The sequence below is a fragment of the Accipiter gentilis genome, chromosome 12, assembly GCF_929443795.1.
Source record: "Accipiter gentilis chromosome 12, bAccGen1.1, whole genome shotgun sequence".
Lineage (NCBI taxonomy): Eukaryota > Metazoa > Chordata > Aves > Accipitriformes > Accipitridae > Astur > Astur gentilis.
In genome coordinates this window covers 35,684,872-35,829,050 of record NC_064891.1, presented here as the reverse complement: position 1 = coordinate 35,829,050, position 144,179 = coordinate 35,684,872, and the positions used below count along the sequence as shown (strand labels likewise).

The 144,179-nt window shown below is 40.2% G+C and overlaps 3 protein-coding genes across 7 annotated transcripts; 1 reads left to right on the top strand and 2 right to left on the bottom strand.

Annotated features, from left to right (window-relative positions):
- The first annotated feature begins 2,888 nt into the window (after positions 1-2,888).
- RASSF6 (Ras association domain family member 6) lies at positions 2,889-32,822 on the top strand. Of its 3 annotated transcripts, none has more exons than XM_049815500.1 (11): positions 2,889-3,029; positions 14,268-14,357; positions 20,585-20,663; positions 21,854-22,005; positions 23,916-24,007; positions 24,471-24,655; positions 25,086-25,187; positions 26,492-26,543; positions 27,446-27,564; positions 27,650-27,747; positions 28,528-32,822. In XM_049815500.1, exons 2-11 carry the CDS (start codon positions 14,287-14,289, stop codon positions 28,601-28,603), a joined length of 1,026 nt encoding a protein of 341 aa, XP_049671457.1. In that variant the 5' UTR covers positions 2,889-3,029; positions 14,268-14,286; the 3' UTR covers positions 28,604-32,822. The 3 variants fall into 3 exon arrangements, with proteins under 3 accessions (XP_049671457.1, XP_049671458.1, XP_049671459.1); XM_049815501.1 differs by lacking the exon at positions 2,889-3,029 and adding an exon at positions 9,460-9,572; XM_049815502.1 differs by lacking the exon at positions 2,889-3,029 and adding an exon at positions 9,586-9,620.
- Positions 32,823-32,847: 25 nt separating this feature from the next.
- LOC126045004 (alpha-fetoprotein-like) lies at positions 32,848-49,001 on the bottom strand. Of its 3 annotated transcripts, XM_049815498.1 has the most exons (15): positions 48,917-49,001; positions 45,919-46,045; positions 44,374-44,434; positions 44,019-44,154; positions 42,878-43,080; positions 42,186-42,333; positions 41,234-41,331; positions 40,526-40,655; positions 39,680-39,894; positions 38,622-38,754; positions 37,887-37,984; positions 36,541-36,679; positions 35,528-35,751; positions 34,485-34,617; positions 32,848-33,495 (listed from the first exon to the last, which is right to left on the bottom strand). In XM_049815498.1, the coding sequence occupies exons 2-15, from the start codon at positions 46,043-46,045 to the stop codon at positions 33,451-33,453; spliced, it is 1,890 nt and encodes a 629-aa protein (XP_049671455.1). In that variant the 5' UTR covers positions 48,917-49,001; the 3' UTR covers positions 32,848-33,450. The 3 variants fall into 3 exon arrangements, with proteins under 3 accessions (XP_049671455.1, XP_049671456.1, XP_049671454.1); XM_049815497.1 differs by lacking the exon at positions 32,848-33,495 and having other exon boundaries at positions 34,416-34,617; XM_049815499.1 differs by lacking the exons at positions 45,919-46,045; positions 48,917-49,001 and having other exon boundaries at positions 44,361-44,430.
- Positions 49,002-59,067: 10,066 nt separating this feature from the next.
- TSPAN5 (tetraspanin 5) lies at positions 59,068-143,905 on the bottom strand. The gene is made up of 8 exons (XM_049815503.1): positions 143,762-143,905; positions 82,772-82,822; positions 71,083-71,229; positions 68,973-69,143; positions 66,874-66,999; positions 63,675-63,722; positions 63,433-63,549; positions 59,068-62,846 (listed from the first exon to the last, which is right to left on the bottom strand). Exons 1-8 carry the CDS (start codon positions 143,840-143,842, stop codon positions 62,781-62,783), a joined length of 807 nt encoding a protein of 268 aa, XP_049671460.1. The 5' UTR covers positions 143,843-143,905; the 3' UTR covers positions 59,068-62,780.
- Between the last annotated feature and the right edge of the window lie 274 nt (positions 143,906-144,179).

Here is a 144,179-nt window from a genome sequence, read left to right as displayed (position 1 = left end):
CTGATTTCAGTTGGACACAATTATTAGTATTCATATTGGTATAGTGATTTTTTCAGTTCTTTAGAGACCAGGACAAAGGCTAACAAATGCGTAATCAGAATCATTTATAGCCTAAACAGTCACAACAAAGCGAAGTACTACAGAACAAGCCCAGTGTAATGTAAGCAGTTGGCATGTGAAATAGCTTTTATTAGTATATCATCTTTACATCGAACTTTTGAATGCAACAGCATTTACTCAGTTTATGTACCAGGGGAGGCTTGCAATAACATGTTTTTCTGGAAACAGACTTGTGGAAAACGGAGGTAAAGAAAATCGGATCAGGATAGACAAGCTAAGTGAGAGCTGGCAGACATTATTTTTACATTCACAAGAACTTCTGACAAAATCCAAGAGCCCTTTTGGTTTTCTTTCAGCTGGTAAATTAAGTATAAAATTATACATTTTACAAGACAAATTTTAAGTTATGAAATTTTAGTTCCAAACATCAGTGTTTGAACAGATACTGCATTAATTAAAAAAATTACTCCACTCCTGAAACTATTTTAACAGCATATGATTAAAATTATTTTCACTCCACAGAGGCCCTGGCGGCTTGTAAAATTTAAGTGTTGCAGTGACATGCACAATTGGGCCACAGACCTAAGTTCCTGGATAAAAACAACATGAAGCAGGAAGATTTGAGTGTATTAGCTCAGTCCTTTCTAACTATCTTTGCCATTTTGTTTGATTTTTGTAGAAAAACCAAAAAAGCAAACAAAACCAGTTTAAATGATAATCTTTTAATAGATATGTCTTAAGATACAGTGTCTAGCGTAGCGCCCCAGACACCCTGGGAGATGCAGCAAGGTAGGAGTAGCCAACACTCATCTTAGGTCTGTGGTGCACATTTTGCTGCAGAAGCCAGCAGGGGCCAGTGCACGCTCACCATGTGGGGCTGCAGGCTACCTGCAGCCCAAGGCCAGCTAGCACAGGCAGGCACGCCGCCCCACTACTTTCCTGGCAGCAGTTTAGCTGCTCAGCAGACCCCTTAGTCATCTCCCCAACTACCTACCTCCTCTGGTACCTTAACAAGGCAAGCTGAGCAGAAACAGAGAGCACAGCCATGTTGACCCAAGAATCCAAGCACCAAGCAAAGTCATGGTAATGAAACAGGACCAAAACAAAGTAGAAAAAAATCAAACCCCCACTCCCAACAGGATCAGCCAGTGATCGCTCATCAAATCTAAAGCAACAAAAAAAACCAATCCTTTCCACAGATCAGGATTCACAAGGTCCATGACTCAGCATAGATATGCCTATTGCTAAAACAGGGATCAAAACAGCTCAAAAAAAAAAAAAAAAAAAAAAAAAAAAAGTAGCTTTTGCCAGGCTGAGCTTAAATAGGGTCATGGGCCCATGGGTGGGAGTCAGGGGGTGGGGAGGTCCCAGGTGAGACAAATCAGGATCATTATCGTAAATTGGTGCCCTCAGAGTACAGACACTGAAAAGGACCTTACTTTTTGTTTTACAGTATTGGCTTAGGTATGTGGTTTTTGCTATATGAGGTCTGTTACACTAAGAAAAAGCATATTCTGCACCTCACAAGGTCTTGCTCATTGGTGGAGAGAAGAGGAAGTAAGAGCATCTAACCCCGGGAGAATGTCACATTTGATGAAATTTCAGGTAACAAAGGCAGCTGTCTGTGAACAGCAGAGACAAAAGACTGTTCCTCTTTGAAAAACCATTGTCATTTAAGTGCAGATCTGTGGTGTTATATGTCAGGAGAGTGGTGCCAGGCTTGTACATTCAATTCACATCCATCTTATAAAAGTGGTTGTTGATCAGTGATTCTTAATTTCAGAGTATTTCAGCAGATATTCCTTAATTTTTCAGAAAGGTGTCTGAAATTCTGAAATTTGTTGCTGTAAATGAAGGATTGAAAATTCAGTGCCAACTCTTGCAGTGCTACTGAGCTGACTATTGCAGAAGTGCGCAGGGGCCAAAGAGGATCTGTGCAGATTATCACGTGGTCTGGGAGAGGAGCATTCAGCTCCCTGTCCATATGCCTCCAGTAATAGCTGGACATTTACTGCTCAGATGTGGTTCCTGTTTCTGCAATAATTTTTGCATAAAATTTTACACCTGAAATTGCTTCCATTCCTGCACCTGTTAGAACCTGTGCTCTCTGCACAGTTCTGGGTGAGCATACCATCTAACTTATAGTCCTAAAGACGCTCCTATTTCTGTACAGTGTTTTAGCTGATTGACCATCATCTGCTTGTTGGAGACTGCGTCCATCACCCAGCAGCCCATGGTTCCCTGCGGTGAGGATTGCCCCCTGCAAACATGGTACATTTCCCCTATGCGGCATGCATTGTAGGAGCTGGGACGACATGATCCCAGAGGCTGAATTTGCATTTCCAGTGGGCAGCTTGTTCAGATTCTTCACTTGTAAGGGCATGTGTGCTGGCTAGAAGCAAGGTATCGCCCACAGGGCTGAGAATGGCAGTTTCAGATGGATCAAATTCCAAACTGGAAGACACACCCTCCAAACAAGTGCGCAGGGAAGAATCTTTTCAGAATTTCAGCATCTCCTAAACAGCTGTTGACTTGTTGCCTTACACAGGGACAGGCAGAACTCATAGGCCAAATCAGATAGTGATTTTATATACTGCTGTGTTCTGTATGCCTCCATTCTCATCTGGCTTTGTTTTTCCAAAGCACTTCTAGTCCAGAAAGATATTCAGATGTCTTCAATGGTGAGATCAAATTTTAGCCTGGTTAATTCCCATGAAACCTAGCGTAGGTTGTATATGTGTTAGCCAAGCACTGAGAAGATTTAGCCCTTCGAAGTTAGAGACACTATTGTTTCATCCAGTGCTACTGAAATGCCACCGCCTCTGCCATTGAGCTGACACCCACAGCACGCAGCGCTCGCTGTGCTTTAGGACCCTATTCAGAAGAGTGTGGGCCTTGGATAGCTGAATGAGAAGAAAAATGTGATCCATACAATCAGACGCTCAGGAGAAGAATGTGAATATGCCACAGTAAGTATATAAATTAATTTACTCCTGGTAGAAATATGCTAGACAGCTGAATGCCCAAAGGTGTTATTTGATATTGTAACAAAAAAAGCAGCATTATGGAAGGACAGGAGTGATCCACGGCAAGCAGTTGCAGTGTCTATGGGGTGATTTTCAGCAAGAAGACTGGGCGGAGTTGAGGAGTATCCCAGTGTCAGAGGGTGAACTTTTTAGAGAGAACTGAGGAGTTGCGAAGGTCTCTTCAAACCGTCAAACCCAAGGCAGAACCTCAGTGAGTCAGCCCCATCTGTTTTGCTTTGTGCTTTCCCCTTTGCAGTGCTTTCTGTGCTCGTGTGAGATTTTTCAAGAGCAAATTAATAAATAAATGCCACGGATGCTTATAGATCGTCTGCTCTACTGTCTAGATATCTCATGCAGTACAAAAATTAGAAAGTCAGTTCTCTTTCTGAACAATTTCTATGATGTGCTTAAGCGATGTTACTTGCTTATGCAGTCAATATTCATTATGGCAATGTTTTTAAGTCTCAGATGTTGCTGTTTTTATGCTAGCTTCCCAGCGGTTTGATGTATCACTCAAGTTATTTGTGCTTAGCGGCATACAATTAAGAACCGTATGCCATGCAGAGCCACAGGGACACAATGTGAAGAACGTCTGCACTGTGCAGCAACTGTGAGCAAAAGAGCGTGGGCTGCTCAGACACAGAGGCAGGCTGCAATTGCCCTGCATTCCCCCTATGCCCACCAGCTTATGATTCCTCACTTCATAATCACAGAGCAAAAATGAGAGAGTACTGTTTCTCACGCTATTCCTTTTCAACCTGAACGCTTTTATTGCAGAAAGAGTTACATATGTAAGGATGACTGAAAGTTTTTTCAGTAAGGACAAACTATATTCTCATGTGGACAGGAGAAGCTCTGGTGTGTAATCGCTCTTTAAGGAAATCTGATTTTCTTCTAGAATGGATGCTAGAGTAAGTGAGGTGGCGTAAGTGTGAGTGTGCTCCTCATACTGTTTATCTGGGCACCTGATAGGAGAATACGTTATAGGAGCTGAGCTCTTGCTAGGTGACTTGTGATTCAGTCTGCTAGGTCCCCTAATGACCCTATGTACGCTAAAAGGCTATTTTCCTTCAGTATTGATGGAGTTTCATCATTTTATGCCATTGGGAAACCTGGTCCAGTAAATTACAGCCATGTAAAATATGGTGGAGATGTCAGATAGTTTTGTGTCACACATTCTTTACTAAAATGGCTTTATAATCTCAATCTCAGTAAAACATCTGCTAAATATACACATCCTCTCTCATCCTTACCGTTTTCTTGAAGCCTGTAAATTCTAGCAATGCTGGCTAGCATAGGTCATCATTCTTTCTTGAAGTGACCTCCATTTAGTGACCCAAAGCAGAGTATTGTGTGAAAAAATTGTACTTTCTGTTGGCAAGTGTGAAGAGAATGATATCTAGAAATCTGGGCTACTTGGTTTAACCACTGAAGTCTTTACATAGACAATGGCAAGGTATTTACATGAGCACTCTTTAGCCCATATCCAGCCTATCATTAAGCTAATTTAACATTAAGAGGTTTTTGCTTCATAATTATGAGTCAGCATCAATTGCTATGAAGCAGAAATATTTATTGTAGCGTAGTATCATATTCGTAGAATCATGGAATGGTTTGGGTTGGAAGGGACTGTTAAAGGCATTTTGGTAGTACGCTATATAATAGTGACACTCCTGAAGCGCAGTTTACTTCAGACTTTTCTTTCAAATACATCTTGCAGTTTACACACACAAAAAAGTTGCTGCTGAGCTCTTCTCTGGAATTTGCCACAGACTTGTGTGTGCTCAGAGCATCACAGGATCTGGAACTGTGTAAATTTTCAGAAGATGAAATTCTGAGGAAAAAAATCTCTTTGAAAGTCTGACGGGTAGGGTAGCGAACACTGACAGCATGACAATAAACAGCCTCCCAGATCCCCCCGAATTCAGTAACATGTAGGCATGTTCAACAGGGCGTAGGACAGGGTTGCAGACCGTATGCTAGAGATACTTAATCATTTCATTGCAGTGCCATGTACTGCAGCACAGTCAGGAGGACAATGTCTGATTTGCATTGTATTAATTAGAAATTCAACTCAGACTGATTACTGAGAGACTTTTTTGTATAATGTTCATGTATTTATAATGTGACTCTAGGACTGATCTTCAGTGGAGCCAAGACATTTCCCATTTCTTCACTGAGTTTGTGGGGAAAATATGGACTTGCATACATATATCTGTGAAGCAAAATATATTGGAATTAGGGTTATTGCTGAAGGTTGCTTTATGATTTGGGACATCCTAGGCTGAGGAGAATGGGGAAAACTTGAGTACAATGATCGTCCCTGCTCAAATAGTCATAGAGCACTTTCTAAATCGAATCTTCCCATGTGTATGCAATCTAAAGGCAAGCATGGAAGTAACAGGATAAAATAACTGGTTGTTTTCCAAGGGCAGTTCTAACTGCAGCAGGTTTGATATGCCTTCACAGGAACAATGGTAATAGCTTCAAGTCAGAATTAAGATTTGAAGTTTCCCCAAAACTCTAATTTAGATCTAGTATGACTGTTTGATTGTGGAGAGTACTGGACTGGTATTTTTAAAAGGCATAGAAAATAGGAGACAGTCCACATCATGACTGAACTGCCTTAAGAAGGAAGTATTTGAAGAAGAATCATTAGCATATTGGAAATAGGAAAACTGGAAAGAAAAGGTGCTACAGTCATGTGACTCTCAATTGATCATTACAGAGGAGTGACCTGAGGATCCTATAATGCAAACGGCTGGAAGGTTAGGGCCTGGTTTTTGTGGGTGGGAGTGGCAGAAGTCTTGCTTGTAGCTCTCAAAAGAAAGGTAGACCAGGGTTCTTGTATTTTGAAGACAGAAGAGTGTAGATACAGAATAACATGCAGAAAGAAACTTGAAGAAGGGATGTTTTATAGAAAACCTTGGATTTGACGAAAATCTGGGTCTGGAAACCTTGAGTGTGGAGGAGTTAGGGCTTACAAGTGCTGTGTAAGTTGGCTGGGTGTGGTGAGGTGATTTTACTTCTGGTTGAGCTCTAATGGGAGTGAGAAGTTGTACGACAGTAGCTCTTTTGGACAGGGCAGTTCCTTTTGGTTTTGCCCTTTATAATATTTTGTAGCTCCAGGCAATGAAAATCCTTGTATGGCTTTATAAAGTTCTATAATATCAAGTAGATGATTTAATGGGTGTATATAATCAATGCCAAGCCATGATTCATGACTAATGGTGTTTCAGATGCTTAGGTAAGACCTGCCCCTCTAACAGCGGCTCGTGAGGATAAAGATAGTGGTATCTGCGTGTTGCTTTCCATGCAGGCCAAGGTCAGTATCTGGCAAGTTCCAGCCCTTTAAATGATGTCCAAACCCTTAGTCTTTAGTATGTGTGCTGCTGCATACATCAGCTCTGCTTCTTTTTTCTTCCTTAAAAACTTATGGCCTCCAAAATTCACAAAATGCTGTGTGTGTAAGCGTTTATGGCCCGTGATAGATTATAAGGCATTGTAGTGGATGTGTGCATTGCATATTTAATTATCTGAGCGAATAATTTGTTTCCTAGTTTCTGTTTTCCATGCTTATCAGATGTGTCTGCAAAACATGTCCTGGTACACAAGTATTGCTGTTGGCACTTTGGTGTGATGACAGAAAATAATCTTGCTCAAGAATGGGAGGCCCTCTGCAGGGTAAATCCAGTTGTTTTAAATTCCTTGATTTGTTGCTATTATCAATGCCATCTCCAGGTAATGTCTGTAATATATAGGAGAGAACTGATCACTTGTTTTATGTTAATTTCAGAACATGTCTGTTGAGACTCTACCTTCACATTGCAGTCACTAGTTCAGAAAGTTCAATAAGAATTTTCTGGTTTGAGTTGGTGATCTGAAGTTGTCCAGAAACAGCTGTTTGCAAACAATATTAGGGATTTTCCTTCTCTCTATAAAGCAAAGAAATCTGTTGCTAGCTCATGTGTATCCAGTTGTGTTTATGAAAACACTTCCACTGAAGTCCAGCATGCGTGTACGATCTTGCCATGGCCATCCTGCTTATTATGATTGTATACCACAAAAACAGAACAGGAATCTTTTTGTTTTTCCCATTTGAGATGTTGTTCTAGCTTTAGCATTCTGTTTGTTAATGATTTGAGGCCAGGTTATTAAACAACTGAACTCCAACTTCCAATTACATATTAACTTAAAATTATTTGAATATCAGTCATGCAAGGAGCCAGAAATGTAACACAGCCATTAAAGACTCAATGATCATTGCATTCCCTGCCTGTTCTAAAGAGGTCATTGTTACCCTTTTATTTAAGAGGTGAAATAGTATAACCACGTTGTCACTTGTTTTTACGTTTCCAGGGCATATAAATCATGTTTATTATGAAAGATGAAAAAAATAATGCTCTCTTTGCATTGATTATTTACTTTCCTATGAAAGGAATAGAAGCATTCTTTTTCTTGGAGTTTACAGTGAATGAATTCCTGCTATGTGGCCTTAAAGATATCCTCACTACTGCCGCCCCGCCATGTGATACCTATTCCTAGTCTGCACTGACTAGTCTCTGCAAAGTACTTATCAGGTGATTGTGTATGACTCAAATGAGATCAGAGCTAGGCCATTGGTAGGAGTAGTTCAAGTGTGAGAGTGAAAACTAGAAACAAATGTGAGCCATGTTCAACAAGCCAATGTAAAAATCAACCCACCTGGAAATGAGAACTATAGTCCTTTATTACAATTGTCCTTTATTACAGCTTTATTGTATTAATTTCTTCCCGAGACATCTTTGCATGAGTCCAAGTAATTTAAGCATTGGGTTTTCAAAACTTGCTTTAAACTTAAAAAAGCTATCCCTAAAAACTTTAATTAATCTTAAAACAACTCAAACAAAACCTTATAACTTTGGAGTCAGGATGAAGCTTGAGTCACACTGAAGGGTTAACAGTACTTTGCCCTGTTGCATGTTAATGATATGGTCTTCTGTTCTAAAAATACTCGGATACCTCCTGGTGCCTATCAGCTTTATGGTGGAAGTGTCTAGCAGGGTGGCATACTTGTCAGAATCAGAGAGATTTGGCCTTATCTTGGTTTAGAGACTTGAAGGTGCCAGGTTGCGCTTTCTCTCCGCTCTAGCTCTCTGATCTGAGAACATCAGGCAGAATGCTCAAGTGTCTCAAGCTGTGACAGGAAAAATCAAACTTCTGGTTTTAAACAAGTTGGGAAGTTACGTGGATTTGTGTTAAACTATTACAGAAGAGATGGAGCAGCTCCACAGGTTGAGCTTGGTGTGAAGCTCCAAGCCCACCACAGCATGGAGATTCTGTGCTGTTGTGAACAGAGTGAAAAGTCTCGTATGTTGACTCCTCCTTCCTGTGTTTTGAGAGATTTCTCAATATATAGCAATGAAATCCTTATTTAAATATTTTTCAGGTGCAGTGATAGGAAACTGCAGCATAAAATGTAATCCCAAATATCACATATATTGTCTTGTGTGTACAGCAGTGAGTCTAGCTTAAGAGCAGTACACCACAGGATACACCACAGGATAATGATGTGATCAGGAATCAAATATTTATGGGTCTGTTCTGCCTCTCCCTAACATAAAATTATATAAAGCAGAAGTAACTTGATATAACTCATAGTGTAATAAGATGGGTATGAAGGCAAATTCAGGCTCAGTATTTTTCATGCTCCTCTCTCTGTGGCCTCTTCAGGCTTGATCTTGTGAATAAATTGCTTGCTATAAATGGATAGGCAACCAGCAGGAATTTGGAAGGTGTGTGTTGGTTCAAATATTTTTTACAGCTTAAACACCTGCTTATATGATTAGCTACTGAGCAATTAAGCTGAGCAGCAATGTATTCTCTCTTACAGACACAACTATTGCCCAATGAGTAATATTCATAAGGCTATTGTACTGTTAAGTGAAAAATTGAATACACAACTATATGTGATTAAGTGATTAAGCTGTGTTGTCACAATTTTGTCATGATGTTAGAAATCCACATATCTATACTTAGGCATGATCTGATTGTATGTATGAGTTATTCCACCAAACACTAAAGATTGGTGTACATCTGGAGAAGGAAAAATTACTTTATCCTATGAATTAGAAAGCAGACAAGACGAGGTTAAAGAGTAACAGTGCTTTCAGCACAGGATGTTTCAGGGTGTGCCCCGTCAGCAAATGATTACTAAGAGTCAGCAGGTTACCTCTCATTATAAAGTTAGTGATTAAAGTGTTAACTGGAGCCTCCTCTTAGGTGTAACTGTGACTAAGGGAGGGCTCCTGTCAGCAGCTTGGAGGAAGGAAAGTGGGTAGGTAAATATTCCCGACATGCACTGAGCTGCGGGGAGTGTCCCGGGTTTCCAGCACTCCCAGTTTGTAAAGCAAAATAGTAATTAACAGCTCTGTGGTTCCGTGAAGTAGCAGAGGTAGCTGTCAGCCAGTGCAATGCTGTCATGCCTCTTCCAGGGCTCAGTGAAAGGTATGTGAAACTCCTTCTCTGCTGCTTTTTCTCTGATCCTATGCACAGGTAAGTGAAATGTAAAGCTGGAGCTGTTCTTCTGCTTGCTGTGTAACCTGCAGTGTCAGTAGAAAGCAAGGTCCTTCGCAGTCACCCAGAACTCGAGTCAAATTCCTTTTGGGTAATTAGGGTGCCGGAGGGAAGGAAAAATGTTCGGTCAGAAATTCTCATCAAATAAGTTCCTAAATTTCAAGGTGGCTTGCATGAGTCAGAGTTGTGATTAAAATGGGCAGATAATAGGTAGTGCTGCTGCTCAGTGTGTACATGGGCATAAGTGTTTGCTGCCCTTCGTTCAGTTGCCGGTGTGATGTAAAAAGTTACGTCAGTGACCTTGTCTGTTCTTTTTGGCGGGTAAAAGCTATCTTTCCTAAGCGACCTGAAATAGAAAGTAACTTCTTTTCATAATAATGGATTACTTATTGTTCGAAATAGGTTTCGTGTAACCCCTGGTCTATCATCGTTGTGTGAGGGGAGGGAGCTTCTCTGTCTCTTCCTTTGACTCAAAGTTAAGGGGCCATATTCTCAAATAAATACCAACTTCATTTTGGTTTCAGTTATCAAAGACCATTCTGAACCTGCCTGAGCACAGCGGTTATACTGTGTTTTGTATTGAAATAGCGTTGTTACTGCTCTGTACTGTAGCAGTTCATTTTTTAAACTAAAGCTTAAACAAGTCTGCAAGACAAAGAAAAAAAACAAAACTTGTTTTCCGTGAGGAAAATGCAAGTGTTTGGAGTAAGTATTTTCTTTTGATTATACCTTTGCTTTGCTGATGAAGACATCTAACTTAAAAAAAAAACAAACAAACAAACAAAAAAAAAACAAACCAAAAAAACATGAAGGTTCATATAATGACTGCGAGTGACTAGGTAAAGACTCGTAAAATTCTTCTGCCGATACTGAATTTCTTATATATGTGAATAAATCCTAAACTCATTTATATAGAAACAGATCATGGTCTGAAATTTTGCTAAATACCAGACACTTTGGAGTTTAGAAAATTACTTGGGTATATGTGTTATTGTGCATACAGTGCAAAGCTCTTTGTGCTGTACAAAATATTAGATATATATGTTGTCAATAGGTAAGTTAATAGACAGCTGAGCCTTGTGGTTTCTATACAAGAAACTGAGAAGCTTTACCCCATCCTGACTTCTGTGGTTTTGGAACAGCTCTGGGAAGCACTGAATCAAAACACCTAGAAATCTTTGGGGAGGTTTGGGTTTTTCGTTTTTCTTAACACTGGTAGGAGCTCTGCATAGCACGTTGCTCGCTTTGCAGTCCTCATAGTAAATATGGATGTGCCAAAAAGCATGTTCAGGCTGTTACATACAAATTAAAATGCTGCTTTGCTGCTCCTGTGTGGTTCAAGTCTGGATGTCGGGTGTCCCTCTCCTTCCAGTTCTCCTCTACAGTTGCTTCCTTTTATCCTTGAGTAAAAATCTGCGTGGCTGTTTGCTCTTACCTTTGCTTTGTCATTTCTCTGCTGTCCTGTCCCTATTGTGCCCCCTTAAACAAATAGCTTAAAGATCACTGTACTTAAAAAAATTAAACAAGCCTTTCATCTGCCTCTCCACTAATCCTTTGACTCTTTCTTGGAAAAAAACAACATTTCAGGTAAGATGCAAATCTTACAGAACAGTAAAGCTCACAACCTTTGTGAGATGTCGTGTGATCTGATGTGACTTGACCCTTTCACAGATTTGGGATTGTACAGTGGTCTTTCCTCTCTTTCCTTTCCCTAGACTTCTCCAATAGTTGCAGTTTTCCTCTACGGTTGCTCACTTTGCTTCTGCCTCACTTCTCATTTACTTCTGTCTTTCCCTTCTGCTTCTTTTGTTTCCTTCCAAAAGTATTTTAGGCTCAGTCAGTCTTCCTCCAAGCATGAAGTTTCTTCTCAGTTAAGTCTCAGGCCAGGAGGTTAGTCCAGCCAAGGTCCCCTTTTCAAAGTCTTACCTATCTGAGGGACTTGTGTGGTTCTAGTCTAGTTTAACGTAATGATGAAGACTCATGTCTGACACCAAGCGAGTCAGGAGACAGCTTTGAATTGATGGCCATAACCATGTATCTTTGGTAGAGCTGGAAAACTAGCACCCTTTTATTAGTTCAAATCAAAGGGAACAATGGAAAAAAGACATTGCATTTCTCCTGTTTGCTTCCTCAAAAGAACTAGAGAAATAACATGGAAAACAATAAAATACCACGAGGTGATAGAAAATGTGACAGCTTTGTGCATTTATGGAGTGCCAGTGTAAATATAGTGTCATTTGTGCTGTCAAATAATTGTGCTGGGGAAGTCACTGCATGTTCTCAACCTGCAGGCTTCAGGGTTAACTAATAATAAGAGCAGCAAGATGTGTGTAGCCAAAATGCACCTATGAGAAGGGTACATGGTGAAGTGTTTTATCTCTAGGGTGAGCCAGAGCTGTGGAAATGTTTTGTACGAGCCTGATAAGCAGAACTGGTCACATAACTGAGGAAAATGTAGTGAGCATTTTTTGTGCTTCTGTGCCAGCTATAGGAGAAAAGGCAAGTCTTTGTCTGGGGTAATCAGGCAGCAAACGAAAGAAAGGGAGGAGGTGTTGGTGAAGAATTGTTCCCATCACCAACTACTCTTCCAGTTTGTTTCATTGTCAGCATTTCAATGGCATCCAGCTGAATTAAGATATGCTCAAGGTTTTTAAGGCAAATAATACAGTAAGAGCCATTTGCTGTGTAACAGAACAGGTAGTTCATGGACAATCTTTTTTTTTTTTTTTTTTTTCCCTCTTAAAGATCACTTCTCTCAATCTGTAGAGATCAGCTTTTTCTTTCATATGAATCATTTTAAGGTCAAACTCTATTGAAAAGAATGCCACCACGAGCAATGAAGCGGTGCTAGAGTCGTTGCTCTATGTTTAATAGTGGTGACTTGGCTAAATGCTCTTCTTAACATGTCATTTCCTGACAGATAGGAGGAAGCTTAAGTGTATATGCAGTTCATCAACTGCAAATGTACATCAACTCCTCTGCATCTTTTAAAATTGTTCTGAAGTTACGTTGGCATTGGTAGGTGATTCAGTTGAAGGTATTAGTAAATCACATAAAATCAGATTTCAAGGTGTGGCCAATGGTTACTGAACTCGTTTCAGGGGCAAAGGAACAACACTATTTTATTGGTGTACAGCAGTCTCTTCCTTGTATATGAACTCATGCCTCTACAGAAATCCCTGGGCTCATTTGGCTTTCAGGTATGCTTTTGCCTTGATGGATATCCCGCAAAGGACAAAGGGTGTGTGGGATCCTTCCCACTTTTTGCAGTGAGCTACTGATCAAGCACTGTTAGAAACCCCAGCTGCTCACATAAAGCTCATTTTGGTAGGGCACCCTGGGTTTAGAAGTTGTGAAATAACTTCCTATATGTTTTGTAGGGTGACGGTAATGTATTTTTATGCAAAACTTCTTGTTTTACATATATTTTAGAAGTCATTCATTTACGATAATGAAACTTTATTTAACTTCTAAAAAAGCAGCTCAGTAGTGCAGGATCATTTGCAAGCAAGCTAGGCACTTACTCTTTAGTTAGCAATGGTCTTTTCAAGCTTGAATTTATTTTCTAAATTGATGTTCTGAAGGCTACTTGTCATTAGTAGTGTAGAGAAGCTACTTTTCAGATGTCTTGGACCAGGCTATGTTCCGTGCTGTCTGAAATCAGACTCGAGTCAATCTCCTGGTGTAAGGGAGAACGGATGTCAAGTGCTGTTAGGCAAATTCCTCTGTCATCATGCCCAAATAAGAGAGGAAAAGAAGTGGAATAATCAAGTTCCAATGCAGTCTTTGGAGATTTTACTGCTTTCTGTGGGATTCATTTTTTCCCCCCGTGTGTGATGCCACTTCTTGGGCTGATGCTAAGGGGTATTTTTAGTGCAGTATCAGTTGTCAATCTTGATTCTCTGAGTCTCTTCAGTTACTTTCTTCAGTCTGCCTTTTCTTCTAGTACCTGAGGGGGAATGAAAGCAGCCAAGACTGCATAATTAAGCTTATTGAGGAATGCATTGTTGGAGTCTCATGGGTCTGGCTTGTTGCCTACACAATGTGCTGGAATCGCTACATGGAGATCTGTAAATTATATTGCTACATCACTGTAATTATAGCCTTGTTCTCTCTTTAATATCTCAGCTGCTTTCTTTGTGTGCTGCAGGACACTGCCGATGATCAACACTTCTCCTTCTCTTGTCTAGTTTTATGAACCTGGTTAAGGGTGGTTTGCTGAGTCACTTATTTTTTTGGTGACCCTGGGCAATGCTCTATCCATAATTAACAAATGAATCCTAACCAGTAAATGGGTTGCAGCCTTGGTGTACTAGCAAGTGAAGTGTAATCATGGAGTGGTAGAGTAGTCCTAAAACTATTTGAGAAGGTCCTGGCATACGTAGGAATTGGGATTTAAGGTACTGTGATATACTTGGTGGGAATGGCTTCTGGCTTTTTTACTAGGAGTGGGAGATAGTTGCATAGTAAAGCTAAATACAAAGTAGTCAAAATATGGTATAGTTAGCCCTTAGCTTGAGTGTCGAAGCCTGTTTCACTTGTGCAAACTAAGGCTTTGTTGTTAGCATTTAGTCTTTCTTAGTGGCATTAGTGGATATAATTATTTTTTTTTAACCTTTTGTTTAGATTAATCTCTTCTGAATAAATGAAGAAAGTGACTATGAAAGCACAGCATCTACCTTCTGTTTCCATCAATGAAGAGAAGTTCATAACCAGGTAAATTATTAAAAAAACCCCAAACATTTAATGACTTTGCTGCTTTTGTTCAAATTACTCCATATTTATTCATTAATAGAGGATTCTGTAGATTGCTGATCCTGTAGCAGCAGCAATTCCTACAACTTGCTTTCTGTTAAGTGTCTACAGAACAAGGTTGCCCTTTATATGGATTTCAAAGAACAGAGCATTAAATCTTTTGGTCTGTGGATTTTGTTTATTAGGTAGAGCAACACTTTTAGAGGATACTGAAATAAAATTCCAAATTAGGGAAGAAGACCTTTCTACCTTTGAAATCTATTGGAACTGAACTTGAGTTCCAGTGTTTAACCTGAGCTCTACTTGTCTGAGGCACAGGGTTTGGTCTGTAGCCCCAGATGGAAGGGTTTCTTTGCAGAAAGACTTAATTGGGCTACCAGCTCTATTCTGTAGTGAGTGAAAGTAGTTCTTTAGCATACTTATAAAAAACTTGGAATTACACTCAAACTGTATTTTGTGGGATGTTTTTTGACAGTTAAATCTGGCTGCTAGGAATTGTTCCAAATGCTGCCATAAACTCTGAGCTGCTTGGCCTATAGCTCCATCCACTTTTTAGGGGATTAATTTTTCCCTTGTTGACCAGACCACAGGAGCTGGAAGAGGGGGCTCTTTTCTCACTTCATTTCCATCCCTCTTAATGTTCCTGTGGGAAGAAGCTAACTGTAAACTTGCCCAGGGATGGGGCCTGTGATAGTATTTCTCACACTGTGATAGGTATTTGCATCTGAATCCTCATACTTTTATATGTGGCATGAGCAGTGCTGTTGATACCTCAGTTTTTAAGGAAGGGTGTCAGAACTTTGCCTGAAGCACACAGGTGATAAATGCATCCCTGCCCTTCTCATAAAGAGTTGTTCCTTTTATACTGCTACTAATTTGGGACCTAGAGCTGGAGATGTGTAAATTTATGCTAATAATGAAATGTTCTCTGTTCTCCTTTTCAAGGGCTGTTGTAATGTGCAAGCATGTTTTCTAAACTATTGTAATTCTCTAGCTTTGTGAAGGACCTAATGCATATTTTAGGAAGTGACTTTTTTAATTCATTTAAACAGCATTTTTTTTTTTACATCATGGCAAGTTAAGTAACTGTTGTTAGACAGGAGTAGTGTCAGAAGGAATTGATCGGTGTGAATTTTCATATATTTGGCATACAAAAGCATTTGGATGTGTACCACATGAACCAATGTCTCTGGCTTTTTATTCCCCTATGTATTTGCTTTTCAAGTGGTGAAATGTGGATTCTGGTTGATGCCTTTCTGCATTACAGTCATGGTTTTAAGTACTGTTCAAGTTCTTTTGCCTTACAAACAACAAACAAACGTTTCAAGGATCGCTAACATATTGTCTATGCACTCAAGCTTGCTTCCAATGCAATTTCTAGACTATTGTCCCTCATCTATACCTTGAATCTGCTGTTACATGACTCTTCTTCCAGTTGTATCATGCAAATCTTGCTGATGTGGCAAGCCTGCTGTTTGGGAGTTGCACAATGGCTGGATCAAAAGGCTAACCAAAGCATGTAGGATTATTTGGCTGGCTGAACTATAGTGTCTTTAAGGATAACTGCGATCCATGGATCCATATCCATAGATAAATGTGTAGGGGTTGGGGGAAGAAGAGGACACAGGTGAATTTTCCTGGGTTAGCTTTTCAAGTGAGCACAATCTGGGCTCTCTTGTGGTTTGCCACTGGAGCACTTGACCTTCCAGCTGCCTTGTATTCTGCCTTTTTTACTGGAGGAAGTGGTCAATTTGCAGTAAACCTTACCTTTTGGGGGTTTGCCTCTAAGTTGTTCTACCAGTTACTTAGGTTTGGCTTCTATTAATGGCTGTGTTTGGCTGTTGTCACAACACGACAGCTGCTGATTTTCTGGCTGTGTAACTCTGAAGAGATGTCCGTCTGCCTTTTGGTTAGGGCAGTCTTTGGTCCTTTGCAGTGAAGTTGTGTTATGCTAAGACTAGTTCTGGAACTAGTAGGGTGGTGCATGTGTTACTTCTTTCCAGACCTAAAAGAAGTAAAGAAGGATTTTCTTTTCTAATGTCTGCACTACACAAGGACAAACAAGTCAGTGTGAGCTGTTGTTAAATCTCTCCCTTAGGGCTTTTCTAATTGCTTGTGTGGTTTGTCACTGTTGGTTGCACTAGTGTGAGAATGAAACCTGAAATATTTATTTGTGCGAAATTCTGTGGAAGTTAATGGGAAGTGTTTTCTAGTCAAGGCAAGAAACTAAGTGAAAATCTAAAGAGCTTGCTCTGAGAAATGATATCTGCCCTTACAACATCACTTAGTGTTTTTAGCCTATGATTTTATTTGCTTTTATAGCCAACATGGACTAAGAGTAATAGAAGGGCCTCAGTGTGGCCCAAGTCCTTATGTATTCATAATCTACCTTCAGGGAACTGATGTCTCCAACTTTCTACCTGAAAAAAGCTTGCAAAATAACAGCTGTCAATAAAATGGTTGTCAAAGGTATTGGGCTACAAAGTATAAAAAGTTCCTGGCAAGCTGTATCAGCAGGTCTATCAACTTATGTCAAACAAAACTATGTATCTCTTGCTTGCATGTCAATTTTGCATTGCATCTGGATTTTGCCTCTGTACGAGGCCAAGGTGTGCTTCATCTTGCTTACCTTTAGCTAACATGATCCAAACTTCGCTTGTACCTGATTCATATCTAAACCTATTACAACTTTCCCTTTTGGGGGAACGACCTGAATACAATCCCTCATTGCTCATGGGACACAAAGAACCTGTGATGAGCTATTCGAACACAATGGAAAGAAAGGTTTTCACCACTTGTATTACTAGCATTGAGGAGCAAAGTGACTTGAAGTAAATGTTGGAAATGCTGTTTTGGAGTCTGGCACTCTGTTGATAAAGCCACTTCAAAATATTTTGGGTGGAGTTGCAGTAGGTTAAAGTAAATAATTAGTGTCCAGAACATTAGAAGGGAATGCAGTTAACCTTCATGAGTTTAGTGGTGCAGTCTGTGTCCTCATGTTACCTGCTGTGTAAAAGCCCTGTTTCTTTTCCGTTCTCACCATGGCAAAAGGCTCACCAAGCAACAGGACGCTGCCCACTTCAGTTCATAAAGTGGAGCAAGGGAGGGATAGGGTACGCCGAGGAAATTTTTTCACTTGCATACTTTGCATGCCCCTCTGCCCCAAACACAGGATATACATATTAACTGGTGTCCCTGCTCCCCCCGCTTCCCTCTGCAGCATGTCAGGCTGGGGAAAGGCCATGTTTCTGCTGACCAGTCTCAATGTTGAGCTCTTGGGCAGCAGCGTCCATCAGTCCCACTCGGGCACTCTGCAGTGTCAGATGTCTGCCTGCCTCACCCCGAAGGAAGAGGCAGGTGCTACAAGTATGTATCCCATGTAGAGACTCGCGTCATGATATAGTTCTGCTCAGCGTTATGAAGAGATACCGTGTTGTCTAGATGCTTTGGATATGTAAAAATGGTCAGAGGTGACTGAGAAACACAATCCTGTCTAAGGTGCTTGCTGTGAGCTCTCAGAGAGACTGTAGGCAGGGGAGGCTGAAAGTGGAAGAAGAGCGTGTGTGTCATCAGCCACAGAAGAGGATGTACGCTGCTGGAGTAAGACTACGACAGTCCCAGGAGAAGGTATTTTTTTTGTCTACTTGGTACACTTGGAATCATACCTAGCACTTTCCAACCAAAATGATTTGTGTTTTCATCCTTCTCCTATTCTTTTGCACTGATTTCTTGGGAGTTTCTTAGTATCTAAGGTGAGTTCCCCTGAGCAGCACTGACTTTTTTATTGTTTAAGTTGCACAGTCAACTGTGAAGCCGTTTAAACAGTCACTTTGAGTAAATTGAGTCACAATCTGATCAGAGAGAGATGCTATGAATTAATATTCATTTCACCCCGAAAATAACTTTCTGAACTGCTTTTCAGTGACGGACAAGCTGATACCATTCCTAGGGGAGAGATTGCTCTTAGGTTTGTCATTTCTGATAAGGGTGCCACTCTTGTTGTTGATAATGTCCTCGTGTTCTGCGACATGGGTGTGTCGTGACTGTTAAAGGAAAACAAATGTTAAAAATTCTGCTGAAACTACTCATGCCAGTGTTTCTAGTGCCTCAAAGCTGCACTGTAGAGTTCTTATCTAAATGTATCTTTCTGAGAAGGTAGTGTGTAATACTTCGCATATAGTCTTGGTCCATATATTCCTGTGTCTCCAATGTTACTTCTTTGATGTTCTTGGTGAACTCTGAGTGTTGAAACATTAAAATGTAATTTCCACCGAGTGTCATTCCCATGTGTAATTTGTTTCTCAATGATGGTGCTGGAAGTCAATTCTTGGTTTTTGTTTTGGGGAGGGGTTTTGCTTTGGTTTTGGTGACTTTTTCTTTGTGTCTGGTTGTTTGGGAGGGTTTTGGGGAGTGGTTTTGTTTCTTAAAATTGGCATAGGAGTTGTAATAGCACTTCTGATAGTACATGGGTCTTAAGTAGTTTCAGTAGGTCTTGTGGAACTTAACGGTGAGAGAAGTTTGCAAATGCTGTCTGTTTTGCCTGTGGTTCAGCTGTTAGAGTATCTCATACTAGATGAAAACATGGAAATAATAGACAGTATTTGGAAACAAACTTGGTGTCTTTACTCACCACTGTAAGACAGTACATAAAAGCATCTGGATCATTTGTCATCTCAGTGCTTAAAGATTGTCTGTGAGGAAGAATTCATACATTTCCATGCAATTGTTTCCCATGCTTAATTGTCTCTGCTGGTGGAAATTGCTTTCTTGAATTACAATCTAAATAATCTTTGGTGTTTCATTGGTGTGGGGAAGAGCATTTAATTCTTGATGGTCCTGAAATACATATCACTTAATTCTGTCTTTTTTTCGGTCCTCCTTAACCTGAGCTGCAACTTGCTTTTTGCCTTCACAAGAGCCTGGCACTGCTGTCGTGGGATCAGCAGCTGCTTAGCAGTAACCGCAAGGTGCTTTTCCACAGTGCTGGTGCCGAAGCAATCAGCCCCCAGCCTGTGTTTGTGCAATGTGGCATTTATTGCTTCTTACCCATTTACAAGGTCTGCGTGGGCCGTCTGCATCGCTGCTGCTGTTAGCTCAGGTGGGAGCGGCGTTTGCACCGGCTGTCAGCAGAGAGCTGGCCTTGCCCTTCGCTGTGTCTTTAACCCACCTGGGATGCTGCACAAGTGCTGTCTGTACACCCACAGGCTGCTCAGGTATCCAGGATGTTGAGTAGCCCAGTCTCTGCTGAAATTTTCCAGGAGGTTTGGAAATCCCATAGTTAAAATCCAGTAGCTAAAGTTCTTTGCAGACTAAGTTGCCAAAGGGAGGAGGAGGTGGCTGTGGCCTAGAAACTGGGATGTGCAGTAGCTCTAATTTGGTTATTTTGGAATGCCATAAAACTTGAAACTTTTTCTGAAACCCTGTTCTCCTGCAGTGTTGCGAGTTTATCAAGGATGGTGACAGGCATAGTTATCTCTGGTGGTGGTTCTTTAATATTAAGTTTCCAACATCATTATTACTGGCATGCCTCACATTGCCTTCCTGCCTTCACACAGTGTTTTCAAAGCAGAATGTTATGCTGCCTTTTTTTTTTTTAATTGCATCATGAATTTCTGTTTGAAATTTGAGATGATGGGCAGGCTTATAATCCTTGCTTGTTGGCAGAGGTTCTCTTCATTGCCATCCTTTCTCTGCCGAGCAAAGACTTAGTGCAAAGCTGTTATGTTTCAAGCAGAAGGAAACTGAAATGTTTTGTCTAGGCATACTGTAGATATTCTGAAATAAGAAGAGTATCTGAAGAATATAAAAACCCAATGGAAACCATTACGGAGAGAAACCAAATTGTAACCCAACTAAAATGATCTGCAGCATTGGTGCATGGGAGTGTTGTTCCTGTTTGCTTCCCCCTTAAGACTACAACAGAAGTCCAAAGTACAAGTTACTCTGGGGCAGTGTTATTAATGTCACATCAGACTGTGACTAATTCATTTCCTCTATGTATTGGGTCTTACAAGCAACCTAGTATCCTGACAAAATTTTACTCCTGGAAAATGATGTATTAATCATTAACAAACCTGTACAGAGATGCTGTGGGTAACACTGCAGAGTGTTACCCTGCCACTTAGCATCTGGATTTTTACAGTGATAGAGATGTTAATTATTCTTTTCATTGTGGTCTTTTATTCTAGAGAGCAGCTCAGTTCTCTTCTGAAGACTTATAACTCTTACTATTCTGATCAAGAAAATCTGCAACTGTCACATACCCAGGTAAGGATCTCTGTAAAAATAATACAAAAAGCACAGTGTGATAGTAGGAAAAGCACTAATGGGTGCTGATGTTTGATGCAGCTAGACTGAACAGTGTAGGATACTTGTTGTGTGTTAGTATATTAGAATATATCACTAATAAAAATGCCACAGCAAATGCTAGAGTCAAATGCTGTAAGGAGAAGAGAGCAGAAATAACTATGTTCAGACAAGTGGGAGTTTCAGATTTTTAGCAGTGTGATCTCCTTGCCATCCCATTCCTTAGCGTATCATAAGAAATCATTCTTTGGGTTGACCTCTCCAGTCTCACATTGTTAGCTGGCAGGGAGTAAGTAGTACTGCAAATATTTGTGTGGGGTGCAGCTCCCCCTTGCCACTTCAGCTTGAACCTACTGTGGGTAATGGCAGGACTGCTGTCACTTGGGTCAAGGAGAGACTAACAGTCTCTCCTTGAATGTGAACCTTTAGTACAGAGAGAATGGTTGTAAGCACAGCCCCAGGAATGCATTCTCTGTGGAGACCAAAGGGCTAGTGGAGCTGAAGGACGGATGAAAGCATGAATCGTGTGTCTTGTGCCAGAGTCCCTGGTCTAGAAGTCTGAACTTCCTGTTCCTCACAAGCTGTGTTTCTGTCGTTTTGCTGCTATCAAGACCCAAAAGGGACATTAGAGCAATTGTGGGCAAAAATGGTCTGGAAATGGGAAGGTCTCACTTCTCTGTCCCAGTTCATTCTGCAGTGATAGTGTTCTATGTCAGCAAGAATGGAGACCAGACCGATAACAGCTTTTGAACTGATGCAGTGCTTTGCATCAACAAGGACAATTTCATTAACTGCTGCTTTATCAGCACCCATTCTTCCCCTTTACTACCTTCTTAGCACCCTGGTTTACATCCAAATAGAACAAATAGGATTTGACTTGTAATAGTATGGGATTATGGACATGTTGGTTGTAAATAGTCCTGGTCAGACTAATGCTGACACAAGATCAGGTCAGATGCAGCTTTAGCTAGCTGTTTTGGAAATATCTTAAGTATAGAGATTACACAGCCTCTCTAGGTGACCTGTTCCAGGGCTGTGTTGGCCTCAGTGATTTCATTGTATTCCTGTTACTTTGAGGGGGATTCAATTATTATTACTTGGTTATTATGCAGCACTCCTTATTCTTTTTTTTTTTTTTTTTTTTTTTTCAGCAAGAAGGAAGCAAACCATTTATTGAAGGCATCTTGTCCATATTTTGGGGAGTCCGACATCCTATCCGATTAAAAATTCAGGATGAGAAGCAGATACCCTCTTTTGTAACCCTGAAGTCAACAGAGAACGTGGGTTTGTTCCCTAGTAAAAGGTAACTTCCATAAGAAGGAGGCAAGCTAGTATTTCAAGAGAGCTCATGTAGGTGGCTTCAGTGGATATGGCTGGTTGTATATCCCACTTTCCACAAAGACCGTGGTGGTTACTTGCACAGCAGTACTGTGTGCCCAGTGTAACTGGTGTGGACTTTCAACAGCTGCTGCTGGGCAGATGCATCTTTGTAGCATCTTTGTTCCATCTTTCTCTGGCTTTCAACTTAAGAACAGTTGAGAAAGTGGAGGAGGCTGCTCGTGTCTATACTGAGTATTGCCACGCAAGTACTGGGAAATTGTATATTTATAAAAATTTACAAAAAACGCCAACCCCCCCATGCATATAAGTACACCTCAAAATGTCGGTAGTCCTTGAAAGATCTCATGTTGGCGTATGCTCTACAGCATGAAGCAAAAAGCTGTCAGGTTAGTACTAAGTGTTTGTTTATTGCAGGTTACCTTCTCAGGTACTTCAGATGTGAAACAGTTGCTTTCCAGCACAAAGCTCAAGCCAGGTAATAAATACTGGCTTTATGTGTGCAAAATCTAATGTTAAAACCCCTTAGAAATACACACAGATCAGCTGCTCCTTCAGGCTGTTGTCTATGATATTTCTTATCTGAGTGCACTGTGCTGATCTGACTCCTGCTAGATTTGCCATATCTTTAAGAACAGTTGTAGGTTCTTAGAGTATTTCTTCTTTCTGTTTCGATCATGTGTTTTGCAAGCCTTGGTTGGTGAATTGTGAATTTTATCTGATGAGCTGAAGCTGAGTTTTGTGTGTCATACGGAAGCTGAGGCAATGTTTACCCTGAATGACTCCTGGATAAATTCTGTATTTCAGAGCTCATTTTCCTAATTATCCGTTGTCTTAGACTGCATGTGGTACATGTTTGAATTGTGGATTTAATTCTACTGTCACTGCAGCTGTTGGGATAGTCTTCCTCCCTATCTGTTGCTGTTGCAATTAAGGGATGTAACCTGATGGGAGTAATCAGCAAAGAACTCGAGTCTAAGGCAAACCTGGTTCTCTGTACCTTGACCAGGTCTACTGGTAAGGGGTGCTTGTGGCCTGTAGGATAGTGTGCAGTCTGGCAGTTAAAGTTATGCTTTGCCTTTTGTTTCTTAAAAAGGTAGGACTGTTGGAGATCTGAATCTTAAAGTAAATATTAATTCATGATCACAGAAATGTGAAGTTGCCCTGACATGCTTTAAGGTATGCAGAGCAGCTTGACTGTTTGATCTTAAATGAACTTTTTAAATGTATGGAACACAACTGAGATCGTTGTTTGGCGTGTTCTTTGGAGTTAGTTGAATATTGTTTTGAATATATAGATAGGAAATGAATTTTTAATTTTTTTCCTACAAATTGGTTTATTCTCAGTCAGAGCAGTAACTGGCCAAGGACTTTCTGCTAGAGAGTTTATGCAATGAATTATGGAAATACTGACATAAAAAAAGTTGGGTTTTAAAACAGGCTGGATTGAATTCCTCCCACACAGAACTGGTTTGGATAGCACAAGGGGCTAGTATGGTCATGTAATCTTTCATGTCCCCAGATAGGATGCACCCTGTGACTATATGAACCATAATATGTGTATGCTTTCTGTATGCCTGCCTGGTACCCCATGTGCACACTCTGGGGCATTGCTATAAAATAGATGAAGAATTACTGCAAATTATTTAAGGGACATCATGGTTAATGTTCAACATGCTCTAAATAGAGTTGTGTTACATTTGGGATCCCTTGTCATACCACATTTTACTATTTTATAATTAAATAAACTAAAATTACTGTATTCATATACTACGCTGAATTCTGTAGTCATGTTATATGAAGTTTTGAACATCGCTGAGGCAATGAGGAGTCATCCTCATTATAGAATAAACTATAAATATATGTTTATTTCAGGGGAATGACACGCTGGGGAGAATTTGATGACCTACATCATATTAGTGGGGAGACATTGAAATCTACTGAAGAAAAGCCAAACCTTGAGAAAAGTTAGTGTCGGTGCTCTTATGTTCACTAAAAATTCTTTGTTCTGTGACTGTGCAAAAATAATTTGACATACTAGGCCTTCCCTGCCAGTAAAGGGAAATCTTCTTCTGTCTCTGTTTAACACCTATTACATGCTAGTGAAACACTGACGTATGACTGGTTAGTGAAGACACTGAGGTGCTGGTAACTTTTCAAACAGACAGTGCCAGCGGGCTGTGCTTTCACCAAACAAATCATTCCCAAGAAGTAAACAAAATAGCAAACTGTGGCCACTGCAGATAGCCTATTGCTCTGCATTGTATGCCTATGCCTTACTCCCCTCGCACTCCCTCCACCCACCCAAAAAATAATTAAATAACGATAAAAAAAAAAAATCCCTCCACCAAGAGCCTCCTTCTTGTGGGGGTGTTGGCAAGGAGGGTAGAGCAGCTGTACAATACGCTGATGCAGTTTCATTTTGTCCAGGTTATTCATGTTATGAAAGCTGCACTCTGAAGTCCAAGAGCGAGCAGGAACATGATTGTGCTACCCTGCCCAGGGCCGGCAGCAATGCCGCAGCCGTGCGGAAGAGGACCAAGTTCCCCATGATAGCGAGGACAGAAGTAGAAACTCACAGGTTTTCGATTAATGGCCACTTCTACAACTATGAGGTATGAATGGTTATGCTTGTCTCAGGTCGCCTGAGGCTGGGTAATGGGACAGAGAAAAAAGTCCAGCAAACTTCTGAAGTCCCCTGCATCCCCTTAGCCAACAGGGACACTCCACACTGGTCCCCCTGCGTGGCCAGGCCAGTGTCACTGGCCCCTGGGCTCAACCCCTGGGGTCCGCTTTTGGGGTCTGCTCCCAAAGGTGGGTTTCAAGCATGCACGGCTGCTGCCTGGGAGGTTCCACAGTGGTCCTACATACCAGGGGGGCTCTCCTGAGGACGCTGCCCGCGCTTTGCTTTATGGCAACAGTGGCAGCGTATCTGACAGCTTGCTTTGTCCCAGAGCTGCGCACGTTTACGTCCTTTTGAGTGCCAGCCATTGAGTACAGCAGTCCTCATCCTCATGCCCTTTTGCTGCCTCTTTTTGTTCCCAGACATCAGTTTTCACTCCGGCTTTTGGATCAGAAACCAAAATAAGAATAAACAGCCAGATGAGAACAAGACAAGTAATAGAACAATTGCTTCGGAAGTTTAAGGTAATTCTGCATGTTTGCAGAAGCAAGTGCAGCCGTGTTCTAGAAATGCTAGCTTGAGGACGTCACATAGTGCTGTGTGAAATGCAGGAAATAACTGAGAGAGGGTAGTGTGTAGAATAGAGCATAGAAAAAAGAAAACAAAAAAAACACGTGGGCTGCTTTTAAGGAATGGGTTGGTTTTATTTTACAAATGTTTCACGGCTCTGAGTCTAGAAGAGTTCTGTTGGGTGTATGGTGTGCCGTGAAGGAAGAACTACAGAACTACTTCTTTATCAACTCACACGCAGGAAGGGAAAACGCTGCTGTACTTTCAGCATTTCTGAGCACAGGTGAAGGATGTTTGTTTAATGCACATGGCCGTGCTTCCCTCTAGTGACGGGTCCTGGTAATTGTATTTTGCTTAAAACTCTAGGGAATTCTCTTCTAGCCCGAGTGTCTGAGGGATGACGCAGTCTGTTAGATCGAGGCACACAGAAAGCTCCAGAAAGTCAGAGTTAAAGCTACTGCTCGAGATCAGTGCCGTACTGTCTGAAACTACCTTTTTTCCCCCTTTCCCTCCTTTCTTTGGTACCATCTTCCATTAACATGATTATACATGGTCAGAAATATGTTTACCATTGGTGCTGTATGTTTCTCCAATATCTTTATTCTATGTACCTTCTTGGTGTACAATTTTTGATAATTCTCCATTTAGTTTCTCTAGAGACATTTAACTTGTCTAGAGACTCTGCTGTTGCAGTATTACTTCATATAGTTAGTAAGACTGGGTAGTGTAATAGTAAAAGGAGAAATTGGCTTCTATGAATAATAACATAAGGAATGGAGTTACAGAGCAGGTTGTAAAATTGTAGAGGAAAAAGTAGCATTCAGAAGAGCTGCTATTTTCTGAATGTGGTTGTGCAGGCAAGTAGATAGGAAGAGATCACAGGGTTTTACCCTAATGGTAATGCTTTTCGCAAACATGCAGGTCACCTGAAAAGAAAATTGTGTGATGTAGTTAAGGGTGCTACAAGCAATTGAGATGGGAAAGATCTGGTGTTGTCTAAGATGGTGTGTTACTGATTTGGGCAATACAGTAATGTATGCAGTCATGAGGTAGTGGGGTACAGGGACAATGAACGTGGCAGCATAGCTTTCCATCTTATCCAAATCCAGTATCTTTTAACTTTTCCCCAGACAGGATCCCGGTCTCAGACTTTGACCTCATATCTGAGTTGAGAAGTATGGAGAATATCTGCTGATTGTGAAATGCTAGGAGAGGGTATCAGTCAGTCTGAATAGACTTTTTTGTTTGCCTTTAACAGATAGAAAACAGCCCACATGAATTTGCACTTTATATTATCCATGCATCCGGAGGTAAGCCAGACACTGCTGTGTGATCACTTCATCTCTAATTATCCTCTGTGTGTGTGCAGACCGCTTAACTTGGGAATGACAGGATTCATCACGTGCATCGGTCTTTGTTTGGACCGTGTGAGTGCGGTGTGGCATTTTGGCTTTTCTGGAGACCCCTTAGAGATGTGTCATCCTCTGATGGAGAGGAAAACCTGAGTAGTTGTCTTCTGGGTGCTTTCAGTGTGCTGCCAGTATGGCTGGTTCAGCTAAACAGACTTTTGTTTTTCCTGTATTTAAAGGTTGTGTTTAAGATGCTTTTCTGCTTTAACTCTTGTTCTGCAGAGCTGCACTGTAACCATGGGATGCCAGGCTCCCAGTAGTAGTGTTATGGCATATTTTAATTGACAATTTTGGATGGTAGTCCTGGATTGCAGATGCCTACTTAAAAGTAGTCATTTTTCAGTGGAAAATGTTTACTTCTGTTTACTTCTATTTTTTCAGGAAAAAGGAAATCTGATCTTTATTAAAAGGAATACCTGAAAGAATGGGGGAGAGAACTGATAGGCACATACCTTAAATGTCAAAATACAAAGTTGAAGTAATGTTTGAAAACTATGAAGTAGACTCTGTTTTAGGGAGTCATGGTCAAGCTAATGGGCCTGGGATCAGTACCTTAAGTGCTTACTTGGCTACCTAAATTGAAACTCCTTTGTGTTGCATCTACCAATTTCTTTAAAAATGCACAGTGTAAGTTAGGTGCGACATCCTCCTGCAAATATGTATTAGAGACTTGCTAGGCATCTGAAAATTGCACATAAGTGAAAACGGGAAGTTTGTCAAGAAAAAAGACTGCTGATTGCATGAGGTATCTAAAGGCACTGTTGTATGTTCTGTGCATCCATGACATTTCTTGTACATCTCAGAGAAGAAGCAGCTGAGGAGTGGAGATGTTCCCTTACTGCACAGACTCTTGCAGGGGCCTTCGGAGAAGATTGCCAAATTTTTTCTCATGGACAGGGATGTGGAAGAGATAAGCAGTGACGTACGTATATCATAAATTCTAATAGTTCATGGTATTTTTCTGAATTAGCATAGTTGCTCATGTGTATTTCTTGTCGTCTTGACAGGTTGCTCAGTATATTCAATTTAATCTTTCCTTTTTGGAATCGATTCTGCACAGGATAAATGAAGAAGAACAACAGGAGATTGAACAGACAATTGCAAGGTAAATAAAAGTAAAATGAGTGGGGTCACTTTGAGGCCAGGAGAATATTTACACTTATGGTTTGGCTCAAGAGGTGAATGCATTTACGTGGCAGAGAGCAGTTAGAACACTGTGCTGTGTCTACTGCTGGGAAACTTGGTGGGATTTATAATCCTTTGTATTTTCTGCATATCCAGATGTGCTGTTGCTCTTAAAGATTCCAGAATAAATACTGACTACGTACACTCAGGGGGGTCTTTACAGAATATTTGGACACTCAGGCTCTCTTCTGTTTACTTGGTTTCTCTTCTGAGCTTTAGACTGGTTCCTCAGTTTCTACTTGTTGTATATATTTCCTCAGAAAGTATAAATGCAGTGCATACTGTGGTACTATTTAGGTAGCATACCATTTAAGCTAGATTAGTGCCAAATTTTTAATGTCCCTTTAAAACTTCACTTCTGATAAATGGCATGAGTTATTTTGATGGTGGCTCAAAATGCACAACAGGTACAAGTCAGAAATGCACCGTTTCTATTCTGAACTTGTTTATGAGTCCTCAGGTCAAAAGCAATGAGAGTTTATGCCAGCTGTGGATCTGTTGTCAAATGACTGTCTGATAATCACTTTGAATCAAAGTGGCCAGGAAATCTAAAGAAAAAAATAAATAGTAATTGCTATTATCTGTCAGAAAAGGTTTAATTACAACTCTCTTCAGCCATTCAACTAGCACGTTAGAATTTTGATTGAATTTTTGTAGGATTCCGTGCTACTTAAATGCATTCTTTCTCTCTTCATCTCAGGTACCTAAAAGAGAAGAGTATGATATGCCAGCACCTTCATAGTCAAACTGTTAAAAAAACAGAGACGACTGTTTGATGTGAATGGCCTGTTGCGAATACCCCACACACCGCCTTTGCCAAAGGGAAGTCAGTATGTTTGCTTGAATGTGCCGGACTGAAGAGCACTTAAAGCACAGGGGTGTTCCAAGTGCTGAAGTTTGTCTCAGTAATTATGCAACTGAAATTGAACCCATTCCTCTACAGCGCTGGAATACAAGTTGGGAACCACCAAATAAGAAGCACTAGATCCCCCAAAAGGCAGATGCTGGATCTAGCTTAAAACTTAAGATAGAGAATAAGATCCTTTGAAAAGCACAAGGCTTGAAATCCTGCTAATTTCCAAACCTTTACCAGAAGTCTAGGATATAAGGAAAATATTGCAATAACCAATGTGTTAATTGTACAGAAAATGTGAAAATTAGGTATATGGTTTTCCTTCAATTAGAGAAATGTTGAATTATATTAGGAGGAAGCTTTTCAGTAGAGATAAGTGGCAAAAGGTATGTATGCATCTAAGATTGCAGTTAGGCTTTTCACTTATCTTAAAAAAACCAACCAAACAAACAAAAAAAACAACTGTGCAAGAGAGACCTGAAATCCCACTGACTTTGGATTGGTAGATGCCTGACTTGCTTAAGCTTTGAGCTACAGTTAGAAAAATATAAATGGGAAACCCTCCCACTCAATAGCTACTTAGCTCTTAAACATAACAGGGAATTTATCTCTGAAGTATCTCTTGAACTGTAAAGTAAGAACTCTCACTACATACTGTTGTGTCTGCTTGATTAGGTCATGGAAGGCACCTCTGCATTTGTTGTTGTTGAAAAAAATGATTCTTTGTTACTTGCTGTGTTGTGTATGTGAAGATGGAAATGCAAAGTGTTCAGTGAGAGAGGTTGAACCTCACAGCCATGGCAGGTTTGGGTTGGCAGCCTTCCCACAGATGTGGTTCTGGTACAGCCTGGCCCCAGTGTGGTGTACAGGAGCCAGCTATCGGATCCTGTCTGGTTGAGTCATGCTGAATATTAAAGCTCCAACTATAGAGATGTAAATAAAATCCAATTTGTGCACCATTAATTGCCTTCTTTTATTAGTCTGTTATTTTTTACATGGTATCTCTGTTTTGCCTCAGCTACCTTTGGCTTTTGCAGATAACGAGATAAATACTGAGAGAAGGAGGAAATCCAAGTGCAGAACATGTTGCCTAGAAATCGTGAGGAATAAATCAAATACGAAAAACTCCACACTGCCTGCAATGATGTTACTTGGATGGTAATTTAAAAATGAGAAGTCACTGTGCTAATTGAAGTTACTGTGGTTGGGTCAAGGGGTTTATTTTTATGTATAGTCTATTATAATCCTGCCCAGGAAAATAATTATGGGCAAGGGAGCACAGAGGGGAGAAATAAAACTAATTCAGCAGTTAATGCATGGTATTAACCATTGCCTTAGAGGTACAGATAGAAGTTCCTTGAAGCAACAGAAGTATGCACACAAGTGTCACTGAAATTTTCCCAGGGACCCATTCAAATACATGTTAGCCAAGGTTTAGGAGGTATAGAACTTGCCCTAAATCATCACAGGTTACACTTGCAAGGTAAGGTCGAATTTCAGTCAAGTCTGAAGTAGACCACAGTCAAGTTCTTAGCCAAACCCAAGCAGGAGTTGGCAGATCCAGCTGTGTCATGGATGGAGGTTTTGGTCCCTCTGAAGCCAGGTGTGTTTCAAGCACCAGCTGGCTTTGTTGAAGCGCTATGGAAAGGGTGCTGGAGTCAGAATCTCTGTCTCGATTTCTGGCTTTGTTCTGCTTAAATTGCTGTAAGGAACAAACCAGAACCCACTGGCAAAGCAATATTCAGATAGCTTGAAGTCATGAGCAGGGAAATAGGCTAGTGTGCACTCATGAGAAAACAGCAAGTGCTACAGTGATCTCTGCCTGTACTGTGGCACCTGTTTCCCATTTGTACTATGAAGAAGTATGTCAGTATTTTCATGCAGAATGGGCTATTTCTGTTACATGTTCCATTCTGTAAATGCTTGAGGAATTGTATGAAGGTGCAGTATGAAAATATTGGAATATGATGTACTCATAATTCCTTGGTCTGAGATGAAAAGAGAAATTGATGCACACGGCATGTGGAAAAGAGAAAATGTTTTCAAGCAGGTTCTCCAGTCCTCTGTGTATGTACACAGTTCCTAAATTGAGCCATTTTTGTCACCATCTAATGTTATATACTTGGTATCTTTTTTATTTCACTTTATTTCAGTCCTGCTGAACTGGGACTGAAAGATGCTGGAAAATACACATGGAACATAGCACAGATTAGCTAGAGGCTGCTGGGTTTTAAGGGCTAGTGATATAAAGCTGTGAATGTGCTGTGGTGTTAGTTCTTTGTGAATATTGTGCTCGTTTAAGTGAATTGTTTCTGATAAATAGAGACAAGAACAGGGAAAGAATTTATTCCAAAGCATGATTGGATATTTAAGGTAACAGACCAGTGAATAACAGAGCTGACAGAGGAAATGGGGGTTGCTTTTGAATTTGGAGCCTAAGCCATTAGCCATAAAGACAGCAATTAGAATCTATATCCCACCTCAATTAGTACTACTGAGCTACCCCATGAGAAAAATCAGAAATAATAACTGGATTGAAAAAAAAAAAAAAAAAAACAGAAAAAAAGCTGAAAACCCAAACCACCCCTCAAATTCCAGAAGATTGATCTTCCTCAGAACATAAAAATCTTAAGAAAAGATGGTGCTGAGAAGCCTAAGATGGCCATCTGATCATCGTTTTGGTATTGAAAACATGGCTGATACTGAGGTAAAGCCTGTTAAATACTTATGTGTCTCACAGCTCTCCACCTTTCCCAGACAGTTGATCCCGGTGCATTTTTCCACTTACCAGGCACTGCCCGCCTGCTTTTTGTCCTGGGATTATTCTTGTTTGGTATGTTGAAGATTTCCAAGTTCCTACAAGCCTTTCTTATTAACTGAGGCAACCCCAATCTACTTGAGCTTTCCTCTTCGTGTCTTCTGGATTGTTGACTGTTACTGTTGTTCTGTTTTCAGTGAAATGCTGTCTAGAAGTGAGGTACCCTAAATTTGTCCTAATGCTCCAGCAAAGCCCTTACCAGAGCTGAGGAAAATGAAACCATGATATGTGTGTTCCATAGGTTGTTCTTCTGTTTTATCAGTTGTTCTGTTTATACTCCTGGTATGCAAGCACGATGTTAGACTTTAATTAGCAGCAAACCATTGGTGACTCTTAGTCAGCTTATGATTTGTTATAACTGCATTGTTATCCACACAATTCCCTAATGAACAGTTATCCTGTACTGAAACGGTGCAGCTGCTTAATCATACCCATGTCATGCGTTAAACTTGTCCTTATAGAACATAGCTTTTTTTTTTTCCTCACTATTTCTCTGATTTGCCAAGACGCTTTCGACATTGAAAATGCTGCAAAGGGATTTTCAAGTGTGTCTCCATCTTGCTGTCAGCCACAAATCTAATGAATCTTTAATGAAGAGATTGCCTAGCAGTATATGCAGGATAGATTCTGATGGGACTTGGTTTGATTGATCTCTTCAACCTGACTCTGAAACCTTCTCTCTGATGGTAATACTTTAAACTGGGTTTGCATTTTATGAGATGTTTGTTTGGGCAATGTTTCTTTATCTTACAGGTATTTTCAAACGCTCCCAGGATAACTACTGCTAGGTGCATCCACCGAAAAAATCTGATACCTGGGGGTATCTCTTCCTTTGAGCCAAAGGTCTCCAGAAAAAATATTTCTTTCTTTTAGTACTGGTTTTGACTGATTTTTTAGCATGCCTTTTAATGGAATGTAAAATGAAAGTAAAAACACAAAACTGTTTGTGTGCTAAACCACCTGGAGTGTAAATTTGGCAGCCTCCCAGTGCTTTCTTTAAACATTCATCTGCTGCCCGGGTGTTTCAGCAGTCCATGTTCTGTCCTTTCCATGACATTTTGCTCATTTTTCTTCTTTCTCGCCCTCTTCGGGATGCCCAGGATAATCTTTTTCTGTGCTTAAAGGCAACTTTACAATTCCCTTAGAGCAGCCCATATTAGTTAATGAATGTGTTATATTTCAAGGACAAATATATATAAAAATGCAAAAATAATTATTTGGTGATTGAAAAATAATTTAGAAGTGCTTACAGGTAGATTTTTTTAAAATTTGATCTAATTTGCATTTATGCTTCGTAAGCTTAAGATTTAAAACGTCTGTCTTTTTTTTTTTTTTTTTTTTTTTTTTTTGGTGTCTGTGACTATTTGGTATAAGGAAAATAATATTCCATAATTTAAGATGGTGGCCACATCTAACCCTTGAATTTCTATCCATTTAACTTATTCTTTTGGTGGATTTCTTTAATGTGATGCACCCTCTCTCTGGATTTAAACCAGCTTTAAGTTACTTGCTTTGGTTTAAAGTTTACATATCCCTGATCATTTTTAATCTAAGTGATAGGAGCCAGAGATGAAGTTTGCATACGGTTTTTTCCCCCATCTGAATAAAATTGGTACAGACGTTAGATTTTCAGGTAAGCTGAGCTCTGCGAGCAGACTGGGTTTACAGTTCCACAGCTCACCAGATTCTATGTGGGCATTTGATGTTTTAGTCTGTGACGCCTCTTTTTTATCTCGTTCACAGATCCAACAGTGGCAGAACTGTAGCTGGTGTAAACCATCATGACTTCATTAGATTTGTGAATAGAGAGCCACAAGATAGTTTTCTTCACTATGACAAATCATACGTTCTGGTTTATACTTCTTGAACATTTAGAAAAGATACGCTCGCTGTTACATTTATGCGACCTCCTGTCATTCAGCAAGTATCTTCCAGTATGCTATGCAAGCTCTTTACGCTGACAACATTTTTTCACTTCTTTTTATAAGTTCTGGACCCTGAAAAAAAGCAAAATATGTATGAGTGCTAGAGTCAGGAAGGTGATGCACTTGTGAGCAAGTTAAATGAGTATGGCAGCAGTAAGTAATGTTTTATAATCTTTGCGAGTTGTGTACGAACACTGTATATGCAAAGTGCATATACGTATATCACTATGTTTAATATATGTTTTGCTTTTACTGTTCAGCTCAGATTACCTTAGAAGATTTGGGATTTGTTAGAACAATACTGAAATACAATTCTATTAGGAAGAGTTAGTAGAATGGTTCTTTGCAGACACGCTGTTTGGGTGTGTTCAGAGGTAGAAATTTGTGATTAAGAAAAGAGAGGATTTTCTGTATTTTATCATTTAAAACAAAGCAAGGCAAAGACTTAGGAAAAGAGAGAGCATGGCTCAAGGGTCATGGGTGGTTTGTTGAAGTTCAGTTAAGGAATATATGAAAGAGAGAGAGATAAGTAAACAAAAGCAGATTTACTGGAGAGTAAAGAGAAGCCAGAGTAGCTCCACAGCATGAAGTTCCGTGAGCTAAAATAACACAGGAAACACAAGAGGAAAACAGAGGTAGCGAGAATAAACAGGGAAAATGCTTTGACCTAAAATCTGAGTTATATCCTTTCTCTTCCTTTTGCAGAGGAACTTTTCCAGAGAAGTCAGTTAAGAACTGTTAGCCAGGGAAGGACCTTTGCCTGTATCCTTAAACCGTGCAAGTCCCACTGACTTGCCAGAAGCAACAGATGTAGCTGAGCTCTGTGTCTATAAATTGCTGCACATAAACACAAGACTGATTAGATAAGTTCTGTAGTGATCATTCAACTGGCAGACATATCTATTTGTGCAGGCAATAAAGTTTGTCTTAGGAGATGTAACTGCAGGAATTCTGGCTAGCCAGGCTTTGGTTTTGCTGCTTAATGGAGAAATTTACACTCTTGCATATACTCCATGTTTCTGTTTTGATTCAGAATGTGTGGGTGAAAACGGAAACGGTACCTCTTTCACAAAACAGGTCTCACGGTTTTCTTCTTTGCAGCACTGTTCCCGCATGCCAGTAAAGGCCGCCGTGACGGCAGTCAGCTGTTCCTGTGTGATCTGGGGCTTGTATTTGATGAGGTTGATGAGCATTCTGCAAGAAAAGCAAAGCAAGCCCCGTGAAGCAGGGAGGTAAGCACACGGCTTACAAAGCACTTCTCCAAAGCTAGTCCTGCCAAGTCCCTGTTTTGTTTCTGCCCGCTACTTTTCTACAGCTTTGTCATTTTTATTTGCTACCCAGCTAACATATTTGCAGCAGGGAGCAAAGCTGTGCCCCGTTCCCCTATGAAATAAAATACCAATGCTCTTGTTTGGAGTTGCTCCACCACAACTATCCATGAATAAACTGTGCAGGTGGTTTATGTGCTGTGCACCACTCCAGAGGGACAGTATGGGTTTACCACAGCACGAGTTAATGGCCAAAGAGGTTTGTTTTTTTCTTGCAGTGACAGTGGAACAGGGGGCCAGCATGCAGGTTTTCTCTGACCAAGGCAACCAAACAACCACAGACAGAGGGGGAGTGCATGGGATGAGGAAAAATGTATGGGCTTTCCTGTTCTGGGAAATGAGCCCTAATTAAACCATAAAGGTCATGCAGTACTTCAGGCAGTAGCTTCCTTGTTTTTCTGGTATCTTTCTTTGCGGTGCCTTGTGCAGTTCCCATGAAGGACTGTGGGAGGGCATGTTTCTCAGACATAATTTTGGACACCTATTGCTTCCATCCTGGTGGGGTGTACACCAGTGCAGCCACCCACCTCTGAAAATGACTTTCTTCTAATCTGAGGCAATGAAATGTAGGTTGAATCAGATAGCAGAGGAAACTGGGACTAGCATGAGAGGAAAGAAAAGGAGCTTGGGAGGGGGGTTGAGGGGTGTGTGGCTGTTTTTTCCAATGGTGTATCACAGAACAAGAAGGCGAGACAGAGTGGACAAAGGAAAGGTGAGCGTTGCCAGGATAAGAATAAGAAACACATGGGTAACAGAGTCAAACAGGCATGTCTTACTCCTGCTTCTTGTGCTGTAACTTTTCCTCTTCAGTCGTACACAAGTCTTCGTGGAAAGTGAACAGACCAGGAGTCAATGTTAAGGGCACATAATTCTCATCAATTTCTAGTTTCCCCATGCATGGTCTCCTGAGAGCATAGGAGCTACTACAGCAGTGGCAAACTCCGGGGTTTATAGGATCGGTCAGGTGCCTTCTACATATTTCTCCAAGCACGAGATCCAGCTTTACCAAGACAAGTGAAAAAAATAATTTTACATTATTATTTCATTTTCAAAAATCCCCGAATACATGTTGCTCTTAGTGATGTTATAAAAAATAACTGAGAATTTAAACGAAACCTTGTTTGTAAGATATATAACACTTTATTTTTCTACTGAATGGTGACTTTTGTCAGTGCAAAAATGGCTCAGATTTTTCAGAATAAATACATATATGCGGTTTTAGGGACAGTCCTTTGCGTATAGAAATGACATGGCTTCTTTGTAAAAGCATGCTTGCGTTTGATTTATTTTCATCAGCAGGGTTTCTGTGGGTATGTTTGGCTCTTCTTGTAAGGGTGATGTTGTACAAATGGGTGGCTGGAGGACAGGCAGAAACTTTTTAAGTACTTTGGCTTACGGGCCTGGAGAATTCTTCTGGAAGAGGTATACAAAATTGATCTTTTTCATAGAGCCCTACAGCTTCAGGCACCTAGAAAGGATGAACTTGGACACGAGATCATTAGCTTCAGGGGGAACAGGGTCAGATTGCCTGCACTGCTTAACTGCTAACTGCCTGGCACTAGCCTGACAATTTCCTGATCTTCCTGTAGTTTAATTCAAGCATTAACTGCAATGATGCTGAGTTACGCTTACTTCAAGCACGGAAGTATATCTTTAGGCCAGCTCAATAGCTCAGTGAACACTTTTCTCAATTTACCTTGACTCCAAGCTCTTGGACCCTGCTGGCAGCAGATTTTGTGGCACAGTTTCAAGAAAAAGTAGGACCAAGATACAGAGGAAAAATACTCACGTTTTCCTCGGCACAAGGCAGTAGCTTGTCCTGGCTTAACTGGCAGCATTTGGAGCCAATTGTAGTCATTTGCTTGGTGAATTTTATCAGCTCTGCAGATGTCAGCTGAGGCATCTTCTTGGTGAAGCTCATGAGAAGCCTGAAATGATAATTTCTTTGATATTGGTGTTTTTCTTCCACCAGGCAGCAGTGAGCAAGCCACAGCCTTTGCATGTGTAAAGCTCCATCCAAACGCCACGGAACACTCTTTAGTACAAGGGCAGGACTAAGCCTGGTGTCTATAAAACCACATAGGCAAGTATAAGCGTGCTCTGTTTGCTTGAGCGCTCTCCTTTTCCTGACCAGTCTCTTACCAGGTTAAACAAATAAAATTAACGATAGCATTGCCAGTTATATGTTGGTGGGCCCTCTTACCAGATTGTACGTATGTTTTTCCCATGTTATTAATTTCCCTGGGAGTGCAGGGAGCTTGTCCAATAGCAAAATTGAAGTCAAGTGACTTCTTGGCAGACTAGATGAGCGCAGAAGATAAGCTCAAAACACTTTGCTTGGTTTTTCTTTTTAAAAAACTGTGCTTATTAGCCATCATGGCCAGGAGAACCTTAACTGATACAACAGACAGAAGCAGCCCACCAGGTTTGTTGGAAACCTATAGTTCCAAAGGTCTTTTAAAGATCAAACATGCTTGGGAGTACAACAAGCCCCATGTATCTCCCCAGAGGAGGATAGCTGAAGCCTAATTTTAAGTACACAAGCAGTTTAGAGGTTTCATTGAGATTACTTACATACCTTAAGTCAGGCATGTGCTCATTACCATTGCAAATCAGGGCCAAAGTTCCTCCAGGAGGCTTGTGCCTGCATGTTGCATTTAAGCATAGCATATGGTTCAGCTAGGCCAGTTTTGCTCTGTCTACTGTAGTTAGATTTTATTTTTTGTTACAATTGTTAATGTTCACATCTGTTGCAGGAGCTGGATAGAGCGAAGTCTTTTGCAAAAGACACAGCAACTGTCTATTGGTCAAATTTATGACTCTTAAGTTAACAGCTCCCAGCTCAAAATGCAGCTATAAAGCAAGAACATCACAGGCAGCATGGCTGGGAGATTGGTCAAGTTGTCACTTCACTGCTTCATGAGCTGGGTTGAGGAGAGAACTCATGAGAGCCCAGAACATTTTCTTGGAAAAGAGGGAAAAAAACCCAACACCTAGAAGCCATTAATATATTGGTCCAAATATTCAAGTGGTGTCTTTTAGCCTAGCTTTTTTGACATGTGTGGCGTTACTCCAGGCCAAGTTGTGCCCAGCTGGTACAGGAGTAATGTAAGCATATAAAAAAAAAAGTAATACTCGTTTTGGAAATAGTAATCTCCTTTCTCCTTGTAAATGTCGCAGCTTGTCTTCATGACACTTTCAGTTTCATAAATATGTTTCTTCAGTTCTTCCTCCTGGAAAAAAAAAAGTTAATTTGAGGAGTCATTGTATCAGGGGGAATGCAGAAAGCCCTACTGCCTCACGATAAGGCCTGGATATCTATAGATACCTCTCACCTAATATATATTTTTAATTCCCTTAGAAAGTCTTCATCTGTCTGAAACCTCTATAAACTGCCTGAATGTGATAAATGTCCAGCTTCAATCACCTTGAAATATTTGATTTTGTATCACTGACGGAAGGCTAGGTCTGAGACACAGGGTGGCTCCTAACTTCAGATATTTACAAGGCCAGTGTCTTTTTCTGAGCCAATAACCACAAACGCCTTTTACATTTGCAAGAGGGGCAATTGGCACTGCTAGGGAGCCCAAAAGAGAGCAGAGCTCACAGAAATGTTAGCTCCATCCCTTTCCCCGACATCTCTGTCTACCCATGTTAAATTGCGTTGCAAGTGAAGATTGCGAAATATCTGTTGGTGCTTTTTCCATTTGGGAATCAGTTGGGCCTTGTAGTATTTGCTGGATTTGTTACAGGAGCTATGGGTACTCGATCTAGACCTGGAGCAGGGACATTCACTACTTAGCCAGAACCAGTCATGTGGTCACATGCTTGAATCCATCAGTATGATGTGTGAAGCCCGACGGCACCCACCCCTCTGCTGCGGCAGTTGTCTGGAGCCCCAGTTTTGCAGCACTCTTTCAGTAGGTCCTCATATCCTTTACCAATTCTTAAAAGCATCTGAGCAGAAAATTCAGGGTGTCTCCTGGAATATTCATACAGAAACCTGCAATACATGGAGGATCAGGAATTAGAGATAAGCCAAAACAACTGCCCTCGGTCAGGGATGGTAAGGACAGCAGGGGTGCTTTCAGGATGGTTTTGTCTGATGGAACAGGGAGAAATTCATGGCATCTCAGCCTGGAACAGAACCTGAACAAAACGGGGCTGACTGAGCAGAGCGTTGCCTGAGGAAGTGCTGGGCATGTCACTGTCCCGGATCAGTGTTAGCTTGGGTCAAGTGTAGCTTAGAGCTTTGTGGTGCTTGGGGTTTTGCTCTTCCTTTTAATACTATCTAAATGATAATGAAATCATTTCCAGTAACAGATGTGTTTCTCAGTGGTCACCAAACAGATTAGCTCTGCTGAAGCAGTCACCCTACACAGCAGTTGTGCCCAATCGATTAGCTGCACTTCTCATAAATGGAAGCAATGTACGTTATTTGAAGTGAATTCTCTGTCTTTGGGACTCGATGCTGTTTCTGTTGCAGCCTGTGGCATTCTTGTCCCTGTTTACTACGGGTAGGGTCGGGGCTTCCTTGTGCAAAGGAACACAGCTAGAACAGAAATAGACCAATCCTGTTTGAATCAAGACACGAGTCTGACTTAAGCAAGTGGTTTTGGATTCCCACTTAAAGCAGATCACAGCTACGTTTTGGGCCTGAGATCAGAACTGATAGTACCCAAATTTCACTTGTGTTTCTTCAGTTTTGTCTCTGAAATAACAACGGTGCCCTGTTCTGCATTTGTCGCCATTCCACACCTTCTAGCATTAAGTGGCGTTTCACTAAACTTGCACAGTATCCCGTGCCTACATGCACACAGAGCAGGCAAATCTGAGGCTGATGAGCTGGGCTTTAACGGCCAGACTGTCATCTTTTGACCCAAGTATTGAAACAGCAAAATTGAGGAGTTGAGAAGGACCCACGTTACCTGGCTAAGTGTGTGTCTTTCTCCTGGGCAAAACGTTCGCATATTCCTTTGTCTTCTATAAACTCCCTGATGTGGGGGGACAAGTCTACAGGTTTGTCATCATTTTCTGCATTAACTATGCATTCACTTCTTTGTAACAGAGGCTTTTCACAGCATGTCTTAATTTTACTTGACAGGGTGTCCTGGTTTGTGCAGACGTAGTGTAGAATCTCTTCCTGTAAAGCAAAAAAGAGAATGAATGAAATTATACCACAATTTGGTCTTTTTTTCTTTTTTATCAGTGTTTTTATCTCCATTTTACAGACAGAGAAGGTGGCTCCCCAAAAGAGGTGACTGGCCAAAGCTGTGCAACAGACATCTGACAGAACAAGGAGGAAGACTGAAGTCCTGTTGAAGTATTTGCTGCAGTCCCTTGCTTTGCCATTTGATAGGTGCTATAGGTAACTACCTAAACCGTGAAGTTAGCTGTCTAGCTAGACACTGCAGACAAGCAGTGTGATAATTGGATTTGGTATGTTAGAAGAAGGCGGAGAGCGGAGGACGGGCAGATACTGTGTTCTGCCCAAAGCTGCACAGAAAATAGATGGTGCAGCTAGGAGCTGCAACCAAATCTGCTGTAGCAGCGTTGGGTCATTTTAGTCACAAAGTGATCTTTCTGCCCTTCTTGGTGACTTCACACCAGGAAAAGTCAAATGGGAAAATCAGCCAGCTTTTTAGACTAAAGAGTTAAGCTCCAGTTTTGGAGAGCAATCAGTATAGCACAGGAGGGAAAAAAAAATAATATGGAAACAACAACAACAGAAGCATTCAATTTCTGCAAACATATAAATATTAAATGAGTTTTACCCTATCATGCATACAGTCCAGCATATCTCCACGACAGCAGTCCTTGTGCATGTTAGCAATATCCATCACAAGTTTGTTAACAGTAGCAAAATCAGCTTTAGGGAATTTTTGGCTTATCTGAGCAAGTTTCCTACAACGAAGAAAAATAGTTATTGCTTATATTCACAGTGTGAGACTGTGATAGCTATCATCATTTTTCTGTGGAGGAGTTATCCAGATTGCTCAGGAATGGTCTCTCCCTGCTCCCACTGAAGTTAACAAATAAATGTCCCTTGAAGCCAATAGCTGAGATTTTCAGAGTTATCTAAGGATCCTAGGTGAATTTTAGTGTGAGATGGAGGAAAGCAAGGTGGTGGGTGAGCAAAAAATTACAGGAGCAAGGTTGTGTTAAAAATGGTTGAGAGACATGAGTTGTATTTTGCTTGCTATCACTCTAACTTTCACCACAGAGAGATGCATTCATTTCAAACTTTGGGTTTAGCTTTGGAAAGCTAATGGCAGTGTGTCAGGAAACGGTGACTGCTGTCATGCATAAATTTGTATTCCTAATCTGTCTTCCTTGTCAGATGCTACTCGTGACCTGCACACAGAAAGGACATGGCTGGTATTCAGAGTCACTGTACTGTGTGCAGGTGTGGAACCACCCACAACTAACATGCAACATCCACACTTTCTTTCAAAATCATGATAAACATGGGGGAGACTCACAGAGCCTTTAAGGTCCTTTCTCCAAACTTCTTCAAGATTCCACATGTGTGTTCCTGCCTCAGGCCATCTTCTTTTACTGGCTTTACCACCTTTGGTGCCTGGTAGAAAGAAGATGTAGACCATGAAAGTGGAAGAAAAGACAATGCTTTATGCTAAAACTACTGTGGCGACAGTTTTTTGAACAGGGATTTTTTAACAGTGAAAAAAATGCTGTCCAAGCTGCAATATGGACTAACTGTTGTGCTTGCTATTTAGTCACCAGCATTTATTAAGTAAGTGTTCTGTGAAAAGAAACCAGAACTGTCTTAGACAATAATTCAGTGTTTTTAGCATAGGGGAGTAAATTGTCATCTGGGAGCTACATGACTGGCTTTGCATTACTATGAGCTAATGTTAAACTATGCCATCGCTTGCAGCCCAGCCAAGCTGCATGAAAGGCACATTCAGCCATTCAGCAAGGGCAGGTTCCTCATCCTTCTTTTCCACTGTTACAGGTAGTTTGCTTTGATTTTTCTGACACTGGTTATGTGTGGGGCATGTCTCTGCAGAGCAAATGCTCGGCCAAGCAGGAGATGTGTCATGGGATTATCAACAGGAAAAAAAACATTGGACTTCTGCACCATGTTCTCTCTCGGGATCCTTACGACAAACCCGATGCAGGTAGCAGAGTCAGGGTGGGCAAGGATGCCGTCGCAGGGTGTGGGGACTGCCTTGGGCTCCCTGTGAAGCTACATCTGCCCAACACCCCACAGTCGGACATTTTAATTTAGGAGTTCAAGCTATAAATCAAGAGAGCATTTAAGTCTGATGTCAGCCTGTCCTTAACAAGGTGAATTCTAATAATGGGTTCAGATGCTGGAAAAGAAACTGCTGCTATCTCTGCTTCAATAATTGTTTAGCTATAGGAAGTCCCTGGCTGCACCTTAATAAATTAAACCCTGCAATGGAATACCTGTCTCCGAAAGCATTCCTCCAGGTTATGAGTGGGGTGTTCAGCACTTCCGCAGCAGTTTTTCATCATCTCGTCATACCGGATAGCAACAGAAAGGATGGTTGGGGCATAGAGGAAAGGATGCCTTCTAGAAACCTCGTAGATAAAACTAAAGCCAAGAGAAAAATTTCCTTAGTTTTGGAGTAAGCCCCTACATGCAGAGGCAGCACTGTTACTGCAGCATCTGCCATATGTTAAGATGAGAGTTGCTAAAAGTGATTGTTTTCCTGTCATCCCAACGAGCTGTATAGTGTGGTGTTTATCTTGGAAGATTCTGATGGGACTGACGTTCTTCTGGAAATTGAAGTCTCAAACCCTGCCAGCTTCTGGCTTAGAGGCAGCAAAACTTCTGCTTGGTTTTTAAGGACTAAAGGAACGCCCTTGGTTTCAGATGAGTCATTTACATAGGCTATCATCAAACAGGCCAGATGATTGTCTGTCATTTGGACCTATATCCAAAGCAGGAGGTGGCAGAACAGGCTTCACATCATGACAGTTACAGCTAGATGAATTACACAAATAATTCACATTAGGAAGAAAAATGAGTACGAGATTGCAGAGAATCTTTGAACTTTTTGGTTGATACTGTATTTGCTCTCTCCAGGCTCATAACTGTCATATCTAGGCAACGAACCTATGATTTATTAACTTACTATCCTGTTAATGGATGTTGACGCTGTGAATGATTTTTGCAGGCAGCTTCAGCATTTGGCCTTTCAAAAGGAGAAATGAACCCTCGCGATGAATTTTTAAGGGAGAGGAAGCAGTCATTTCTTTCAGGATCCATTTTAGCACAGCAGTCAGTAAACCTGGGAAGATTTTTGTCCTGGCATATTGTATCGAGGAAAATCCTGTCCTGTGAAAAGTTAGAAAAAAGTTAATTTGTGTGAGGATTCCATTTTACTCCTCTGAGCTCTCTGGGGAGGCTACTTTAAGCCAGCAAGCCCTGACCTGCATAAACTCACAGTTTCTTTCTTTATTATCTCCTGCTTTGACTGCAGTGAAAACCAGACTGCCCTCTAAAACCTCCAAGTGATGATTTCTCAAACTCTGATAGCTACTGTTATGCCAAGACAGAGTTTGAATGGAATCATTTTCAAACACTCTGGGCCTATAAAATTATTCAGACCCTTTCTTTTGATAACGATCAAGGTGATCGATTTGTATACTGCAGTTTGCAGCATAGCGGGATCTATGTTTTCCAATTACAGTCAGATTCATACAATGAAGAGTGTCTCGTTTCTTGTTCACCAAGTAGCTGTGCTCAGGTGCAGCTGTCAGTCACGCCTTAGCTGGGAACCCTTTTAATTCACGGTTTGTTTCAGCGTTTCTAACAAATCAGAAATGAGCTGTAACACAGACTGACATTCATGCCTCATGATTCAATCTGCCGGCTCCAAAAGTGTGTTGGAGCAGACACCATCAAAAACGAGGACTGTGAGTTAATGAAGTGGAGATAGACATACCTAATCTGGCTTCTCCTGAATTTTGTTACACCAGCTGTAAAAGTACAATTTTCTGAACATCTTTTAGAAAAATACAGGTCAAGGATTTCAAAAGTTGCTGTGATATTTGAGGGGGGGAGGTGAGGGGCTTTGTTTTCTTCCACTTATCTTAGATGATTTATAGATGGGAGCCTGCAGAATGAGTCCGTAAGGCCAAACACACATACACAAGGAAATCACATCTCTTAATAATGTATTCGCACCTCTTTGGAAAAACACATACCAAGGCTCTGAAATTACAGGTCGTGTCTAAAAATGTTTGCCACATGAGAAGCATAAATGTGCTTACCAAAGGCTTCAGACAATCCGGGTTGTCTCTGGCTGCAGCAGCACACCTTTTGGCAAGGTCTGTGACATCTTCAGCCATTTTAACTGCTTTGACAAATGTGCTTCCTTGCACGTACTGAGCAAACATGATCATGGCACTACAAAAAGAACACACAGCATTAAACCTGTTGCTGGCCACCTAAAAACAATTATATAATTTTTACATGCGAGACAGTAAGAGGATCCATATCATCCCGGGCTGAGTTAGTGCGGGCTGGCAGAACGGGTGAGTGTTTGACTCATGCTCATTTCCAAATGAGGCAAGGATATTCAGTGGCAGCAAATTTGCAAGTAGACGCTTTACCTGGACAACTTACATGGCTTTAAAATTATTCTCCTGCAGCTGAGAAAAACGTTGGCCAATGCTGGTTTTTTCCTCTGAAAAACAGGAAAAGTTGAACAAAAAATGTTTACTAAATGCTTCATCAATTTTTTTTTTTTTTTTTTTTTTGGTACTGTTGTCTTGGAGAAAGAGAATTTGGTGCCTGGGGTACTAGCACTGGGAGTAGGAAGGCGTAAGATTGAACCTCCTATTAAACTTAAGCATGAAGATGTGAAACTATTTGTTTCTGACCTACAATATAATAGGGCAGAGTTCCCTACCTGGCTTAAGCACTGTTGGGAGGAATATGCTAAAACCTGGAGGGCGTTCAGCCGCTTTGATGATGCGCTTCATGTGATTAAATAAGCACCTTACAAAACACCTTTTAACCTTGCCTTAGCTATTTAAAGGTATGCTTGACCGCTCTTTAGCTACAGATGAAAGATTTCCTGTGCAGAAAACATGGGATGAATTGAGGATTATATTGGTAGGCAAAACTCCTCAAAAATTGACAGAGCTGCATCCTTCTGTCCGTGTTGTGAACTGGTCCAGAGCAAAACAAGCGTGCAAGCTACGTGAGGATGCTGTGCAAATAATTTTCCTTTATCACTGGGCATTTATTAATGGGTAAACCTAAATGCAAGAATTTCTTGAGTTCCTTGTTTGTCAGAGACTAATCTGAGAGATTAATTTTAAAATAAGGGGCCTGTTCCCAAATCAAGATGTTACTGTCTCACCCTTGTGTCAGTAGGGCTGAGATCAGTGTAAAAGGATCAAACAAATCAAAGAAATAAGCCAGCTTCTCCCTCTGAGTAATGCAGGGGTCTCAACTGAGATGATAACACGAGATAAATAACACAGGCATCAGTTCTGGTTTACACTGTTGGGTCATTTAGTGCCTCTGGAAGTCCTAAAGGGGAAGAAAAAGTTGACTAATGATAACAATATGTAATGTGAAAGAAGCTTTAGAACCACATACTACTGGAGGTTTTCAGTTGTCTCATTTTAGGCACTTAACCTTAGTGAGAAGTGAGGTCATTATAGGACCCTTCAGCAGTAGGTGAAGAGAGAGTAAGAGCCCCTGCAAAGGAAAATACAGAGCAATAGCCTAATTTAGCTACTCTGAATAGCCACCAGAAGGTACCATCCCTCCTGGGACTTCTCTGTCTCACTTCCTCGTGGACTGTGGAGGGAGGCTGGAACAATCCCAGGCTTTGCTTCAGCGGTTTTTGGAGTACCTGAAATCAGCGGTGCAACCACAGCCCTGTGGATGAAATTACCCTTCGGTACACTTCGTCTCAGTAATCGCTGGCTGTCCTGCACTCTGCATAGATTCTCAAGCCATAAAGAAGCAACACATCTAAGTTCAGTCACAGAGAATTTATACAGGTGCAGTTTTGTTGTATACCTTTGACCCATGAGAAAATACCCATGTAGAACAGGCAGTGGCAAAGTGAGATACCAAATAACCATCCATGTGCAGTTGCAGTCATCAGTACTATACGAAAAAACAGAGTAAAAATGAGAGATATATCCTTACCTATGTCCCGATAACTTCTAGGCAGGGCTTTGACTACAGTAAGGCTCACCAATAAAATAACATAAATTATTGTTCTCCAATTCATGCTGTCAGATTTTGGCAGGGGCCTGAGATGAGCTTGGTTCATCTGTGGAAGGCAGAAAGAATTAAGGGGAAAGAGTTACTTTTATACTCTCTCAAACGATTTCTGGTTAATCAAAACCCTTTTACTGTCATATACAACATTAGCCCTTTTGGAATATTCCCACAATAATTAGAAGTGCCATTATTTGCTCAGTATAATGAACTAGCCAGCTTGTTGCAAAGAAAGGACCTTGGAGATGCTTTTTTCCCCCTGAAATTCAGACAAATAGACATTTTTAACTTATCGCACTTCAAACAAGAAGTTTAAACAGTCCCTGGGCTTTTTATCATGCATACTGATCTCACCTACTTAGAAATTTGTTCAAAGGTGATTGCTGCTCAGAAGATGCCTTCGTAACAGATTGTTGACTGAAAAATCCCTAGTTCAGCTATTAACCTGATTGATAGTTTTGCATAGCTCCTTGCTGTAAAAGCTATCTCTTGCTCCCACCTTCCAAGGCGTCACAGTGAAAAGGCTGAATTAAGTACCTCCTACAATATTCTTGCAGCATTAACAATTACCACCAAAATGTCTCTGAATCTTGAAACAAGATCAACTCCAAAACTACAGAATGAAGGGAAAAATATTTTACTGACCTTTTAAAAAGAATGCTGTAAACATCAACATGATAAAAATATAAACTTTTTGGTGATAGAATGGCTTTAGAGAGCCACAGGTATTTGTAACAAAGAGGTAGGTGGGCAATGATAGGTGTATTCAGTCTGAAGGAAAAGGCAAAGGCAGAGCTTTTTATTTCTCTAGCGAGAAAATGGCAACGTGCCATGCTGCAGGAAGATGATGAGGGTTGCTCATTATCACATGAGATGGTATCAAAAGGACAAAGGATTCTGAGTGGGAGGATGGGAGCGTGGTCATCAGAGCAGGAGAGCTGAAATCTAAGGTGAAACCACATCTGTTGAGGAAGACACAAATAAGCTCTGTCCCACTGTTAACTAAAAAGCCCTATAGGAAATAGAGAAATCTCCTTGAAAGAAAGAAGTCTGCAGGTTATGAACCATATTTCTGCGTATATTATCCTCATGAAGTCCATAGGAGCCCATCAGAGAACGCTTTTCCCATCCAGCTGTTTCCAAAAAGCCGATTCCCTTACAGTCGTGGCAGTCAGCGCTCTCTCACGTCTGCTAGCGGCAGATTCCTCCCTCCAGCTCCCTGGACCCAGCAGCATCCCATGCTGAGGCTGCCAGAGCAGAGCCCTTGCCGGGGCAATTCGGGGACCGTCCAGTCTGTTCCAGCTTCCCTTTCTCCAGAAGTAGCTGGGAGAGAGGCAGATTGATCCTCTCATTTTCGGAATAACACCTTAATACAACCTTGTCAATATGAGCTTTATAAAAATAAAGGAGGTGGGGGTGTACTACTTGAGGTGGAGCTGCAGAAACAGCTGAGACTTTGTTCAGTGGGTTCTTCTTTGGCCCAGAAGAATGTGTTTTGGAGATTGTGTATGTATCATGTGTTGCGCTAAGCATTTCTGGAAGCTGCGCTTGGCTGCTGCATTTAAAATCCTTTAAATTAAATTTCTCCACTGGCTTTTTCCATGCTCAGCAGGATGGTTAACTACTTTTCACTTTTCTTTGAAAATACTTGCCACTGTTTGGATGGCGATCATCTGCCTGTTTATAGTGAACACTCTCCCATTTGCAGGAGGGAAATGTATGTACAGTATTTAACTGGAAAGAAAGAGTGTGGCAAACACTAGAAATGAGATCCAATTAAGAGCTTAGGTCTTCATTAAGAGTTCCCATTGTGCTTCAAAGTACAAAAACCACCTCAACCTATTCAGTTTTACACCTATTAAAAACCCAGCTGTTTTCAGAACTTCTTAGAAACTGCCTTGCAAGGTCAAGATAGAGCTAAAAGCAGCTGATGGCCCTCAGGGTGTGGAGTTGTGAATTCCCATCAGCTGGGGAGGGTTAGTGGGGGATGCTCAGTATGCCCTTGAAATGCCCAGCAGTCAGGGTCTTGGAGCTTTTTTGCTCTGTGTGTTACGTAGCCGAGAGGTGAGTTAGTTTTTGCAGGACATTTCTTTTTGATGCTGTTCGCCAGCTTTAGGGGAAGGTCTTTATGTCTCAGGCTGGTCTATGTTCCCGATAGATTTTAGTCACTGATTTTCAAATTAGGCCAACAATGTGTAAATGTGTGGGCCCAGAGCTCAGCTATTTTGTTTCTGTTATTACTAAAGACAGCAGAATTTGTGAATCCTTGGTTAGCTTGGGTTGTTTTCTTCATGATGGTATCAATATTTCAATTCTTTTTCTTGAAATTCAACAATGGTGTTTTCTGGTGATATAAGTAGTACACATATAGGATTCAAGTACATATTTTCTTTATAGTTAGAGACTATCATTTTTGTCAAATCAAGAGCATTCACTCTCAAGACAGTAATGCCCATAGGAAGTTCATGCACCTGGAAGAATTCAGCTTCTTCCCAAGTAGTAAGAAGGTTTGTCTTTAAAAAAATCTGAGCTGCTCTGATGTGATATTTGGAGTTATTTTCCCTGTAAGTAACTTGAAGTTCTGGGATGTGATGTGTAAGAGGCATGTTGGAACTTCATAAACTGTTTTATAAAGAAAACATCTTTCATGTCAATGTGTTTAGGTGGAAATATCATGAAAGGAAGCTGGCTAGACTTTATCTGATTATGTATTTTTCGATGTGTCTTGTTTGGGTACTGGGGTCTCCTGCCTGGAGAAGATACGGTACAGCAGCAGTTATGAAAGATGAGTGGCGATTTCCCTCCTCCTCCTCCCCAGTGTTTCTCTTTGTTGCAAACCCAAATCACTGCAGGCCTTATGAGTTAGTTCCTTGAGTAATGGAATTCTTTTCTCCTTCTGGGGGGGCTATTGCAGGTAGCTTACCTCAGCACTATCCGGTGTGTGTTTACCACTGGCTCACCCAGTACGTAGGACATAAGCAGTTCTCCAGCTCTGCTATCTCCCATCTAGCGTGCAGAGCTCTTTGGTAGTGGCAAGAAGAAGTTTCCAGCCCTTTCCCCCTTTCCCCAGAGGCGCGAGGCATTTCTGTGGGTTGCCATGACACCTATTTCAGTGTGTTAGGCTGTGCGCATTTATGACCCTGTGAAATGGACATACCTGGCTGAGTGCTTGCTTTGAATTTACAGAAGTGATCAAATTATATTCCAGAGAAATGTATAGTAATTATGAAGAGTGACAGTCCCAGAGTGTGTAAACTGGTTCTGCTGAAGGCAACATAATTATCCCAATTTACAGTAGCTGAGAATCTAGGCCAGTTTTTCTCATGTTGCAGCTTTTTTTTTGCTGGTCAGCTGGGGCATGGGCTGGCCAGAAGAGAACTGGAAATAGCAATGACAAGTAGCATTCTTTTAATAATTACAAATATGTTAACATGTAAAGGACAAACTTTTTGTTATTTACCATGTTTCTGGCAAAGCAGTCTTTGCTGGTAATGGAGACATCATTTGCAGCTTTGTAAATATCTGAAGATGGAGCCCTAGGAAGTTTCTTGGCTAAATGAAACCAAAAACATGAAAAAGAAAGGGAGGATGGGAGGGGAAAAAAAAAAAGACGACGACATTGGAAACTTGATAATGAGTTAAGTTGTTAACAATTCTGTAACTTCTGTGGATCCATCTCCCCAGAAAGCGACACAGGAAGAGTGTCTCCTTAACCTAGTAGTTGTTGAACCCTTGTTATTCAAACCATTTAGCTGCATAGCCGAGAAAAATGAGGTTTAGGTCATAAGCGAGAGAGATGCTTTGTTATAACCAGGCCCTTTAATACTCTAGGTCTATGTTTCACTCCTGAGGTCTCCCTACTCAGACTTACTGCTCCACTGAGCAGGAGCATGACTGTTTTGCTGCTCATGAAAGCTTTGTCCGTACCGAATTTAGGTCTTGTCATTGTCAGACTGAGCCTGCTACTTCTGCGTGCAGTAACGACTCATTAGTCCTGTCTTACCTCCCAGGCTATTTTGGGTTTTCACGGAAAGGGAAGAAAGACATTAAAGATGACCATTGGAGAATGAGGGGTTGCTGGTGCAGTCCTTCACTGCCTTCCTGTAAATAGTTGTGTCAAAAGATGAAAGCAAATAAATATTTACATGCACACAGAGAGAGAGAGAGACAAGTTTATGTGTGCATATATGTATACACATACATTAAAAAAATAATAGCTCCTTGAACTCTTTACGCTATCAAGGTTGTAAAGCTGGGATGGCCACAGATTGCACTTGGAAAAATCTCATCCACAGGGAGTTTCATTCTGTACTGTTAAAAATAATCCAGCTGGCGTGGAGGTTGGTTGATATGTATGGAAACAGCCTGTGTTGTCTATAAGGCATCTAGCACTGACTGTAAATATTGTGATCGGCCTGTCTGTAATCACTTGAGTTTACGTATAGCAAGCTTCCACGTATCAAGAAATACACCCTATGTGTATGATGCAGCTTGCACTTGATCCACTGAGCACATTTGCTGCAGTGCTAGCAGAGTTGCTGTTAGGATGGTGGGTGGCTGCTGTTCTGCCCTAGCAGCAGAAACTTCTGCTTTTTGGAAATAAGGAATAATTCCCTGCTATGAAGAACAAGAATTTGTAATGACTGATTTAAAACTAAAAGGGTAGAAGTATTGATTAAATGCTAAAAATGCAACCAAGAAAGTCTGGTTCATTTTTGCAGATTTGCTTTGTTTAGTCTTCGTTGAAAACCCTGACCCCTTTCCTCCTCGTCTTCCAGTAACTGCTTTGTAGTTGAATACACAGAATTTTCCATGGAAAGCCAAAACCATTTCAGCTTCTCCATGTTGTTCAGTTAGTTAACTTCAGATTCCCAAAGCGAACTCACTTTCCTAGAACATATTTGAGTCTTTCCTGCAAATATTTAGCTCAAAAATCAGCAACAGTCTTCTGCCCTCTTGTACGTGTGTGTGAATGGCATTCCAAGTGCCCTGAACTGAGATTATGCTCAGCTCCTCTTGCTAACACTGAATTAACCATGCATACTCAGGCAGTATGGGCCAGATCCAGCCTAATTCACGTGAGAGCCTTTGGCTGGAGTGTTACAACTTGACACTTACTGAAGCAGAGGAGAGTTTTGTATGTGGCTTTAAGGGTCTACTTTGAGGCTTACTGATGAGAGTGGAAGCTTTGCTCTTAAGATCACTGGTGATAGTATGGCAATTGGCACTCATTGCTGAATCTGTGCCTCAAAACATAAGGCGTGGCATGGGGGATACTATATAAAACTTTATTACCTGTATATTCAGCAAATCTTTTCTGGTGTATGTAGCCTGGAGGCAGTACAGGGAGGAAATCCAAGTTGTTCACTTCATTGCTGCAAATGACATATTTGGCTACGCTGGGAAGTCTGATGGTAAGAATTGTTCTTTTCAGCCCCTGCAAATGTCTAATTATATCAAAATAATTTATGAACTTCTGTTTGACCTGGAGAGTATTTCCTGAGTGGGTATATATTGCCAGAAGTGCATGTCTTAACCTCTTTTCTGACTAGATATATAATCCAGACCTTGTTAGTTTTAGAAGGCTTTATAAATTCATGGACTATCAGTACATGGAGATGTATGACTTGTTTCATGAAAAACAGTCAATTTTTGACATGTTATGCAAGTATTCTCTTGTTCCCCAGCCATGCCTTTTTGCTGGTATATGTTGAAAAGATGTACGTGGTGTAACACAAACTGTAGTTTGCCTAGCTAAAAGGATCCTGTTCTCATTCCTTCAAGTGAAAAGAATTTGAAGATTCATGTATGATGTCTGGCTTCTCCCTTTTTTTAGTTACTCCTGTGTGTTTTGCATGGCCCCTTGGTTTGATCTGAATTGACAGTTTTTCCTTGAGTTCTTGGCTTCAGGAATCTTCACCCAGTGGGTATATAAGCATGTTGGCACAGGAGACAGGATAGCCTCTTGCAGTACAGGTGGGAGCGTGCCCAGGCCATGCCCGCCTATGTGCTGCCATGAGTTGGCAACAAATTCAACCTCCTAAGAGGGAGGAAAGAAGTAATCATTGATCCTAGGTGGTTCCTGGGTATTGGGAGGGGGATCTGCAGCCCAGTATTTAGTGTGAAATCTTTGAAGGGGTGATGTTTTGTAGAGGCTGCTGCATACATGTTTGTTACCAACACAATATGCCCTTTATTGGGAAGCAAAGCCTATATGCCAGCTAATTATGAGAGCATAAGATGAACCTACAACATCTGGAATGGATCCCCTTAACTTCCTAAGCAAAACACTCCCACTTTTATCTGTGTTCCAAATCCCACTGGGGGTTGATTGCAACTGAACTGGACACAACAAAGTACAAAGGGTGACATTTATAACTTGTCCTTGTCTTTATCTGGCACCTGGAGGCGTGATGAGTCTAGCCAAGTGGAACACCATTGCTGAATGTCAAAACAAGTTATCTTAATACAACACAATCACTGTTATCTTATCTGCCTTGGGGCAAACTTAGGTTGCAGTGACCTGCTTATACAGCGTTTTTGAGTAAGGCAGGGAACTTGCTATATCTGCCTACAGGTAGCAAAACAAAATACATGGATTTTTGAGAAGGCCCCAATTAATTCCTTGTAGCTGCTTTTGTGAAGGGCACTGCTCCCAAGACACCAAGTATTCTACAGCTGACTTGGGATGTAGTGGAGTTTTAGTTTTTGGAGTACAAATGCTCCCTTGACTCCTGGAGTGAAGTGTCTGGTATTGCCTTGTCCAGTCCTTCTTTTCTGACAAAGTCATCCTTTTGTTGGGTCAGTTTTTGTACACTGGTAGTTCTCCTAAGATGACTCCATTTGCAGCTTACCCCTCAGGTGTGACTTATGGTGGCCCCATATTGCAGAGAGAGCTGTCAAGCCCAAATCCACTTTTGATATTTTGTATCACTTTCTGAAAGGGATGGGCATCTCCCTTGGTTCAAGTGCACACAGTGGCTCTTTTTGCCTTGTGCTTGCAAAGGAAAAGTTCTTCCACTTCACCAGGTTTCTGTAAGGGTCTTTTTGAGACACTTGCTCCAGTCAAGGACCCGGTCTCTCAGTGGAATTAGACCCCCCAATCTTTCTTTCCTAAAAAAGCCAACACTGTGATGGGTTGTTGGCTCCTATCCTGTCTTTATCTTCTCCTGACAACTTTTAGGTTGTTCATGTAATAAATAAGGTTATGGTAGAATAAACTATTTTCAAGAACAGTTGTGAAATCCTGATAAGTAGTCATCTCAGACTAAAGCCTGTACTTGATTTTTTTGTTTGTTTTGTTTTTGAAAAGAAGAAAGAAAAATGTCAACTTTTCTAGTATTCACATTTTCTTGTTTTCCATGGACTAACACTCCCTGTGTGTGCTCTTCTTGGATTTAAGAAGCAAGCACACACAGTAGGGTTGAGTACCCTGAACACAGAACCTGTCTGACATGTCATCGGGTAGCTGCAGTACTGGGGGGGGAAGTTGCCTAGCATGGAACTTTGCCCAGAAAAGTGCTGTGACCTTCTGGAGTAGTAGATAGAGACCAGGCAGGTTACCTAGGGTATCTCAAATGGCGTTAGATGCTTGCTTTTAGGCAACCGAATCATACCTATGGCTTCTGCATGTCTGTATAATCAGAAAAGCTTAGGATGCCTTAGGCTTCTAGAGGCTTAAGGGCTTGTTTGTCCATCTTGAGAGCGAAAGGTATATAAAATTGTTCCCCCCCGTATAAGGGAGTGTTCAAGTATGTCTACCTGGCAGAAATACATATTAGGGAAAAAAAAATAATAGTGACAGGAGCCTAAAATGGCCTAACTGCTAAAAATAAGTCAGTGGAACTAGCCACAATTGATTACCAAACCTATATAGAAGTTCTATAAGTAAAGGAAATGGAAGCGTAAGGAGGCAATGGCTTTCCTTTGTACCATGTCCCCTCTCACATCAAACCACTGCTGCTTTGCTTGAGTTGTTAATTTTTGCTTTACAGAATTAAACAGTAAACTGGAACAATGTAGACTTTAGAACTGTTTCTTTGTTGCCCATTTAAAAAAAGACAACAAGAGAATTGAAAAGGATCTGAAAAGTCCATGTAGGCTCAGACACTGAGTAATTTCAGTGACTTTGTTACTGCCGGGAAGAAAAGTAGAGGCTGAGCAGAAGGCTTCTGCATCATTAGCATTGTTAATCTAAATTGAGAGAAACTAAAAAGATGGGATGCAAGTCTAATGCTTACGTAAACTGCCAGGAAGTTGGTTTGTCACAACTCCAAGGTGCAGTTCAGGCTTAAGCACGTTAGTGCTAGTCGCCCAGAATGCGGGCTCGCTCTGCCTCTGACCTGAAAAAAGCAAGATGAGCCCTATTGCAGAGCTTAGCTGCCACAAGTAATTAGGTTCATGAATTGGTACCGTAACACCAGAAAAAAAAAAAAAAAGACAAAAAAAAAAGACAAAGGCCATAGAAAGCTGGATTTTCCTGAATGCAAGACTGTATCAGTTTCAGCTTGTAAAAACCATCCTTAATGTGTGTGTGCTGTGTTCTGAAAAGGGACATTTATGTTCCTGATCCACCTTGTGGATGCCTTGTCAAAACCTGCATCTCAATGGAGTGTTGATTCATTATGTGAGTCAAAGCTGTTGAAAAGCTTTAATGCTAGTGATATTAGAGGAGCACTCTCATCAAGGTGACTAGTTCATAGTCTCAAACTTAGAGTGCTTGAAGAGCCAAGAGTGTTCCTGCCTTTTGTGCTGTGTTTTGAAATCTTCTTCTCTTCTACAATTTTCTTTTGCAGTCATCTTTTTCTAAAACTGAGGCCTTTTGTCTTATGACACTAGGTTTTGCTTGTGATAATATAGTGAATAAATTTTTCATCTAATTATGCATCTAGTTGGTCTGAATATTTATGTGTAGTAGAGGGATGTTGCTGCTGTTATGTGCAGGGCTGTAGATACTATTTCCTAAGATGGCTGTACTTTGGGCTACCAGGTTTGCAAACTAGAAGACTACAAACATAGGAGAGAGAGAGTCAAAGGGGACTGTGAGCACAACCTTTCATACAGTTTATGTCTACTAGTCTGGTGTCAAGAGACACAGAATATACCATTCTAGAGACACTAATTTTCTTAACTGTTTATAGAGAATACTTCCTCTGGAGCTAATGAGTTCATACTGAAGGGGATCATGATTATAAGGAAAATGTAACCAAAGTGTATGGTAAGTCTGAAATACTGTCAAGTTATTGATTTCCTTTCAGTGCAAAATTTAGGATTAGAAACTGATATTTACACATTCTGAAACTGTGGTTTGAGACCTCTCAATTGCTGCACATAGGTTTTGGCTTTTTTTGAAACGTTGATTTCTTCTGCAGAGTTATTCTGACATAGCATGCAGAGGTAGCTAAGTTAAAGGAACGAATGCTGTTGAAACTGGAAGAAAGAAGTGGATTACATAACTTGAGACCACAATCACCTCAGCTCTTCATCTGTTTTCATTATTTTTGCGGGTGCCTCCTTTTACATAAACCATCTGTTCCTATAATTTTCAACTTTCCCGTGCGAGATGCCTGAAGTGGATCAGTCACAAGGAAATGACCTTATGTGTGTCATGGGTGACATGTTTTGCAGTGCAATGTAAAGATTAATTAGTCTGTGTGTACATAAAGGTGTAGTTTATTATCTGTGGGCAAACGCATGGCAAAACTAGCTGTACAAACGGCCACTCTAGCTGGCTGAATTACTTGATCTAAACGCGTTCACTGGTATTTGCTATGTCAGCTTCTGTTGTCAAGTGGTTTGTAAAGATATGAAATACCTCTTCCCCCAAGTATGTCACAGCACCTGTTTGCTTGCAGCATTTATCTATCATAGCAGTAAAATCGGCAGTCACTTTCTTTGCTTGTCCATCTGTCATCTGAGGGTTGCATTTAATGAGATGGAGCAGCAATCTGGAAAGGAAGTCAAATGCAGAGTTTAGCGCTAGTTGCTGAAGCTTGACATATGGATTTGTAATATCATCCTAAGTTTGTAACTATGCAGTATGTCCAGAAGGGCATACATGTTATGACTGTCACCTGTGGCTGTATTTCTATCTTACTTTGCGTCTGCTTCTCCCACAGCTGTCTTCTCCCTTTCTCTTCCTTCACAGCAGGAGGAGCTGTGGAATAGTGTTCTTGAGTACACATTGATTTTTTTCAGTAAAGCCCATCAATAAGACTTCAGTCTAGTCAACTGAGATGCTTACGTTGATAACAAACTCTATGTGCTATTGGCTAAAAAGAGGTTCTCAGTTGACTGCCACTTTCTAAAGTCAGTCATGTTTGGAAACACAGGCAACTATAAGGCCTACTAGTTTCTAGAAATGTGATCCAAGATGCTAAAGATTAAAAAAAAACAAAACAAAAAGACCCTTGAGTTGTTCTTGGACACAATTTTTGTTTGGAAAAAGAGGAGACAGGTAGATGTATTAATTTCCCTCAGAAAATAAAATTATTTCCAGTTTGCAGGCAGGCTCTGGGGAAGATGCGATGGGAAGATGCCAATCATGCTGGGAAGGGATTATGTACACAAGCTCTGTATGAGAAGAAACTTGCCCCAAATAGTTTAAGCTGAGACTGTACCAAAACACAGCAGATGCTACCAGAGTACTCTCACAGCAGAGATCTCACATCCATTTAATCCAGTGCCAGAAACACAGAAAAAGCCTCTAATATTAAACTGTACAACAGCCTCTTATTTAAAAAAAAAAAAAGAGAGAGAGGGAAAAAAAAAAAAAAAAAAGACATTTGCTAGGAATAGTGCAATAAAGCCACAGACAGTGTGTAGAGCTGTGAACACAGACCAGGACCCCACGCCATCAGGCTCCAAATAACACAGAACCTCTGCACTGCTGAACGTAACCAGCATGTTTACAATCACAGTTCATAGTGGACCCCCATGAGCCCGAGTTGTCTCAGTGCGGAAATAATTTCCATTGATTTAAATAAATAGATTCCAAAATACATTTGAAAGACCAGTTATCAATGACTTACCTGGTTCTAGGAAGAGATTATTCCTTTTGACATCAGTATAAACTGCAAGTGTTCACACAAGCTGATCACACGTCAAGTTGTAACACTGACAAAATTCCCATGCACCTGGCTGTCTAACTGGACCTCAGGTTAAGCTTTAGCCGTATCCTTATCTCCAAATTTTTATTAGGAATACCACTGTCACAGCAAGCACAAACAAAAGCCAACACTGATATCCTACTTTCAGATGGTTTCCTGGATGGAATATCAAGTGGCTTACATTTCCAGATAAGATCTGTGCTAAGCCTATACACAGAAGGAGAGTCTGCATAAGAGCAAAGATGGGTGTATGTTGCAGTAGGAGGAGGTAATTGAAGAGACTGTAAGTGAGAGACTTGGGGATTTATTTCCCCTGTTAGTATGGGGGAAGGCAAGCATGGGGTCTTCTCCTGGAGGAATTTTGCATGAACGTATATTTGTGCCATTAACGTTAAGTGCTACATCAAGAGTACACATTCACTACATCATATTTCACGCAATTTTATTTATAAAATTGTAATTATCTAACAAATTGCATATAAAATGATTTACTTCAAGTAAATACAGAATACTGCACAACTATTAAAACTATTGTATTGTCCATCATAAGTGTATTAAAACATTCCTAAAAAATGCCTCTATTAAAAACCAAAAACCCAAGAACACAAGTAGCATGATCAAGACCACTTTCAATAGCTTAAAATGAATTACCAGGAAGTTGCATTAACTTCCTAAGTAGACTCCAGTTACATCCATTGAGATCAGCATGTGATACAATACCACAGTCTAATGCTAAAGATGACAAGTAATACATTATGCACCTGATCTATGCTTTTCTCCTAGACTGAAGGTAACCAGTCCGAAATCAGAAAACTAAAGCTCAAGCCAAACTCTACTGGGCATGCAGTTCTGTTATAGCAATACTTTCAATCGGTAAGTGTAGTTGGCTTTTACAATCAATTTTACAACTGATAAAAAAAAGGAACACAAGAGAATACATTCGTATAAAAAGGAATGATACACAACGGGTAAATATTGACACCTTGTCGTACACCCCAGGATGAACCAGAGAGAGAGAGATTCAGTTGGAACTAATCTGGAATATATGTATCGGAGACAGGTCTGAGTTACAAAACCCAAATCCCAATCTCCCCAGAGCTCAAGGTAGTATCGGGTCCATCTCTACTATGTACACAGCGTGAACATGAACACACATACAGATGTAGCTTTTCATTAGCACGTTTATATTGTCGAAACACAAAAGACAGCTAGCAGTGCTGCCTGGTGCACGCTAGTAGTCACAACGCTTATTTTTATACTGCATGTTAAGGGAGACAGATTTATTTTTTTTTTTTTAATCTTTTCTTCCAAGTGGCAAAATTTGGTAGCTAATGGATCCAAGAGGGTAGTTTTGTTTGCTTTAGACAGTTGCATGACCAATTAAAGATATCTGAAAAAGCTTCAGAGATAAAACAAAAACGGGAGGGAGTAACTGGAACCTTCAACAGTGCTCGACGCCTCTTAAGATCTAATCTCCTTCCTAGGTCTTTGCAGAACTGCCTTTTCAATGCACCCCAAAGGCACACACAGCAAGAAGGGAAAGGGACGCAAAAATCCGCGCGGGAGTTTCTCTTGAAGCCAACATTGTTAATCAGAATCGATTTGACCAAGGGCACCTCTAAAGCAGTAAGAGCACAGATTAACATCCAGGACAGTTCTTACAGCACCACGGTTAGTCCTGCCGCAGGTGATGGCAACCTCCCATAAGTGGTAGCGGGTGCCGACTCCGACCCTCCGCGTTACAGCCTGACGCCGTTCTGGTGCCCACAGCGAGGCGAAAAGGCGAGGGAGGCCCTGCTACCACCGAGGGGAGCCCGAGCGGCTGGCGCGGTTCCGCCTCGCCGGGCGGCTGCCGCACGCCCGCGGGGCAGGCACTAGGTGGCAGCCGACGACCGCGCTCCCGCCTCAGCTCCGCGGCCACCGGCGAGCTCCCTCGGCGGCCAGCGCTCGGGCTACCACAAACGCTCCCAGGGGGAAAAGCAGCCGTGTGCGGGAACCGTTTGATCTGCATGCTACTGTTTACACTTCGGACACTATTTACACACCAGAACTACAACTACATCTCTCCCAAAGGGGAGAGAAGGCGGCTTTCAGGACTGAGCACACTCGAGAGAGGGCAAGCGTCTCCACGGCTTCAAACTCTAAGCGGCACAATCAGAATTACGGATTTTGAAGCAAAGAGATCCTACTGCTACTGAAACAGACACACAGAGACAAATCAAACATTTGTCCATCAGGCTATTATTAATAAGGAAAAAAAAAGATCTCAAACAACAGAAAGGCCTGTGAATATGGAGAGTATTCAGAAAGCAGAGAGGAGCAAGGACCGTGATGCCCTTCGGCAGGGCTCAGCAGGGAATTTAGAAACGGCTTTAAAGCCAGGGCCACTGCTGAAGCCACCAGACCTCTCGTTAGCAACGCCGCCATCCCATGCGAATCACCCAGCAGAGCTGTTTCACGCTCCACAGGCCGTAAGCCTGACAACAAATTTCTGAGCAACTACTGCACATTAAAGATAATTAGACTGACCTCTGAACTCACATCTACCCCACCACCACACCAGGCAGGCTAGAAATTGCCAAGAAGTCGTACCACCTACCATATCTTATTGCTTTAAAAAATGAGCCCATGTAGCCAGCAGATGTGCTCTAGTTGTGAAAACTTCAGGTGAGCCGCAAAGTTTTCTGGAAGAAACCTTGCTTGCATTTGGCAGGCTCTGACAACAACCGATTGATTTCCAAGGCCTCCCACAAGCTTTCCAACCTCAACACCTAAGCTGCTAAGTAGCTGCTGATGGGGCATTTCTAGGACATCTTACCTGATCTGTAGACAAAAAATGTGGGATTTAAATGTGCAATATAGACAGCTAATCCAGAACATTCGGTATGCATCCGTCAAACAACTGCAAAAATGAGAAAATAAGAGCATCTCTTTGGAACAGGGAAGGGGGGGGGGGGGGGGGGGAGGATCAGCATCTGCAGCAATAAAGACAAGCTCTAGAAAAATAAGTTATTTAGTGGTTTTTATAAGAACAGTCATTCTGGGACTCAGCAGGAGCGTTGCACATTTGCATGTACACGTGCAAATAGTGAGAACAAGATTTGCTCACCTCAGAGCGTTTACCTTCCTATCAGTCTGGCACTGCCAACAGCACATCCAGCAGACTGGAACTCAAAGAACAGCATGACAAGACAGAAGGCCAATACAGTACAACTGCAGAAATTCAAGTAGAAGAATGAAGTTGTCTTCAGAAGCCCACAGCAGCAACAGCAGTATTCAAGATCAGTGGCAACAAGGAATGTTTCTGTAATGCAGGCTTTTTTTCCTTTTCTCCAAACCAAAGGGCTCAGTCACAATCAAGGCTCTTGGGTGGAAGGGTTACTTCCCCAACCATGCTTCCCTCATTTCTCCCCACACCATTTTGTCTCAGTGCAGCAACATTGGTGCTAATGATCTGTCTGTCCTGCTGCTATCGGGCAAAATGGTGTGTCCCTTTGGGGGGAAACAAACACCAGTAACTCCTCAAATTGAGGAGTAGCTAAGAAAAACATAACACTGTGGTGAGGTGGAACCAACTTTATTAAGGACAGTGAATTATAATTGCTTCCAAAGGCTTTAAAAAAAAATTTTACTCTGAGTCATGGCTGGCCTTTAACAGCAGATACCAAAGGATATGGAGGCTGCCTGATTCAAAGCCAGTCAGTGGGAGTTAACCAGAAGAAGATGAGGTAATGCTCAAGGACAGGACAACCGGACTGCCTAAGGCATCTGTGGAGCACTGGTGTGCCTACCACCTGCCTTCAGAAGGGAAAAAACCACGGGCCGACTAAAGCACAGAAAGGCAAAATGTGCAAGGGTACATATACTCACATGTTTAAGAGTCAAAGGACCAGAAAGGACCTTACTAGGTTGTCAGACCAGCCTTCTATCTGACCCCCAGAACAGGGAAGCTCTGAAAGCAATGCATTCATCTCTTCTACTCCACATATTTCATTTTAGGAAACTCATCTCATAAAGATGCTAAGCTCTTACAAAGAGGTGCTACACACCCTTTACCACTGTCTGACCAAAGCAGGAGCTGAGAGCTCACAGCTTTCAGGACTGGTTCTGCAGATACTGAGAAGGGTCATACAACAAGCTAAATTTATACAAAGTGCAATAAAACTACCCAAGCCATGGTCAGGTTTGTGAGTTCACTATTATTAGTGAAGAAGAATGAATCAAAAACTCAAATCTGGATGGAGTCTGATCTAATTCTTCTTCCACTATTTGTGCTTTATTCCAAATTCCACTCTCTTTTGTTCAATTCAAAAGAGTCTGTCTTGGCTGATCCTAACATGCGCTTCTATTTTAAAACTTTTATTCCATTGCTTCAAGAAAGCTTTTTGTTGCATTTAGAGCAAAGGGAGACAAATCTCCATAGCAAGGATTTGTTCACTGGAGGTAAGCATTTACTCTTGGCAAAAGCTGTTCTCTCCAACTTCCAATGGAATGGGATATGATCTTTCCATAATCACATGCATTTACCAATAAATAAGTTTGGATTAGACTGTATTAAAACATATACACAGATTTAAAGCACTGGAGTGTCACAGGTTGTTACTCCACAGCTCATGCAAGTAAAAAGAATTAAAGACAAAAGAAAAAAAAAGAAAGACCAAAGCCTCAGCTAGGAACAGACCAAGAAACTATCGTAAAAGAAGTTTTGCACAAGTATATCAAAGCACTAATATTAGTGAGATCCCTAAATACATTAGGTTACACTAAAATCCAGAGAAAAAGATTTAGCCATATCAGATACACGTTTTGATTTTTTAAGTTAATATATAATTCATTCTTTGAATAATATTATTCACTTGGACCCAACATCCACACTGCTTTCATACATTTATACAGTTATATCCCAACCTTGCCTTAAGAGACTGATGTCCTAAGGTATGGCAGCAACCAAAGGCTCTACAACCCTTGTTTGTCAAATATAAAACTCCTTTCCCCTCATACAAGGGTGGATAAGGAAGAAAGATGTTGATAAAATTAGCCAATTCTCCCTGTGAGCTTGCTGATTCCAACCTCGAAGTACTACAGGGAGATGGCTGGAGGCTTGCGTAAAAAAAAATTTCCCTTGTTTTAAAAACAATTTCTTTTACTGTACAATAGATGCATAGAAAGTTGCTTCCTGCTTGATGGGTTTAGGCCTGTAGCTATGTTTAGCTGTGAAAACAAGAAGATTGTTCCTTTACAGAGTGGTGAGGAGAGAGACCATCTCAGGAATATTTGGCAGCTATTGAAGAGCTCATGATACGAAGAATAAACAGCATATCCACAGACCACAACGATGCAACTCTGTCCCACCGAATACACCAATTTAAAAAAAAGTGTCCACTTGTTACTCAAGATCAAGAATACAGTAGAGATTCACGGCTCAACAGCTTTCAAACTGGTGGTTTAAAAAAAAAAAAAATTGTCAGTGAGCAGCAGATTTTAAAATAGCCCACTCTTCTCTCCCCCACCCCAAAGAAACATGAGTTCACTGCAATATCAGGAACTTAGACTTGAGACTACTTGGGAGAGAAGGCTTCCCTGTCACCCATGTCCATACAGCTTGGTGTCGGAGCGACACACTGGAGGTTTCAGAGGGTTTCGGTTGTCCAGTGTCTTGTTGTGGTTACTTCAGCAGTTTTACCAGCTGGCTCTGACAGCCTCAATGTCACTAACCAAATTCTGGGCTAAGCATATCCCAAATATCTGGAAGAGACAACAGTTTATTCATTTGGAGCATCAGACAACTCTTTTCACACAGGCAAACTCCTCAGGTTATACCGAACTTTGATATGGAAAGCAAGCAACAGAAAGTTAGAAATCAAATTAACAGTAAGTGTTGAAATAAGGAAGAATATTGAAAAACTCCTGTAACCTCCTGTAACCCCAGTATTTTTATAGTGCCACTGGGTTCCAGGAAATTGAACAGTTCTAGACTTGCTTCACAAAAGCAACGGTAAAGGTTTCTCACTGCTCATTTAAGCACCATCAGAAACAGTGGGTCTGTACAGGCTTAAAAATCTCTACTTAATCATTATCTGACACAGAGTGTTAGTTTTGACGTTCAGACAGTTAAAAAGAAAAAAAATGCATCCCTATAGATAAAAATTAAATACTCCTTAACACAAAGAAAGTCTCATGCATTTAGCTCCCCTCACTAAAACCTACAGACGTTGTATTTCTAAGTGCAACTGACACCGTGTTTCCAGTTCTCATAGACAGTTCCCCCCTTACATATTCTATTTATCTGTTGTTGTTCTGTGTAACTCATTACAGGGAACGTGATGTTTACCTGCAGTAATGCTATTCCAATGAATATACCGGCAACTATGGTAAGATTGTCCTGCAACCATTTCTCAAATTGAGGGACACAGCCTTTAGTGTAGATAACGATCTGCTGATCAACTTCCTGCCAAGGAGAAGAGGGAGTAAAACAGAGATAATTACATTCAACTACCCCATCAGTAGAACAACCTGCTCTTGCAAGAAGGATTCAGATCCTTAAGATACCACATTAAAAAAAAAAATGCTTACTGGTTTTTGCCTTGCATCGTAGCCACACTGAGTATTAATAACATCTTCCTAGGAGAGACAGACAGAAGAGAGGCAATCAGTGAAGTGTCTCCCAAACACCTTCTCTCCCAGCTCCCCAGAGTTGCTCCTGTATGTAATAAGACAATCACCCTAACTTTGGTTACGATATTGCTTTTTAAAAAACCCTTCCTCTTCCATTGAGTGCTATTAATTATTTGCAACAAAAGCACATGGTCAAAAAATATTTTTAGCTCTCAGGGAAGCAAGCTGGGAAAATCAGCCCTCCACCTGGGTGAACTCCATGTTCCCAATCCAAGTGTTCAGAAGTCAAAATAAAGGGATTAAGGAACATCTATTTTAAGTGAAAGAACCTTCTGCTGAAAAAGTTTTGTCTACACTGAAAAACGTGCCAAGACTACCGTTAACATTTTCAGAGTTCAGTCTGTGCAGTGTGAAGAGGTGAGAAGGGGCAGTTCTGTTGCAGAAGCTGCAAGTTCTTACCAAGGATCTCTGTAGAAATATATACAGTACCTAATTCCTGTCCAAAGACTAGGGAGGAGAAGGAAGAGATGGAGTAATGTGTTCTTACTGCCTATTCTTTCTTACAGGAGCTTGATACCAATGGCAAAGGAGGGATTTTTTTATTTTTTTTCCTACTGCCTCTGCTTTAGTACTCCCAAAGCAGAGGTAATAAAAAAGGCTACGGTAGACTTCTCCTAGTGAACAAGTGCAAGTGCTACCCATTGGAAGCTGAAGCTGCATTTACTCTGCATACAGAGTTATTTCAGGGCAGTAAAATGAAGCAACTACTTTTGGTGTCAGCCACAATGGCAGCAAAGTATTAAGTTACTGGCTTATATAATAACAGTGAGCAGAAGAAGGAACTACTCAAGGAAGTAAGAAAATCAGCCAGTCTTAGCTAGGTGGACTGACCACCACAATTTAATCAAATTGTGGGACATGAGAAAGGCAGCCAGCAGAGAAATAGATTTTAAAAAGCAGCCATATGGAAAAAGATCTCTCCTCCTGTCAGTTAAAGCTCTGTTAAGTGTTTCCTCACTTTGCAGGAAGTACATCAACAGGTCACATCCTGTCAGTTGCCCAAGTTGGATTCCCTCAATGAACCTTTAAGATTTGAGCAATTCATATCTTTTAATGAGATGAATGCTTCTGTTCTAGGATCTAAAATATAACAGCACCACACACTTCAAGGCTGTAAAAGCAGATAAGATTCCAGAGGGATTTTAAGCATTCTCCTTTGTACTGAATGCCTACTTGCTTTATCATCAGTGTCTTCTGCCTTTAGCCGTGGAATATGTTAACCAAAAAAAAGTGTGAAGAATAAAATGGAAATAAATCAACTTTTCTAGGCCCTGCCTGTAGAGGACTTTGGAACATCTCAACCTGCTAAACTACAGCAAAATGAACTATAGGAGTCCTAAACTATTTGTTGTAAAGGAGACTTATTTTAGCCTACTTAAACTTAGTACTTCCTGATTCAAGCTAAACTAAAAGTCCTGTTCAATAAAGTATCCACTATTTTTTTTGCATCAGTCCAACACTGCATCCTAATTCCAAAAGGGACAAATTTACTTTCCCACAGAATAAACCTGTGTTTAGCACTGCAACTGAACCAGTCACAGCTTAGTTACAATTATATCCATTATATGCATGACTTTTAATATTTTTAGAAATATTATTCTTTTTAGTCTTTATTTTAAAGGCAGTTAAGTGTGTTGCTTCCTTACAATGAATGAGACTTATCTTTAAATTTCTGGTTGCTGCATCACCCCCTAAGAAACTGTATCACCATATACACAGAGAGAGAGCGCTATAACTTTAGCATGGATTATGTATTTATAGGATTACCTTGTACTGGTGTCACTGGTTTGGTTTTATAACAACTATATTTTTAAAACTGGGTTGTGATGACCTCTCTGTGTGGGTGGGTGGGCAGATAGGCAAACAGTAGGGGGAATCCTAAGCATAATGTTTGAGCCTAACCTACATTTTGTTTTAATAGTTCATTAGAACATTTTCAGCAATGTTTGTGAGAAAGATTCAAACTACTGTGAAGACATGTTCACTGCAGAGGAACCAGAATGCAGCTTGTGCAAGTGGCAGTGCCTTAGCAGGAGAGGGGGAGAGCAGCAGTAGTGACTGGATGCCAGGAGCAGCAACTGTGTTGCATTAGCAAGGCAGGAAGCACCTCAGGTGCCTGTTGGCAACTTGCGTAACTTTAGTGGGTGCTACAGACTCATACATTCAAGGAACTGTAAGTCACTCCAGGTGGAGAAAAAGCCACCGCTGAACTACTAGATAATAAAAGTACTCACAGGCTGCTGCTTTTAAACTACATGAAAGTCAAATGTATGCAGTGTTAGCCACGTAACAGTTTCCATGCACACACCCATCCCTATTCTAAGCCTTTCACTGTCAGCGAACTGCTTCCCTACACTTCACCCTTCATTCTTGATCATGTCTGTACTAGCAATGCATGGCTCCAACATTTTCTGCTTCATGATCCAGAATTATAACTATTTAAAAAGACATGAAAATTTACCAAAAAGCTGTTCCCTCAAACAATTTCTGACCTGTCAAGTCTGATCTCAGGTAACTGTAGGACAAACAGTAATTTTAAAGGGAATAAAAGAGCATGTAAAGATGTCCATACCCAACTCAAGATTCTAATGCAAACATATGTGAGTTTTTCAGGACACAGACTGTCATTCATTACGGTAGCTAGCACAAACTGGGTCAAACTAGCTGCAGCCCCTGGACACTGCATTAAATAACGAGTAATACCTTCTTCAGAGTGTCTGATCTTAGAGTTGCTGTTCTCTTCAAGGCAGCCAATGAAATATCCTGATGATATTCAATTGAAAGCTCATATCCTTCAACTCATTAAGGGCTGCTTTTTATACTTGCTAAAATTAATATGTATGTTCAGCCATGCCCATAGTTCTCTCATTCTAATGAAAAGCAGCAAACAGCATACAATGAAGACTTAAGCTAGCTCAGGTTTTTTGCTGACTGCAGAAAAGTTAGTGGTTAAGCTGAGCTGCAAGTACAAAAAGAATACAGGTTGGTGAGAAGGTAATGATAATGTATGACTTTGGGGGCGGGGGTGTACGGAATATCTTAGAGTGATTTAAAATTGGAAGGGCAAACCCATCCTACCCTCTTGACTGTCACTTACGGCAGGGTCTTTCGTGCAGCAAGAGAACGGCACACCACAGCGCTCTCGACTTGCATTGGAATCTGTGCAGTTGAAGTAAATATTAAGGTTCCAGTCATCAGCTCCAAAAGCCCCACAGCACTGCCACTAGAACAAAGAAAGGAGAACTTCCTAACTTTCAGAACAAATCTCAGCATTAGTAACATGCATCATCACGGCCAGTTTCCCTCTAGCTTTCAAAACAAAATCTGAGATACCCTCTGGTTTCATTGAAGCTGGCTTGGTTGTTTTTTTTAAAAAGAAGACCATTCCAAACCTGTAAGCTGTTCTAAAATTATCATGTGATGAAAATTATGTTCATACCCTGGAACACTGCTCTCTAGAGAGAAACCCATGGAGTGAGCTGATAAGCCTACACAACACCACAGAGTTGCAGAGGCCTACAAGCTATGCCCCCAGGGATAGTAGAGCCAGTATGACATTCCGTCCAGTCTAATGTGCCCTGGGTTCTCAACAAAACTAATCAGCTCCAAGGGCTACACTGGTATAGCTAACTCCATTTGCCAGTTTGGGGGAATCTTTGCCTGGCTGTACATCAGACAGTACGCACACATTGTTTCCTGAGCATCACACATTGCACAAATAACCTCTTCACTGAAGGCAGGCAGAATCCTTCAAAAAGTAAATATGCCAAATGGCAGGCTTAGTCTCTGGCAATACATGCTGAACATAAAAAGAATGGACTGGTGAGCAGTGGAGCAGTGATGGTGTACAGCATTTAAGGAGCTAACCCAATGAACCCATATATATCAACTTTAAAGAAAAAAAAAAAATAATCTAAAAACCCCAAGCAAACCACATTTTAAAAAGCATTGGAATGGCAATTCTCTTTCTAGATGTAGCACAGTTTCCTCTGCAATACCTGAACATGTTGTCTTCAAGCGTTATCTCTACTAGCTGAAAAAGTAGCTTGGTCTCCAGACTCATACTGTCCCTGACTTACCTGCTGAGATTGCTAATCCAGTTAGGAGAGCAAGTTTTATGTAGCATCTGCAAAACTGGATGGTAGCCTCTTGGTTGCATACAAGTGGACCACTGCTTTCAGACTGCGGTGACCCCTGACCTCCTCCCAACTCAACAAGATGCAAACCAGTGCAAGGATCCACATCCTGTTACTTACTTGTCATTTTTTTCCCCCCAACGCATAAAGAAGCAAATCAAACACTGAATGAAGTGATTTTAATTCCAGAATGTACAAAAATTGGTAAATATTATTTCAACCAACACTTAACCATGTTAGCTACACAGGGCCAAATTCAAAGAGGAGTTCATCACCACAGGCCAGAATTGAGTACTAGAGTAAGAAGGTACTGGCAAAATAACTTGTATGCAAAAGTCAGTGCAAGACTCCTTTACACACACTGATAAATTACAGAGCTTAACCCACACAAGCATGTGCATCTCTGGCTTCACCCTTCCCTCCTAAGTGCAGATGTACATTGTTTAGAGATTTCCCATGAGAACGTCATGAGTTGCCCACTTCATTAGCCTGATTGCATTAAGTCTACTTAAAAAGAAATTACACTGTAGCTTCACTCAGACCAGCTAAACATCTCTGCCACTCTGCAGCATGGTGTAGCACCTCTAACATTGCTAAACTACACCAAAATTCATCTCAGAACAAAATTAAGCTTAGAAAAGGATTATTTTTTTTGAACAGGTGTGATAGCTCCTACAATAAAATATTTTGAAGATTCCCCCCCAAGAGCCCTAAAATATCTTCAAACACATATAGAAAATGCTCCAGAAAAATGAACATAAGACACTGATGATTAATTTGTAGATTTGACACTCTAAGTCTTCAAGAATAAGTCACCCTAACTCTCCACCTTGTTTTGCTCAGTTATACGTCAACAAATAAGCCATTTTTAGAGGTGCTGTGTGTTTGTAGAAGTTCTGTAATGAGAAATATACATATATATATATATATATTCAAAAGTATTATATGCTAGAATATTTCTGTTGTTCCTTGAAGAAACCAAACAGATGGGAGGTAAAAAATATAGTAGGTATTTCTTTAAAGTCAGCTTTACAAAAAAATAAACAAGAGTCCAACTTACATATTCCTGTGTGAAGTCTATGAGGTTTTGCAAATCAATGTCATCTCGGTATGCTCTGATGTTGTTGTTTATAAAGAAATACAGCTGGTCCTTTATCCAGTCTTTGAAAACAAATGCTAGGACACCAGCAGTGAGCTCCAAGAAGAAAATAATTCCCAGAAACACAGAAAACTACGAAGAAAAAGAAAAAGGTTAGAATTATTTTGTTTTATGACCAAAAACTTATTTTTCAAGGCTCATAATTATGTCCAGTGTTAGGGCTTTATCTGTTTCAGTATAAGTTCAAGCTATTCTGGCACAAAGGAAATTTTAAATTAAAAATACACCATTTTTAATTAGGGCTGTAGTACAGGAATCTTAATTCTATTCTAACAAATAATAAAATGCCAACAATTCAAACTTTGGACATTTCACTGGGATTTTCAAAGAGGTCCAAGAGAATTCACTGTAAATTTCAATAGAGATGGCTACTCACCAGCTGCAGAGCCCTCTGAAAACTCACCTTAAATTTCTATGTAGGCACTTATATTTTCAAAGGCATAAACAACCAATAATGCCAGTGAAATGCTAAGTGACTTTTTCATTGGTAAAGCTTTGCCTAAGCAGACAAAGCAAAAATTGGTAACAGCAGAAATTAATTAATGATTAAGTCAGAGCAGAATGTCTATGAAATGACTCACATCCACATTAAAACCAAATGAGGCTGGTATGATTAATGCAAATGCAATGGATGCCAAAGGCATTACTAATGATCTGCCACTTTCTCTAAGCATCTCCACTGAATCTACCCTGTTTTAAAACACACAGGGGTCCTCATATACTGGAAGTCCATCCCTTTTGCAATTGCGCCTTTGAGTTTCATTTTAATATGCTCTCTGTGTTTGTTCAGATGCATTTTTAATTTCTCCTGCAGCTGCTGTATAGGAAGCTATTTCTGGTACAGCAGATGGGTTAATTTTAGGCAAGCTAAGAGAAGCAAGGAAGAGGAGAAAAGAAGTGTTACAATAGCTCCCCCCCTCTTTTCTCTCTCTCTCCTTTTTTTTTTTTTTTTTTTTTTTTTTTTTAAAGACAAGAGCAAGCTAGAACTAACCCAAGCTGCTTTATAAATGCCACAAGAACTGCAACTCTCAACTGCCTCCTCCCCTTACACAACATGTCTGTGGGAGCCAAATATGTCACTTGAAGACAGTTGTTTCACTAGAAGCCTTTTCATGTATATATTAACAGTTAATGGCTGTGAAGACACAACTACTACCCAGGCTGTGCCCACCTCTGGAAGTTGGAGTGGTGGAGGAAAGAATCTTGAATTTTTTTTATAAATCTTAAATTTAGCTAAAATGGAATCGAATACTGTTATCCTCATCTTCAAAGCTCACAGGAGGAAGGCTTTCAAAAAACAGAATCAGACTACTTAGCTAAAGGAGTTTTAAATACTGAGGAATGTTTGTATATCAGCAGCTCCTTCCCCAACTAACAGTCCAGCCCAGCATTCAAGATGACAACTTCTATTTTCTTTACCTATCCTGCGCATGTTCTCCTCCCTTTCTCCCTCTCAGGCCCCAGCACTGACAGTAAGCAATAAAGCCTTTTCAAATTAGCTAAACAGTACAGAACTGAGGATATCAGCGAGCAACCCCTCATAACAGTCTTATCTCCTCTGTACCATGAGGGGCACTTGCACAGCAGAAATCACATGGGTCACATTCAGTAGCGTATCTACATTCCCTGTATTTCATAGGCAGCTTGTTATGGATTCAAAGTTCAATATACAGATTCTTAGCAGAAATTTCTCCCTTTTCATGACAGGAAAGCAAAATCTTAGGCTATATCCATATGAAAACCGGTAGTTCCATGTTCTGATTCTTACTGTCAGTAGTTTTGAACTCTAAAAAAAACCAGCCAGCAAGCACCAGAGACTGAAGAGTGTAAAGTGTTAACAGTAAGCAAAGGCAATTCACAGAACAATACTCTCACATCAGGTAATATCTTCTGCTCCCCCAAAGACATTTTTAAATCTTTACACAGTTAAGCAGGAACAGAGAACATGACTTATGTTCTTATGACTTATGCTACGTAACTGATGAATGCCACAGTTGCAAAGGCTACTCACAAATTTGAGAAGAAAGGTATTTTCTCGCAAAGCTCCAATGCATCCTGCAAATCCCAAAATGAACATAACTCCTCCTACCACTAGGAAGAGCCAAACTGGATCAAAGCCTCCCAGGTCGGTGATGGAGGAGATATTGGACAGCACTCCCTGGGAAAGAAATAATGCCAAGGGATAACAAGTGTGTTCAGTTTTCAGTTGTACAAGTTCTGCTTGCATTTTTCTTTTTAAAAAAGTAGAAGACTACATCAAATAAATGTTCTGCAGTACAGCAAGAAAATACAATTAAGAAAATCTTTGCATTCAAAAAGAGATTAAAAGGGCGATTATGCACAATATTTCTGAATCAACATGTGGAATGAACAACAAAATGTGCTTCTAGTCCTCTGTGAGAAACTCACAGGGCTTTTCACTGCTTCTATAGCTATGAGAATTCGTCTGCCAGAAAATCAGAATAGATATATCATATACATTGTTTATGTAAGCACATAGTTATACACATTGTGATAGAAAAAGCAGTCAATAGCAAGAACAGCTCCTTGAATTTAGCATTTATGCTCAGTATTTACAACAATTGACAGAAATTACAAGTGAGCTCCTAGGTCGCAGCATCTTGCAACAACGAATTTTACACCAAATTTTGACAAACTAGGTACCTGGCCAACCCAACTTCAGGCATCTACAGTGCCAAAAATTCATTACATAAATAAAGTACAGCTACTGACTAATCAGTTAGCAGGAAAAAATTGAAAATAATGTTAAGTCTCTTAGTAGAACATAAGGCAGTTTAAGAACTTGTCTTGGGAGATAGTTTGCACTAACTTAGGTTAGACCTATCATATGGTAAACCACATATGTTGTATTTTAGATATGACAGTCAGCACAGTCTGCTTGTAATGCCATTGTCCCCTTAGAAGCAGAGCTTGGGTTGTGAAGCCAGTAATCCCAAGGAACTATTTTATTTTTTTGAACTCATTTTAACCAGAGTTTGGCTGATGTTGAACAGATGGGTCATATCAAGAAGCAAGTACAAAGTCTTCCTTATCCCAGTGAGCTTGCACAAGAACAGTTACAGTTTCCTAAAGCCTTTTGGCAGCAAAAAAGCTGAAGTATCACTATTTCTTCATTCACCTCCCAGTGCTGTAGGTCAATGCAAAGCACACTGCTGTAGCAGACATTTCTCCATGTGTTTCCTCAAAGAAGCCTGAACCCAGGCTGAGTGCTTTGGACTACTGCTTTCCCTACTAACTCCTGAATGAAGCTGTGGCTTGAAAAGCAACAATATAGACCTTTAACTCTACAGCTCCTTATATGCAGAATTAGTAAGTTCTTCATCCTTTTCCTTTTCCCTGTTCATATCCCCTTTGCGTCTTTGAAATAGTCCCCAAATAGCAATAATTTTGAAGGAAGTTATCATAACCTTATTTCCAAAAGTTGTTAGTAACATTGTTAACAGATGACTGCTCACAACTGTGGCTTTAGACGTGGGGTTTTATTTGTTTGATTGTAAATATACTCAGTTTGGACCACTTGGAACATATAAATAGTCATGTAACCAATACCTTTAATACAGTACTCCACCTAGTCTGCAACCACTTCCATAGTTTCCCAAGCAAAACTGACATTGAGCAAGTAGTAAATGAAGGCAGTACTTGAAGCTTTTTAAGTCTGCAGACAATGATAGACTGGATAAAATACACACATTAATTTCTCCAATGCACATAGCAAGGAGCCTTGGAAAAGGCCAGCATGCTAAAAGTGAAAGAAAAACCTGACTACAACCCAATCCTAAAGTATGAACAATAAACCGACAGCATGAATGACATTCTCAAACTGGATTCCTCTCCCTCCTACTACAGAAGGCTATTGCCAGAGGGATGAAAAGAAATAAAATATATTAAAAAACCCACAACACATTCATCACTTTTCTCCTACCTTACATGTAGTACTAGTCTTATTGTCATTCATTAAAAAGACAAAAATAGACGTTAGGCATGATATAACACAACGCTGCTCAGAGACAGTATTGCTATCAAAGCAGAGTAGATGGCACATCCCTTTTCCTAACTAGTGATGAGATGGTACAAGCCAGGCTGAAATGAACACTTATCTGTCATTAACACTTAAATCAACGTGTGCAAAAGTTTTCCACTGCTTTTGCTTCATTACATTTGTCATAGAGAAGAAATCAATGACATAACTTTCTGGCCAAGAATGACACACAAAATAAACAGTATAATCCAATAACACACAAACCTTTGAAAAAGTCATGGCCTAGGCCATATACAAGTCAGGAAACATCAGCTCTGCCCCAAGGGACAAAGACTGCTAAAATGACTTATTCACAAAGTTTTAAAGTCCTTTTTATGTTTCCCCTCTGTGCCTATATAGTTACCATAAGAAATTCTGTCTTAAAGCAAACACTGCTACTCATTTCTTTTAACATTAGCTGATTTTGGAATTAATGGACTGTAGTAGAGTGAGAAAACAGTAACTGGAGAAAGGATGTTGCCTTTGTATTTTAATTATTTTATTCCAAAAAAATCCCAGAAGGATGAACAGTCATTTAAGTCTCTCTTTATAAGACATTTTGTTGGTCTTAAAAAAAAAAAAAAAAGAAAAAAAGAAAACAACAACAACAACAACAACTCACAGCAAATTACTACATTTAATCAAGTTCCTTCTAGATGAAAGTAATAAAATTCAAATGAAAGAAGAAATCCAAGTGAAATTCAGCTCACATTTGTGGACAGTGCTCTTAGAGAAGCTAGTCATAATATAAGGAATTGTTAGTGAGAAGAAATACACCAATTTGCATTTTGTCACACTCCCGCTGAAGTCGATGACAATAAAATTTAGTGAACCAGTTGTATATTGCTTTTTTGATCATGTCCTTTCCCACCTTACTTGATTTGCTAGCACTGTCAGGCTCTTAACACCCTGGCATATCACATATTGGCCTATCACCTGGCAAAAGTCACTCATCTAATCTCTGGTCTCCTCCAGGCTCCAACTCCTCAGGGCAGCTACGATCTGACACTTACTGAAATAGAACACAAGCTTTATCTGCCATTGTTTGCTGTCCTTGTAAGGTCCCTTTATGTGCATCTTTTGCTAGTCCACATATGGCAATCATAAGCCTAGCTTGGATAAACCCCAAATAATACACCCTGACAGCACAAAGCACATACTGCCTAATTCTCATGTGTACTCTATGTGCTCTCTGCATATGAATCCCAAGATATCAGTATTCTGAGAGACGTCTCAGGATATACAATCTTCAGAGAGGCTTTGGCAATAAAACAATAGCTAGCAGCAGGAATGACAAACACAGACAATGCTCTGTGGTTACAACTAGAGATGCATAGAGGTAGTCTGAGATAAGATAGCTGCTTACTGCTGAAATACAGTTTTCCAGTCTTGTTTTTTTTTCTGGACACTTACAAATAAGCTCTCTGAAGAGACAGCGGTGCAATACTTTAAAGAAAAGCATATTTTGCTTCAAGCAGCAGGGCAATAATCACGTAATATTATCTCACTTTACACTGTTAAGAAGAACTAAACATACAGTCCTATAGGCACATACATCTCCTACCTACCACAAGTTTCTATAATGCCTACTATCACAGGATTCAGTATTTTTTGGCTGTAACTGCTACTTCTGTGGAAAGTTTGGCAGAGATGTACAAACGCCTGGTAGCGACCAATTCTGTCTTCATCCCATCTTTAGCCAAAAGCAAGAGGGAATGTTTCCAGAGGTGCTTGAGCAGAGGATCAGGAGTCTCATATTCTAACACTGCATCCTCCAGTGACATGCTCTGAATCCTCAGGCTGACCAGTCAGTCACAGAATATAAGGTGACTGTTTGTTGAGTGATCTCTCGCATCAACCTAAACAAGCCAGACCTAAACAAACCTCCTGTATATCCTTTAAAGTCAGGCTTTCTACAAATACAAAGTATTTTTCTCAGCCACGCTACTGCAACAGTCCACTTCAACCTTTACTGTTAAATAGTTGCAAGTACTACTGATGCTTTAGCATCTGAAAGGAGGAAATATATATTTTTATTTCCTAAACCCATATTCTCGTTTTGGAAGTATAGTTATTTTTCTGGGGTACATGCACATCACTTTCTTGGTAGTTTAGGCATGTGCGTAATCTTTATTTGGCAGTAAACACTCTGCGCAAAGCTTTTCTTCTTTCTGTACTTTTCTTCTCACAATGGTGTCAATCCAGGGCTCTGCTGTAGTTCCACAAGGAGAACCAGTAGGACATGTTCCCTGGCTGATCTCCAGCTCATCTGTTTGCTCTGTTCCCCCATGCTCAATTGCCTGCTGTACATTACAGCGCCTGGGTTATTACCCAACCTTTTAATCCACCACAACTCAAAATTTTTGGGGGGCAGTGAAGCAACAAAAGCATCACCCATAATTGAACTAAAATTAATAATGGTGAAGTTATGAAAAAAGTTTCTTTACTTGTGCAATGTACTTCAATCACTAGGACACAAAGATGTAGGCATGGAACAGGAAAGACTGACCTCATATTCCTACCCCATCGCAAATTCAGGAGAGGAAGTCAAGTGTAACAGTAGGACTTGCTCTTTTCTCCAACAAGAGTGGGCCAAAGAGGCATTGGTGGTACGTTCTGTTACACCAAAGAACATGAAACAACCAAGCCAGGCCTGCCAGAAGCTCCTGCAGAACTGGAGTCTTCTCCTTACGGTATGTAAGCACAGGCAGAAAAACAGTCTATGAGGGATGCCTGAACACAGTGACAGATCCTCTGTTGTCATGCCAGTTTTTGCCCCTGGCCAGAGCCCTCTGCCCTACAAGCTGGATCTCATACATGGGTCAAGGGAGAACAAAGCAGAGGAAAAATGCTGGTCTTGAAGACAGCAACATGAGAAGGCCCCTCCTGATATTATAGCTGCACAATTGTTTCCCTTTATCCCATCAATAAAGAATAAGGAAGCAACAGTCACTTAGAAAAGCAGTAAGGGTGCACCCCTCACCCCTTCTCCATCTTGTACTCTTTAAGATCATCAGGACAATTTGTACTACTTTCCAGAGACAGATCTCTGACTCCAGCTCCCACCTTTGGTGCACATCTACATTAGCATTTCACATCAGATCCAGGAGTCCATTTAAAGGGATCACACACAAGCTGTGCTTCAGTTCACACCAGGGAATAGTCTTAGAGCATACAGACTAAATTACTTACAAATGAAGATGTGCCCCTGGAACATAATTTGTGCTCCAGCCACTAGCAGGCATTCATTCCATGAGATCACACTAGAAGCAGGCTGAAGAAAACTCAAACTTTCAAAACCTGCAGAGTGTGCAAGTTGGATCTTCAACACCATTTCCTCTCTTATTGGTCCACGCTACCTGCATCTAGCAGACATATCCTTTGCGCACTGAACCCAGAAAGTTACTTTAATTTCCCCAGAATGTATGGATGCCAATGCAGACTTGGTTGTAGCAATGCCCCAGTGTTGGCACACCTACATAATCTGTTTGTGTTCCTGGTTCCTAATGAGGCCAAATAGAAGGGAGTCACAAGTGCATTAACAAACTAGTGAGATTCCAGACCATCTGTAGTTAGTGTAGAGAATCCACTACCACCTTCAGGTCTCAGAAATGTTCCCAGAAGTTTGCTAGACTGTTGGTTCTCTCTGGAACAGCTGATTGCACAGGCACAGTAGTGTACTGCAGGGCAAAAGAGAATGGTTCCAAGTGAAAACACTCTAGGTAGCAGCAATTTTGAAAAGCTGACCAAGTAATGAAAATTCAAGGCATCTTGAGTCAGAGACAACTCAGGAGAATCATCATCCTACAGAACAAAGAGGTGATACACTGTGAAAGTATATGGGATTTGGCCCATTGGAGTACATGTAAAAGAACTGGGCTCAACACAACAGACTCCATGAGAAACAACATCCCAGAGGGCCATTAAAAAGTAAAAAGAAGAAACCAACACCAGTAGCATGGGAGAAATCAGCTATTTCTTTTCCATTTCCTCCACAATGGGAAAAAAACCTTCCCTGCTGCAGAATCCCATTACTGGCGGCGGGGGGGGGGGGGGGGGGGAGGCAAATGGTCAGAAAAAGATTCAGCAATACAAGATCTTCTGAAACATTCCTTCTTTGCAAACAGAGGATTAGCCTTTGCAGAAGCTTGTCTGCAGGACTTAAAATCACTGGCAAACAGGAACACGTGGGAATGATGGGAAATAAAAGTATTTCCAAATGCATGATTTTAAAATGGAAAAATGTCTCTCTACTTTGTTAGTCACAAAATTCATACAGTTTCTCCATGCTGTGCATCTGAATGACCATGGGAAACAGAACAATAGTCATTGAAACATGCCAAATTAATTCCACTCCAGAATTTTGTCTCTGCAAGCAAGAAACTAGGTGGGGGATGTTTACGAATCTTATTTCCTTGATTTTTGTTGTGTTTGTATCTCTCACAGCAAACAGCAATAGCAGCAGAACTTTATTTTTCAAGTGTCTAGTGAAGGAGAAGAACTAGTCTAGCTGTCTTGTCATGACAAAGCAGAGTTCAATAGGTGAATAACCAGCATAAATACATGCAAGATACAGACTTTGACATTTTTCAGGATTAATGGTTACAAGGTGTGGGAACACTACTAAAATTATTTAAGAGGCTGTTTAGATAATGCATCTTTATGTACTGAAATTTAAATTAAATGTAATAGCAAATACTAGTATCTCTCTCCTCCCCAGCCCTGTAAAATCCACACACAGAATCCTAGCTTAGAAGCAAGATGCATGCTTTGGGTATCCTTCAGCCCGTAAGGACCCACAGGCTATGTGCACAGTTTCCTTGCTGGCAATTGTTTTTAAAAGAACTGTGTGATAGACATGTATGCACAACAATTATGGAGTAACTAGTGTATCACTCCCTCTTGATGTCTGCCACTCATGGGGACAGTAAAAGAAGTGAGATTTTTTTACTGAAAACAACTGTAGTTTTCATTTCAGGGCAAGAAGAGACAGACTTGGTCTGACAAATCGTGACTTTTTTTATGAAGGGAGTTTAGCCTGTCCCAGAACACCAAAGCAGGCCTAAATCACCTTGTATCAACATGTAGTAGTCTAGCTTAAAACTTGAGATCCAGATTTAGAGCTCCTGCTCAATTAAGAATACTATGCTAGCACACAGAGGAACCATACTGGGTACCCCAAACTGCACTCAACTTGACATCTGAGATAGAGTGTCTTCTAGTTATGCTGATTTAACAAGAAAAGCCTAGCAACCAAACTTATGCACATAATCAACCTCTTCCACTTCTCCCTTTTCATTTCAGTCAACCTTACACATGAACGAAGTCTAATCAACAAATTTTGCAAGGATCTGAAGAATTTTTTTTTCCCCACTTTAGTATGTCTACCTTTGCTACCTCCGACTTAAAGTATGCCCCAAACCCACAGTGCTTCCCTAAAAACTCCCTCTCCATGGCCAGTCTTGTAAGGTCCCAGAAGACATAACAGCAATTCATCACTTAGTCTCACTGCTCTTGAATATAAATCTCCTGCAGGTAGTGCGAGAACCAGGAAGCTTATTTTCACAAGTACCTACTGGTATCACACCACGAACACTCCCAGTGAGCCTTAAGACCACGTTATCCAATATATACAAGCAAGGAGGGAAATAGGCATTTTTTACAAGCCTAGGTTATTTTTTAAAAAGTCACAGAAGAAATTACTTGAAGTGATTTAAAAAGCCAGTGAAATACAAACATTTTTCCCCTGCTGCTGGGCAAAGATAGTATAAGTTGCTTGGCCTTAGTATAGACTTTTTAGTACAGACTCTTTATACATTAACAATGTTCATGTTCATGTCACTGCTAGGGGGAGGTGGGAGGGTGAAAATCAGCTGCCATGGCTGAACTTTTTTATGGTACAAGCCCAAGTCTAGCATGCCTGAAAACACTGAGAGATTGTGAGCTATATAGTGCAACCATGTATAGATAGCTTTATTCATCTTCTGAGTTTATTGCCCCACCCCACCCCCCAGCTCTCTTTCAGTTTCATGACTCAGAATGCTAATTGCCCAGTTTTTGTTTAGGGTTGGCTGACTGGCTGTCAAGCCAATTCTATTGCCTATTTGACAAATGAGCTCTTTCGCTCCCTGCAAGGGCTGTAGGGAAGGTCATGAGACTCTATAGTGTGCTTTTTTTCTTCTTTATAACAAAGTTTAAAGGGGAGAATTCAAGCCAGCTTAGCAAAAAAGAGAAACTAGCCACCAAACCCATAAATCTACCCCAAACTGTTTTTATCCGGCAGCAAACGGGACTGCTGTAAAACATGGATTATTTCTTTACATCCTGCATTTTTAATGTGGCCTGGCACACTATCTTTTTATCTTAAAATATTCTGTGAAGCAGCAAAAGTATATGAAGTTGATGGCTGGGTTATAAAACAACACAGCTGGATATAAAGCCACACAATTCAAGATAGAAGTAAATCAAAATCCTCCCCACCACCAAATCAGTTTACAGTAGAGGATTCCTTCTGAAGACCCAATCCTGCAAAAAAACCTTACAAATTTATGTTTACACATTAAAAAATAGCAGCACCAAGCTCAACTTTGATAAAGACTTAGTTCAGTGGGACAGCAGCTGTCTACAGAATGGTTGAGGTTGGAAGGGACTTCTGGAGGTCATCTGGTCACCTAGACTTGTCTGCCTAGGACCATATCCAGACTGCTTTTGAGTATCTCCAGAAAGGGAGACTCCACATCACCTCTGGGCAAACTGTGCCAGTGCTCAGTCACCCTCACAGTATATAAAAAAAATAATAACGTTTCCTTATCATAGAATGATAGAATCGTTTAGGTTGGAAAAGACCTTTAGGATCATCGAGTCCAACTGTCAACCCAACACCACCATGCCCACTAAACCATGTCCTGAAGTGCCTTGTCTACATGTTTTCTGAACACCTCCAGGGATGGTGACACCACCACCTCCCTGGGCAGTCTGTTCCAATGCCTGACAACCCTTTCGGTAAAATTTTTTCTAACATGCAATCTAAATCTCCCCTGGCACAACTTGAGGCCATTTCCTCTCATCCTAAAGGACAAGGATGTTCAGAGGGAACCTCCTGTGTTTCAGTTTGTGCCCATTGCCTCTGTCACTGGGCACTACTGAAAAGAAGCCTGGCTCCATCCTCTTCGCGCTCTCCCTTCAAGTATTTATATACATTAAGATTCCCCCAAGCCTGCTCTTCTCCAAGCTGAACAGTTCCAGCTCTCTCAGCCCTTCCTTGTAGGAGAGATGCTCCAGTCCCTTAATCATCTAGGCAGCCCTTTGCTGGACTCTCCAGTACATCAGTGTCTCTCTTGCACTGGAGAGCCCAGAACTGGCCCAGGCGTGGCCTCACCAGTGCTGAGTAGAGGGGAAGAATCCCACCCCTCAGCCTGCTGGCAACACTCCTAATACAGCCCAGGACACCATTAACCTTCTTTCTTGCAAGGGCACAGTGCTGGCTCATGTTCAACTTGGTTTACACCAGGACCCCCAAGTCCTTCTCTGCAAAGCTGCTTTGCTGTCTTGTAGCATACCATTGCAACAGCCCATAATGCCCAAGGGACATCCAGGCTAGCCTTAGGCAAGGAGCAGTCTAGCTAGAGAAGTGCTTTTCAGTTAAGTTACAGATCTCTCAAGTCTTCAGCTTCACCTACTTGGCTTTCACCTCACTCCCTAGCTGCAGCAAGAATTCTGGGATGTAACTGATCTGCCCTCCACCAAGTTGCATAGAGCCTATGGGTATCTGGAACTTGATCTTGCTGACTGCAGCTTCTGCCCGTTGCCTGTCCTCTAGAGAGCCGAGTGAAATAAATGTCTCAAATTGGCTTGACACAAGTCCATTTTTCCATAATTCTTGCTACAAAAATCAAGTCTGTGCTCAAGAGCTCTGCAGTTCAGCTATATCTATACTATATTTTGGCTGATACAGCCCTGAACTGAAACAGTCTACACTAAGCACCGCAGGACACAACAGTTAGAGAAGCTGGGGAGAGATGCTCGTTTTCAAGGGAAGACCTGTGCTTTAAAACAATAAACAGTATTTTAATTATTAATTTTTATAGAAAAACCTACTACATATACAGCCTGAGTTAATGCATATTAAACTGGTCTAGGTGGTTTTATTTGCTTGTCCTAAAAACAACATGGCATTTTCTCCCAGTTTCAGGATCTGATTAAAAATGGTTTAAGATGACTTGTAACAGATGTCCAAATCTCAAGCAAAAACATGAGCTTTGGCTTCTGGCTATTTGCAATTATGAATTGAATACATTTTTCAAAGGAAGTGGTGGGGGGAACCTGTCCCATATAGAAAATATGTAAAACCTAACAAACCATTATTCTGCCAGAACACCCTCTAGCTGTAGGACTGGCATATTTTAGACTTCAAACACTAGACTATAGATGTTTTCCCTTTACCTGCTCATTCATTCTAAAGAGGAATCATTTGTGTTACCTACTGAAATGATACAAAAATCTTAAAATCTCTTCTAGAAAGCAACTCCAAAATAAAGTTTTTCTCTGGGGCTTAGACAGGGGTATAAGCTCTTTGAGTGTGCTTAAAGTATTAAATAAAACATGTTTTTACATCTGCTGAATGAAATAAATCACAGCACCTCTTTCCACGCCTATTCAAACCATCCAACATGAGTATCATATGGTATGTAAATATACATATATATGGGTGTATACAGTGTGAATTAATTAATATCCCATTACTATTTGTAATTATCTACATCCAAGGCACATGCATAGAGCAATTAGAATCTAAGTTAACAACTCACTTCTGAACCAGCAAAATTTGTCCTGAATTTTTAAGCAGCAAAACTCCAGTGCTTCCAATGTGCTATTTGTTCTGCTGCAAGCGCCAGGTTTTATGCCTTAAGTGAACATTAATTTGTAACTTAATCAGTGTTTTTCATTAAAAGAAGAAAAAAACATTATATAACTGAATATCATAGCACCATTGTTATCAGCCAAGTTTTATTATTTTCAATCTTTTAAACAAAGAAGAAAAGGAAACTCTGGCTTTAATTTTAGCTGTTACCTTTTCACAAGCCAAACTCTTCATGCAGTAACCCAACACATATTGACTTGCTTTGTATATTATGTCTTGATATTTTATCTTCTTCCCAAATTCTGCAGCAAGCAAACTAAAAATCAGGCCCTGGTTCACAAATGTTTTCTCTTTCCCTGCCCTCCATTCTTCTCATTTCCAAGTTGGTTTTACAGTCTTGCAACAGAGTGTTCTAGTGGACAGTTTTATTTCCACAAGAAAAAAACAACAGTTATACTGCCTCAGGTTTGGCTTGGTTTTCAGGGCTCATTTTGTTTTGGTTTTGTTCAGTAGAGTGTTCTAGTACCTGAGCTGCAGTTTGAGCGTGCACGGATTGAAATGGTTATTTTATGTGCAAGTGTCAGCCACGATTTCTTGCCAAAGCATTCTTGGGAAAGATACCAAGGACCTTCCTGTAGGTGAGCCAAGCCAAGGTTTTATTTGACAGAGAAGCTTGATTTTGTTTCAGTAGAAACTGTGTGTGGACACATAAAATGTGCAGCATATTACTATTCCAATACTTCATCACAAAAAGAGAGAGAAAGAGGAAAAACATGGAGTTTGGTGCTGTATTCAACTTACCTTTTCATTCCATGCCCACAATCCAATCCCAAGAAATGCTATGCCAAGGAACTAAAGGAGAAAAAATAAAAATGTATCAGAGCAGGAACTATAAATCTGTGGATTTATTTATTTTTTTTTAAAAACACACATATTGAGTCATCCTCTCTGTTGGATAATCAATTTTATCAGGACTATGGGGGCTTACTGAGAGTTTTAAAGTATGTATGTAGTTGTTTATTTTACAACTCAACCATTTTAACTGGAAGAATTTAAAACTTGCACAGCTCATTCAGGGATGTTCCACACAGGAATAGTAGGTGCAATAAATGTCACTTTCTCAGCATCAAGCAAGTAAGGTTCTTTTAGAGTTTGTCAGACTCAAAGCAAACTCCACAGCCAAGTACCACATTATTTTTTACTCTTGTATTACCACCACCTGCACAAAACTGTCCTCACAGCTCTCTCCCAGTGAGAGAAAGTGATTAAAAGAAAGTCCTAAATATACATGTACTATCAGTTTTAGCAATCTTGTCCACAAAAACACAGAAAGCTGTTTAAATAGAATATAACCCGTGATTTCTGGGGAAAAAATAAAAATAATACTGGCCTAAAAAGAGTAAGAATTTTTAAAGACTCTGAAGCTGTTTTATAACCTTTTTGATACTGAATGTTTCTGTATTTCATAAAGGAAGTCCCTTTCTCCTCCAAGGGACTCAAAACCACCAAAATCAAAAGACAGTGTCTTTCCCCCATGATGGAAAAGAGAACAGCACCTATGATTTTATTATATCCCTGTATCCTCTGTTTCACTGAATAGTTTAGAGTGCATCATCTCCCTCCAAATACTACAGGGTTTCTATACAAAACCCACACTAAGGATCAGCGAAACAAGCAGAACAGGTAGAATAAATAATCTGTCTCCCAACATCACCACTACATATTTGGCATGATACAGTACCAGTCACGTAGAACGTTTAAAAAACATATAGTAGGTGTCCAAGCACATCTCTAAGTGTCCATGCACCCAACTTTCATCTCTGGTTTTTAAAACCTGAGTGCTGGCTAAAAGGAAAACTATATTCACTCTAGTTTTGGGGCATGTAATAGAATGTTGCTCAAACATCAAACTCTGGTTTTCTTTGTGGTTTCTCCACACTGCAGTGTACAGATTTATTTTGGCACATAGTGCGCTTTCTCTTAAGATTTGTGGAAACAGTTAAGTATCCTAATAATTTTTCTTTTCCAAAACAGGACAAAAGTGTTTTTCTGTTGAGAAATGGGAGGAGGCAGGAATATCAGCTTAAAAGGATTTCCCAGAAGTGATTTCAATAGCTTCAAAACAAGATTCCTTCTTCCTTATACGCTCTTCTTTAAGTGGCAATTTTAGCTTTATACTACAAGAATATCTGTAAAGTATAACTCAGTATCAAGTGGAATATGCTCACTGCAATACCCTGAAGCTCCCTAACACCCCTCGCCTCTCTGTGATGTTCTCTTCCAAGTGTGTTTCGCCAGCTGACTAAAGGACCATGCATACTACACCCAGCCAGCTCAGCCAGAAGCCCATCTATGCTAACTGGGAATAAAACTCTCCTGTTTGTCTTGAAGAGTCATGACTGTAAATATAAACAATACTACAAGCCAGTATTCTTCAAATGGAACTGTTGCAGGCTTGGCTGTATTTTAATACAAGATAAATGGAAATTTTTCCTAGGTGGAAAAACAGAACTGCTGGTCCAGAAAGTCTGTTATTTCAGCAGCCTTAATTGTCTACAAAGTAAATGAGATGGATTTGAGAATGTCAGTACAGCCTCCTGTGATACAACATGTGAGCCAAAAAAGGTCATCTTACCTGTATCGAGACTGCTCTTTTTCTATGGTTATAAACCTTGCCAGAAGAGTGTGTGTAATCCTCCTGACTGCAGTGATTATTTGAAACTTGAGATAAAGCTGTACAAGTTTCCAAATCACTTTCAGACAAATGCAGTTAAGTTCTTTTTTTGCAGTAACAGGCTCCTTTCCTTCTTTCTTACACAGCCAAAGGCACCAAGGTAGAAGGAACAGGAGTGAGAGGAAAAAAGCTTTATCATTATAAAAGTCCATAAGCTGCATTTGGAAGTGGCAAATTGTTATTTGTAGAGAGGTACAAAACATTATGTTTTGCAAATAGCTTAATATGGTTTTGAACAGAATATGCATGGAAAACTAGAATGAAAGAATTTGATCAGTGCATACAAATGTAACTTAACAGCCATACACATCAGCTGCAAGTCTGGCTCAGATCCACTAGCTTTATTAAATTTAATCCAGTCAAGTATCCTGTTCCTTCATCAGAAGTTGAGACTTAAGGGTAAGATTACCTCATGGGTTCCAAGAGGTGAATTATAGTTGACTATACAGGTCTCAAACCAGGCCAAGCTCATCTCAATTTACGGATTGGATAATAAGACTGTACTATACTAAGCTGAAGCACCTAAAAAACTGAGATTGTCAAGCTTCTGGCAAGCCTGTCAAGAAAAACCAGGAAAATGAGTTCTCAGAGTTTAAGAGGACCAAAGAATTGCATGCTGCTCAGTCCTCTCCATATCCCCAAAAAGGAAATTTCTGTCCAGTTGCCTTTTAAGCAGCTGATTAAACAGGAAAAACAGACAAGATCCATTAGGAGAAAAAGGTTCAGGATAGAATCACAAACTTTATCACAGACTGCTGTGGAAATCAAAAGCTTAATGGCATTTAGAAAAAAAGAGCTGATAAATCAATGGAGGATCCATAGCTATGGAAAAGTGATTTTGATACAGCTTCTGGCTCAGGAAGTTTTTACACTGTTTCTCACTGGGAGATTATAATGAGGAAAAGATCACTGTATGCATGCTTTGTTGCTTAAATACCTCTTGCCTAGGACAAACTCTACTTGCATTACTTGAGATAAAATACTGTACTAGGCAGACCACTGACCTAACCCCCTACAATCATGCCCTAGAAAGGCCCACTCTTGCACAAACACAGCCTGCTTTAGGGATGAAGCACACAGGAACGCTCTCAGTAATCCCCACTGGCAGAACACAGATGTTCATGAGGAGACTTACACCTCTCACCAGGATTAACTTTGGATTTTCTTGACAATTATGAAATAAACTCCTGCACGGCCTAAAAAAAAGTTGAAAGTGCTTAGCAAAAATCCCTCTGAATTTTTGCTGGTAGAACCAGAAGTAAAACAGGACACATATTCTGCTTATCTTGCAGCCCCTTCTGCAGATGTCTCCAAGACAGTCCTGTTCTGCTTGCTTGTAACCAGAAGGAAAATCTCTTCACATCTGAAGCACATGGGGGGGTGGTGAGATGGCATACACATCATCTCAGTTAAGTCTGGAAAATTTCATTTACATCCATTAAATTATTCCAATGAGTAATAAAAAGGTGGAAGTTTGCCTCATTACCTACAAAACACTAGAGAGAAAAACAGTCTCAATTCACCACAGACATCTAGTAAAACCATCTAGCCCGACTATAAATGGTCACCAGATCTGGGGCAGAGCTTATAAAATCTTGATACTTTTCTTTTTTAAACAATAATTTGCAGGAGACTATTAAAACATTCCTCTGGAGTATTAGGGTCTTACAAAAAAACTTGCATAGTAGTACTTTCTCAGCCATAAGTTTTCTATTCACAAACATCAAACAAATGCGTTTAAATTTCTCTTCTATAAAGATTATATGTATTTAAGAGTAGAATGTGTAGCTGTACTTGTACTGTTGCCCTACTTGTAAAGTTCACATGCAGTTTTCAGAAGTGGATTGATCGGTAAGTGCTTCAAGCTGCACATATCTTATTCCCAGTCTCGCCTGAATGGAGGAAAATGCTTCTTTGTTGCTAGGGTTATAGCATCATACAGCACAGCATTTCATTTAAAGGGTGCTGGATAAATGCAAGTACTAGAAAAAGTTTGAGAGGAGCTTAATTGTAGAGTGATCAGACATTACCTTTGCATACAAATTTTCATCTCAGCTGACATTCTTAAATAACTTGGCACCAGTTTTCAACCAAAAGTACGACAGCTCCAGGCCAAGCAGTAAAACGTTGGTTAACGTGCCATGTGCATAAACCAGTGTATGTTCATGTGTGGATACATTAAAGACTCATATGAGAAGGAACTATAGGGTAGCCATCTAATTTCACCTTCACCACAACAATATAAACATGCTAGCAGAAGCACGTAAAAATTGTCTGGGTTCAGAACCAGAGCTTCCTCTCAAGAGTTTTGGTTTGGTTGCGTTGGGGGGGGGGGGGGGGGGAGGGGGGAGCCCTGTATTTAGGCAGTGTGAAAACCTCCCACCTGCCCTTGCTTTGAGCTGCCACAAGAACTCTGTACACTGTGTTAGCAAGGAGACTCTTAGGGTTCCTATGCTTCAGTGCTTCTTCCGTAGCAATATGCTGTAGGTTATTCACAGAGCAAGATTCCCTTCTGTACGATTCAAGCCAGCACAGCACAGGAACACAAGGTACAGTATTTTACTGACAAGCACAGCAGTGATCAGGACAACATGAAGTGTAATATTTCACATCCTGAAATACAATCAAGAAAACACAGAACTTCTGAGCTTTGTACATATATAAAACAGCACTGACAAGTTCCTAACTGACTCTAAAACCCCAGATGATCAATTTTTCCCTAAGCACTTCCTCTGCAGCACTCTTCACTCAGAGATATTTCAAAGTCAGAATACTCCTGCTTTCTTTAAAGTATTTTACACCAAATCAGTCTTCTTGCTTTTTAAGCCAGGGCAAAAAAGGAGCTCAATGCCTGTGTCAGAGGACAAAGGATTTTGTTGCTTGTTTGTTTTTAAGTAGCCCTGACCGAGAAAGGGCACCAGAACAGAAATTAAAATGAAGTTTCTCACAGTTTTCTTCTTCCCTTTATGCCACTGATGTGTACTCCACTTTAAATATGTCAGTTTGCATTCTTTCAAACAAAACAAATAGGACATCCTCTCAACTCTCCAGCTTTCACCTGGACCAGTATCACAGGGAAAGAAGGTACCAGAAGTCTACCCTGTTCCTTCTTCCATTCACCCCATTTCCAATAACTTTTCCACTCTCAACAAAAACTGTTATAGCATTTCATTTTCATGTGGCTAAACATACATGGTGACCATGGAAAAAGGCAAACTGCTCAAAGCATACATACACATTTACATATTTGTGCTAATGCTTACAAAGAATGCATTCTCCTAAAGCCTATTTCTTGTTTTCCATGAGATATTACCAGCAGGAAAACACCATGTACTACAGTCAGTGAATGAAGATACTGCGTAGGTGACTAATTACCATTTTGGCTCACAACAACATTCAGATATAGAATGAATATAGACTAAAAGACGTCAAATCTATTTCCATTTTATGTGCAGCTTTTAAAAAAAAAGATTAAACCATACTTCACAGATAACTGTCTCAGTAATACCTTTTCTGTCCTGATACAAAACGCACACACGTGGAAGAAAAATGATCCCAGTTTCCACACATTTTGCTCAGGTGACTCAGACATGACTGATTTTATAAAATCATCCAAACTAGAGAAACATACCCAAAAACACGAGAAAAGCTGTCTGCTCCATCTTGCAGGACTCTTAGCATGATGCTTTCTAATGAAAAATTAACCACATATGACCCCAATTTTCAAAGCAAGGTACTGTGGCTGTTAATGTATCTTTCATTTCCACCAGTATGGGGTTTTCAGTTTTGTCTGACAAGTAAGCAAGGTCTATATACTCCCTCCACCCCCAAATGCAGTCAGTTGCCATTATTTTCTTATTGTCTTCTCCAGTTCTTTAACTGCAAAAGCAAGACATCTGCTTTCTGTTACTGTTGCTCTATGTATTTATTTTATTGCTTTCTGGTGGTGCAATTGTAAGCACTGCCAATCAGCTTGGAGCAAGAGTCCCTAAAGACTGAAGTCCCTCTCCTCTTGTCCACAGAAACTGATATACTGGAAAACAGAAAAAGGAGGATGAATTAGACCCTATTTCCCCTGCTCCAACTTTTGAACAACTGCCCTCAAGCCTAGATAAAATAAATTTAACTCTTTCCAAGTTTACAATGAGACTTTCCAAACTCAGGTCCTGTTGTCTAAAGAAAATACTTTATTTGGAGCAGATTTTTTAAAGCATGCAAAACTAATACATAGCAGTCACTTTGTGAAATTCTTCAATAAAAGTTTGGGGGAGTTTAGTTTTTGTTTCTATGAGATCTAGCTGATTTCCTGAAACTAGTACAAAAAAAAATCAAAGACCTTGAAGGTAAATACCCCACCACCAACCACACAGAAACATTTAAAAAGTCTACAGAGCTGAAGTAACAAGACATCTCCTTTCACTGTCATTGTCACACACTCATCTCACATGGATCCTATCCCTTCTCTTCTACTCTTCTTTACACTCTCTATTGGTCTTTGTCTCACCGTCCTCTTTCTCTGCTCAACCTGGGCCCAAAAGACTACGTAGGAAAAGTGAGAAATTCTGCTACATTCACGTGTCTGTGGGCCTCTTTCCCTGCTTTCACTTCTGAACTACAGAAAGCACTCAGTGTACCTCTACTTTTCCTGTCCAGCCTTGTCCTCTTCATCAATACCATTCCATCTCTGGTTCAGTCCTCTCCACTGCAGCTTCTCTGCCTGAAGTCAGTTTCTATTTTTAAAATCATCAAAAAATTATGTAAGTGGTGCTGTAGCAGTGTATGAAAACAGTATGGGCTTAAAACGCAACCACAAGCAGCAGCAAAGTGCAAAATGAAAATAAGAGAACTAAAAAAAAACCAAAAAAAAACCCCAAACCTGAATTCCACATCCTATATAGTACGCTAATCATTTCTCTTTTAGCCAATTTGACAATGCAAAGGCCTAAGTCTTCTCATTCTGGCCTGCAAGTAAGAAAAAGCATGAAGGCAAAGAAAGCATGTTCTGCTTCAAGCTGGGGTGAAGCAAAGTGTCTGGAAGCAGTATTGCAAATGGGTCATTTTCCAGGTCCATCTTGCTGCCCAGGGCTAGCAGCTTCCTACCCCAGAGAACAGCAAGACTTCCTCTAGCTCCCCTCTTCCTGCAGCTGTGCTGATCTCATTCATCCCAAACTACTCCACCTGAGCTTCAGGCTGTTCAGGTGCAGCCCCACCACAACTCTTCTTATTTTTCTGAAGCTACTGTTCCATTAAAAAAAGTAGTTTAACAAAAAAACCAAAAAACCCAAACAAACAAAAAAAAAACCAACCAGCCAAACAAACCAGAAAAAACCCAAACAACAACAAAAAAAAAAAACCACACACAAAAACCCCCACCACAAAACAGAGCATACATGAAATTCTTATGCTCACTTATTTCATCCACAAGCAGTGAAGTTGTAACATCTAATTTAGGCATTTGATAGAGCAAACAGAGAGGATCTGAGCTAGTCATCTTCCTTAGTAACAAATGGACGATTACATTGCCTACACAATTGATTTAAGTAGCTAAGAAAATAAAGAGTGCAGAGCCAGGAAACACAAACAGGTAGGCTTGTCAACACAGCACAATATTCTGAATGCTCAACATTTCCTTTTGGGAAAGCAGTCTCAGCTTCTAGCTGTGCTCGTAGCCTATGGAAAGGAAGTCCCAAAATCTTTTGCCCCAGCTACACAAACTGCCACATTCCAGGCTGTTTCAAATGGACTATGCTCAGAGATCCATTCTTTTCATTTCGCAGAGAAGGGAACACACGTGGAGGATAGGGGAGGCGTGAAAAGTCTGAACCAGTCTGGATAGAAAGGCACACTAAGTGAATGCCATCAGCTTTACAGACAAACTTGGGCCAAAAAGTTTAATCTGGCTCTCCTTCTTAAAAAAAACCAACCAGCACAAAAAAAGAGTGAACACCAAGCAAACAGTGAACACACGCCCAACCTGCAAGTGCACACAGAACTTCTTCCAGCAAATTCTACAATAGCTTTATTGCCTCTTACCTTCACCAAATGCTCATTCCTGGTTCTTTTTTTTAGGGGTCCCCCACAGTAAGATATTCAAAGCCATTTACAAAGAAACTGGTACCACATATATGAAGAAGTCACAGATTGAAAAGGCAAAAGCACAAAAAAGGAAATTTTCTCAACATTGCTTAAAAGGCTTCATTTTATAAAGGAGTAACTCCACACTACACATAACAGCTTATTCCAACAATGCATTTATACAGCACAGAAGGTGCATCTCAGCTGCTAACCAAAGATGATTAATTCCTGCTAAAAACACCAGTGTAAAGAAGGTACCCTGGTAGAGCAGGGGTAAACTTGAGTATAAGTGTAAAGGAGAATGTGTGCAGCATCAAACTGTTTGACACCTCCCTGCCTGCACTGCAATTTGAATCCAAGCTAGCAGAGAAAATAAACATTTTGCAGCACAAAAGTGCAAGCATAACACTACATAGAAAAAAACAGCTTATCTGAAAAACATTACTTAAGTTTTTCCCTTACCTGAAAAACATTGCTTAAGTTTTAACCAAAGGTAATAGTGTCAGAGTTTCACTTTCCAGCCACTAACCATGACAAACACATAGGCAACAGGAGAGGAGACAACTTAAAAGGCAGTGGCATGCTTTCCCAGAGAAAGATTTTGAAAGGAAACCACTCTTAACATAGCTTCTCCAGCTTTCAGACCTGCTTTTGTTTAAGAGCAAGTATATTTGGAAGCCACTTCTAAACTCTCAAGAAGTAAATGCAAACAACAAAAAAAAACCCCAAAAAGTTAACTGAGCAAGGAAAAGCAGCATCAAACATCTTTCTCCTGTTTCTCAATAATTTCATCTACTGATTTCTTTTTGAAAAAACTGAAGCTATTTTTATCTCGACTAACATGCCCATGAAAATCCAGAATGCTCTGTTTGCCTTCTGTTCCATTTCAAAACAGTTCAGCCTGGGAAATTTTCCCATTTACCTGTGCCTGTTCATCCACTACAAGAATGTAAGAATCCTTTTAGAGCATGAATTCTTCTCCTTTAATTGTATTTGCATACTTTTAGATATTTCTTCACTTGAGTTGAAACATCAGGAGATGGGAAGAGACCTTTAAATTTGGTCGTCCTCTGCTGCACAAACACTGCAATTAAACCTGTACTGGGCTACCCAGAGAAAGAGTGAGAGAAAAGGTCTTCAGCAACACACAACTGTACAAACTGTCACAACTGTGGGGCTATCAGCAAGAATCCTTCACTAGTACCTCATGGCCTTTCCTTCACATAGTGAAGAAGGGTGACCACAAACAAACTGGAACAGTAGGAGGGCTGAACATATGAGACATACAGATGGAATGGAATTTAACAATCCAAACGCAGCATCATACAGTTAAGGACTAAGAAAATATCTGCTATAAGCTGAAAATTTATTCACTGGAAACACAACAGAAGACAGCCTTGGAATTGCATGCATCAGTCTGCGAGCTAGCAAGTTGATGGAATATGCAGAAGGGCAAAATAAGATTGTGACATTTAATAAAACATTCTCAGAAAGAATGTAACTGCTTTCTGTAAGTTTCCCTCAATTCCACATCTCTACAAAGGTCTAAAATGGTCAGCACCAGTAGTATGGCTGTAGCCTGCTAAAAAATTGTGGGCTCTTCTTTCAAATGGAACATCGGCACTGGCAGTGTCCAACTGTACAAGTTACAGCATGCATTACAACCCCTGTATGAGACCCCACTGTGCCCCCCATCAACATTCAGCAATGAAACTGGGTTCTCGGGATTTTTGTACATGGACCCATAACACTTAGTATGTAGCTGGACCTTTTAGCATAAAACTGCAAGTTCATTAACTATACTTCAGCCTAAACAATGCTAGGGAGATGAGGCATCCCAGCACATATACATTTAAATGCAAACACACAAACAGAAGCATACAAGATGACACCCCTAACTCTTTAGGGCATCAGGGTTTTTTACTAGGGTACATGTCTTCAACAGCTCTTTGTGTGACTGTTAAACTTAGGTCTCCCTGGTAGATCACCTAGCTTGTGTCATACAAACAGCAGGTACAGGGTTTTCTAGGATCAGGCCCCAAACAAAGTCACTCTCACCAGTACCCTTTCATTTGAACCTTCGTTCAACCACCAGTGGTCAGCCCTTCCCACCTGCCCTGAAAGCACAACACACTGTTTCCAGCTTCAGGTGGGGTTCCTCAGTGCCATTTAGATGCATCTCCATAAAAATCACAAATTAATTCCATGACATTTGGTACACTGCTGACCCCTATTCACACAGAAGGCATGAAAGGAGCCCAGTGTATGTAACTGTTCCCAGCACTGCCCTGCACTCACATGACCTCTGCTTGGTTTCTGTCACTGCCAAATGGGCAGAGAACAAACAAGTGCAGGGTGGCGTGTCAGATCCTCTCTCTCTCGATGCACCAAATCAAGCAATTATACTCTACAGCAGTCACCCTCAGGACATTAGAAAGAGAGAGAAAGGGGAACAGTGTGTGTGAAGACCAAGAGACATCACCAATAGCTTTTTGCCACTCCTTCAGCTAATACAGTAATTAGCACTACCAGCTCTTGCCTCAGGCAGAGCAGAAGGAAAAACCACGTACGTGTTGAAATTATATGCCCCATATTAAGGAAGGAAAGGGTTTGCTTCCCTGCCCTGCCATTACAGTCAATATATATGATGTTTATACAACAATGCAGGACAACAAATCTATCCCATAGCTTTCTGCATTGTCAGTGTAGTCTATCACTGACTTGCTCAGTGCTCCTACTCTTGCCTCTCCTACACAGCTCCTGACAAGACAAGGATCTCTGAGGATGTGCTACAGGAACTTACAAGCCCCATTTTGTAAAATGAGCCCCTGCACTCTCAACCAACATAATCACATATATGCAGAAACAAAGAGCTTCTGATCAGCCACGAGGCTGTGTGGAGGCTGGAGCTGTGAAAGCAGCAGCAGAAGGAGAAAGCCCACACTCTACAATGTTTCCAGTGACTAAGAGAGATTGGTTTTGGCTGCTGGCTGAGCCAACTGTCTGTCCCCATAAGATGCTGCATCTATTATCAATCTAGAAGTATAAACTAGAACTGGGGAAAAAAAAAGAAAGTTTAATTTTTATTTTTTTTTTAATGTTGGAAAAAATTAGGAAACATTAGTTCTCCAGGCAGAGGATGTACAACAATCGGGATATACAAACAAACTAAACTGTGGCACAATTCTCTCTGACTTCCCTTTTGACTTTAACAGTAGCTGAGAACTACTGGAAGCTTTTGAAAATTCTCCCCATACTTATTGCTATTGTCCACAGTACCTGACTTGAGAGCCAGTTTATTACCACATATGTAGTTAAACTGAGAAGTGGAAAAAAAACCCCATAATGGTAGATCAGTACGCTTTCCTTAATTCAGATGCCATCCTTTCAAATCACACAATCAGTAGGCTAAAAATAGTACCACTGTATTTGAAGCCACCTGCTGCATCTCCTCTTTAAAAATAAATTTTATTTTAGAAAGCCAAATTTTAATGGGAATACCTACCAGACTTACCAGATCTTCTGCTTTGTCACTTTAAAATGCAAGCAATCAGTTTTGCAACTGAAATTGTTTCACCTCTCCATCTGCGAACAGCTACGTATATTTCTGTATTCTCTCATGGAATGCAGATTACAGTACAGTTTACTTTTTTAAATGGTTATCCCCCTTGCAAAATTAAGGCATCTTACAGATCACAATTTACCTAGAGAAAAAACAATGTATCATGTACACAGACTCCCTTCTTTTCATCCGTTCAAGGACTCCCTCAGTTCTTGGCTTCCAGTAAATATGAAATAATTTGATCTAGTTTGAGTCATAAGAAAATACTCACATATGCTTATTAATTACATTGATTTCTTTCTCAACAACTTCAATGATCAATGTAACACATACTTGAACAGAGACCCTGGTGCTCTTCCTACTTCTGCCATATGAATCAGCAATAGCTGTGGGAGTGAAACCAAAGAAAGACCCTAAGCTCCCTGAGAGCATGTCCTATACACTGGAGCAAACCATAAAGAGAAAGGGGTGATTTTTTTTACTATCTCACTATATTGTTATGCAGCCTTTCCATAAGTCAGGGCTGAAAACACTGGAAGTTTGCACTAAAGTAAGAGGACAGCTACTCTATGGGTCAATCTCAACTGACAGAAGCAATACAATTAAGGGCTCAGCTTAAGCTCTGGCATATACTTTCTACTTAATTCACTCTTCCAAATCCTGTCAAAGGGTTTTCCAAGTAATCCAGCCATCCCATTACTCCAGATATATACAAGAAAAGCAATAATACAGATGATAAAGTCATCACACACACACACACACACATATATATATATACTGACCACACACATGCACTTAGAACTTCTTTAAAAGGTTCTCCTCCCTGATAAACAGTCTTATAAGTTAATGAGAGACAATAGCAAATGCAAAATCACAACTTTGGTACATTGTTGTAGGGATAAGATTTTTCATATCGATTAGAATATTTCTCCAGCTCTGAAAGACAAAATATAATCAGACACTAATAAAAAATACTCCCTAGACCTCAGACTATTCTACCCCTCCCTTCCCTTTTTTTCCTCTTTTCCTCAGCATCTGTAGCTCTCTGAGTTCTTCCTAATATTTACACTGTAGCTAAACTCACAAATTTGGATTTTTCCTCTTGTGTTTACTTAGCTTGAAAATTCCCCATCTGAAGAAGTCCCCTTGGAATTACACTAAACTACTGCTATTCTTAGCACGTACAACACACTGCATGATAAGCTTCATGGTAAGCATCCACGCAAGTTCTCATTAGCAAGATACCTCATTTCATAGTGAAAGTTAACATACCACCCTGTCATAACTTGCAAAATGAAATTTAAAATACCACTGAAAAAGATAGTGTCCGTCTGTAAAAGTTGAAGAGGTGAGCTGTGCTCAGTGAGTGACTTCTACACTGAGCAAGACTCTGAGCTTGGCCCTGTTCCCCATGAAATTATGTGCTTCCATTTTTCCACACCTATGGTAAGACTGCCAACATGTAGGCACCTGTGCTACTGCTAAAGACCAGCATGATCTGCCACAAGCCCTGCGTGACATCTGCCAGTCCCAAAGCAGTATCTTGGATGCTTTTCATTTTCTGAAGTGGTGCATTTTAGTATTCTGCATAAGCAATCAATGCCTTCCTAACCTTATATGCAGTACAGTCCACCTCATGATTTAGAGATAATAATTTGGGGGGGGGGGGGGGGGGGGGGGGAGAGCATCCTTGTTGTGCCACAATTTTCATCTTTAGATGTTTACCCTGAATTTGCACAGAAGAAACATCTTTTATTAAAAGAATAAAAATCCAGTAACATTTTCACGTTACCAAACCTGATACAGTTTAACCAGTAGTCCCTCATCTATCCCTTCCATGCCTTTACGAAAGGGGACTGAGGAACACCTTATAAACAAACTATATAATTGTTACCAGTCAAATGTAGAAAGACAGCTATTTTTAATACCTTTGGATAATGCTACCATTAAGCCATTTTGCATAGAAAAAAAAAATTTTCCTTATGGAAGTAAAATTTTTTCACCCCAAGAGCCGATGTCAACTGGGTTCTTCTACTGAAAAAGAAGTGCCAAGAAAATGTTTATACAGAAGCAACCTTGTGTCCCCATCACCTCTCCATTTACACAACAGAAAGAGTTTTGCCAGAAGCATGTGTACAAGCTCAAAGTCACCAATGTTTTTACACAAGACAAATTATCCCTGATCCATTTTTCAGTGACTACTCTTTGAACAAGCTGTATGTCACACAGCACAGGTGAACTCATTTCCATTGACATTTCCTAGTAATTGCTCAATTCTACTTCACAAAAGGAAGGCTGCAACTTGGACAATAATTAATAAGGATCAAGAAGTGTTTACTGAATTAGCAAGGGGAATTCTTTACTGAATTACCAGTGAGTAGCGTAAGTCCTTATATCAAATTGCAAAAAACAGGACACACTTCAGTGAAATTGTAAACAATGGGGTTTTTTTAATCCCATAGATTTTCCACAAAAATGGATTAGGAGCAATAGATTGGTGCCATTATGGGGGGGTGGGGGAAGAGTTTATGGTAATCAGATCTTTTACTACACTTTAGAAGTCCTAGAAAAACACCTAACAAGTGTAATATATCTCCTGAAGAGTTACTTAAAGTGTAATGCCTAACACTTAACATATATTTCATTATATATTGTTGCTTTATTCTATCACTGAAATTAATAACTCTGACAAGCCCTATTATAAAGTTACAGCTAAGGTTCTGATAAAACTGAGCTGAAAAAGACAAAACCACTATAAGACAAGGAGTACAGTATCTAATTGATTTATGTTTGGCTGAATGAAGAACAGAACTAAAAATAAGCCTATTTCGTATTCCTATGTTCCATTTAACATTTAGAATACTTTACACAATATTCAAAAGTATTGTCTATTGGTATTAATTTGTAATCCTTTTCATTAAAGTTTTATCCATCTACCAAATTCAGCTAACTGGGGATTAGGCCAATAAACTGTAAACGTATTTCCCTTCAAAATAAGAGTAGCACAGGCAACTCAGCACCTGCAATAAGTTTAAATAACATGAGAAAAAATAAACTTCCAGATACTATTAATTTCTTCTTCTGTAAATCCTAAGTAGAGAATTTATTTAGCACAAAGGAGAATGGTCAGCTCTGTTGGGTTTATTTTCTTTTTATGGTCAGTTACAGACATCCAGGACCAAGGCTGTAGCTTCTTCTTTTTGAGAGTTGTTGTTTCCAAACATTTCTTTTAATTTTCACTGTGGTATGAAATACAGAAGATGGCAACCGTGTAAGGACAAGACACTGCTGTTGAAATTCCAGGGGAGCTATAGTAACTGTGGCTATCTGTACTTGTATTCTGCACCCAAGCTACTGCACTTCACACACAATCCAGCAGCTCCTTTCAGTTCTGGGTTGTGTATTGCAACCTACCTCAACTGCAAAGCACTGAGCTTGCATGGGGAACGGCTGTTTTTAGAGAAGGACTCTGAAGTTTCTCCAATTTAAGATGCTTTCACGCCTTTAATTAGGAGAGGGCTGATGAGCAAAATACATTTTGGTTTGATGTACAGATAAGGATTCTCTACTTTTATCTAAAACTATCTAACACATTACAAAGTGAGAGCTACTCGGTTTTACATGTGCAAAGATGCATGCAGTTAAACTGCAACTTCTATACAGTGTTATACTGTACATAAAAGAAAGTATAAGAGTTCACTACCATTAAACAAACAAATGCTTGAAACTACACTCATACTCTTTAAATCCTTATTATGTCAAAGGAGCTTGAAACAACTTTGGAAGATGAAATCACCAAAAAGAGGATTACAACATATGGAAACTGTTGCATGCTTAGCAAAATTGAATATTGGCAGCAGTGCAATGCTACAGTTGCTGATAAAAAGCCTTGGGCCTGAAGTACAAGGTACTGTTTTCCTTACTTTTCACTGACTTTATAACCTGCAAAAACATAAACCTTTTTTCTTTTTTAGCAGCAGCAACCTGAATCAGGAACTTTTATTAGTGTTTCCTAAGGTCATGAACTTTTATTGACATACTAGACTGTTTGCCATGTAGTGTCAATAATCTGCTGATTAAAGGTCTCTCAAGTCCCACAGACACAATAGACCATGACAGCTTAATGACCCGCTTATTATAATCTGGTGTAAGATACTTCTACAAATTAACATTTTCTCACTCCAAATTAGTCTTCAAATTTATGAAGAAGTTTAGAAACAAGACCAAAAGACCTGAAGCTATATATTAATGATGAACTGAAAAGAATACAGATGACAGCATCACCACCACAAAGTCAATGAGAAGCACGACCTTCGGTACACACATCACAAGCTGATTATCAAGAGTGCCCGGGAAGTAGCAGCCCACAGTGAGCACTGGCTGACCAGGAAATGAGACAGCAGCTACAACACCCAAGTTCTCGCCATGGTTTTGCCAACTGACCTGCAACAAGACCCCACACAGGTCATGGCCCTTCTGTGCCTCAGTTTTTTCTGCCATCCTTTGTCTTGTCTAAATAGACTGAATTCTTCAGGACAAGGCCTGTCTCAAAGCTGATGGTCGAGTACAATACCATCTCTATTATACAGGCAAAAAAAAGAGTAGTTTCTCAGGCTCAGCAAGGGTAAAAGTGTTGATGAAACACTGGTTTCTTATTGTTCAATTAAATGAGACTGGATTTGGGGTTTTACAACAGATTATTGCTGGTTCACTTCCACTTTAACATACTGAACATACAAGAAAGAAAACAGCATGTGCAAAAGCATTTAGCAAAGGTTTCATTTTAGCAATACTGCTAACTCTCATTTGGGTTTAGCCATACACTATTACAACGGGTTACAAATCCACTGTTTGGTGGATTTTGAGCAGTCTAAAGATGATACTGAAGGAGGCAAAAGGGAGCTGTAATGGAGTAGCACTGTTTTCATATGATAAAAATATCTAGGAAACACCCAGAGGAGATGCAAGAGAAAAGCAGAGGCCCATCTTTTCTAGTGGCCTGTCTTAAATGCCACTAGAAAATAAACCTAACAGCAGCCTTATCAACCATTCACATCTGACAAACTTTCATCAGCATCAGGACACTAACGGCCATTTTGATACCTTTTAGTCACAGCAGACAGCCATACTTTAAAAGATGCAATTACCTCATCTGACAAAGCCAAACTTTTTTTTCCTTAATAAAAGCCTGATAAGCAAAGGAAGGAGAAAAGAAAAATAAAGCAAAGAACATAAAAGGCAGAATAGAGAGGGTTCACATGTGACTCACGCTGTCTAGTTCCTTGTTCCTTTTCTCCTTGCCTGTCCTAATTAAAGTGCATTTGGGATCAACACAATTAAGTCTAATAATGCTACAGAGGATCCTAAGAGAGCAAGGGCACTAAGCTTGTTTGCTGCAAGCTGCATGTCCCTGCCCTTGCCTGAGTAATCTGAAGTGCTGACTAGACCAAGAACTGCCCCTTGTGGTATTTTTGCCAATCTCAGACATAAGGGAAATCTAAGCTGGTAGGAGCTGAGCTGACAGATGGAACCCAGACAAGCCAAAAGATACTAGCAACAATGCGAAAAGAAAAGAAGACCCAAAAACTGTGCAGAAGCTCCTGTTAACGTTTATCTCTGTGGCAGTACTAGCTACCCATTATCTTGTCTGTTCCAGATTTCCTCATCTGTTTTGCGTGTCCACCCAGTTCTCAGAAGAGGAGAAATTCCACTATGAAGTGAGGCTTGGAACAAAATCCCTGTCCTGCGACAACAGTTTTATTCCATTTTATTTCCACTGCAGCTTGCGCTCACCGTGTCAGATTATTTTAAAAACAAACAAACAAACAAAAACCCACACAAGAACAGAAACTTGTTCCAATGTGCCTTTAGGAAGCAACTAGCCTTAATTGGCTCCTCCAGAGAAACAAAACCCAACATTTAATGACCATCCTGTGCCCTGCAACATGACATCCTATGAATTTACTGTTCAGTGACAAAATGTTCATTCTTTAATGTTCTCTGACAATGTAATTAGCAATGAAGACTGCAAAACAGATCTATCTAGTTTTTCATATGAATTACCAACCTTAAGCAGCTACTTCTAATTTCATATCCTCTCAACTGAACATTTGCCATGCAGTCACAACGGTTACTGTGTTTAAAGGATAATTTCAAATTAGAATGTTCTTGGGCTCTTTATGTTGAAGGCTGGAGTTTTTTGTTTGGGTAGGTTTTTTGTTTTATTTATTAAGAAAAAATAAGTTATACTTACAAATAGAAGGATTTTCACAAGTTTCACTTTTCCTTCCATAACATTGACTCTGCTCATTCAAAAACTTCTGCTTCCCATAGATTGTCAGTAATCACAGGACATCAAAGTAAATTTTACATCAAAATTGGCAGGGTCGTTAAAGCATATCAGATACATGAAATAACACTAATTTTGCAAAGCTTGAAAGCTTCAGAAGGTAGTGTCTCCTTAAATATTCTTACTTTTTTTTCTTTACAGTCCTTTAAAGCAGTTTTGGGAATCAGTAAGAAAAGGAAAAAAGGGATTTTAAGCCACTACTGCCATTTTTCAGCTTACAGAGTAGACCAGAATCAAAACACAGGGTCCTGATGACCAGCTCTATGTTTCCCAAGGCAAACCTCTGCCAAGTCTTGTTCCACTTGAAAAAGCAACAGAGTAACCATTAACTCAGATATTTATCAAATTTCCAAAATCAATAATGGCTCCAAAGCAAATCTAATAATGAATGGTAGCTTCCTTTCCTCCTTTCAGAGAAGGACAAACATAACTAGCAAAAAAAAAAAAAAAAAAAAAAAAAAAAAAAATCTGACAGTTGTCTTTGTATTCTTTATCAAATAAAACCTGACAGGTGTTAGGAAGACTGTTGTTATTATATCATGCCCAAAGACTGCACTTCCACTGTGCACTTTAGGTGTTCTTACAAAACACCCACTACATTTTGATCAAAAAAAGTTTCCCTGAGGACAGACAGTGCAGCTGTGCAATGTGCAGTTGAAACTATTTTGATTAATGTCCACATACAAAGAAAAAATCCTATTCTTACAGCAATATCCACCCACAAACTCTCTTGTACCTGTTCTGGGACCCATTACCTCCAGCAAGACTAACTAGTCTTGAGCATTTTACAGGAATTTGAATTAAGACATTCTTATAATCAAGTTTGGGGAAAGTAGTTTTGGTGAATCTACTAGGGCAACAGTGGGAATGAGGAGAAAAGGCTAATTAATCTTAAGGTACCTGTCCTACATCTAGTATCATTCAATATTTTTTTTAAACAACCAGGATAAAAGAAAACAGCAGATTTATTAAGTTTTCCTGTAGCAGTTAGAAGGAGACTTCAAGTTTATTTTAACAGAGCACAGAGATCTAGACAGAATGAAATCATCCATTCAATGGAGAAAACATACAAGCAGCTACTCAAAAGCTGACAGTCAAGTGCAGTACAGAGAACAACTGAGCATGTGGCAATCCCTTGCAGAAAAGGATCTAACACAGGATTACTCAATTGGCTGATGCTTGTTAAGACTCTCATTGGAAGTAAATTCTGCCCAGACTTCCAAGGTCCCATATATATATACATACACACAAATATAATATAGCACTTACACATTTCTCAGGAGGCTCCTCCCACTTCCCATAGTTTTCCTCACTCCAGGACAGCAACAGCAAAGCACTGCTGCAATTTCAGCCACAATAACTATCTGACTCTCTGGCAAATCCAGACACACACGACTTCCTTACTGAGAGAGCAAAATTTAAAAAAATTAAAGATTAAAAACAGTGTTTTAAAGACCTGTGGTAAATTCCAAGTTGAATGATTCAACAGTAAAAAGCTACTACACAAAACCCACAAGCTTCATACAGGAGCTTAACAATGAAGCAATATAGCCTGCAAAATACAAAGAGTAATCCTTATGCTATATTTAGTCCCTGTAAGGCTTAGCTGGGTGTTCCATTTAGTTTTAGGCACTTAACTTCTATAAAGACAGGGATCATTTAGAGTATCTAAGAAAGCAAAGAAATGATTACTGGCCTAAAAAAAAAAATGAACAGACTTTGGATCTTTACGAACACAAAGGACAGCAAACTAGTAATAGCCTTTAAACACTGCATAAAGAGGAACAACCTGTAGTCTGTGTTCACAACACAAACAGCAATAGACTAATATTTAACCAAGGAGGATTCAGACAAGATATCAAGTAAAGCTTTCCAATAGGAGGGCACTAAAACACTTCAGCATCTCTGATGAGTCCCTGTCCTATTGCTTTCCTAAGGCCAAAAACACACTAAAGTACTTCAGCCTTCCCTGTATGATCCATTACTAAGTTGCTTCCCTGTTAAACAACAGAACCATGTTTCCACTGAACTTTCTTTTGCTACTGGTATACTTATAGAGACCCTTCTTGTTAACCTTGTTGTGGGTTCAGGCCAGCCGGTAACAAAGGACCACGCAGCTGCTCGCTCACTCCTCCCGCCCGCCTCCGGTGGGATGGGGAGGAGACGGAGGAGAGAAAAGGAAAAAAGAAAAATGGAACCTCGAGGGTTGAGATAAAGGCAGTTTACTGGGACAACACACACAAAAAAAGGTTACAACAACAACAACGGTACTAATGAAAGAGTATACAAAACAAGTGACGCACAGTGCAAACTGCTCACCACCCGGGACCCGACGCTCCGACGCTTCCCCCACCGAAAGTCGCCGAGCTCCCCCGGCCCGCTCCCCATTTCTATACTGAGCATGATGGCACATGGTATGGAATAGCTCCTTGGCCAGTTCAGGTCAGCCGCCAGGGCTGTGCCCCCCACCTCCCAGGTTCCTGTAAAAATTAACTCTATCCCAGCTGAACCCAGGACAACCTTTATGTCCCTAGCTAGTCTGCACTGCAGCTAGGCTTTGGCCTTCTTGATAGAATCCCTAGTGCCCAAAGGATGGTTTTATGCACCATCTGTTTTGCCTGTCCTTGCTTCTATTTCTTCTATGCTCTCTTTTTACATCTGAGTTCATTAAAACTCCTTGCTTAGCTAAACATCCCTTCCCCTGAAATTCTTAGTCCTCCTGCACAGTGGGATGATTTGTTCCTGACTTCTTAATAAGCTTTCTTTAAAGACCTCAATCAAATCAAACTATTAGCAGTTTTCTGTTATCAAGTATCAACAAAAGAATAAGGGAAGTTGATTTGGCTTCAAAATCTTTTCGCATCTTTCCGAGATTCAAGTGACAAGTTACATGGTGGGGTTAAAAATTCTAGAAAGGAAAATACTGCAGAAAAAATTGTAAAAATAAGTTATAACTGCAGCTACTATAGACCAACTTACAAGCTGTCATTGTAGTTATTTTGCCATCTCTCACGCCTCCAATGAATATGCATTCTTTGCTTTTGAGCTGAAAGCTTTTTTTCTTGTGGCAAGAACCAGTTGAATGTATTGAAAGGTTTTGTGAGCAAGACAAAACATTGCAAACTGAAGAGACTAATATAAGACCCCAAATTTAGTAGTATAGTACTAAGGATAATAATCCTTTACACCTCAACACTCTCAGTATTATTGTTTAAGGTTGCATATTTTTTCCTCACTATAAAAGACTTAAATTTTTACCATGCTGCAAATGATCAGTTCAAGAAATCTGGCAATCCTGCTTTTGTCCCCATGTTGAAAAGGGAGCTAGTTCACTCCTCCAAACTAGCATCTTCTTGACGATATTAAGTGCCTCTGTCCTCCAACTGTGACAGACAATAGATCCGCTTGAGAATGAACCATGGGCACTAAAGGCCTAAAATCGTTAAATAGATTTTCATGGTGTATAAATCACATCCCAACTACCTGCTGCTTATAAGCCTTTTCTTATGAACCTTGTACCTTCTACACAATACAATGGTCTAGAATAGAAGAAATATTAGTGCAGTTTGCCTTGTAATAGCAAATTTTTTTTTACTCCTACTGCTAAAAAGAGGCAAAGAAGTTGCACCAATTGGAGAAATCTGAGAGAATATGCTATTGCAAAATGCTGGCAATTGTCACACTCATCACCGTAATATCACCACCATAAACTCTAACTCTCTTCAGCCATTCTCTCAAAAAGGATCAACAGAATATAGCCTCAAATTTTAGGGAGCACATAAGACACACAAATATTACCATTAAATTTTATTTGTAACATATCACTGCTTTGTCTCCTAATTCCTTTCTTTTGCATGCAGTCCCCACTGCCATTGGGAAAGTTACATTAAAAAAAAGTCAGATTTAAATTACCTGAAAGAAATAAAACATAACTCGCAAACATGACAGATGCCTGCTACAGTTACATTTATAACAGAATGATAAGGATTTTTCCCTCACTTGAATGAAAAAGACAATTTATAAAGAAAAAAAGATTTCATAGCCTGGTTGAAGGGCAAAGCAAAACAGGTTGAAAAAAAATACAAGAATAAGAAGTGTTGAGAAATTTCTGTGATATAAAGCAATTAAAAAATGTGTGTATATATGTGTATATAAATACACATATAGATATATGTGTTATTTTAGCATACATCAGGTTTTTCCAACATTCTTTAATGAGAATTTGCAACAGTCTCTGAATAGTGGGAATAATAAAAGCACCTTTCCAGACAGGATTTAATGCTCAAGAACCTTTTAAAAGGAAGAGGAGTCATATCTTCCCAGAATACTCCAGAAAAGGAAACAGAAACTTCTATCAGTTTGCACTTTATCTGACTTCTATTCGTCACACAAGAAACAAATGCATCTCCATCTAGCTACTTGTTATTAATTACTTGAGATTCTCAATTTTGCTTGGCTCATTAGTTTTCATAGGCAAAGAAAAAGATAAAAAATAGTACTCCAAAATTCTCACAATATTAGCTTAAATTATGAATAAAAAAAATCAAGTCTCATATCTTGGATCCATGGTATTTTTCAAGGCTTGCACTGGCAATGTCAGAAATCACCTTGCTGTGACTGTATTTTATCACCCCATCTTACTGGGGAGCTGTTGGTTTTATTAACAGATAAGAAATCAATCTTCTTATGTCTAAGAGATTAATCTTCTCTTGAACTTGTATAGCACATCTTAAGAAGGGCAAACAATTGTCAGCATAAGTAATGCCTGTCTCAGCATCACAAAGCTCTTTATGGACATATTAATTAAAATTATTACATTTAATTAAAATTAAATAACTAACAAGCACGTAATTATGTGTAACATGTTAAGCAACAAGGGAAGATGTGAAATTTCCATTTTGTATTAAAAGGTTGTTGACATAAAAGCTGTAACAGTGAAGAGCTCATGTCTCCAAGTTCTGGGAAGATGTTCCTGGTTGCTGGATTGCTAGTGTCCCTGTTGCACTCCCAGGTCTTGCAGCAGGGTCTGTATACTGACTCTGAAGAGTAACAATGTTTTCTGCTGATCAGAGGTGTCCTCCAGCCACAGGTGCCTCAGAGCAAATAATACAAATTGTAACATGTGACACTCAGACACTGAACAGGCAAGATAATCCAACAGTAATTCACGAATTCTTCAGGGTGAAAAACCAAAACAAGTGTTCCAACTTCCCAAAAACAAGCAAGTCAACAAGCATTTATGTAGCCTCACAAATATAAACTATGTGCCTTTGCAATCTGATTTATATACAAACAGTACTTAAGCAAGTTACAGAATGACCAACTGATCAAATACAGAACAAAATACATCTCATTCCTAAATGGGCTTCATAAGATGCACAATTAAGAAAGAGGACTATGAGATTTTAATGCAAGATTTGTCCAAGCATGAGACAGATCTCCATATAAAAGGACAAGACTGAGAACACGGAAGTAATTTAAATAGGCTGAAATTAGGACATGGAAAAAAAGATCAGGAGCAGCTCTCCATTATAAAGGGAATGCAGTTATTTATACCATTGGTTTAGAAATATTGATTTTGATCATCTTGGAATACCACTGAACAGATGTTCAATAAAAACCCATCAGTCCCAACAATAAATTGAGGAGGAAAAAGAATACTAAAAACCAGGAAAAAAACAGTATACAAAATAATTTAGGCCTGAGACAGAAATCTCACTGTTTTTCCAGAAAATACAGTTTTAATCCTTGACTACGTACATTAAGCACCCACTATCAGTCACATTGCTTTTAGTAAACCCAAACAAAAACAAGCAAGACAACAAACCACACTGAGCACTGGGGGCGAGGAAAGTCAGGGGGTTGATGAACAGAGAAGCTGAGACCCATCACACGAAACTGCAATTTTATGGCCGGGAGCTCTGAAGCAAGAAGGAACTCTATGCCAACTAGCACTTGGAGGGCTTCAAGGGTAATCCACTGTTCAACTGCATTAAAAGCAGCTATGCTGTTTTACACAGGTGAGCAAAGACAGCACCTTGCTAACTACCTCATGAGTAGCTGATATTGCCGATTCAGAATGATTTTACAGTTAACACTCAGGTTGTACACTGTCAGAGAAAGACTGTTTAGAAATGAGCTAAAAATTCAAATGGATAATATGAAAGAACATTTTGAAGTTTTAAAGCAAAAAACATACTAGACCTGGAAAATAAGACATTATACTATCCTGCAAGGGTCCTAGAAACTTAACAAGAGGTTTCCCATCCAGATCAAGAAATCAACATGTTTCTTTGATGGATAATCATGAAAGTTATCACCACAGAGTAATCAAGAGTCTAGTTGCTTGGAAACTTGCTTAGGATGATAGAGATCCTGTTCTGCTTAATTTCTCAATTTGTCTGAGCCAGGGGCTGAATCTGATCTGAATCTTTTCAGCAAACAGAGTGAGGAAATTAACCATGTTACCAGCCAAACAAACAATTCTGTATTGGAACAACAAGGAATTTAGGGGAATGCTTTCCCCTAAAAAATGAAGTAAAAATTAGACACTTTCTTGGTAAACTTTAACAAATTGGCATTTCTTAGTTAATATATTCTCAGTAAGTTGGCTGACCTTAGAAAGGGAAATTTTCCTTTATTTATTACTGTTGAAATGGTTTAATTTGGTAACCTACAAGACTAACAAAGGGCCTCTTCCCTCCCCAACCCTCAAATCCCAGAATACTTTCCCCATCTGTGCTTTCAGAGGTAGATGCACAGCTTCTGGGATCCTTGCCTTGACAGATACAGCCCCAGCAAGCAGAAGACTTTGATCAGCTTCCAGCTGACTGCTCAAGAGGACTTGTTAAGGGCTCAGGCTGTTGTAGAACAGCATGAAAGTAAGTTACTCCGTGCATAGGGTCATATGAGAGACACGCATTTTCAGAGAGTAATGACCTGGCTAACACAAGCTCCCTCTACTACTTTGCAGTCCTGAGCTGCTCTTGCTATAAGGAACTTTCCGGTAACTTACTCAAGAAAAATTGTCAAGAGCCAGACTGACTTATCTACCACTGAGAATGAAGTGAGGTGTCCCAAAGGAACTCAATATTAGTACTTCTCCAGCTGAGAAACTGTAGTGGCATTTACTGAAGTACTTTTGCTGCTGTAATTCCTATAATTACTTCTGCAAAACCTAATCTGTTTTGATTGGTATAGGTCCATGGCTAGCAAGGAAGCTATCAAAGCTTCCTTTGGGGAAAGGAGGGGGACAGCTTCACACAAAGAGGTCTTTAAATAAGAAACACACTTTGCAGACTAATTGGCCGGTGCTCAATATATGCTTCTATTTTTGGTTAGCATCACTTAAGTACTGTGTCAGCAGAGTTCTGTCCCTCCCCACTTTAACATGTCCTTAATCTTGGCCAGGCTACTTGACATCACCTGTATCCAAATCCCTGCCCTGCATATTACCTTCACTAGAAAAAGTTGAAATCAGCATGAACATGATACAAGTAAAAAGCTAGAAAAGAAATTATCTCTGTCCCTTCACCCTAAGATGATGCCAGTCAAGGAGCAACCTGTAGCTTGTATGGAGCTGGCAAATTGCCCTTTGGACACAGAAAGCAGATGGGTTATGAGCTACTGGATACTGAAAGGCTTAGACTTACAGAGGGAAGAAAGGACATTGTTTGTTAAAGATACCCCTGAAAATCCTCAACAAAAGGCAACTGTCCGTGCTAGCAAGCAGTTCGTCTTGATGTCAGATCAATCAGGGCCACTGGTGGTTCAAAGGCTGCTACGCTGATGCCTCAGAAGTAGTTGTCCAGTTCATTTGCAGTCCTAAAAACTCTTTCCAGCAATCTGCACAACTTCCCAGTCCACTCAAGAGTCATGCACGAAACAGCCAAGATGACAGCTGAAGAAATAGGGGTAAAATCTTGGATGAAAGCCAGCAGTTCCCAGAAAACAGATCTTAATTCTGTACTCCATTCCTCCAAGGTAGACTACAGGGCAAGATGCAGTAACCAATTTCTTAGGGGAATGTTAATCCCTTTGGAGAGAAACTGGGAGGAATAAAACATAGGGAGACCATGGAGACAAAGAAAATAACCCTGAAAAAGGCAGATGTAAGGGAGAAGTGACATTTTCAGCTTTATTTCATTTGATTGGACAGAAGCACACATCAGTTGGGCCTTTTGTTGAAAGCAAGAGAAGACTAGAGATGACAAGGCAAGTGAAAAAAATAACCTAGACTAAAGAACAAAAACCCAAGAGTTTATGTGAGGCTAAACTAGATCCCTGTACTATTTATGAAACAGAAAAAGACTTAAATGACTGGCTACTTATGAGTAATTATCACAGCTATTATAAAAAGATTTTTTAAGAGAATTTTGGCTGTTATATAATTATCCTACGGGTCACCATCTGTCTTTAAGTCTTCATAAAATTAAACATATGTTGTTTTCACCAACTGCTGTAGTAGATTCACATTCTCACCCTGCTTACATGCTGCAACATAAGAAGTCTATTCATATCATTGGGAATATGTCAGAGACAAATATCCAGTAGTGCTCTGCTAGCAGTTTCTTCTGAAAGCCAGGCCACTTCCTGCCATGTTCAACTAAACTCGAGGGTGTAGAACTCTCACTAACTCATCATAGATAGCTTTGCCCATTGCTTTGCTGCAGCTTTCCTTTGGCAAGAGACTTATGATCTGAAGCATTAAGGGATGCTTCAGGTATTCTTAGCTTTTTTTTCTTTCCCCCCTCTCTCTCTTTTTCAAGTTCTGGAAGAGGACAACTCAGAACTTTAACTGCTCCAAGAGTTCCTGTCTATAAAACAAGATCCTCTGGGGCAGGTTCCTACTCAATCCCTTTGGGCAAGGTGTTACTAGTGAGAACTCTCAACACTACTCATAGTCAAAAGTATATATTCATTTTCCTCCCAGTAAATATTGCAGATGTGGGCCAAAGGGTTTCAGAACTAATAGAGAGGAAGGAAGAGGGGATAACACATTTAGTACTTTTCTTCTCTGTACTCTTGCCAGCAGGTCAGCAAAAGTCTGAAGATTACCATTTGAGTGGTGGTACAAGAATTGTCACACAGAAGTGCCATCTTTCAGCCCACTGGTGGGGGATGCTATAGGAACAAGATTTTGCACAATTCAATATATCCCTCCTCCTCCCCAAAAAACCTAGTTTTAAGTAGTCACAAAATATGCTGGCTGCTTACCTATCCCTTGCTATTTTGAGATACCAGTGTTAAAAAAAAAAAAAAGAGAAAAAAAAAGAAGGAAAAAAAAACCCACCACACAAGCCAAAACAAAATTAGTGGTTGAATCAAGGAACCGCACGGAAGAGCTGCCTGAACTCTCCACAAACAAGATCACATACAGTATAAAATATGAAATAGAATTCTTTACCCATACCTGCATGTAGTTTTCAACTCAAGAGCCCTCAGTTCTATCAGAGTTGATACAATTTGTCTTAGCCACTAGGACAGCAACAACACAATTAGCTGAAGTGGGCTGTCCCTCTTTCCAAGTGCTTACAGAAGGAGCAACAACCTCAGAAACTGTACAACCAAAGTAATCAGATTTCATTATACAAAAAATTGCAGAACAACCACTTTTTTAAAGTGATGACTGGCAATTAAGAAAACTGCCAGATATTAAATAATCTTAATTAAAAATTGAATAAACAGTTGATTGGGCACTACACTTGAATCATTAACATGTTAGAACTGATGACAAGTCCTCCAAATTTAAGCCTCCTATAGAAAATTGGCTATAAGACTTTCTGCAGGAACAAAAGGAAATTACAAGTGCACAACCCAAGGATGGAGCAGGAGCTCTCTGGCCACTGAGCCTGCAGCAGGTGGGTGAAGAATGCACCCTGAGGCTACCTGCAGTGCTTTCCATCCAACACTGATCAACTCAACATACTACAGTTTCTGTTATTGGCATGAGGTGGCTTAAGACCACGCAGTGCTCACCTCACCATTCCTGCTGCAGTCCAGCAAGTCTTACTGTGTCAAATACAGACCTGGGTGGCAAAGGGAGCTACAGAGAGACTCTTTTATCTTCTCCCACCTACAAGCTGTGGTGATGTGTTCCTTCATGGCATTCCCTAGACATCAGCCCAATTAAATCAGTCTGGACTCAGCACTGGGACACTTGGCCCCAAGAGACCCTTTATTTTATGGCACTGGGCAGCACAGAAGGGACCAACTGATCAGTCTGCTATCAGGAAATCTACCCTATTAAGAGACGCTTCTGGCAAATCTCCATCAATTTTTTCCCTCTTTCCAGATCCAAATAAGCTTGTAATTGTTTTGCATTTTACCACTCCAAGAGTGAGTATAGAGGAAGGCAGGAGTTGTGGAAGTTTTTCAAATCCTCTCCAACCTTCAGCATCCTCTGGTCAGAGCTCTTCAATATCTAATGGCAAACTAACCAGGTAGGGTTTCATGATCCAATCTGAATACATATTAAGTGTTTATGGTTCTATCAAAAGTATTGTGGCGGGGGGGGGGGGGGGGGGGGGGGGGGCGGGCAGTGGGAATAGCTGTACATCCAGTGCACCCAGCAAACTGCTTCACAGTGTTACAGCTTAACTCTGACACAAAGTAGGCGTTTACAATACTCTACTGTAACCTAAAGGGCTAAAATAATTCCACTTGCCAATGCAGTACCTCCTCAGAAGACCAAAAAAGAAAACAACCAATCAACCCATACCCAAAACCCCAGAGACAAGATCATCTGCAGACTGACACGCTTTTTTCAAACACCTTCGCTATTAATGCTAAGTTTCCCCATGTTAATCCCTTTCTGAAAACACATAATTTCTAAGACATTGTAAATTAATCTCCCCTTTGGTTACCAGCTCAATTAAGAACCACAGCAGTAAACATACCACACAGAGCAACAGCCATCTCTACTTAGGTTATAATGTGCAGCATAAAACCATTTGGAAAAGTTCTTCAATTAATGAATGATCATCAATATCTAACAGCAAACTTGCTGAGCTTCAGTTTTTCAAATCACATTCCTTGTAGGCTTCATTCTCAGTTACCATCACACTGAATTTCCATAAAGCAAAGCCTCTGGAACAGAAACTGTTGTATGAGGAGGGGAATTCAGGAAAGCCTGTTCCCCTGACTGCTGCTGCTACCTCTCACCAGCCACAGAGTTGTCACAGTACAGCAAAGCAGCAGCAGAGCAGTCAGGGGGCTGCCAGCTTGGGGCAGCTCCCATGGCAATAAGGAAAAGGATGCTGCATGACCTTTGTATTAAAAAGTTCGACCTTCAGTGCTGATACATACACTCCAATTTGATCAATAAGCACAGGACTGGAGCACAGCAGTATTTCCAATGTATGAATAAAATCATCCCAAGTAAATGAATACCGGGGAACAATACTTCGATTCAGCAATAAATCCATCGTTAGAAAAAGATTATTTCTTTATCACTAGCTGCTATAAATGTATTTTGATCAGCACCTGTTGATCTTCAGATTGCTTTGCTTCCCTACAGATTATTCAAAGAAGGTGGAAAACAATTTCTTTGAAACACAACCCAAGAAAAAATTACAGCATTGAATCTCAGCTCTTGTGAAAGGTTTTTAAATTTACTAAATTTACCTAAATTTACCATTATGCTGTCATGTAAAACAGGCTTTCAATAGCCTCAGTGCCAGTATGTCTCCCACAATAAAACAACTCCTAGCAGATTCAAAAGTACAGCTTCTGGGAGAAAATATTAGGGAGGTCTCACTTCAGCCAGTTAGAACAACCATTCACTATAAAAGCAAGAGTACTGGACTTTTCACATGCAGGTAGCTCTGCTGCTCTTGTATATGAGAAACAAGCTCCACCACATCACTCCTCCCAGCAGTGCTGCTTCTTTCCTTGAGGTCTGCAGAAAGCATGAGCAGCTAAGAGTGGTTAGTGAGGGTGACAGGAGAGCTTTGCAGGTAAAGAAAAGTACACCTAACCATATCTTAAGATGAACTCAAGATCATGGATGAACTAGCAACAAAAGAAACTTTGCAACAAGACATATTCCATCTGCTGCTTCAAGAGCATACGGTCATATTTCATTCTAAGTCACTGCAGGAAGAGCACATCCCTAAGAACAGGGCAGAAATACAGTGTTTGAAGCTAATCAAAGAATCACTGGAAGGACGTGACTCATGAGTGAGTACAGACAAACATCAGCCACTCTAAGCTCAAAGTACAGGCAGAACACAAAGCTCATACCTCATCATCAGTAAGTTTGGGTGCCCCTGTCTCATTCAAAGAGCTAATAAAGTGAAAGGGCTGCGCACCAGCTAAGTAGAGTTTCTCTTGGCAACATTCATGCATTTAATTCATGTATTACATACTTTATCAGGACAGGTAAACATTGGTACTACTCAAGAACCAGCATTAATGTTCCAAGTTAATAGCAGACTACCACATTGCCACACTTATCTGTCGAAAACTGTGCCAGCTACACACCGTATGGGTGCATCTAGATCTCCAAGCCCAACTTCTGTTTGCTTCTTTCAGGGTGTGTGATCTCACGTTTTGCATGAGAATGCAGGAGAGGTTATTCTCGACTACTACATCAATTAATTTCTTTCTTACTATTACAAAGCTATCATTCATCATTAAGGGTAGTGACACACTGGAACAGGTTGCTCAGAGAAGCTGTGGATGGCCCATCATTGGAAGATGTCCCTGCTCATGGCAGGGGGGATAGGACTAGATGATCTTTAAAGGTTTCTTCCAACCCAAACCATTCTATGATCCTATGATCATGACTACATGTCAACAATGTCACCTATACTGCAGTAAATTCAAAACACCAATTCTCTCTTCTCTGCAGTGCTGCTAAGGATAATCTGGTACAGAGGTAGGAGGACCTTCCTGCCCTATCCCATTCAGTATACATGCACTAGCCATTGTGCAAGCAAAAGAAAATCAAGCAGTAATGCAATCCTTACAAAAAATCCCTAGAAATTTCAGGTCAAAATAACCCAAACCACACATGTTACTCTGCAGGTCAATCACTCAACTCTACTTCTAAACATATAAAGTGAAAATGCAGGTCACATTTGAAAAAAAGCTCAAAGCAGGTTGCACAACAATGCTGAAGTGTGGATTTACATGGCATGGAGAACTGCTGATCTACTGAAATGAAGCAAGCAACAAAATGAAAGCTCATTGTCTAATTATACTAATATACAGCAATTTACTTGAGAGAGAAAAAAAGGATTATGTAGTCCTGCAGCAAGCAACTTGCATTAAATGAAGAGAAAAAAAGAGCTGAGGACAAGCAGGAACTACAGGTAGCTAAAAAGCAACTAAAGCAAAATAGATTTGGTACTCCCATTAAAAACCACCATCTTCAATAAACTTGTCAAACATCCACAAATTATCACATCTGCATGCAAAAGAAGGCTTTTTAAGTTTCTACCATTTCAAATTCACTGCACCATTGCATTTAGCTAGCAAGCAGAAATCTGTGACAACAACACAGAGCAGCTCCACCACGTTCTCTTACAGTTGATCCTGATTTTCCTTTCAAAGGTCACGTGTACGCACTTACTGATGTCCTCTCTGGGCATGGTTTAGTCTGTGGTTATGCAAATAATTTTTCATCAGCAACAGATCTTAAGCCTCAGATCTCCCTCACAGCACTAGCACTTTTTTTAGCTGTTCTCTAAATTGGAACTATGAATTATGTAGTTTTTAAAGGAAACAAAATAAGACATAAAAACAAAAAAGCTTTATGTATGTTTCCAACCTATATCATTTCGCCATTTCAGTTTAGAGAGCTGTCAAACCAACATTTATGCCAGTACAATTAACAATGTCACCTACCAGCAGGTGGTGAATCTGCCACCAAGACAGTCAGTCACTTCATATTACACCTAGCTGAAACTCACTGAAATTTTTCTGGAAGTAAGGATGCTCCTCAAAACAAACTAAGCATCATTAAAGGGGACAGGATTTTCTATGTTGCTCTGCAAGGAGTTATTGAATGTAACTGGAAGTACCAGAAAAAACAGTATTACTAAACGAAGATTTGCAGCTTAAGAGTCCTAATAACCAAGTACTTTGAATTAAAGCAGCAGACGTGTCATTCACACCTCATTGCTGTCTTGCAGATCTCTTCTGCAGGGACTAGAACACACCTGACAATGATCCAGATGCAACACTTAAGCATTTATTTTGCACACACAGCACTTGGCACAACTAAAGTTTTGATCAACAGATCACAGTCATCAGTGCTGAAGAAAACAAAGAGAACCAGCACACTTGAGAAGAGTCCTTATTTTCTGTTTGTCATATCACCACCTGTCTCTAAGCCCTTCAACATCCTAGAAGGAATCCCAGTGAGGAAAGTAATCTTTTCCAGTAGGCACTGCCACATGCAATTTACTCCATGCCATGGGACCCCACTAACACTACAGCTATTGTGAGAATACATTCCCACATCATCAGTGCCAGTTTACATCAATCTGGGACAGCAGCAGCGACTGCCTGACACTCTCTTTTAGCTGGCCACCAGTTTCATTTCCTCAGAGCACCTGGTTTCCAAAACCTTAGAGAAAAGCTAATTTTAGCAGTGGTGAGAAATCTTAACAGATTTCAGAGACCCTGTGATCAGGCTACAATGCCATTTTCCACATTTGTAAATGTCTAATGGGCTTCTCCATGGTCCCTATGGATGTAGGCTAGGAATACAGCTCATGGCAACAGCCCACAGAAGACCATTTGGGTTGTTCTTATCAAGCTACAGGAGATAACAAACAGAAGGGGAAGCAAAGGGAAATCACCCTGCAATATAACCACGAAGGTGAAGTGACATTTGGAGTGACAGCTTCTTTATGTACACATCTGCCCCTTCCTAATCAGAGATGTAGCCCAGATCTTAAAAGCTGAACTTCTTTAGAAAAAAGAAGAAAAAAAAATGGATAAAATTTCCAGTGCTCATGCCATTAAATATATGATGAAAAGCACAGTAAAACTAAATTCAATTGCAACTTTCATAAGTGTGAAGTATCCTAATGCTGCATCAGAGCTCCTCCAAGATTTACACTGCACTGTGGAACAGCTAGGATAACTTTACAAGGACAACTCCTCTACAGGTTTTTGGCTTTTATTATGAGAATTGATTCAAATAACGATAACCAGATGCTCTAGTTATGTAATGAACTCTTAAAACATTTCCACATGTATTTTCTACAACAGTTGAGATCTTGCCCTAAGTGACACATTTGGTTGTTCCACAGCAGAGAGTGCCTTTACTCCACATTCACATACACAATCAAATACTGCTTTACACAAGCAGCCAAAATACACTACGTTTCGAAGTCCTTATACTTGCTTACAAATGCTCTGAGAGCAGCAACAGATGTGCATGGCATGTACTATTAAGAAAAAACACACTAAGTAAGTGAAACAAAAGAAATAAAGTATTAAAGATCCAACAGATGGGAATGCTTAATGCAGAGACAGAAGTTACAGCCCTATTTGCAATTGTCACTTCGGTCATCACAACCTCCTTCTACCTTCTCTCAGAAAGTGACCAGTGCAACAGAGGCAAGCACTGGGTTTGGGGAGGGGAGGGTGCTGAGCATTTTAAAAGAAAGCAGCTCGTAATGGTGTTAACTAATGTACCTATGGAACACGACTCTTATTGTTGACGTGTCATGCTGCAAAATTTGCCACAGTCACTGCTCACAGGCTTTAACTTAATCCCAACTGGAATAGCAAGAAAGATCCTTCCTGCCAGATGCTTGGCCTCTCCATTTTTGCAGTTTTATTTGATGCATCCATGGGTGTTAATAACCAAATAGCCAGGACAAAGTTCTCCCCAATACACTGCCACAGTCAGTGGGGGAACAGCAAGCTAACCAGCAGCTTCTCATGAATGGTTTGTTCATTCACATGCCAAGTATTATGCAAAGGGACAGTTCAGCAATAGCTAAATGGCTTGGGCCATATAATCCAGATATTTTACTACTTCAAGAGATCGATGACAGAGCTATTTTTTCTCTCCCTCTCTCCAGTCCTTAGAGCTGAAAAACTGTGTGAGAACTAGGGGGGTTTTATGTTTGTGTTGAAACCTGAAGTTGTTTGCCTACTATTGAGTCTAGCTGTTGAGAAAGCCTTATTTGATGTGCATAAAGTCAGCCAAGAAGATCAACAGTTCCACTGGCACACAGCTCTTGCAAGAGGTCAAGATCACATCAAGTACAGCTGCTTTTACAAGAACTTGAATCAGTTACTTAGAGGGATTCTAAAAAATAATGCTTGTGTCTTCAAATTTGGTTTCAATTTGACTATGTTCACTGGTAACCAGTGAAGCGGTGCCGTGGCATAATGTATTCTCAATTCAGAAAAGTTGGCACGTGAAGAGCTCAAAGACTTGTAAAATCTGTCATTAGTAGTAGTCAGCCATCTTTTTGATCAAGTACAAGTAGGAACAGGTACTCATGAACAGCAGTTGGTGGTATTGAAGATCCCGAGCAATGTCAGTTACCTATTTTCTTTCCACTAGGTAAAACCACTTGATAAGTCACATGACCACTTGGGGAGACCACCATCTGATCCATTTGCAGAACTCACCACACAGAACCAGAACCTCCCCTTAACCCCAAAATGAGTCCATCCCCTTTTTTTTTTTTTAAAAAAAAAAAAAAAAAAAAGAAGAAAAAACATAATTTCCTTTCCTTCGCAAAATATGCTGTGTCTTAGGAATCCACCAGAAAGGATAGCGTAGACATGGTACTTAGGGACATGGTTTAGTGGTGGACTTGGCAGCATTAGGTTTACAGTTAGACTCAATGAGCTTAAAGGTCTTTTCCAACCTAAATGATTTTGTGATAACCTTGGATACCTTGGCTTTGTAAGGCAGTATTAAGATTACTGTACTGCCACTTCCCCAACACCGATCAGGAAAAATTTGTGAATAAAACTTCGGAATGCGTAGAAGTGTCCCAAATGACATATAGTACAGGTCTGAACTTCACCAGGTCACACATGAACATTGATGCATGTCATATGTTCTTGCAACAGTGAACCTTCACAGAGCTGTGACTGTACTTGCTCAAGAGCTAGACCGAAAGCTCTGCGGTTCACCACCTTCCTGCTCTGCACAACTGTAATAACCATTAATAGCTGAGGCAGCAGCCACAAAAGAGCAACTCCCCCTCTTGGCAGAGCTCAAAAGAGCTCTCTCCAGCCTCCAGCAGCAGCCAAGCATCACAGATTTGTGACTTTATGAGCTAGAAGGCCTTGCCACGGCCAGATGGATGCATTTCTAGACTGTTGGAGATGTACTTGGTTAGGTCTTCACTCTGCTCCACTGTTGCTTTACCTCCAGTTCTTGCACTGAAGGCAGTCTTACTTTCAAAACTTCACATTTTTATTTAAAAAACAAACAAACAAACAAACAAACCCCCCACACTTTAGCAAGATTTTCAAAGTCTTATATGTGCCTTCACTGGAGTTTATTATCAAAAAGTGTTTAGCCTTTTGAAAGTTACAACCCTTAGGGGAGGCAGTAAGCATGCGTTATATCCATTATTACTGGCAAATATGGACAAAGAATTAGCTCTGCTGGATTCCAAACCCAAAAGCAATAACAAACCAACCAAGGTCCATTCCCTAGTACACCCTCTTATTTTGCTCACATTTCTAGGAGGCTCATGATCATAACTGCTACTGTTAGTTATCTGTCCTTCCCTCTAGAAGGGGCTGAATAAAGTCATGCAAAATAAAGCTCAGGCAGGGAATTGTGGAGCTACGTGGATTTATCTCATGCTGCCACTATTCCCTTCTCAGCGCACTGTGGACTAACAGAAAAGGAAAATGATCAGAATAATACCTATCAAGACCTGAAACAACAGCAAGACAGACATGAACTATCAAATTGCGAAGATGCAACAAGCTCTTCGTCTCCTTAAGCACCTGCACGCACATGGGGGCAGGATCGCCCACCCACAGCAAGCCACAGCCCCAGAGCCATACAAACCACGCAGCCTGCAGCACACAACTCGGGCACAGTGATGTGTACTCAAGAGATTGACACCACATGCTACATGCTTGCTCAGTTCAAGCAGTTCAGAAACAGCAGAACAAGTCACCAATTACAATAGACACAGCTTTAAGTTACCCACACCGCTGATCATCAGTCCCTACATGACAGTTTTGGAAGCCAATGTAGAAAGACCAAAGGAGAACCGTGCAACACTTTCAAAGCTAAGAACTCCTCCCTCCTTGTCACACACTACCAAAAGCTCACAGATCCCCCTTATTCTTTCTCCTCGGATTTGCTCAGAATTCTCAAAACTCAACATCAGTCCACCCACCATTCTCATTAGTTAACCAGCCAGTTCAACCAGCGAGCCAGTTTCTGTTGAGTTTTCTTTCACCACTCAGTAAGATTCAGCATTACCAATCCCAAAACCATTCCCACCATCACAGCTTCAAAATTAACATCGCAACAATTACATCTATTTCTTCTAATGTTGCAACAATAAACATTGGGCTAAAGCAAAAAAATCACCACAGTAGCATGACAAATTGAAGACAATTTTTACATTTAAAAAAGGTTTCCCACCCCTCTCTTGAACTACTTCATTAATATAAATACCATTTCCTGAAGTTCACTCTAACTCCAAAATCTGCACTATTGTTTCTACTCCTGAAAATTCAAAGTAAAACACTTTTAGAAATATGCATCTGCATGGTGCTCAGCAAGGATGACAGAAACAACTATTTATTAGTTACTCATTCAGTTTCTTTTAGCACGCCTTGAATGGGAGCATATATAGTAGTTCTACTAGACAAGCCATTACAACACAGATACTCCTACTGAGGAAAATATAAATACATTGAAGAGTTATACAGCAGTGTGAAACACACCCTTCTGCTATTTTGATTAATAAAGATGTTTTTGAAAACTCCAGCTCCTTCCCCTTTAAAGCCTTCCACCTACAAAAGAACAATGCTTCAGACAGGCAGCAGTCTCCATACAATAGATGTTCTCTACTATACCAGGGCATTTGTCTCCTAGGAAACAAGTAAAAAAAAAAAAGACAAAAAGTATCCAGTATGTTAAATATGCAAATAAACTAGGTCATACCAGTCATATTTTACTTATTGGAGCAAAGAATCCACAACACATTATATTTTGGAGTACAGGATTAGTTTTTCCGTAACTGCTCAAAACTAAATGTTCTTTATTTTTCCACAGGCACCTCTGAAGTACACTGCTTTTTAGGAATAAACGCAAGATCAGCAAGGAAGGGCTTTACTTAGATCATGAAAATACATGTTGTTTTAATGCCAAAAAAATTATCCTAAATTCAAGTGTTTTCTAACTAGCCAGCTATCTGCATAGCCTACCAAATTCTGAGCAAAGCATTGCCAATAGCAAGTCACAACAAAGCCTATTATTCCAGTCCAAAACCTTACCAAATTCTAGGCAAGTTTCCACTGTGCTTGTCTATAGCCCACGAGAGCTCCAGTCTTAGAGTAATTGGCTTCTTAACACACAGACCAGGCCAAGCCTCACTGCAGTAGGAAGTAGAGGAAACAGAACAGAGCAAACTACCCTTTTGAACAACACTTTTCAGTGTTCTGAAGGTAATATATCAGCAGTTGTTTCCCAAGCTCCCATGAAAAAAAACTGGAGAGGGTTCAGGGAAGGGTGAGCAGGTCAGTCTCAACAACAACAAAGAAAACAAAACAAAAAAACAAAGAACACACCCCACCCAAACCAAAAACCCAACAGTTGCATGCTCCATTCTTTCTTAAAAATGCCTCCCAATTCCTACTGGCTTCCAGGGAATTCCAAGGTGCACAAGCACAACAGCATATTGTTAGTAACTTGCTCTTCATTATTACATTTGGAATGACATGTTAAGAATATGCTTGGTCAGAAGGAGAAACACTATTATTATTACAGCACCTGCACTAGTACCCACAGGAAACACAGACTACTGCAGTCAACCCAAACCAAGCATCGTCACAAAACTCAAAATCTCCTATCAGCCTGTTCAAAAGTATGGCAATCACCTTACACAGTATTAAATGAACAAAGTATCTTATGTTGTGGAAGGGCCACACCAGCAAGCTTAAAAACTGTCAGCTGAGTCATACCAGTATCATTTCACAGAATAATGAATTCTACACTGTAGCTACACACTCCCTCTCTGACACTGAGCTACTGCTAAGAGAGTCTTCTCAGCCCGTATTAGACAGGGAGCTGTAACAAAAGTGTGCTGGTCATAACTGAGAGTGGAAAGAATATTGCCTGAAAGAAAAAAAAGCCACCAATGCTATTTATATTGCTTCTACAATCCTTGCAAATCACAGTGTGACAGTAGGCAATTAGAGTCTACCAAGTACTTCAGGTACTGTTCCTCTTTGCTGATTTCCCAGCCTGCAGAAGAGACTAGCAGGAACAAAGGTGCCCTCATGAACTCTTGACGTATGTTTTGTTAGTTATGGTATTAAATAGGAAGAGGATGCAGATATGCTGCTCAGCCCTCTTCCTCACCTTTAAAGGATAACACAAACATAAAGGTATGCCAAAAGTTCAGGGAAATGTTATTTATTTAATCAGCTGGGGAAAGACAGGGAGGAGCTTTACACAAAAGCCAATCTTCTAAACCCACAAGAAAGTCAAACAACAGTGGTTCACAAAAATGTGTTCAAGGATGATACAATTTCAGAACCAAAAAAAGAAGTGAGCACCATCAGCTAACAGGAATGGTAGAACTCCTGCAATTAAATTTACAATTCCTTAGCAACCTTTTTGGGTATCTCACTACACCCTGGACTCTCTCTTCCAAAACATTCTTGGACTGATCAGAACTAAGCAGAAATTTTTATTCCTTCACATCACCACAAACAGCAAAACAGTGCACAGAATACTTCTCATTCTCTCCATGGAGAACATTTACTGTTTAAAAAAATAACATAAAATAGAGTCAACACATGGTTAAAACAGCAACTCTCCACAAGAGCAGCTAACAAAGAAAGATCAACTTACTCAATCCAAGCACTAGTTGGCAAGTTCACATTACAGGCCCACTATGGTTTGCACCAGTTGGAGTGGGGTTACCAGGAAAGAGCTACCAATGGCTACAGAAGTACCCTGCCACTGTTCCTCAGCAAGGATGCTGCATGGACACTTGCTTTCCCGCTCATTCTGCTGTATGTGACACGGAAATATAGGATGCCATCTTACAGGACTATTCATCTGACACCTGCTAATAGCACTAAATTTACTGAAGAAAAAAAAAAAATAACACGTGCGCATTTGTTTGCTTTCATGTAATAGTTTACTTGCAAAATGTTGTCCCCTTGCCCCACCACCAAGGTAGCTTTCAGTTGCCTTATCAGCATGATAAAAGGAACAGCATGAGCAAGTCCTGCTACTTCCCTCTCTCCAAATCTATAAAGTCAATTATATAAATCAAGACATTTTAATGTAGCACTATGGATTAAAAAGTTCTAAGCTTTGGCATGTTTTGTTTTTAGGTTTTCACAGTGCAGAGTATTATTAAATATGACAAATTGGAATAGCCTATGTACTCATTCAGGAAAGTTATCTGAATTACCACTGGCATGTGTTCTTTGCTTCCAGATTTGGGGAATTAGACAAAGAAACAGTTAACAGATTGATCCTGAACACCATTCAGATCCCTTTAGTGAATCTTCCTACTCTTCCTGTGAGCAAGAAGTCACCAGTCCCATTATAATCCTCCTCACCTGACCTAACAGCAGCATAATTCTATTCTGATCGATGGTTATTGAATATAATTTTCAATTATCATAATAAGTGAAATCTGCTGTAAGAGTAATTACTTTGTTAAAAGTTAAAGGCTACAGAAGGTACTGAAAAAGAACTTTTTTCCAGGGTGGGCTTTTTTTTTTTTTTTTTTTTTTTTTTAAATTAGTAAGAAAGTTTACCCAAGGCAAGGAGGGAGGGAAGGAAGGAACCTTTGTCCCCACTGGTCTTGGAAGAATGTTCACCTGAGCATGAAGTTTAAAGAAACTGTCTGTCTGCCACTGTAAGCACCATACATGCGATTAAATATATGGGACATTAACCCTGCTACTCCTGCATCTTATTACTGCATGCATCTGCATTAGGCATTACTGAAGATGTTCCAGATAGCTAATATACAGGGAAGAAAAAAACAAGCCCCAAGAAGCAGCTACCCTAATCATCAGCAGGCAGTCTGGCAAGGCCACTGTTTCATTAAGCAGTAAGGAAGCAGATAAAGCACTCAGTAGTTGATTCCAGAGGTATTTCATTCAAAGATATTAAAATAAATCTGATTACGGAGGTAGTAATGGCATTTTATTCTTGTTAAGTCCACTTGGTAGACAGAACAGCAATTCTATGGTAGGTCCCATGATTATTTCCAAACATTACTATATTCTTATACAATTTCCATAATTACTATGATACTTTTAAGGAAAAATTTAAAACAGGGCAAGTTTTCAAAGAGCACTTACATGATTTAGAAACCTCTGATTAACGTTCAACATGGACTTTAGTGTGCTGTATTAGCAATGAGAAATTATCAGCCTCCATCAATGTGAAATCACTTCTGATGACAGCCACAGCTTACACTACTTTTGAAAGTTTTATCAAATTCTCTTTCCTCTAAACTAAGCCTTTGCAAATTAGGACCCTTTTTCCACAGTACACAAAGGCAGTGTCACTGATTAAAGGTAGGACTCTCTAAGTGCTTGAAGTCTACCCTTGTCCAGCTAAGGCCTAAATAACTCTTTACAAAAAAATTATTTGATGGCCACACTTAGCTTCATTAAAGAGCTCTGGAAAAATGTTGTCAAGACTGTTCCCTCCAGAACCCACTCAGAAGATGCAGATAATCAAATACTTTTCTTAAATGCTCCAATGGCCCAGTCAGAACTTAAGGCTTACAATTACTGCATTCCAAAAGAGGACTGAGGGGTAAAAAAAAAATCCACTCAACTTGAAAAGACTTCAGTTTTGAAGAAAGAAAATGAAATGGGTGGAAACACCTTCATGGCTTAACATGCTCTCCTGAAAATTAAAAGAGGATGTGAAATTCACACACAGAGGTAATCAATATATTTACACTCAAATTATGGTTTTTAAACTATTTTCCAAGAGGCAATCTGATTAAATCAGAAAGATGGTTGCATTGCTGCAGAGGCTTGCATTTGAAGCCAAAACATATCTACATTAAAGAGAAACCATTGAGTCATTGCACAAATCATGGAGATCCTCCATATCCATAATCCAGAGAGCAGTGGATGAGACAAGTAGAAGACCAGACTAACCCTGCATTGAGGACTAGCTGACAAGTACATAAACGGAAATACAAAGGAACAGTTTCTTATGTTTTACATGACTTTTCAGGGACTAAAGATGAACCGTGTACTGAAATGCTTTTGCTTAGGCCTGCCTTACAATTCTGACGATGCCCTGAAGAGAAATCCATCATGACAGAAGCTACAACACAAAGGGATGCAAATTTAACATGGATTTTTCCATTCCATGGGGAAAAAGAGAAAGAAAAAGAGGAACAAAATTTCAAAGAGGGCGGAAGAAAAACCAACAACAAACACTCAAACAAAATATTAGTCAGTTTAATTTTTTCCCACAAAGACGTTGGAATTCAGGCTCTGGATGAAATACATAAATAGGAGGACTAGCAAAAACATGAGCAGTTGCCCTTAGAGAAGAACATTCAACACCATTGGCATGAGCCAAATGCTGGTGCCCAATATAAGCCAAACCAGCCTGCAGGGCCTACAGCAGGAAAAAGCAGAGAAGAGGTGGGCACAGTTACTTTAATAAAAAGATTAATAATAAACATCATCATCACCACCACTACATATCACCCACAAGGAAGCAGCCTCACATACAAGCATATTGAGCTGAAGAACATCTGCTATGTCAGAGACACACTGGGTAAAAACAAAACAAAACAAACCCCCTAAAACACACATACACAGTTGGGTCAGGAAATCTACATAGGCAATTTTGTGGCATTCCATCCCACCACCAAATAGCTCCCTCTCCACCCTGTGGGAGTTAAAGACCCCCTATATAAAAATTGTCAGACACCAGGCTTCAAGAAAATAAAAACCCATCAGTAAACACTCACTGCTGTGCCCTCAGTCACACACACACAATGGCAACACAATGGTTCTGCTGTTTCTAACACTCTGCCTGCCTTCATGGGGAGATGAGAACAGGAATTAGCCCTGTATCTTCAGCAGCCACAAAAAGAACAAAAATAGTCCCTCTTCTCCAGGCAGTACAAAAAGGAAAGACTTGAGCTTCTGATGAAACCCACACTGCTAACTCTTTTCTCTGCAAACTGCTCCAGTCACTCAAGTATATAAAACATTTGGAGTGACTGGATTGCTGCTCCTATTCAGCCCAGTGGTAAAAGACTGCGACTGATACAAACGCAGAGGAAATTCTTGAGAAAAAGAAGAAAGTCAAGTGAAGATGATGTGGGAAGGCCTGATCTGCCATTGCAGTGTCAGCCAAGAGTGGCTACAGGAGATCTTTGTATTTTAATTTATGCTCTCTCAGTCAGGCTAAGGAGCCGCAGCTGCTGCAGTAAAAGCAGAGAACGCATGGCTGTCAACAGAGCAGACAGGAGGGCAGTCCTTATTGCCTCCTATCCTGTGGAGAGAAGAAAGATAGTAGGAAAAGATTTCCCCAGCAGGGACCCCTCACTGTAAAAACAGATTCTGGCTGGCAAGAGCAAAAGCTGTCCCCTTCAACAAGCCTCAGCAGTATTGGTATGGAGCAGAAATGGAAAAACAGAACCAGGAAAAAAAATTATATATATACACACACACACAAACGTACCCGTATATATATAAAAATAAACATCCTAACTTACACTGCTCACATTGGATTTTATTAATGCTAGTAGGAACCCCATTTGCTAGCAATTAAACCTAGGATAATACCTAGCCTAAAACATTAGATCCAGTTTGCAGGATGGGTTTGTTTCTCACTCAGTAGAATCTATCATATCTAAGATCAGGGCATGATGCAGAACAGTTAGGCAGCAAGCAGCACCAAGGCGGGGGGGGGGGGGGGGGGCAGAGAGGGAACAACTCTTTGCTGCTGCCAAGAAAACATGAATTAATCCAATTACTTCACATATATACATATATTTAACAAAACAAAAATAAGTCAACCCAAATACCACAAAACTACACACTCAAAAACTTAAGAAAAACAGAAGTATCAACCAAACAAAATAACATGCCTTTAAATGCTAAGCCTTAGAGTGTTTTGTTCCATTGTCCAAGTTTTCATTGAAGTACTTCTAAAACAGATCCCCATGCAGCAAATAAAACAGATTTCAGGATAAATAGCTACCAAACTGTTTTCTCAGGGTTTTTTTTTTTTTTTAAGATTTCTTATAGCAACAGGAATTTAGACTAAAAAGTTGTTTACCTGGAAATCCAATTCCTGATAGGATCAGATCACAAACGTGGGCCTTGGGAACAAAGACTTACAAAGGCATTCAGAAGCACTTGTTTATTATTTCTTAGTAAAACAAAAAGTCTTAGAACTCTGTAAGCTTATTATTTTTTTAATATTTTTTTCAAGCCTAGTAAACTAGCTTAAATCTGAAGTCAGCCTCTGCATAGTCAGCTAGCTTTAAAGGATCTGATATTTTTTGGCCAGAGTCATACCATCAGATTATGTTGCTATCTTGCCTATCTCTTGTCATCTTCATCAGCCAGTAAATAGTAGTAGTCATCCATGCTGCTTATATTCTTCCTCCCTTCCCATGTCTATTATGCAAGTAGACAAGTCTCACATTTTATTTATCAGATGTCAAACACTGTGGTATAACCTAAGATGACTTCTATAAATTTGTCTTGATTAAAGAATTTGCTTGGGCTACAATACAACCTTAGGGACTTGGGGATGTCACACTCACAGAGCACCAGTGACTCCACTGTACTGTCTGGCCACTGATTTACCTTATGCAACCCCTCAAGATCAGACTCTTAGCACAACATTGGTCTCTGCTTCAGAGACATCCTAGACAGCAGGCAGCACTCCCCAAAAGCCACAGATTTGCTTATGGACCTACTAAGGGCCCAGACAAGCTAGGAACTTTCCATCTTTCCTTCCAAAATGATAGATAAGTGCTACATTAGAGCTTTTATGTTAAAGCTAAATACTAGAGTCTTCCAAAAGAGTAATCAAAGGAAGGAACAGTCTGATGCCTGCAGATTCACCTGCCCATCACAGAATTCTCATCCCTCATATACTATTTTATTACTGAATAAGGATCCACCGTAACCAATGGCAGAATTAAATAAGGATTTGAGGAGTGTAGGCTTGTTTGTTTCTTCCTTTTGTGAGGCAGGGGAAAAGAGGATCAAAAAGGACAGAATTTCAGGCAATCGCAATGCTACATAAAAAACACCAACTACATACCTTGCTATTAAACATGGCCTGGGCTGAAAATGGATAATTCATTATAATTGGAGAAGCTATGTAAAGATCCAGCTAGGTCATCATCTGGAAACTTAGAGCTCCTCTTCCCAGAAGCAAGCTTTCTCATCTGTGATATCCAGCTGTAGTTGCCTCAGACTGGTACACTTACGTGACTTTACATGCCTCCAACATTTGTAATTCAACCGTATGAACTACTGAAAAGGAAGGTATCCAAAATTCATTTCTTAATGATATTGTGTGGAAAAGTCAAGGGCAGGGTATGGTGGGGGAGCAGAGAAAAGGTGTTTTAAACTACATTCTTCAGATGCAGGATTTTCATTGTGATTTCACAGAAGCTAAGCAGATCAACATGAAAGTTAATTGACTCCATGCTGCAGAATGCTTTATTACATATGCCTGTTGGAATTCCACCTCTCCCAAAAGTAAGCCAAAACTAATAGCGGAAAAGTAGAACTAATAACTGGATGTCACATACTTCAGAAAGTTAGAGATTCAGGGACCAACCAGACACATTCACAAAGAAAAATCCATCTAGGGATACTAAGTACAAAGATCTTAATTCTGGCTCTGACAGGCTGCGGACTCAGAGCATATCCCCTAAGAGTTATCACTATCTACCTACCCTGTTCTTACACTTTTCACCAGCTGTCTACCATTGGCCGCTGTTCTAAAGATACTAACCTTAACAGACCTTTTGTCTGGTCCAGTATGATCACTGGTATGTTCTCTTTGTTGCATTTCTAAAAAGGTTGAGGACTGCCTTGACAATGCCACCTTATTTTAGTTCCTTTCTGTATCAGGAAATGCTTCAACCCAAGTGTAATGGTAGATTTCAGGGAGAGAAGAAGGGGAGCTCGACTAGAACACCTCACAGCACATCACCCATAAAAGCTTCAAAACAACTTTCTGTCCAGCCCTGTGCAAGTTTTCATTCTTGCATTGTATCCAAACCCAAGAATGTTCCTTTTTATTTTGAATGCAGAATGCCCCTTATTAAAGGAAAACATTGATTTATTAGTGTAACTATATCTGAATTTAAATGAATGTTTTAATTCTTCTACATATTCTTAATAAAGTAACATAATTTCTTCAAAAATTTCAGAGCCACCTTTAATAAAGCTCACAAAACTACTTCCAATACTCACTTTGAAACTTAGAGTATTACTCCTTTTGCTCCCAGTTTCTTTACCAATGATTCTAGTTTGTTACAAACATTTCACAAACAACAATTTCATAACCTCACCCAATTCTCATTCTGAACACTAAGAACTCATTTTGAAATTTTGTAACATTTTACAGAGACCAGGAAGTCCAAACTGCTGGCATTATCTCAGGTTAAGTCAGAAAGAAGACTTTTCATCTGACACTTAGACATTCACCCCAAAGCTCAAGGGAAAAAGAAAAGAGCACAGCTTTACCACCCTTCAGTAAAGTACAGTAGAAATACCATTCCAGGCAAACTCATACTGGGTCATACTAGACATCTTTATTTGTATTAAAGGTTCAGTTTCCATAAATTCTGTAGTAACTGCAGCTCTGCAGATTTCAACATACCTTTCACTACTTTGGCTTTCCTAACTCAGTCTGGTGTTGATCAACTTAAGTCACTATCCCTGGAGGAATTCAAAAAGCACGTAGACAAGGCACTTCAGGACATGGTTTAGTGGGCATGGTTGATGGTTGGACTTGATCTTAAAAGTCTTTTCCAACCTAAATGATTCTATGATAAAGGTATTACACCTTGAAAACAATAGGGAAATGACAAGACGTGCACAAACTTAAAAGCTAATTAAGATGCAATATTTCCAAGGGACATTGTTCAGTCTACAGTGTGTTTTTTCAGATTTGGTCTGTCCACAGAAATCACTAATTATGCCAAATATTAATTGCAGGGTTGGTGTTCGACATGGACAGCACTCACAAAAAAAAAACCCCACACAGCTTTAACTCAAGGCAGTTAAACCTGTTAGGTGTTTCAGTAGCAAAATGGTCTACTGAGTTCCCCTGGTCACATCCTCACCTGAGTGGAGTTGTTTTCCTCCCACGTCACTCTTCACCAGCCCCTCAGGTGGTTTATGAAGCTGTATCTTATGCTGCATCCTGGCATGCAATCTGTTTTAAACTGGTTTTGCTGGCAAAGACACCATCTTGAAATGCCCTCTTAGACAAAACCATCAAGCCTTCAAATTGCATGGAACCCCAGCTGGAAATTAAAGAATATTCAAAAAGATGCCTTTTTATCCCATCTTTCACACCATATAGAACACAGCCCATTAATGTATTTAAAAAAAAAAAAAAAAAAAAAAAGAGAAGCGTTCTAGGTATTTAAAAGTTGTCAACACGCACAAAGTTAATAGAAATCGAGACTACACAATCTTCAAAAAACATTTTTTCAATTCCTTACCATTAAAAGTTATCCTCAACTTGTTTATTAGTGAAGTTGTAGGTGCATTGATACATTGTTTCATCACACACTAGAGAAAAAAAGAGCAGGAGTCTTTCCTTTAGGGAACTCATTTGCACTGTTTCTAGTCAAAAGTCAAGGCCCAGCACATGTCCTCCACAGCCTTGGAGCAATTTTTGGCTCTGTAGGTTAATGTTTCATTTGAAGGTTTGAACGTACATGACAATCTAGCAGATTAAGAATACAGTGCAATAGCTCAAAGAAGTTCTTCATCTCCCTTGGTGGTATAATGAGTCTAAAAGCAGGGAATGTTAATCTTGCTTTTTTTTTTCTTTTAAAAGCCATCAGTATAAGGCAGTTTTACATTTCTTTAAAGCCTTCCTTAAAGGCAAAAGGAAAGGTGTTTTTTGCTGTTTACTTTTAATAGTATTGAAACCATTGGTACTAGCACAGAATGTGACTATCTACTCATATTGCATTACCACAAACTACTGAAACAATCTAACAGTAGAAAATAAATGCAGTATTCATCAAGTTCTGCATTTAGACAGACTGTTTTTACCTTTTCTCTATCAATCACCAAAGCATAAACAAAACTAGTCCGAGATGTTCAGTTTCCATTCAGCTATAAACTGATTTTCAGGCTTGATTTATATACATAGCTTCTTTTATGCTTTGTTTACAGAAATTCTTTTATCTGCCACAGTAGCTTACTCGATAAGACACCATTAGCAGTAATGGAACATATTTCATGCAGAAGCCATTATCTTTAGCCTAAGATGCTGTTAAAGTTCAGAAGCCATTAATAAAATGTGGTGATTTCTTATGTGGCTAATGGTAGACCACAGAAATAGTGGTACTTAACAGATGAGCATTAGTAGCTCCATCGGACACAGATTTATCATTAAGTTGCTGCTATTATGTATATGTCTGCGAAAAGCAGGACTCAGTACTCAATACAGTACTATGCATCACTAGTTATAAAAAAACAACAGTGGTAACCAGCTTGCTGCCCAGACTGGTGGCAAGGCACACAGACTGCAGAAACCACTGTTAAGTGGTATTTCAGCACACGTAAAGCTATTTCATACAAGCACATGACTACAACTAGAGAGAACACAGTCGCAATTGTCTGCTCTGGATGAACTCCATGTGTTTCAACAGCTAAGTTCTCTCAATGCTACAAGTATTAGAGTCACATATAGTTCCTATTATTGAGGGGAAGTTTTCATTTAAAGCATCAAAATCGTCAGACAGGATGCTTACTCTGAGAGACAAACTAGCAGAAACACTGCCTGATAGGCTCCACTGTTCTCTGCCTGAGTTTTTTTGGTTAGACTAGTGTATCACCCTTTTTGTCAGCTCTTTAGCTACTTAAGCAACTGAAGTTAATTGCTCTAGCTCTTTTGAAAGCCCTTTCAGTGTTTTGTTTGGAGAACCTCTTTGGGATTTCCCACACCTCCTCCCTCCCCCCCCCCTTTTTTTTTTTAAAAAGACATTGTTTGAAAACCAATTATGCAGCTGCCACCAAGTGATTCCCATTGAAGTCAACAGGAGCTGCTCTTATGCAGAGGCCTGTAACAAGGGCCCAAGCCTTTACAGTGCTGAAAGCCTTTGTGCTCTATACCCTAAGTGGATGAAGGCAAGCTATGCAGGGGGCTCATTCAAAATTAATACTACATCAGGAAGTGGATGAGGGAGAGGGAAGGCACTTAATAATTGATCTGCAGTTTGTTTTCTGTGAATTCTCAAATGTCTTTATGTACATGTTTGGTTTGGTTTGCCTTTTTGTGTTTGTTTTCTTTCAAGCTGGAGAGTTGTTAATAGAACTTTAGTTTAAAAAAAAAAAAAAAAAAAAAAAAAAAAAAAGTGAAACAATGACAGGAGAGCTCCCAAAGAGGCACTTTCATAACAATAACTGCAGAAAAATATCTACCCAGAAGGCAACACAGAGATGGAATAGAAAACAAGGCAGGTTTTATTCAGACAAAATATGACTACCTTCTCCCTTTTAGAAGATCACATTCTCAAAGTTAAATACCTTCTGCATTATGAACAAGGGGTGTATTCCACTCCTGCTCTTTCTGTGAAGAGTTAAAGGGTTCTCTTCTCACCACCATTTATACAGAAGTCCAATCCTACACCACAATGCAGACAAAGTCCACCCTTCCAACTTGTGAAGTCCTTCAAAATCCTCAAGCTAGGAGTCCAATACTGCTCACATGAACAATTTTGACAACACAGGTACACCAAAATTATTCTACCTTGTTCTATAAATATCACCTGCAGTCATTTTAAGGACATGTGACACTTGCATATTGGAACAAGGTAGCCTTTTACAGTAAATGAAAATCTGACCCTAGTACACTAAGGAGATTTAAACAAATAGCAGTACTTGCTGAAGTTCTGATAGGTCTCCAAAGGTACAAAATAAAGGAGTCCCACCAACTCTCAACTTAAAATACTTAGGACTTTACGTACGTTTCTAACTAGTATAGCAGCAGTGACAACCACCAGCCTCTTTAGATTTCAGGCCTGTACTCCAGCCGCAGGCAACATCATTGAGACCCTACGCTCCAAGAACAGCAAGGCTTCCATGTGGTTCAAACAGGAGACACAGCACACCCCCTCAAATCTTTGCTGACCATGCTAGTCTCTACCATAGACCCCATCCATTCCACCACACCTGATTCAACATGGCTCAGTCCCGCAGCAATTGTTTATGAAGCTAAAATGTGAAATTCTTTACAGCAGAGCCAGAGTTGTATGTACAGTTTTGATATTCACCAGCCTTATAGTTTGAAACATCAACTAAAGAAGGATTATCTCTGCAGGTGTTATTTGGGGGGTCTTGCACCTACACTGAGGCTTGCTGTTTCAAAAGGAGATGCTTGCATGTTATGCTGAAAAAAGGCACACGTTTATGGGAAAAAAGTTGCTTGTCAAGTAGGAACAAGTGCCTTATAAAACTGGTACCAAAAAAGCCAGTGCTGGGTTTTTTTTTTTTACTTCTTCTCACTTTTCTGTGGACTGGTGGCTGGACTCCAGTAACAGAGCCAGCAAACTGGCCCTGTAGAAAGCCCTCTCAGAGCATGGTAGTGACCACACAGAGGCTCCCGTGGGCTAAGAGCACAGAACCCAGCTGAGCTTTCAATTCCAGGTGACAGGAGTAAGAACCGGCACAGACTCACAGCAAGACACAAAAAGGGCTGCCTTGGACAGTGAAACAGAGAACAGCCTCTGCAAGCTCGAGTAGAGCACAAACTGAAAGGAGGGCAAAACCAACAAGAATCAGGTATTTACAAGAGGCATGGTAATTTATCCAGGTAGTAATCAGCTACTATTGACAAGTAAACTGCAAGTAACAGTGGAGTTGAGGATATCATCACTGTTATCTACTAGACACAACATTTAAAATAGTATATGAAATACTGGATGATACCAAGTTCACTGGAAATCCTACCCACGCACAAAGTTCTGGGATGGGGAGAAGTTGAAGGCAAAAGCTACTGTCACCCACAACTGTTCTTTTGCCTTGGTCAGAGGTTAGCACCTCTGCAGAACAGCTGATAGGGTCACGAATCTATGGGGCATAGAAGAGTACCTTCAACAGAAGACAAAAACGGCCAGATGGGAGCCACAACTCATTCACCCGCTACAGTGGCAAGAACCCTTCAAGATCAGTCTCATCAAGATTGGTATTGGTTTTCTTTAATACACAAAGCTATTAACTGCACCTGCTCAGAAGCTACTTCCTCTCCCACAGGTATGAGAGTGGTTTAGGAAAAATGAAGGAGAGCAGAGGCCAGCAAGGATGTAAAACCATGTAAAAAATGTAAATGGCTTGTGTTCTTGTGTCAAACACACTAGTTACTTGCATGGAAAAGATCCTGCAGAATAAAACACAGATTCAGATGCCACCACATGCCTTTAGACTACCCGGGCAGGAGTTTTGCCTATCTTCAGAAAAGGACATCTTGTAAGAGGAAGGAGACTGCTTCCATGTAAAAGAAAGTAACATTTTTAAACCACACTAAGCCCCACATAGCTGAAGTAGGAACACTACTGGTGACCATGCCAGAGGTCCCAGCAGCAACAGAATAGCAGAATACAGCCAGAGGAAGATCAGTACAAGAAGTCCTTCTTTGAATGTGACAGCTGTTAGATGGGTTTCCAGTCCCTTCAAGTTCTGCTTTTAGGCACATAAGGCAATGAACATCTGCTCTAGCGAGTCAGGAATTAATTTTTTTAAAATACAGTGTTATTCTACATAAATGTATATATATCTATGTATGCATATATGTAATATATATAAATGTATTTCCAACATTAAATGCATAATACCCTTTTGTTTGCAACAAAGCCATCAAAAAGGGTACTACTTGGGAATGGATAATCATGACGAACCCTCTTCAGAGAGATCATTTGCGACCCCTTCCAGTAGGCCACTCCAATGAAGTATCTCATTACAGGGAGTAGCATGGTGTTTGGAATAATGTTTATGGAAAGGAAAAGAAACCAGAGAGGTAGATGATGGAGCTCTCCACTTAAACTTAAGTTCAAATTAAGTTCACATTACAATAAACTTGATAGACTGTCACGGCTCTTTCTTTCTCCAACATCACTAAGCAATTAGGAGAAGACAGATAACAAACATAAATCTTACTAAAACAGAGGAGATCAGAGTGCACTGGAGGAGCATCCCAAGTAGCACATATGTCTACCTAGTAGTCCTCACCAGACTGAGCTAGTTATTAACACAGCATCATGTCTGATGTCTCTGTGTACTCCACAGTCCAAAACCACTTCACCTAGAGTTGAAACAGTGCTTGTACAATCACTTTAGGTTGATCTATACAGGGAAGGGAGGAGACAGTCCTACCATCTTCCCACACTTCATTCTTGCAGCCAAACAGCAAGTCAACAGAAATGGACCCAGATGAGAGAGTTCTCAGTCTGATCTGGTAACTGACTGCTATCAGTCTTCTGAAACTGTACTAACACGTTCGGTTGGGCAGCCTTGTGCCAGCCTCAGCCCCCTGCTCTCATTTTGACAGCAGAATTTGTAAGGCAGCACACCAAATGCAGTCATGAAACGATCACCTTAACCAAGGCAGGAAGTGACCCTGCTACGGAAACAGGTCCTCCCAGTCATTCGGAGAGGAAAGAAAAATTGAGTTCGACTCCTAGGAGAGCATCAAGACTTCACATCCCCCTGGATGCCCACAGAAAGAGAAAGAAACAAGAGGATGTTTGTGATATCAAGAAATATTGATTAAAAACTAGACCTTAGTTATTTTTTAACTGCAATCATTCATATTTTATATATACATATTTTTATAGCCTTCACATAAGTCAGATGGCTGAATTTTCATCTAGAAATGAATTACATAACTCCCTGGAGAACAGGGCTTCTAATTTTAAAAGTTTTTTCTCTTCTTTTTTTAATTATTTTAATTACATATTTAATTATTGTTAGACTGACTGAGTTCACACTTACTCCTTTAGACATATACTCGGGTAAACTGGAAGTCAGGAAGATAACTTTTACGGAATGCTATCTTTTACCCACATGGAAAAGGGAACTCTTCTGTTTTAATATTTCAGTGGCAAAAGTTAAAATTAAAAAAATCTTAAACCCTCACTTCATGCATAGTAGAACACCTCAGTATACTCCCAGCTGAGAGTGGCCCAGGATACTTGCTGACCCTCTTCCTTGTTAGCTGGTAGGACCCAATGTTTTGAATTGTCACCTTTTCCAAATTCTGTTCTCCAGCCTGAAACACTCTAACCACATGGCATTGCAAAGACAAACTTAAGAGAGAGTTCTTCCACGAGGTGACATGGTTAACTGAAGCATGGCATGAAGCAACAAAACCTTTGCCATCTGTGAACTTTTTTCCTCAGTGTCTCTGCTTTTATGTATAAACCATTTACAGCACATAGAGGGAAGCTCCTTCAAGCTCTTTTTAATCACAGCTAGCTGGAAAACAGAATGCAGCAGAAGAGATGCAATTCAGTGAGAGGGAAGCACAGAGAACCTAGCCTCACAAAGGTAAATATATGCCCTGCACATGGGTACATAAAGCAAAGGTGTCCGACAGGGAGAACCTGTGATGCAGGCTCTGACAAAATGCCAGATACCAGGTAGATCTGCTAGGGGTGACACCCCACACACAGTACTGCTGCATCTTTGCTTGGGGCACCAGAGCTCAGTTGAGAGTCTACCCTCTTGACACAAAGTCCTGACATAAAATAATATTCTGCGTCATGGAAGATTTGCCCCTAACTCAAAGTAAATTAAGCTGGACTCTCATTAAATGTAAGCTACTAACGCTAGGAAACACCCAGTAGGCTGAATTATTGCAAGCATCCTTGCAGTCTCATTTATATCATACTCATTACCCTGTAACAGTAGCTTACTGGAGCTATGACAGTAGACGTACTCAGGTTTTAACTCAGTAACACTATTCAGGAAAAAAAAACAGAAGCCTCTATGAATCCAGAATATTTCATATATCTAAAGGCATCTAGTCTCCTTTTAAATCTTTCTTTGAATACTATACTACAAAGCAGCACCAAACACTTTTAGAAATAATTTTATTTGCCTATTGAGGAGAAAAAGAACATATTTAGACAGAAGTTCCTACAATTCTTTGATTTTTCCATAAGAAGTTTTGCTGTTGAGAAAACCAGATGGCAACAGGTATGGAATAGGTATACAAACTGTTTTCATAATATGTATTTGCCTCATTGCAAAAAGAAGAAGAAAAAAAACCCCTTCCATCACCATACATCAGGAACTTTGCTTGAAATGATTTTCAATATTATTTGGTGTAATGGAGCCTTCACTGCGAGCAGAGGGATTTTCAAGGCCTGGAAGAGGCATATTGATTTTTCCCAGTTCTGTGGGAAATTGACAGTTCATTCATAAGATCCTCTGTGTGTGCTGAAATACTTATTCTAAATGCTGTCCAGAGGAAAGCGACTGGAAAGTTGAAACATTAGCTGAAGAATCTGATGTGGAGATTGATGTGTGTTAAAATAAATACTGCTACTACCATTTGCCTCATTTATTTTACACAGCTAAAGGACTACGATCTGACTGTTTTTAGCATCTCCACAAGTCAGGCCATCTGGAGGTTATATGAGATCACACTGAGTCAGAGTTTGATACCAAATCAAGCACCCTTGACTACAAGCCTCAGTGTGTTAGTGACATTTTTAAATGCCAGTGTAAGGGGAAGGCTGGACTGTCCTAGATCTTTGTGCATATTACAGAAGTGGCTACAGAGAGCACTGTGCAAACAGCAACATCCACCCATACCAACCCTTAGACCTGTACAAAGCCCTGCTGAAATCAGTAGAAACCTATATCCACTGTGAAACACAAGGGAGGATATTTTTTGGCAGGAACAGCAGCACAATCACAAAAAATGGCATGTTTTCCAAACCCGCACAAAAGGACAATGGAAAAGAAACAAATTAGGCCTCAAACCAGTAAAGAATAATCTATGTTTTCCTGGATTATGCACTGTATAACTGTAGTGGAATGCAATTCAGTACATTGGTAAAAATAGATAAGCTTTTTTTGTTTTAATTCTTTCTTTATTGCATTGCAACAATATTTGTTAATTTTTAATGGCAAAAAAGATGGAAACTGTACAAGAGTACAAAGTCACTATGAAATGCTAGCTAATGAAAAAGTCAGGTATTTTGAAGAGTTTAAAAAATTACCATACTGGAAGGCACTTTAATGGTTAATGCTGACAGTGACTTCTGGGTCATCGCTAACAGAGCTGGGTTACTTCATGAGCTGTTCAGCTCCTTGCTCCTGCCTACATCAATAAAACAATTACAGTCCTGTTGACAGGCTACTAGCCATGCGTTTGAGAAACGTGCTGTATATTTTGGGCAAAGCCAAGTATGAAGGCTGATTCTATCCCACAGAACTATAGTTTAAGATTGGAATTCCATAACTGGCAGAATCAGGTCAGGAGATTTATTTGGGTCAAAAATATTCTCTCTCACCTCCAGTTTTAATTAGAAGCAAAACATATTCTAAATGCTTATAGAAAATCTTCACAGGTTACTGTCCTTGGTTAACGGACTATAAACTGTTGAAGTACCTAGCCTGAGCATTTAACAACACATCAGCTTCTTGCTCCAAATGTATAACTTGTAGTAGCCCTGGTGCCAGTTTATACTGCATTTTCAACAAGTCTATTTGTAGGAATGGGGCTTAAAAGAAAAGGAAGTGTTGTTTTACTAACTGTAAGCCCAAGTTTCTTATCCTCTACTAATCATTAACTATTGCATCTTACAGAGTTTAAGGAATAAAAATAAAGTTTGCTAAGAAGTACTTCAGAATTATTCTAATAGGTTTTAGAGAGTGTTCTTTAAGAACAGATTACAGACATACTTTCAAACTCCTGTCCACTGAAGAAGACAGAGAAGTTCCTTACATTTTTCTTTTCTACTGCACACACACGCAAAAAAAACCCCACCCAACCCCCCCCCCACAAACAAACAACAAACACACACAACAACCTTCTCCTCCACATTTTCCATTTGAAAATTACCCTACATCTATTGCACCACCTGATTTTTATTTTTTTTTTCCAAAAAAACCCATGTTTTCTAGGTTCCCGCTTGGGAAAAAAAGCCCTTCTTCCCCAGTTCAGCTCAAGCTTGGCTTTCCTTTTGTGCCTATTATAGCATACGCTGTAGTTGAATATGTACATACGTAATAAATACACCAAAGAGTTTATCATGAAAAGACTGTTTTACTGAATTAAAGTAGGACGTCCACCTTCAAATTCAATGTTACACAATGTGGATCTGTTGCCTTTATTAAGAACACATTATCAACATGCAACAAGGGGGATGGGACTAGGACCAATGATAGCTTGGGTTTGCACATACAAATATTCATAAAATGTTTCACTTGCAGAAGCATTCTCTTGGGGCTGCCTGTACGCTGGGTGCCATTCACATGCATCAGCTTTTCTCTGATTGGGACATTAAAGATTCAGAATTAACTCTTCATACTTTGAGATAGATGTGCCACCAGGTAAAACTTACTATGACAATTCAGTCAAGGTGGAAGACGGGTAAAATGACCAAATTAATCTTTAACACAGAAGAAAAGTATGTAAGCTGCATTTGACAGTTCCAATAATATCCACTTGAAGTATGTTGACATCAAACGTGAGAAGTTGCACAATTAATCACAATTAGTTTTTTCTAGTTCTTGTGGCCTTATGCTTCTTCAATCTTTTATAAACTAGAAACATCAAATAGCTTAAAACAATAACATATTTACAAACACCCAGTTTTGGCAAAACAAATACTTAGGAGAAAGGAAACAGCTTCATCAATGTTCCTCATCTATTTCTTTTTGTATAACCAAGGATAGAACCTGCCACAAAGTTACAAGGGAAGGCAAGGGAAATTTTTATTCCAAGAATGACCTCTACAAATCTTAAGCAAGTCCCCTGGAGCCAGCAGAGTTACTATACTTTTATATGCATTTAAAAGACTGGGGCTACATCTGCTGAAAGAGACACTGAGGAATTCAGGAATCCCAAGCTCACAACAATGCATCTATTTCATCAATATTTACATCACTGCCCTTCACTGTTACAAAACAGTTGTGTATTTTCCCAAGACAAGCATTGTTCTGTTTCTGGCAAGACCACTTGTGAAATGCTAAGTTATCTGTGCTATTAAGAAATTTTTAAAAAATGCCATAAAAGTGGGGGAGAGTGAACAGAATGCTTCCACTTCCACTGCAAGGGCATCTTCCGAATGCAATTTTTTAAAGATAAAATGCTACAGAATGCATTTGATAATTGCATGGAACTAGCTTCACATTGATTTTTTTTTTTTTCTAACCACTGTGTCAAGGGAAAATTACATAACCAAAACTTCCTTGTGGATATCTGAAAACCAGCTGACATCAGAAAATTATTTTCTGCCCCTTTGAAAACAAACTATCAACGATGTACAAAATTTAATGAACAATCTATTTGCTGTCCCTTAAAGGTCAGCACACTTTTCTAACACTTTTCCTGTAACACACTTACATAACCTTATTCAGTTTTCTTTCCACTATCTTCCTGTAATTCAGAAGACTATTTAGACTCCCATATGGTTGCCATCAAAACCAGCAGATGTCAAGCAAATTAAAACACAAATTATGACTTGTAATATGCTGATGTATCATAATTGCAGCGTATCTCACAACTTACGGTGAATTATGAGATAAAGCAAAGGTTTCTGAGGTGTCAGTGCTTTTTATACATCTTTCCAATTAGGCCAGGGTCAGTGGAATCAAGTGTGGATTGAAATTCAGAGTTAAACAATAGTATATATCCACAGTTCCCATCAAGTATAATAAAGCACAGAGAGCAATTTAAAACAGGTCTTGGAATTAAAAGTCAGCTTAGAAATTTCTTGCAAAAGCAGAAGGGAAAGAAGGGGAAATCGTTCTTGCCTTTTGGGAAACGGGGTGGCCTACTTTTACTTTTTGCATTGCACCTTTGACATCATTCTACATGGAAGTCTAAGAGGGAAGGGGGGGGAGGAGGCAGCATTGTTTGTTTGCTTTCTCCAACTACAGAAAAATGTTTTCTGTTACCTTATATTACAGCTGCAGCTCTCATCTAAATCAGATTACATTATGGTTTACCTAGACAAAGACATAAAGGCTCATAAAAAAGCACACTGTCTGTTCCACCAGCCTAGAAAGGTAGCAAACATGATGTGGAGATTTCACAAAGGCATTATGCCAGTCAAGTTAAAGCACAGGTCTGTGCCCTAACAAACAACCAGCAGAAGAATGTCAGCTGAGCAATGGAAAGAGAAGCATAATATTGAGTTCTAATTTTTGATTTAGATGTATTTGTGCCTATTTGGTCTCAGTTCCTAAATCTTACTCTGGCAACTGCCAAACAAGCTTTCCTTTTCCACAAGAGCATAGTAATCTCATAAAATAAGTTTTTCTGAACAAACACTTCCAGCATATTTATCAACTTTAGTACTGAATTAAAAAAAAAACAAAACCAAAAAAACCCCAAGCTTGCAAATATACCTAGAATTATGCATAGACTCAGCAGATAATGTTTCATACAACTGTATGAAACACATAGTTAGACAAGAACATGTTATCTGGGGTGGTGCAAGACTGATAACTATCTCCTGAAGAGCATACTGTCACCTTTAGTTACAACTACATATACAGCAATAGAGTGCAACCTTCCCATATTCATTATACTAATAATTCAGTTCTGTTTTTTAAGGAAAGAAAAAACAGACCAGCGCAAAACCAAAAAATTGACAAAATTTATTTTGTCCATACGCTGCGGCATATTCAGCCTCCGATTTTTTGCAGTATCTTCAGTTTAAGTACCATGTACAATCATTCCCCACATAATTTCAGTAGATCTACAGTATTCCTCCCCTCAAGGCACTGACAATTTTCTTGTCAAAACCATTACTCTTCCTCAGTTCTCTTTATTTTTAGTCCATTGTTTTATGATGCAGAATAGAGAGTATTTTCCTGTTTGCTTACATTAAAATTTTAAAAGCTTGTGTTAAGAGCACTACATAATAATGCTCAGGTAGAATTTTTAACAAAGGTGTTCCACACATCTCCATGTTCGCAAGACCCCTGGAGAGTGTCATGGGGTTAATATGATGACCTCTTCATCATTTCAATCTATTTACAATTACTATATTAGTGACTATTTTTGATTATCACTTTCTGTGAACAGCCAACCCAACTTGCAATTTGCATTTACAGCTTTTCTGGCCCCGTTTCATGATAGACTACTGAAGGGTTTGCTATTAATTCAGTAAAAACAACATTAAAACGTATTCTGCAAGAGTAACTGCCTGTGCTTTCACTCCAAACCATGAGAGACAGGGTAATAAATGCAAGCTTCCTCATAAAGAGATTACAATATTCTGAAGAAATGACTAAACTCTTAGAAAAGTACTTTGTCTCTGTGGATTTCAAGAAGTTTAGCCAAGGACTCAGATGAGATGATTAGCATTTTGCAAAAGGGGAAATCTGTAAGCAAGGGCCACACATCAAGCAAATGGCAGAGTGGGCGATACACTGAGGTCTTTAGATTAGCATTCCAGCAGTATAAAGCTGCATGTCCTAGAGATATTCTTTAACCCATTCAGTTACAACAGAGGAACATCTGCCATCATGCAAAAGCTATGCTGCATAAGCTTCAACAGCTCAGGAATAAGAAAACGAGTAGCCGCAAAATACCTAAAATATACTTCTTCCCCACTTGCACCATCCGCACATTAACCTTCAGAGAGTAAGATGAAGGAAATTACAGGGTACGTAGTTTCTTATAGACTGACAGTGGCTGAAGAAGGAAGATAACATGTTTATCTATATTTCACCACAACCTCTCCTCCTTCTTGTAGTCCAAGGACAGGGCAACACAAGTGTTCCTCACACTACTCTGCTCCCTGCTGAAAAACATCTGTGTTCACAGCAACATATGCCAGGGGAATCAAAATGAAAAAACAGACAAGTGAAAAGAACCATGGCAAACTCAACCACTAAAAGCTGAGCGAACAGTACAGTAAAAACAGCTACTGTAGGGCCAGAATACTACAAAGCTTGCAACCACTCATCTCCACAGGTCGGTCTTTAGCCAAGCAAACATTGACATAAAAACACAGTCAACTTCGCTCTAGCTGCTTACTTTCTTGATTAAGGAAAGGTATTTCAGTATAAAAGTGTAATTAATCAAAATTCCCATCCTTCCAAAACAACCTCTTCAGGCACCTTTACTTTTCAGGAACACAGACATGAGGTTAGCTACGTAACCACCCTCCTCTATTCTCACCAAGGTGACGATCACAAGCTCAGTATTGGTTAGAAGGTTTCCCTCCTCTATTCTTCCCCACCTTCATCCATAAAACTTCAAGGTGGTTTGGGGTTCCCCCCCCCCAGTTCACCTTTCTAGTCCAAAAAAGCGACTATACCAGATATGTACTCAACGTGCCTTCAAAGCCCCTCAAAAACACATTCACCCTACCTGGGTTTGTGCATGTTTCTCATTGCTAAATGGAATATCTCATGAAAAGAGGGGGACTGTACATCTAAAAGCCTTCACCCAACTTTAACATTCTATGCAGTGATAAAACCTCATCATTTATGTGTGTGTGGGAATGCTCACCCCCTCCCTGTGTGCTTACAAAATCTGGCACATACATCCAAAACCAGCTGCTTCTCTTTCAAATCCAACACATTGAGAAGATGCTAGAAATACTATTATATGCAGGTTACGTTTCACTATACCGTTCTGCCTACTCTACAGCCAGTGCTAGAATGGTGCAAGAAGATACCGTGCAGTCAGGAGATCAAGCAGCACAGCCAGGAATCCAAGCAAATGCCCAACCAAGCCTCCCATGGGCTTGCACTTCAGGGGTGGGTGGGAATACTGTTTCCTCCCTCCTCCATCCTATCATTGCTGCTACTACTACTACATGGTAATGGCTAATCATAATAAACCCATGCCATACACAACCTCGTCATTGTGTAATCATCGCCTTCAACAGCACCGTTCAGAGAACTTGGATTGTGATTCTTTTCTTTTTTACTATTTTTATTTAACAGAGATATCGGCACAAAAACACGCAGATCAGTTCGTTCTCCAGGCCTGGGTGTCTAGCTGCTCCCTCCCCCACCACAAAGCAGACGAGGGGGAAGGAAGGAGAGAGGAGGAAAAAAAGGGAGAAAAAAAAAAAAGGGGGGGGGGGCAAGAAACCCTCTTCGCACCTACAACAAAAGCAATTAGGAGGTCCGGAAGGGAAGAGGCATCGGCAGCCGCCGAAGGTGCAGGAATGCAGCACGCCAACTTGCCCGGGGAAGGGCTCCCCGGGGCCCGGCGGGCGGGAGGCGGCTGAGACGGCGGCACCCCCGGGGCCTCGCGCCACCCACCCCGCGCGAAGCCCCATTCGAACCCCCAACGGCCGGCCTCGCGCCCAACTGTCACGCACGACCCCCCGGCTCCGCTTTCGCACGTCCCTCAGTTTATATTTCTGGCCGTGCCCAGCCCGGGAGCGGCGGCAGGGGAGGAGGAGAAAGGTGGCAGAGGGAAGACACGAAGCGCCGTGCGACCGGCCCACTTACCCAGAAAATGACATTGAAGCCGAAGATGAAATATTTGATGCAACAACTGACTTCAGGCCCCTTGTAGTGCTTCCCGGACATCCTCTGCGCTCATGAAGACACTTTGCTCGCAGCCAGGGTGAGAACCAAAGGGGGGGGAAATGGAAAAAAAAAAAAAAAAAAAAAAAAGGGGGGGGGGGGGGGGACAGAAGGAAGGGGGGCTGGGGGCGGCGCGGCGGGCAGGGCTCAGCGCCGGCTGCGCGCCGTGGGGAGATGCGACAGGAGCGGCGCGGCGGCGGGTCGACTCCGACTTGCCGGGCGCCGGGGATGGCCGGCGAGCAGCTCCCACCTCCTCCTCCTCTTCTCCCGCATGGAGGAGGCCCCGGCTACTCGCAGCGGGAGGCGGGGAGAGAGAAGGAGAGGGGGCGGCCGCCGGGGA

Bases quoted from the DNA above. Each gene is read 5' to 3' on its own strand.
- TSPAN5 (XM_049815503.1), bottom strand. From the start codon at position 143,842: ATGTCCGGGAAGCACTACAAGGGGCCTGAAGTCAGTTGTTGCATCAAA. The intron at 71,230-82,771 runs GTAAGTTGAATA...TTTCTTTCCCAG, and splicing joins TGTGGGCATGGAATGAAAAG to GGAGTGCTGTCCAATATCTC. The intron at 63,723-66,873 runs GTAAGTGACAGT...TGTCTCTCCTAG, and splicing joins GCTGCACGAAAGACCCTGCC to GAAGATGTTATTAATACTCA.
- RASSF6 (XM_049815500.1), top strand. From the start codon at position 14,287: ATGAAGAAAGTGACTATGAAAGCACAGCATCTACCTTCTGTTTCCATC. The intron at 22,006-23,915 runs GTAACTTCCATA...TGTTTATTTCAG, and splicing joins GGTTTGTTCCCTAGTAAAAG to GGGAATGACACGCTGGGGAG. The intron at 24,656-25,085 runs GTATGAATGGTT...TTTTGTTCCCAG, and splicing joins GCCACTTCTACAACTATGAG to ACATCAGTTTTCACTCCGGC.
- LOC126045004 (XM_049815497.1), bottom strand. From the start codon at position 46,045: ATGAACCAAGCTCATCTCAGGCCCCTGCCAAAATCTGACAGCATGAAT. The intron at 37,985-38,621 runs GTGGGTGCCGTC...TTTTTTTTCCAG, and splicing joins ACAACTGCCGCAGCAGAGGG to GAGGAAGAACTGAAGAAACA. The intron at 34,618-35,527 runs GTAAGACATGCC...CTTTTCTTGCAG, and splicing joins TTACAGCACAAGAAGCAGGA to AATGCTCATCAACCTCATCA.